This window comes from Sceloporus occidentalis, unplaced genomic scaffold (genome assembly GCF_023333645.1).
Source record: "Sceloporus occidentalis isolate IW3139 unplaced genomic scaffold, rSceOcc1.0.p SCAF_45, whole genome shotgun sequence".
Classification (NCBI taxonomy): domain Eukaryota; kingdom Metazoa; phylum Chordata; class Lepidosauria; order Squamata; family Phrynosomatidae; genus Sceloporus; species Sceloporus occidentalis.
The window spans coordinates 2432753-2576931 of NW_028317025.1; the positions used below are offsets into that span (position 1 = coordinate 2432753).

General features: G+C 40.2%; 1 protein-coding gene across 1 annotated transcript; it reads right to left on the bottom strand.

The window, feature by feature from the left end:
• Positions 1-42869: 42869 nt before the first annotated feature.
• Positions 42870-116139, bottom strand: LOC149289455 (ephrin-A2-like). Its single transcript, XM_089490608.1, has 4 exons — positions 116021-116139; positions 55858-56150; positions 44453-44518; positions 42870-42988 (listed from the first exon to the last, which is right to left on the bottom strand). Exons 1-4 carry the CDS (start codon positions 116137-116139, stop codon positions 42870-42872), a joined length of 597 nt encoding a protein of 198 aa, XP_089346734.1.
• Positions 116140-144179: the final 28040 nt, after the last annotated feature.

Sequence of the window (144179 nt, forward strand, 5' to 3'; positions counted from 1 at the left end):
ATTTAAACATTCTGCACATTTTTATTTTTTCAAGGTACATAAGGTCTCTGAACCCATCAGACGTCACACTATAAGCATCTTCATTCTCTGCACAGATATCTATCTGTTTATATTCATCAGGCTGTCCCAATAACTGTGCTGAGGATGTAGCCTGAATATGTGATACCAAGATCACCCACAGGGCTGCGTTTATTTCTCAGCTCATTGAGAATAAAATATCTACCTGCTAAATATACATCAATTCCTGCACATAGCTTAAATCATACAGATATCATTTTAGAGCTGTTATTTCTACCTTATCAAAAAGCTTTACGGCCACTAGATCATTTCATCCTTTCTGGAGTTTTATCTGAAGACGTTCACTTAATATATCTCAATCTCATTGTCACTAAAGGTGCAAGCTGACTTCAGATCCACTCAGAGGATGTTTACAGAGAGCGGTTTTCTTGTTCAGACAGCAATATTGTTTCCAAATAATGCTGCCAATAAATATTGTGTCGACAGCCTGCATTATTTAACATTGTAAAAGTAAAGCTATGCTAGTTCAGTGAAATGCCAAATGCTGGAAAAAGGAAGGAACAGGCTGGTCTGTTGGACGATAAAAATATTGCCTAGTACATGTTTTTCTTCCCATTCGGATAAATGTAAATATTATGTCCATTTGGATGTACATATATTTTGTGTGCATACATTTAAAAATACAGACATATACATTGTATTAATTTCTATACCTGTGTAGTGGAGAGATAATCGGATATTTGGTGTCCTGCACACATATGGAAAGCCAGTGCCTCCCATCCTTTACCATTAAATACCTCCGGTTTAAGGGTCCCAGAGGGGCCTAATTTGATTATGGGGATGCACAGGTAAAGTTGAATTAATGGGACAATATATGCACAATACTTGGGGTTGTCAGGGCTGCATGATAGTGTCTAGTGGCATACCATATATAATTTCAAACAGTCAGTGGGAAGCTTTTGATTTAAGGGATTGAGGGCTTACTTATTATTACATCTAATAAATGCCCTGTCATGTAACATTGTGACCTATTAATTCCTATTTTTTTATTTGAGAGTTTTAGAAGAAGTATAGGCTAATAGTGCAGCTGTATATTAGCCGTTTGTATGTGTATCATCTGCTAGACAAACATCCAGAAAAGCCCTGGAGTTAAGTGTTGATGAAAGGGCAACATGACTGCGCATGGGAAAAACATTAATCTATACATAGTGGAGTGGTAGCTACATATTCTAGTAATGTCCTGGTATTAAGCAGTCATAAAATGTCTGCTTTATGAAGTATGAAACAGTAATGACATACAGAACTCAGGCTTTAGGTTATTTAAGACTGGATAAGAATCCTCATTCTCATAGGGATAGTTGTATATTCAATAAGGGACCTGGCAGTAGCATTGATAAAAAGATATAGGAAAGGCATTTAAGCATTTAGAAAAAGTATAGAAAAAGCATTAACCCTTTGACAACAATGAAAGATCGCTTTCTTCTCCTAAACGGTGTTGCGGTAATGAGTGAATATCGAGGCATTCAGCAACACCGAAAATAGCTGCAGGAGCCCCCTCCAATTTCTTCCCGGAGAGGCAATGTGCGCCATATTAAATATGGTGGCGGACACCTGCTTTAAAAGAGTTTAGGAGGCAATCAATGATGCCTGGATATTGAGGCATTCAGCGACACCGAAAACCCACCCCAGGATGCACTGTAAGAGCCAGAAGCACCATAGCAAGAGGTGTTACCTCTCAAAAGGCACTAAAAAATAAATAAGTCTCCAAGAGGGTGCTTCCAGATCGTCATGAGAACTCTAAGCTCCCCATGCAAGTACTGTATTCAACCATGCAAGTTAAAGGAGCCCAGCTTACTTATCACAATGTGATTAGTAAAATAAAAAAATAATTCTCCTGTGATGTCACCATCAGGGGAACCATCCAGTTCCAAAAAAAATGTTAATAAATAAATAATGTATAAAAGTTTATTTTATGAGCAAGTCCTGTATCATCTGTATCTTCAAAAAAATCCTGCCATGAAAAGCGTTAAAATACTGGCATTTGAAATACCCATGGGTTGTCTAGTTTTCAAAAATTTCATGGGGTTTACTTGAATTAGCCAGATAGGACATGTTGGCAAAATAATGATATCTTAAAAAAAAAAGCATTTCTTGTCCTGAAAAAAAACCAAACAATATATAATTTGTATGGGCACGATACAGAAGAAAATTACAAATAAACAGCAACACAGCACAAAGGGTCCTTATGAGGTTAAAATTTTGAGTCTTGAGTAGTACATGAGAGGGAGGAGCTTGTGAGGTCATGCTAGACTATAAAAGGAAGGACTAGAAAGGTGCCAGCAATGAATTGTTTTCCTATCTCTCCTCTTTTTTCTCTTTCAGGTTAATCTAAGACGTCTGACATTAGTGTAGGAATTTGCTGTTCAACTTGTGTGGCACTAACAAATTAGCTAAGTGCAAGACTCTCTCTAGTGTGGGACCATAGGGGGTAACATTGTGGTTACCGTGCAGGGGAGGTTACGGCGGTAGCCACCCAGCAAGATTAATATACAGCCTCAGTACTCTCGAGGACCACATATCATATTTTTAGGGAATAAACTCAGTTAGCCAGCTCATGCTACCAATTTGGTGATAAATTAATATGGTTAAATGTTTTTGTTTGTTAAATATACAATAACACTGCTGTCATTGAAATCTAGGATAGCTTTATGTCTTTATTATAAATAGATTAATGGCATTTTAACATTGCACAATCATGATTCCTTGTCATGCTCTGAATAATGAACGTCTATGGAGGAAGGACTACTTAGCACTACCATAAAGAATCAGCCAACAATGGCAGCCTCAAATCAGGATTTTCTTGTCAATGCTAACCTACATTGGGGTAAGCAGCACTTTATTCTATGATCAAAGAGAATTTAACTATTTAATTATTTTATGATATCCTGTCTGGATTATTGTAACTTTCTACTTGCCCCCCTCTGTCCCAACTTTCACCACAATCCATTCTGAAAGCCTTGGCCAGACTAAATTTCTTATTCCATCACTCCTTATATGCTGCCCCACTGTGCCAGTCCCTTCCTGGCTCCCCATACTCCCCATGGAACAGCATAGGTGGAGAGATACCATGACTTTGCCAGAAGGAGCTGAAAGCTATGTATAATTAAACTGTGGCAATTACATCATGTGGGCTAGGTCAGTTCTTAGGGGGTTGGTCTCCCAGGTGCTGTATGTTAAGGTTTGCAGTGTTGGGCTATTCTTTGTAGACAAAACTACATATTGATATTCATCTTTAGATTGTTTATTCGCCATGTCTGATCCACATGTGGAGGCCTTGCTAGCTTAGCTGCAAGTCTGAATGGCTTCTTGGAGGGATGTCGACTTATTTTCCCAGTCCCCAGTGGTATCCGCCAGTGCTTCCAGGACAAGGCCTGCTTAATCTCCAGCTCACCTGAGTACCTTTTTCACCAGTGGCCAAAGATGATGCGGAGTGAAGGTCGTTGTAGGCTCTTCAGCCCTTAAGAAGTCGGGATCTGGAGGAGCGGCACAGTGGAGGGCAGCATCGATGCACCGCACGGCACAAACTACTACGAGTGTAGCTCACAAATGACGTTAGCTTGTGCAGTGCCCATTACCCTGATCAGGCCTGGACTGGGACAAAAAATAGGCCCAGGCATTTAAGCCTGAGCAGCCCATTTTTATTTATTTATTTATTGTTAAAGCCGACCCTTCATGTACCATCTTTGCATTTACTCACTCATTCACACAAATCATTAACACATTCATTAATGCAGTCTCACAAATCATTCAAGCAATTCATCCACACATGAATTCATTAATTGTCATACACATTCACACAATTCATCCACACATTTATTTATTCATTCTCATACGCATTCACACTACCCCCTCTCCCCATCTTATCTGCTCCTTCTCACTATGTTCCCCCTTTTCACTATCTACCCCCTCTCACTATCTATCCCCTCTCCCCTTTTCTCACTATCTAACCCCCTCTGCCCCTTCTCACTGCACCCCCCTCACCCTACTTACCTTGTTGCGGAGCAAGCAGCAACTGCGACCGGGCCCGCAGCAGGGCCGGATTGACTTAGGGGCTGATGGAGCTGCAGTTCCAGGCCCCTATCTTAAAATAGGCCCAGTCAGGACCGGACTGACTGGGCCTATGCGGCCTCTACGGCCGCATTAACGCAGGGCCCCTTAAGCCCGCCGCAACTGCGACCTGTGTCCGCAAACAGGGCCGGCCTTAGGGGTCTGCGGCCGCACAGGGCTTAAATTAAAACATCGGGGTTTTTTTTTACTTTATTTAACATCCTCCATGTTAAATAAAGTTAACAAAAACTTTATTTAACATGGAGGATGTTAAATAAAGTGAAAAAAAAACCCAACAAAAAAACCTCCCAATGTTTTTATTTAAACCCTGTGCGGCCGCACACCCGTAAGGCCGGCCCTGGTGGGGGCTTCCTGGCCCCTTAGAGTGGCGGACCCGGTCGCAGTTGCGGCGGGCTTAAAGGGCAGGTGCCCCTTATGCCCTGTGTTAATGCGGCCGTAGAGGCCGCATAGGCCCAGTCAGTCCGGTCCTGATTGGGCCTATTTTAAGGTAGGGGCCTGGAGCTGCAGCTCCATCAGCCCCTAAGTCAATCCGGCCCTGACGCGGCCCGGCCCTATGGCCAGTCCGGGCCTGACCCTGATAAACCAGAACTGAGGTTCATGGGAGGCGTTTAGTGATTTCTTTCAAAGAATTAGCTTTCAAAGAGTAAGCTTTGTTTCACCTGGGGGTATTCATGGAAATGTTACAGAAAATGGTATGGCTGGGCCAGTGTAGTGCATTTGAAAAATATGACTCCTGGACCCAGTCACGATAGGGTTACTTAGTTTAGTATAGTCATTTGTCTTATGAATTATGGCGTCAGGTTTCAGCATGTGTAAACCACTGTGCTAGATACGTAAGGAAACTCACAATCACATAAGACCAACATGGCAAAGGACCTCTATTTAAAGTGCCCTGTCAGCAGCGTAGAATAGAGGGCCAGCCTGCATCACAGAACAGAAGCCACATAGAGATAACACCACGACGTAAAGACACTGGTCACTGGAGGATTCTGGAAAGTCCCCATGACGGCTATAAAAAAAACCACAGCCACGACCACAAACTTTGAAACCTCACCTGTGGTATTTTTACGAAAAGGTACACGGGCAGCCCAGGACGGATCCAGAATTCCTTGCCTCCAAGACAAGTAGCTCTTTGAAAAGACTGTTGTGAGGGATTTCCCAGTCCCTGCTGAGTTGCGAGTAATCAGCTAGAGGAGTGATAACCACTTGGTTTGTTGATGTATTACTGTATTGACATTTGACACTATAGCATTGATTGTTGTGATATTGATTGATTCATTGCTTAGCTAGTTTTACACACACACATATATACATATATTTAAGTTTACATACACAACTATTTTCTGTATTAGGAATCTCATATAAAGTTTTGCTTGATCAAATTGCTGTTTGTTGTGCTGTCATTCCATATCCTCATTGATTGGGCAAAACAGCCAGATAGTGGGGCCTTATTTGGAGCCTCCCTTGGATACATTGTGGGTGATTCCTTTGTTGTTCCTAAGAAGTGAATTTAGGCTCCTTCACCACCTTCATTTTCTCAAATGTGAGTCGGTAAATCATGGAATAGTCCATGCATTATACAAAGTGTCATATGCGTCATTTGACAAGGCAGTTCATTAGGTCAAATAGTGCGGAAGGGGAGCCCTGATGGCATTTAGGCTTCTTCCCTTTCACCCGGACTGCTTTAGTTTGTTAGGTTGCCAATGGGAAGGGAAGTCTTATGTTGACCAGTGCCTTCCTATGGGCTGCTAAATATGTTCACGTTTAGAAATTTTTGGTCTTTTATTTGGTGTTTCTGGATGTATTTGGTGTTTCCGTCAGTAGTTCATTATTTTGACAATAGCTTTTTGTAGTTCTTGCACATTCCAACTCTTGTTTGTTACTATTACGGTTCATGTGTTATACCTCTAGGTGGAGGGACGTGCTGGATCTGAGTCCTTGGGCACGCATTCCCATATATTGGGCAGTGCACTGGGTGGTTGTTTATTCTCATGGACGCCTTCGAGACTGGATCCAACATTAGCCCATGGCAGATGGTTTTGTTTCTGGGGACTGCAGTGACAAGGTGATCAAAGACAAAACATGTAATATGTTGAGGTTTTAGGATATTTTCCCAGAGGGTTTATTGGACTGGTCCAAAAGGACACCACACAGGCATTGGATGGGGGCCTGTTCAAGGTATGAATAGAGCAATTGTAAAATTAAACATAGTTTGTAAAGTGTATTGTGGCTTTCAATAGAGTGCCATTCTGCATACAAATACATTTTGGACAATGCTATGCATCCATCTTTGTGGGAACATTTTGTGTTCCAGCATGACTGCCCCATTGCACAAAGAATGGTCCATAAAGAGTTCTGACCTCAACCCCATTAATATTTTTAAAGTGAACTAGAACAGAGATTGCGATCCAGGCCTTCTCGTCCAACATCAGTGCCTGACCTCACAAATGCTGTACTGGATGAATGGGCAAAACAGAAACACTCCAAAATCTTGTGGAAAGCCTTCCCAGAAGAGTGGAAAATGTAATGGCTGCCAAGGGGGGACCAACTACATATTAATGTCTATGTATTTAGAATGCAATGTCATAATAGCCCCTGTTGGTATAATGGTCAAGGGTCCCAATACTTTTGTCCATATAATGTATATCTTGTCATGACTTTGCTGGTTACCTGTGCAGAGGTCAAGATTCAGACCCTTACTCCTCCTGTATCTTTGCCCTTTCCTCCAGCCAAAAAATGCTTCACTACTTTAACACTAAATGTTATATTTGTGTGTTAATTTTTATGTTGTTAAGCTTAAAGTGATACATTTTATAAGCATCCTGTCATTGTAACAGCACTATGAAATTGGCTGCCACTCTATAAATAAAATGTAATGATGTTGTTCTGTTATCCTTTGTGATCCCATGCATGGTTTTTATTCCTTGAGAGAATCACTGCTATCCTGATCCTTCATTAAGTCAATATGGTTCTGACAGTTGTTTGGGAAGCTTTAGAGATAGATTTGTAACCCAGACTGTATTATTTGACTGGGGGCATTTAGGAATGTCCTTTAAACGTGACATGATGTTGCTTTGGAAACTTGTGTGCTCACAATTTCAGACTGATTGCAATAGCCATCATGTATATTGGACATGTCTCGCCCAAATCAAGCCTGATTGTTTAACCAAGGTCTTCAAACATGTGACCCTAATGAAACACTTTTATTAGGTTGCATTTACAAGGAGGTTACAATAACTTTTTCACACCTGAAGTTTGCATGCTTGATTACCTAGCACGTTAATAAAATTAAATAAACATGATCATATATTTTATTTATAAAGGATCAACAAAATCTAAAGCATTATCACAATAAAGGTAGAAAACAAGATTAACAATAACATTAAAATTGACAACATAAACACCCATATGGCATACTGGAACAGAAGTAGAAGGGCCCTGCTTTTCTGGGTTTATAGTCTCTTAGAATGATGAGGGTAAATGAGAAAGAAGGTAAGGGTTATATCATTGTAGCAAAGGTCATGTGGAAAATAAGCCTTAAGATCTTAAAGGTGACAAAACAAATAGTTTTGAATTGCAGTGGGGTAATGAGATGAAGGGAGAGGGAGAAGGAAATTAGACAAACACAATAGAAAGTTGCAGCTAGTGAGAATAACCTGGTAATGCAAAAAGGAGATGGTGCTGTTGGCTATATATGGTAGCAGTTTTCATCCAGTTAAGCTTCAGTATAGCTCTTTCTGTTCACATGTGATGCGTTCAGGCCCTGCACCTTAAAGGGCTTCATCAATTAAATATATTAATTAGTAGAGAAAGAAGTTGCTTCACACCACGTCTTCAACAACCACAAACAAGTTAAGACAGGAGATACCCAACCAAGCAAAAACCTGGGGGCCAAAGCATGAAACAAAGGGTGCTCAGTATTGGGTCAATGGTGCAGCATAGATGCACCATGGTGGCCTGGGATGGATGTCTATGCAATTCAGTATAATGCAATCTATCCAATTGAGTCCACTTTAGATGAGTCAATGGTATTTTTGTATAAAAAAAAAATATGTTGTGGTTTGTTCTTTTGGATTCCCTCTATATATACTGTATGTCTACAACTCAACAAATATTCTGATCAAAATCAATTTGAAAAATACAGACCAATGAAGAAAATGGGATACTTGGCAAATAGTTTTCATACACAAGTTTATGTAAAACAAACTCTTACCATCTTTTCTTGAATTGCCTTTATTTCATCACTTTTTAGTATGGTCATTGATACACAAGCATGGATTGATTTACACTAGGGTTGTATGTAATTGGATATTGGGCAGTGCTTGCTCAAGTCTGTTTATTTTAGATGTATTTATATTTAAAAGTAATCACGGTTCAGCTCTTCTCAAAACACAGACTGATGAAAACTGGAAGGTACAATTATGTGCGTATATGCTATAATGTAAACACAAAACTTGTGTGTTTTTTGGGTGAGTGCTTCAGGCTGCATAAAATCAACATGGGTAAATTTAACTTGACATTTTAAATTGTAAGTAATCTATCATCACAATGTTGTATAAGCATATTTACAAGGCAGCAACTTCATGTATAATATATATATATATATATGATTTTGTGTTCAAAGGCCAGTTATAATTAATATGTTGTCTGTTGATAACTCTCTTCAGTACTCACCAGTATTTACCTGACTTTGATAAACAATTATATGGATATTGTTAACTGGATAGGCAGTGATGCTGCTCTAGAAAAACCTCCACTGCCCCAAGTTCTGTTACTTTTCACTACTATTGCTTTTTGTTCACTGCTTATTGTCTGCTGAGTGCAGCCGACTGACAAACTATTGATAAAGATGTGTGCCTCTCTGTAGACTACCACCTTAGCCAAAACACGCTGCAGCCCTAGCACCCAGATTGGATGCTTAGGACTTGCTATCTCTGACATATTTATCGCCACACAACATATCTGTGCAATCTTTGTCCCCAAACAGCATGACTGTGCCATCCTAACACTCACTGGCCACTTTATTAGGTACACCTAAACAATTGCTTGTTAACACAAATAGATAATCAGTCAATCATATGGCAGCAACTCAATGCATTTAGGCATGTAGACATGGTCAAGACAACTTGCTGAAATTCAAATCGAGCATCAGAATGGGGCAGAAAGGGGATGTAAGTGACTTTGAACGTGGCATGGTTGTTGGTGCCAAACGGGTTGGTCTGAGTACTTCAGAAACTGGGATTTTCACACACAACCATCTATAGGGTTTACAGAGAATGGTCCGAAAAAGAAAAAAATATCCAGTGAGCGTCAGTTGTGTGGCCAAAAATGACTTGCTGATGTCAGAGGAGAATGGGCAGACTGGTTCGAGATGACAGAAAGGCAGTAACTCAAATAATCACTCGTTACAACCAAGGTATGCGGAATATCATCTCTGAACACACACAACACGTTGAACCTTAAAGCAGATGGGCTACAGCAGCAGACCAGGTCTATCCCTTTATGACCACAGTGTACCCATCTTTTGATGACTACTTCCAGCAGGATAATGCTTGAACATGACAATGAATTCACTGTACCCCAATGGCCTCCACAATCACCAGATCTCAATCCGATAGAGCACCTTTAGCATGTGGTGAAACGGTAGATTTTCATGTGATGCTATCATGTCCATATGCACCAAAATCTCTGAGGAATGTTTCCAGCACCTAGAAAGTATGCCACGAAGAATGAAGGCAGTTCTGAAGGCAAAAAGGGGTCCAACCCGGTACTAGCAAGCAGGGCAGGACTGGCCCACTCTGTCCCATGATATGCATTTTAACCCCTATGTGCCAGAGTGGCATATAGGGATATAAGGTATTTCTAGAGGCAAAATGGCATATAGGGGGTATAAGGCATTTCTGGAGGCAGAGTGGGATATAGGGGGTTAAAAGGCATATCATGGGGCAGAGTGGCATAAAGGAGGGTATAAGGCATATCAGGGAGGCAGAGCAGCATATATAGGGGGTATAAGGCATTTCTGGGGGCAGAGTTGCAAGCCTGGGGGCAGATGTGCATAACTCGGGGGGGCAGGTTGGCAAATAAAAGGAAATAAAAAGAAAAAAAAATATTTTTCTCAATCATAGCTTTTATTAAATATGAAAAAATAATTTACATGAATTAATAAAGAAATAAATGTTTCTTACAAGAATATTGTGAAGAATAATGTGATCACTGTTTTGTGCCATTGAATAAAATTGAACTTTTTCATCTAAAAATGTTTGCAGTAGCAAATGTTTTGATTCCATTATGTCTAATGTATTTAATTTATTAGGGCCTTTTAACACTTTTGCTTTCTGGCATTTTAATACAAATAATGTGATAAAAAGTAGACTTGGGCACCAGGGGGCTCTTCGTGTTCGTCTTCATGCTCGTCTTCGGGGGGGGGGGAATCTTCATATTCCGCGAATATTCGCCTCTTCCTATCTTCTCTTCGGGCGAATATTCGTGGACATTCTTCGTGTTCGGTTTTTCTTCTTTTTTTCCGGTTAAGGGGTTAATACGGGGTTAACGCGTACCGCAGCAGCTCTGGCACCAGGAGTTTAAATGTCCATATGAGCAACTCTATTGGTCGTCAGCAGGGGGCTCGTCTGCCAATGGTTGATGGCAGACGAGGCTCCTGCTGGCGACCAATAGGGTCGCTCGTACAGACTGTTAAACTGGTGCCGTAACTTGTCCGTCAGATACCATTGGTCTCCCTGTTCTATCATTTATTAACTGATAGAACAGGGAGACCAGTGGGATCTGCTGGGTAAGTTGCTGCATTAGGGTTTTAAAAGTCTGTACGAGCGACTCTGTTGGTCGTTCGTACAGACTTTTAAAACCCCAATGCTGCAACTTACCCGGCAGATCCCACTGGTCTCCCTGTTCTATCAGTTAAATGTTCGTACGAACGACCAATAAAGTCGCTTGTACGGACATTTAACTGATAGAACAGGGAGACCAGTGGGATCTGCAGGGTAAGTTGCAGCATTGGGGTTTTTAAAGTCTGTTTAAAAACAGACTTTTAGGCTCCTGGTGCACTTGTTGCACCTTAAGGGGTTAAGGGGCCGTGCAAGTGAGCCTATTGGTCGCTTGCACGGCCCTTTAACCTACGGATTTCCGCTCCCGTTATCTAACGCAGCATCGAAGGGGTTAACGGGAGCGGAAATCCGCAGGTTCGCTGTCAGGGGTTACAAAGGCCGTGTGAGTAAGCCTATTGGTCACCTGCAGGGTCTTCCTCTGGCATCAACCAATTGTTTAATGCCAGAGGAGGTCCCTGTAGGCGACCAATAGGCTCATTCGCACTGCTCTGTAACCCGTGACGGCGAACCTGCAGATTTCCACTTCCGTGAACTGCTGCGATGCCGCGATGCCAAGGTAAGTTAGAAAGGGGGGAGACTGGTAGACGAAGACGATCACGAAGATCTTCGTGGTGTGTGTCTTCGTCTTCGCCTACGTTTTACCGCCGCTGTCTTCTCTTCGGTGTGTCTTCGGAATGAACATGAAAACGCACTCTTCGTGTTCGTTTTCATGTTCGCCCGAAGACGAATGCACTAATAAAAAGAATGTTTTATAGTTATTTGTACGTCAAATAGTGTGACTCGGGTATGTATAAGGGGTGCGTGTGGGTATAAGAGCTCAACTGCGATATAAACTATATGGGGCTGGTCTTCAAATGTTTCCAGGGCAGCTTTCCATTCCCAGTCCGGCACTGCTAGCAAGGTATACCTAATAAAGTGGCCAGTGAGTGTAGATAAAATTGTAAAATCCCTCTAACCCTCCCCCACCAACCTTATGTTTAAAACAATAAAAAATAAACCTTTAGAATAAAGAAAACACATTTTTATATATAAAACTGATTCTAATATTTACTACAGCTGTCTTCTTTAGCTCTCTGTGCCTCATGATGAATATGAAACAGTGATCCCTGCCAACAGCAATGTTGATAGACATTGCCATTGGCAATGTGCATGTGATTGGGTCCTTGAGTCACTTGCCACAAGTCAGTTAGTGAAATTTCTGCCTTACTTGATCTGGCCTGGTCCACTGTAAGTGCTATTATTGTAAAGTGGATGCATCTAGAAGTAACAGCAGCTCAGCCACAAAGTGGTAGATCATGAACACTCACAGAGCAAGGCTGGTGAGTGCTAGAGCGTGTAGTGTGAAAAAATCGCCTGTAGCATCACGCACTATAGAGTTCTAAACTGCCTCTGTAAGCAACATCTGTAGCTTCATGAAATGGGATTCCATAGCAGTGGTCTGCAAAGAGCCCTGACCTTAACTCCATGAAACAACTTTAGGATGAATTGGAATGCCAATTGCGGGCCAGGCCTTCATGCCCAACATCAGTGCTTGACCTCAAAAAATGCTAAATGAATGGGCAAAAATTCCCACAGAAATACTCCAAAATCTTGTTAAATCCTTCCCAGTGGAGGCTGTTATTGTCACAAAGAGGAAAAGGCATCTTCATATTAATGCCCATGGGTTTAGAATGGGGTGTCCAGCAAGCTTGTGTAGGTATGGTGGCCAGTTGTCCACATACTTTTGGCCATATAGTGTAGCTTTCTCTTTAAAATGAGCTAGAGTCAATCAAAATACATGAATTGTATTATTATTTTATGCCTTAAAAAAGAACACAAACAGAAGAAAGACAAATTATCTTTTCATTCATACAACAAAGCTGTTCCTATTTTCATTGTGATATTTTTCAAAGCGCTTTGCTATTTAAATGAGGATGGAGGTCATGTGTAAATGTTCATGATATCACAGAGTTTACATCTTTACGAAACGTAATTGAATTTAACAGTTCTCTACAAATTCCCTGCTAAAGGCTGGCATTCTCAAGACGTCACCGGTCCCGTTTGTTTTACCAGAGTAAAAGTAAGACCCCTATCCAGATGCAATTCTAATCTACAAAAAAAGGGGGAGAAAACCATTTTTTATTTCCCATAAGTAGAAAGAAAAATAAATAGAGAGAAAGTTCTTATGCTTCATTTTCCCTGCAGCATTTAATCGCAACTTCAAAGTTTAATTGCTCTTTTCATCCGTCCCAGCAGAAAATAACGGTAATGGAAAGAGACAGGTCCAAAGATTAATTGTTTTTTTTTTTCTTGGCATGTCCTTGCAAGGAGATAACCCTGTCTTCTGGAAGTCATTACAAAGAGAGATGCAAAGTTGGCTCCCATCAAGTCCTCCCCTGGCCTGGACGTAATTCATCCTGCAGCAGCCAGCAAATATTAATACTGTCAGATGTTCTAGGGGAGTTTTGTAACACCTCCATGTCAGAACATTTCTGGTTCATTCCATCTATTATCTTTTGCATCATGGAGCTGGCTTCATGAATTTTAGGATCCGATTCTTGATACCCGTGTACTGAGGATGCTTCTGGAATGTTGGACCAGAGGAATGGCAGTGATCTTTATGAGATAACATTTTCATGAGAAATGTATACATGGGAAAAAAGTTGTTGATCCAGACATTGTTCTGACTGCCCAATAAGTCAAAAAGTATTTTTAGCCCCTTTTTGTCAAAAGTCTCAATTTTTTTTTTTTGCCTTCAAGTAAATTGGATTTTTGAATTCTTTTCTTTTTGGTCCTGTTGATTATGAAGGGTCAAATTACATTGTAAATGTGCTCTTCTATGAGCAATAATTTTAGCAGAAGTAACATAAAAACATAGAAACCTTTAAGAATATTTTCTACTTCTGTATGAATGACCTATGACCTATGACTATACATGACAATTAAGTGTTCTGTGCAAAATTGTGAACACAATTATTTCTGGGGCTAGAGTAGATATTCAACAGTACTGGTTTCTGATGCTTAATTTAGTTTTGAAGGTGTTAAATTCAGCAGAATAGGTAGAATAGCATCTTTGAGTGTCATAGGTCGAAAATAAATTCCCTTAAAAGATACCTAGGTTGTAAGCTTGGTTTGACTGTGCTCTAAAACAGCTTTGCTTGAATGATGCAACATCTAGAGATTTGAATTCTCTTTTTGGAAGCCCCAGCAGATACAAACTCAATAAGTTTTACCTAGGTGAACAATTTGTTTTAATTAATGTTACATGTGTGTAGCTTTATACCCCCCCTTCCTTATTAATGCATGCATGGCTCTTAGTTGTAAACTTGTTTTGGCAAGTCCGTTAAGTGAGGCACTACTTGTTATGTCATGTTTACTCGTTGTACATTGCTACAGACTATGATAGGACTATATATGAGTTGAAGTGGCTTTCGTTGTACCCTAGAGTATATCGAAGATGTCTCACACTGTAAAAAATTCTTAATCCACTTTTTCTAAAACAGTGATTAACAGCAATTAATTACAGTTAATTAAAGTTTTTGCATGGAATAATTGACCCGAGGACCATATGAATAACTCAATACCACAGCTTACACAATTGATTGATTACCATGTAGTCTATTAGGAAATGCTAACAGTGTTGTACACTAATCTATTCAGTGCATGCACATGGATTCAGCATGCGGGACTAATAATAGGTCATATTTACAGACAGCTAAATGAGAACTTTCCCATCAGCCAGCAGACACCAGTTATTCTCCTCCACTCAAGAGGTATCCATGGTAGTCCAGGTTCTTTTTGTTCAGCTCAGTATTGTGTGTAGGAGAAGTGTCATGTTCACATTAGAAGCAAGATTAAGCATATGAACTTCAACATAAAATGTTTGTGGGAATAAAATTGCACCTCCCTTGCAAACAACGTATTTTTTTATGTGGCCAGAGCACATCCTGGTGATAAGTGAAGGGCTAGTCTCCAATTATTATGTCCCAGTGGTTATACCAGAAGAATATTCCAAGAACCCTGGTAGGGTACAGAGACACTTGCTGGTAGAGGCTATTATCTTCTGTATTAAATGAGAAGCCCTGACTCACAGTCAACATTCCAATTCATTAAAAGGTATTCACTGGGGTTAAGCATGCAATTGCATTAACATTACCCTTCACTGGAAGTACAGGGCCCAGCACAAACCCGGAAAAACGCCCCCACAAGATTATGCCTCCACCACAAAACTTTACAGTAGGCGTTCTCCTGGCATCCACTAAACTGAGATTAGTCCATCAGACTTTCAGATGGTGGAACTACAGAGAACGTGTTTCCACTACACCAGGGTCCAGTGGTGGTGTGCTTTACACCGTCATTTAAATTCATTTTATAAAGCTCCTGACGTACAGAGCTAGTGCTGATGTTGCTTCCAGAGGCAATTTGAAAAGTGAGTGATACTACAGAGGACAGGCGATAACTCTTATAGTTATACAAGCACTTGAATTTCTTGCCGGACCAAAAAAAATGACTGGAAACCCTGCAAACCTGAACCAAGCTGCCAGAGCATCCATTTTCCCATTCAAACCTGAAACATTGACCTTCTCCACCACAACACTACATACCAGAGCAACACTGCCAGGATGCCATCGCTGGACAACAGATTGACAGCCGCTAGCAAAAATTCTCTCTGTGTCTTCCAAATTTTGCCACATGCCACCCAAGTTGCTCGCCCACCGATCTTTGCAACATACTCAGGGCTCCTCATGTCCAGTCTGGGCAGTGGAGACGCATCTGGAGCCAGTTGAAAGAATCCCGCTGCTGGCCAACCATCAGCAATATTCTGATAATATGAGTAGCCCTAACCCAAAGATTAAAATGTAAATACCATAAAACAAACTGCAGCAAAAGCATAATGACAAGGACAGAAGAAGCAGAAAACTTATTAATGCCTGTACCACTCTGGGGTTACCATACTAAAATAACAAAGGATCTCACGTCATTACTACCGTGAGAAAAATGGAAAACAGCTTCATCAAAATTGAATTCCTAGAGAAACCAGCCTTTCTCCAGGAAGCAGGCCAAACTCCCGAACACCACTCACCCTTAAAGTACAAACAAAAACCAGCCAAAAGCATCCCAACGCATCCCAACGCATCCCAACGTTAGGGGCAAACAGCCCAGCTGTTTCCTTGGCCAGCCTACTGCAAAACTTATGCCCCATATTTAACTTCCGTGTAAACCCAGCTTGACCTCGCGAGCTGATCAGACACACAAAACCGAAGTTAGGAGATCCTAAATCTCATGCCTTGGACACCAGTACTCAAAAAGCAATGAGTCAATTTCAATCCCAAGAAACTTGACGGTCATGGAAGGCCCTTCTGATTTGCCTTTAGCCAGAGGAACATTGAAGGAACCATAAACAGATTCAATTGTCCTCAAAAGAATCTGTGGGCACAATGCAACAGAAGTGTGAGGGTTAAGGATGAGGAACCCGGTATGCAGGATACTCCACAGTCAATAGAGCAGGCATGGGCAGGTCCAGATATGAAGCCAAATCGGGGTTACACAAATACAGTCCAGTAAACAAAGCCAAGGGTCAGGGTTAGTGAGATCAGAGTAGTCCAAATTACAATAGCCAGGGGTCAGCACCAGGAATCAATCAGCAATCAATAAGGATAAGCACAGGGAAGCTCACAATAGCACAATAACTGAGCTGGTTTTTAAATTCACCGCCAGAAGTCGCCCCGTCCCCGTGTTCCGCGTCATTAGTGCACGTTGCTCGCCATTCCTGTTTAGGATTGGTTAAATTGAGGTGGGGGCATGCGTGCCTAGAGCTGACGGCTGATGAAGCAGGAGCCGCGGCGTCGCACCCGTTACTTCCCGGTGGTCTCGGCTGCGGACCCCGACACCGGGGTCTCGGCTGCGGACCACGACAGGCATTGATCCAAGTAGTGGATGACCTTCTTAAAGCCTGCTTGCTCTATGACCACTCAGTTTAAAAACATGCTATATTTTAAAAAGATAACAGGAGATGGAATAGCTGATGGGGAGTCACAAGTCAACATACAACTTACTCTGTACTCACAGCCCAAAAGGGTGTATGGGAAGTTCCAGAAAGCTGATTCAATATTAGTCTTAGCAAATAAAGCCTGTTGTCTCATAACCTGAACCCAATGTACAAAGGATGTATAGGAAACCCTGAAAAGCTCTGGCTCAATGCTGTCATTCACCGAACTTTCTTTTGGGTAGGAAAGATGATGAAGCGGAAAGTGTCAGGATCTTACATTACATTTATTTATAAAGCGCCGGCAGATTCTGTAGCGATGTTACAGTCAGAAGAACAAATTAGAAACACATACAATAACAAACTGGTACAAAGGAGAAGAGGGCCCTGCTCTTGTGAGCTTACAATCTAGTCGGTGGATGAGGGGGAAGTGAGACAATAGGAGAGGACTGCTTGGATGGGGATGAGTTGATCTGGTTCCGATGATGTGTTGAAGCTGTTGATTTTTCAGATGGCTTGATTATGATGATGGTTGGGAGTACTAGGAATGAATGTTGTACGCTTCCCTGAACAGGTGGGTTTTCAGAGAGGTTTTGAAAGTTGCATACAAGGCAGAAAGTCTGAGGGAACGGGAAAAGGAATTCCACAGGAGGGGCGCGGCGCGGGTGAAATCCTGAATACGGCAGTGGGAAGAGGTAACAACAGTAGAAGATTGCCGTAGGTCGTGAGAGGACCGAAGGGGGCGGGTAGGGGTGTATTTGGATAGGAGGATAGAGATGTAAGGTGGTGCAGAGTTGTTGAGGGCTCTATAAGATAGGGTCGGAAGTTTAAATTTGATTCTGGAGGGTATGCAGAGCCAGGGGCGTACCTAGAGTATTTGGCACCTGGGGCGGATCCTATATGTGCCCCCCCCCACAGACACACTTTAAAACTGCATAGCTTCTACCGTTATATACCGGCGCAGACACTGAAGGTGGTACAGCATTACTGTTATCATTATATACTGAGGCAGAAATTGACGGTGGTACAGCATAACACCTATCACTATATACTGAGGCAGACATTGACGGTTGTACAGCATAACACCTATCACTATATACTGAAGCACACATTGACGGTGGTACAGCGTAATCCCTATCACTATACATTGAGCCAGACATTGACAATAGTGCAGCATAACTCCTATCACTATATACTAAGCCAAACATTGATGTGGTGTAGGCCTACCACTTCATTTTCTGTCTTAGGGATGCACCGAAACGAATTCTGGACTGAAACCGAAAATGCCGCATTTTCTGGCCGAAACCGAATATGACCCCCCCACACCATAAAAAAATCTAACACTTTTATTTAAAGTAAGTAACACACCAAAATAGGACAAAACAATTAAATAAAAAAATAAATATATATATATATATATATATATATGATTGTTAACAGCAATCACATTCCTATCATGCCCAGGCATATCCAGATTCCAGGATGTACACGCAGACTTGGCATGATAGAAGTATGATTGCCCTATCTACCCCTTCTCACTCCCTTCTCCCTATCTACCCCCTCCTAACTATCTACCCTCTTTGAAGTTCACTTACCTTTCAAGAGGCCTCTGTCTCCCAGCTCTGCCACTGTATGGAACAGTATAGAGTGATGGGCGTTATGATGTACTTTAGAGCATAATTATATAATGAAAAATACATTGGAAATGGTACAGCATAACACCCATCACTCTCACACACTTACCAATCCACACATATACCAATCCACACATACACCAATCCACACATACACCAATCCACACATACACCAATCCACACACACTAATCCACACACATACCAATCCACACACATACCAATCCACACACATACCAATCCACACATATACCAATCCACACATACACCAATCCACACATACACCAATCCACACACATACCAATCCACACACATACCAATACACACATACACCAATCCACACACATACCAATCCACACACATACCAATCCACACATATACCAATCCACACATACACCAATCCACACATACACCAATCCACACACATACCAATCCACACACAAACCAATCCACACACATACCAATCCACACATATACCAATCCACACATATACTAATCCACACATATACTAATCCACACATATACTAATCCACACATACACTAATCCACTCTCACTGTCACTCTCATGCTTTCCTACCTTTCCTCTTTTCTCCTTACAGCTCCTTTTCCTCCTCTTCGCTCCTCTTCTTCAGTTCTTCTGTCTTCTTCCGGTTCAGAGGGCACGGACAGCGGTGGGCGCGGCTTCAGTGTTGTGCGCCGGGATCTGACAACAAACCCCGGCGCACAGCAGCTGTTGCCGCGCGGATCGCAAGGGAGCGGTATCGGAGGTCCCTTGAGATCCTTGAACCGGCTTAAAATCACTCAAGGGAGCCAGGGGTCTGTTAAAAACCTCAGATACCGCTCCCTTGCGAGCCTGCTCCTCCAGCGGCGGACCGCCCCCCCCCCGCCCTCCGATAGGTACGCTACTGTGCAGAGCCAATAAAGTGATTGGCATTGTGGGGCAGCGGATGAGGAACGGCGGCAGAGAAAAATTTACCTGGCTGCAATGTTGAGGATGGATTGAAGCGGTGAAAGGCGGGAGAGGGGGTTAGTAGGGAGTTGCAATAATCCAGGCGGGATATCACAAAGGAGTGGGTTAGTAACTTGGTGGTTTCTTGTGTGAGGAAAGGAAGGATTCGGGAGATGTTTCTCAGGTGGAGGCAGCAGGATTTGGTGAGGGACTGGATGTGAGGGATGAAGGAGCGAGGAGAGTCAAGGGTGACACAAGGCAGCGAACCTGGTTGGATAGTGGAGTTGTCAACAGTAATAGAGATATCAGGAAAAGCAGAGAGAGCAGATGGCGGGATTACCATGAGTTCCGTCTTAGAAATGTTGAGCTTTAGGTAATGGGACGCCATCAATGATGCAATTCCTGATAGACAGTCAGTGAGGCGAATAGGAAGAGAGGGGGAAAGGTCAGGAGCAGAAATATAGGTGGTACTGGAAACCAAAGGAAGTTGTCCGAGGGAAGAAGTGTAGATGGAGAGCAGAGGCCCAAGAACTGAGCCTTGAGGAACACCAATAGATAGCGGTAAGGGAGAGGAGCATGTTCCAGTAAATGAGACACTAAAAGTATGGTTAGAAAGGTAGGATTTAAGCCATGAAAGAGCTGTGTCACGGATGCCATGAGCATGGAGGATTTGTAGGAGGAGGGGTTGGTCGACTGTGTCAAAGGCTGCTGAGAGGTCCAAGAGAATAACCAATGAGAATTGGCCTTTTGTTTTAGTTGCGAGGAGGTCATTAGTATTTTTAGTGAGTGCAGTCTCTGTTGAATGCTGTGGACGGAAACCGGATTGTAGAGGGTCAAGTAGAGAGTTTGAAGAGAGAAAGTTTGTTAGTTGATTGTAGGTCAATCGTTCCAGCAGTTTAGAAGCTAGCGGGAAAAGTGAAACTGAACGGTAGTTTCATGGGGATGTGGGATCAAGGGAAGGTTTGTTTAGGATGGGGGAGATGATGGCATGTTTGAATGAGGATGGAAATACACCAGAGGAAAAGGAGAGGTTTTGGTAAGGACACTAGAGAGGGGTGGTAGGAGATGTGAAGGTGCCGGGACGAGGGGACAGGTGGTGAGGTGGGAGGACACCAGAACCTTGGAAACCTCAGATGGTGTAACTGGGCTGAAGCAGGTGAGAATGGATTGAGGTGAGGAGGGAGGTTAAGGTACCATATGATTGACACTATGGGGGAGGGTGTTATCCCTGATGGTGTCAATTTTGTTTTTGAAGTAGGTGGCAAGCTCATGGGCAGAGAAGTTGTAGGGCAAGGAAGGTGGTGTGGGCCTGAGAAGGGTGTTAAAAGTGTTGAATAGACGTTTAAGGTTATGTCAAAGAGAGGTGATTAATTAAATGAAATATGTTTGTTTAGAAAGATGGAGGGCCGATGTGTAGGAACAGAGCATGAGTTTGTAGTTAATTAAGTCTTCAGGTGAATGAGACTTTCTCCACAGGCGCTCAGCAGTACGTGAACACCTTTGATGGAGGCGTGTCTGAGTGGAACGCCATGGCTGAGGTAGACAGCGTGGGGGATTGTGTACAGTTACAGGGGCAACCATATCTAGGGCTGAAGCTAGTGTATGGTTATACTGAGCTGTAGCTGTGTCAGGACAGGAGAAGGAGGAAGATATACTTGAGAGGAGTGGCCGTAGTGTATCTGTAAGTTGGGGAGTGTTGAGGTTGCGGATGTTACGGTAGGCTTGGGGTTGTTTCTTGGGTAGAGAAGGCATGTGTAGCATGTTGAGATTAAATGTAAGCAGGCTGTGATCAGATGGGAGAGTTGGAGAAATTAGATGTGGAACAAAGGTGGGAGAACACTAGATCAATTTAATGACTGCCACGGTGCGTCGGGGAGCTAGTCCATTGTGAGAGTCCGAGGGAGGAGGAGAGTGAAAGTAGTTTGGAAGCAGCAGGTGAGGATGGGTCATCAATAGGTATATTGAAGTCCCCTAGGATTAGTGTAGGGATGGTGAAGGAAAGTGGGAAAGCCAAGTAGCAAAGTGATCAAAGAAGTGTGAGGTGGGGCCAGGAGGCCAGTAGATCACTGCAACGCGAAGAGCAATTGGGGAGAAAAGGCGGACAGAGTGTACTTCGAAAGACAAGAAAGAGAGAGAGGGAATTGGTGGTAGACATTGAAAGGTGCTGAGGGGAGTGAGGAGAATACCAATACCACCTCCCTGTTTGTCTCCAGGTCTGGAAGTGTGCCTGAAGTGAAGGCCACCGTAAGAGAGAGAGCAGCAGGAGGGGTAGTGTCTGAGGATGTCAGCCATGTTTCGGTGAGTGCTAGAAGACTTAGGTGGTTAGAGAGAAAAGGTCATGGACAGCAGTTAGTTTGTTGCACACAGAGCATGCATTCCAGAGGGCAAAGGAGAAAGGGGTGCCGGGGTTAAAGTGGACTGATTTAAGATTGGAGGGATTGAGGTAGTTTGTGTTAGTTCGGAAGGTGCGGGGACGGAGGAAGGTGGGGATAGTGGGGCCAGGGTTACGTTCAATGTCACCTGAGTACATAAGGGATTGTGATTTGTGGGCATTGGATGCCTTCACTTGATCATGGTTAGTGGTGTTGGGGTATGAAGAAAACAGAAGTGAAAACAGGGGTTACAGCAGGAGATGAGGGGTTCAGACGAAATATGGGATAGTCATACAAAGTGGAAACAGGGGTTACAGCAGGAGATGAGGTGTTCAGACGAAATATGGGATTGTCATACCAAGTTGAAACAGGGCTTACAGCAGGAGATGAGGGGTTCAGACGAAATATGGGATTGTCATACCTGTAAGTGAAGGAGATATAACAGACATTAGTGATCCTTTTTAAATTTCTTGGTCACCACTGAGAAATTGCACGATTGATTTTACGTTAGATGAAGGGTAAACATGCGCCTAGACATTAAAAGGAATCATAAAACCCTCCCTAAAACCTTCTTCCAACAACTTGGCTGCCTGCCTATCCTTATAACGTCACAGCCAAGCACGCATCCTGGTTATGTCCATTGATGCCCTCCCTTTCGGGTTTAGACTTGCCTGCCTTCTTGTACTTGAAACACTTGGTAAAGGGGTGGGAGCCGCCACAGCAAGAGCAGGCGTGTGCGTAAACACACACTCCCCCACTTACAGCTTCCTTCATTAAAAAGGAAGCAAACTGCTTTTCAAGTAATGGCTGAAACTTGAGCTGAGGAGTAGAACAACCTGGTAAGCCTTTACATAAAAGCTGTGCCCAAGGAGGTTAAGGAAGAAGAAAACAGCAGGCTCCCCATCAGTCTGAGAAAAATGGGTCCAATAAGCCTGTGAAGAGAAGGAGCGTGCCTCGGAGCCTACCCGTGACTTACCACAAGCATGAACCCATGTTCGCAAGCATAAACATCTACTCCAGGCCTGCAAGGTCGACCTATGCATCCCTGGGTAAGGCCTCAGACTGCAATTCCCCTGATGAATGAAAGGGGACACTCCAACTAACAGCCGAGAGGCCTCAGGCCTGGTACCCCTAGAATGTTGGACCACTAAACGGGGTGGTCTAAACCTTCCATGACACTGCCAGAAACATGATTCAAAAAGATGACCTAGCCATGTAGCACGCTGCTTATAAAGGTTCTTCCAACACCTACCCTGACTCCACCTTCCTTTGATTTAACGGATCAAGGGGGGATGCCTTGGCCCTCCCTGTCATGTTGGTCTGGGCTACAAGGTTGGATTACAGAGACGGTGCTTTGTCGAGAGGCTTCTTGAACCATTGTGGTTCATGCTCTCAAAGCACTTCCTGCATGTTGCTGGGTTAAGGAGTGTACAATTACATGAGCCTGCTTAGCAACATGATACAACTTTGAAGTAAGAGAGACAGGTTTTAGATGTCCTGTTAAGTCATTTATATACAAACACTCTGCATTACACAGGGAGAGGGAAGGACTTAATTTTAAAATAAAAACAATACATATGTAAAAAATATATGTCTATTTTAAATTTGCTTGCTGCTCTAATTAAATGAGTGTTGTTTAGCTTCATTTTTAATTTGTGGAAGTAAATGTTGACAAGCCAAGTGGTGCAGATTTTCTGAAATACTAAATTTCAGTAGTTACAGTATATCAAAAGCTCAGTTACAACTTATTCTGAAGGAGCAGCTGTAAAATGGAAGTATACAGCATCTTGCCTTTGTCAGGTGTCATGCCTATACAGGTTCTGCATAATTGCTCTCTGTAAATGTTTCTATGAACACAAAATACATGAAACCAAACTGATGAACATTATTCAAGTTGATGGTATGCAAGTTCTACACAGGCTAAAGCTGATGTAGACTAGTTTATCATAAAGACAGCCTGGGCATTATAGACTCAATACATTTATATGGTAAAAAGTTTTAAAGGTGCTGTTTATCTCCTATGTGGAATTAAATACTTTTACAGTTAAGTGCAGAATTAGAGACATCATTCCTAGTACTGCTGAATGCCAAAATCTTTCCAGGGGAGGGGACAGACATGGTCCCTGATGCCGATCTCGGTGTTGCTGAATGCCTCAACGTCTGCGCCCGTTTGAAGTCATGACAGTCCGGCACGTCAATTGTCGTTAACCCTTTGTTTTCAGGTGAAGTGCCCGGACCGTCAATTTTCATTAAGGGGTTAAACATTGCAGTCAGTTTTACAAAATGTCCTTGTAAACAATCCCCAATAGTATTATTATTGCAGAAACACAATTAAGATAACACCAGAAAAGTTTAACTTTTTCCTGTAGGTCCTTGTACAAGGCAACTCCTGAAATATGACAATCATCTCTCTCCATCTTCATACCCACCAAAATAATGTATCATCATTTTCATACCCACCCTGCATTAGTATAACATTAAGACAAAATGTCACATCATTACAATTTGCTTTATTATGGGAAGAGGAAATGTCCTCTTAATTTTCAATTTGCTATTTAACCAGATATATCCACCTACTGTTACCAGGTTATTGCTTCTTCCAGCATAGCAGCTTGCTTTAGATCAGCTGGGGAAAGAACCAATCTTGGCCATCTTTCCAGTCAATGCATTCTGGTGTGAGTCGTGCTCTGCTTCCATGCCAGCTTCTCCCATGGTGATGTTCAGGAGCACTGCCTCCGAACACACTTCCTTGGCTTTCATTTTAGGTCACGCAGATAACTCTACAGCTGAGGCATATGTTTTTGTATTTTTTTTTCCCTTTCTCCTGAACCCGAATTTAGCCCAGAAGCTAATCTGGACTTCTGCAATAACATCATTACATAAAGCCAAATATGCATTTACAAACATGTCACTAAGCAACAAGACAGCAGTGACTAATGAAAATTAAGTGGCAAGAGAGAGAGCTGAAAAGTGTGGAATAAACTACGCACGCACAACAGAAAAGCAATACAAGTGGAATTTTAAGACCCTGATATGGCCCACACTGTGCTATTTTGGGACAGTATTGAATGTTGTTTTGAATCTGAAAATACCATACCACAACAGTGCCCTTTTCATTATTTAATTATCATATATTGCTTTCCCAACACAGATGGTCCTCATTAAAAAACAAAATTGGTCGTTTACCCTCTTGCGGAAAACTTCAGAGACTGGAAGAGCTGTGTACGGGTGAATTAATTAGCAGAAGACACTTCCTATTCAGCTAATTATACTGAAACACACACAAATTAACATGGGTCACACACATACCCAAAAAAAAACCTAAAGAAAGATTTAGCACATTAGAAGCAATTATGAGAGGACGCAGTGAGGGCTCTTAAGCTGTCTTTCCATAAAGCCGGCTTGGTGTCAGCAGGTTACACCCAGGTGGCCTGCTCTAGTTCTGACATTTATAACTTTCCAATGTGTGCATGTGGATGCCGCAAAAAAAGAGATCAGGTTAATAATGTGTTACTTTATATTTTGACAATATTGGATACAATATTTTTCCAAACTATAATTTAATGGAATCATGGACACTACTCGGGTAGTTAAGAGAAGATTTCACCACTTAATCGGGCCAATTTAGTTCTACACATGAATGGTTGATCAATACAAATAACATAACTTTCAAATGTGACCGTCAATAATGTTAATAGCCTTATAGTTAGGCTAGTAATAATCATTTTCAATGACAGCAAGTAAAGCACAGCAGTTATTTTTAATCATAAATATTTGTATAAATTAGCAATACACTCCATTAGTAACCAAAGGTAATACTGTTATTTGCATATATTTGAAGGCATAAGCATGCTAAAAAAATCCCAACGTTCATTTGAAAATGGGACAAAATGAAAATGTAACCACTAGTGGCCAGCTACGTATTTCCTACATAGCAACATTGTGAGCCCTGTACTGAGCAATCACTTGATCATTTTTCTTCAGTGTAATGGGGCAGCCTTCTCCTACCACTCCAGGTCAAGGTCCTTCGAACCCACTTCACTCCATATAGATCAAATAAACAACACATAAAACAGCACTTGCATGTATGGAACAACTGAACAAGACAGATAGATCAATTAAAATTCACATGTGAACTCAGCACTGAAGGCATAGAATCAGACATACAAATCCTGTATTTGCAGGTATACAATAATAATGTATAGAAACATAGCATTGCAGGTATAGATCCACAGAACACACAAGCCCAGCATTGCAGGTATAGATCAACTGGAAATCACATGTAAACTCAGCACTGAGATTATAGATCAAATAAGCACATGGAAACAGCACTGCAGATATTGATCAACTGAATAAGGGTGATGTTCCACCCTTCACAGCCTGGAATACTCAAGGCTCTGTGCTGCTGTTTTCCTTCAGAAACCACTAGTGGCTGCCTTTTTCACTCAGCACCCAGACCTGATTATCATGTTCAGCTGCACCCTGTTACCTGATCAGCCTGTCTATATAAACCTGCCCAGCCCCTCAGTCAGGTCCTTTGCATTGAAGTTGGTGGACTGTTTTGCTTTGGCCCTGTGTACCTGATTCCTGAGTTGCTATTTGGCTTCCTGAATACCTGATCCTGACTTGTTCCTGCTTTGAACCCTGCCTTGAGCCACATCCGGAGGGCTACCTGCCGTGCGCCCCATCCAGAGGGCTACCTGCCGTGCGCCCCATCCAGAGGTCTACCTGCAGTGCGCCCCATCCACAGGGCTTCCTACCGTGCCCAGAGACTAGAGACATACCACCTGTATTTGTTGTTTATACCGTCATCTGCGATACAGATCATATCACCGTATTCTGCCTGTGGTTTGTTTCTTGCGCCTGTCTGTCCATAAGTCCTGCGGTACGCACTGCTTCACTGCTGCTGAGAGTGTTCCTCTAAGCTTTTGTAATGGAGTGTATGCTGTTATGAGGCGATGTATTGTGAATTAGATATTACATTGCTAGCCAAAGGGACAGTTGTAAGGGAGGAGTGATTCCTTCTGTCCCAGGGTAGCAAGATAGCTGAGTGGCCCCCAGCCCCCCATAACTATCATATACACAAGCACACCAACATTTATACACCTACTTTCACACTAACACTGGTGTAACGGAGGCCCCCGAAACCCAAGCATTGTGGGGGGCTTGCTTTCCAGGGGGACCTGCAATGCCAGCACAATCAAGCCAAACCCCTCACCACCCCAGGTCATATATACTGCTAGGCCAGAGAGCCATGCTCCCTCTGTCTCAGAATGCTAATGAGACCCAGGATATGATGTCATTTCTCAGCACTCAGACATTCAGTAGGCAGTGTGCGAGGAATGCAAGGGAGCAGAAAATCTCTCACTGGCTGGTGGACAACAAAAGTAGGAGGGCAGGGGGATGGGTTGGGTGTGGGTTTAAGTATGTTAGTGTGTGTCTTTAAGTCAGTATATTAGTGTGTACATGTGTATAAGTATGTCAGTGTGTGTTTAAGTAAGTATGTTAGTATGTTTGTGGTAACGTATGTTAGAATGTGTGCATGTTACTGTGTGGGTGTTAGTATGTTAGTGTGCATGTTTATTTATGTTAGTGTGTGTTAAAATAAGTATGTTAGTGTGTGTGTGAATGTGTGTGCCTTTGTAAGTAGGTTACTGTGTGCGTAAGAATGTGTGTGTGTAAGTGCGCGGGTGTGAATATAAAAGTGTGTTATTGTGTGTGTGTGTTCACACATCTTTCTTTAAAACAAAGTAAACAGTATCAAAAATCCTTGGACTGGCTTTAGTATTTTCTTGTTGCAGCTATTGAGTGGCAGTGCAGGTACTGTATGCAGCAGAAACAGATGGGAATATGTGGGTTAGCATAAATTAGACTGACAGCTGCATTCAATGTAAATTAGACTGGCAGCAATGTTCTTGATAATATTTCCTAATGTATTTATTGTACAAAAACAGCATCTACTTATTTTGTTGGTATGAGAAAAAACAAAAATAACACAGAAACAAAAAGTAAATCCAGTACTGAATAAATAGAAAAAAGTCCAACTAGAAATATACATAAAACATACTCAAGAAACACTATGCGATGAAGTAATAAGTAGCACTGGACTTGATTCAATGATCCATCTAAAATCTAGACTTTTGAAGAAAATGAATATTGTACATTAGAACCATACTCACAAGGCATGAATCCAAAAAAATTATGACTAATTGCTCAAACACACATACGCATTTAGGAATGTAGCTCACAATCACAGCACAATGTGTGCTTATTCCATGTCTAAATCATTGCAAATCTAATAAGGGCACATGAAAACATGTTTTGCATTAGCATGTCGCTATCACAGCAAAAGCTCATTACTGCCAATAGTAGTGCCATACAGCCAGTAACATGAGTATGTCTATATGTTTTTGATGTTTGTTTTGATGTCTGTATCCACTGATATGGTTATGTTTTTGTTTTCCATAATAGAATTACATTTATATTATATTTATATTAGATTTCATCACTTGAAGTGACTGAGAATGTGGCGTGGTGATAAATAAGTCTATGTAACTCCACTGTGATTTTGTCTGGCCGCACATGTGCAATGTGTATTTCAGCTTTCTTTTGGATGTTTAATTTCCTCTTTAGATGTCTCTTTTGGATTGTAGGCAAAATATTTGTTATGGTCTTTAAAGGACATGGTTACAGTATAGAAATTATACTGAAAAGCATGTATTGTCAACACAAGTTTAGGTCATTGAATCATCCCACTGTGTCTCAATAAAGAAGTAGGGTTCTCTGAACCCAGAACAAGGATTAAAACTTGTCAAATAATTTGCTTCAACCTGAAATAATAAACCCAGTAGGTGTAAGGGTGTACTGCGTGCGCAATAATGGCTATTCCTGTGCATGGGTGAGCTTTAGGGGGTAAGAGCAAGAGAAATGCTGGAGCTTGGCAGATACAAGCATGTGAGAGCCATATTGCAAAAACACTGGGAAAAGTAAGTGTAGAACATTATGAACTTCATTTTTATTTTGTTTTACTATTGAAGGAAGGTCAGGAATATTCATTATGTAAAGACAGATACACCTAAAACTACAGAAGATTGTTTTAGGTTATTTAGATAGGAGGAATCCCTCCCTTAGATGCTCTCTCATCCTTGTGACTTGTTGATTCTCTTGTTCATAGATGCGTCTTAGACATGTACATATTGGCATACTTGTAGTTTACTTTGCTTATTCCTACATAAATAATTAAAATTGGTTAAGCATGTCCTGGGATCAACAAAAATAAGCCTTAGAAGTATTTCCTGGCTTATACATGTTTCACCTAATATGTCTTTTTACGGAGCTAACCCAAAGTTTTTGAAGGCTGCAAAGTTAATAAATGAAATTTCAGCTCCAGAGTGTACATGCATTAGTAAAACATGTTGTTTGTGCTTCAAGTGCATTAACTCTGTTTTGCCTTTGCCTTAAACATTAGTTCAAGTTTAAAAATAGTTCTTTAGTAAGTTAAATTATGGCTTTAACTAATACATGTAAACTTCAGTTTGGGTGAAAATAAGACCAAAGTTACATGGTCATTGTATTCGCAAGTGTGTATTAGCCTTGAGGTTGTACAATATATTGTTAATGTATTATTACCAGTTTATATTTACTACTTTATTGTTAATTATTGCTTAAACATCAGTTGTGTTTTTGAGTTCATATGTTATAGATGTTATGGATTACGAATTAAAGCTAACAATATGTGGACATATAATGTATGGACTAAGTGGTGACAAGCTAACCATGAATATATTTCTGGTTATTTTCTGCTCAATGTTACCTCGTCATCTAGCTCTCCAGGCTCTTTTGTTGGCCAGAGTAATTTCTCTTAAAGTCTGGCTGTGTGATTTGATTTTAATGATTACCGCAGAACATACACACATTAAAAATAACTTTACAAACAAAAATTTGTTTTGTCAGGAAAAAGCATTCAGTGTGCCAGCATGTGGCTTGTTCTTGCCAGACCTGGCAGTGTGTTTGAGGCATTAAATGAAAATAAAATATTTGTTTTCTTATTTTTGTTTAATTTTTTAACCAATGCATTGGTTTTGCTTATTTATTTTTTTCATTTTTTTCTCTTTTTAAATAGCCAGTTTATTTTGTTATTGAAAACACAATAATTCTGTTATGTGAAAATATATGCAGATCAGACAGCAAAATAATTTTTTTGCCCTAGAACACATATGAGGGAAAGCCGATAAAACTTTTAGCATTTTTTGAGCATTCAATACAGTGTTGTCAAAAATACAGTGTTATGTTTAGTAATACAATGCTGAATAAATTTTTTGTTTTTGAGGAAACCAACACACAAATAAATGTCTAGGAAAAAAATCTTCCCCAACTCGCTGTTTGAAGAAGCCAATCACTTTTGGGAAAATGCTGCCATTAAAGTCAGTGGAGGTGCTTTCTGCACATGTGCAAGGTGGGTCCCATTAGACCCCCTGGAACTTTTACTCAAGCCAGCGCAGGAACTAGCAGTAAGCATAGCATGCATTCGGACGGGAAGCAGGAGGCTTGTTTAGAATGCATATCCTGCAAGCCAAGTCACAACCGCTACTGTGAGATTTTGCCTCTCGCAAGATGGCGATGCATCCTTTAAAGAAGCTGGAAACATGATTATTAAAATCAATAATATAAAAAAAAGGCCAAATAACTGAAGAAATGACACTCTGCTACAATGTAAAGTAGTGAGTGTACAGCCTGTATAACAGTGTAAATTTGCTGCCCCCTCAAAATAACTCAATACACAGCCATTAATGTCTAAACCTTGGCAACAAAAGTGAGTACACCCCTAAGTGGAAATGCCCAAATTGGGCCAAGTGTTAATATTTTGTGTGGCCACAATTATTTTCCAGCACTGCCTTAACCCTCTTGGGCATGGAGTACACCAGAGCTTTACAGGTTGCCACTGGAGTCCTCTTCCACTCCTCCATGACGACATCACAGAGCTGGTGGATGTTAGAGACCTTGTGCTCCCCCACATTTCGTTTCAGTATGCCCCACAGATGCTCAATAGGGTTTAGATCTGGAGACATGCTTGGCCAGTCCATCCCCTTTACACTCAGCTTATTTAGCAAGACAAAAGTGGTCATCTTGGTTGTGTTATCATGTTGGAATACTGCCCTGCGGCCCAGTTTCCGAAGGGAGGGGATCATGCTCTGCTTCAGTATGTTACAGTACATGTTGCCATTCATAGTTCCCTCAATGAACTGTAGCTCCCCAGTGCGGCAGCACTCATGGAGGCCCAGATCATGACACTCTTACCATCATGCTTGACTGTAGGCAAGACACACTTGTCTTTGTACTCCTCACCTGGTTGCCGCCACACACGCTTGACACCATCTGAACCAAAAAAGTTTATCTTGTCCACAGGACATGGTTCTAGTAATCCATTTCTTTAGTCTGCTTGTCTTCAGCAAACTGTTTGCGGGCTTTCTTGTGCATCATTGTTAGAAGAGGCTTCCTTCTGGGACGACAGCCATGTAGACCAATTTGATGCAGTGTGCAGCGTATGGTCTGAGCACTTCCACTTAGGGATGTACTCACTTTTGTTGCCAAGGTTTAGACATTAATGGCTGTGTGTTAAGTTATTTTGAGAGAACAGCAAATTTACACTGTTATACAGGCTGTACACTGACTACTTTATATTGTAGCAGAGTGTCATTTCTTCAGTGTTGTCACATGAAAAGATATAATAAGATATAATAAAATATTTACAAAAATGTGAGGGTTGTACTCTTAGTCTTCAAAAATATATGGTTTGATGGGGTAAGTTGTATTGGCCAGCTTCAAAGATACCCGAAATAGCACATGGGGGAAGAATTACCAGACATGAAATGCTACATGTACTTATTGCCTCATAATGTGCAAAAAAAACCATAAACCTTGGGTATTTCTAAACTCAGGGCAAATAGTAGAATCTCTTTAGCAGTTTTTTCATTAGCTTTTATAGATGAGTAAAAGATTTTTCAAGAAAGTCATTTTCTTTCAATTTTTCACCATATTTTATACTTTTTTTATAGTAAATTATATGATACAATCATAATAACGACATCTATACAAAGAAAGCCATTCATGTCCTGAAAAAAAAAATATATAACTTGTGTGGGTTCAGTAAATGGGATAGAAGAAAATTCACTAGGACTTGCCGATGAAGTCACTGATGTCACTGATGATGACATAAGCTCATTTAAGCCAGGCCCTCCTCACCTGTTGTCTCTGTAAGTGAATTTGTTATGTTACATACTACTTGTTATGTCCTGTCTACCTATTGTACAGTGATATGGAATTTGATGGCGCTATATAAAACAATAAATAAAAATAATAAAATAACTTACACCATTCCTAATTTTTTTTTAGCTTGGGCTTTAACGGCCAGGCCCAGATTTTGGATATCAAAGCTTGAGCACAGGCAGGACAATCAGATAGGATGGAATTAATTTCATTATCTGTGTTCAGTCAAGGATATAAGAAAATCCCAGCCATTTTGCGGTCTAACTGGGATTACAAAAAGGGCATCTGAAATGAACTGAAAATGAATTCAAAAACTATATCATCATAACATCTGAATACATATGTGGCTAGTATATTGTCAGATAGATAAAGGAATGTTTTGAATTCAATATCTCATGTTGAAATCTGACAACCTCATAGCAGTTTCCAATGTTGAAGACTGAACAGAATCATTAGCACACATTTGATTCGTAATAATATGACAGTTGTGCACGGATGTGTTTGCCCTAAAGGCAGGTTTCACCCCAATTAGAATAAGCTATAATTTTTCTTGAGGGGTAATAACTATGTATTTAAAGTATGAAGGAATGCCTAAATATCAATAAAATGAATAAAGTTTGTAGTAATGATGATGGACTGAAGTTTTCCACCGAGACACAGTCTCAGTAACGGTGATGCATCTGTACTATGTGCTTCAGGATAACAGAGTATTCTTCAGCTATCGACAGAAAGATGAAGCATCTGCTAAATTACATATCTTATCTGTCATACCCTCAATTGTACATGGCAGCACGGCAGCTCAGTAGACTTCTTTGAAAACCAGTAATTATTTTAAAAATGGTTGATGACAGAAGAACTGTGTATATTGCATTGGATAGTTTAAACCTAAACATGTTTCTGTACACATTGGAGAATTGACATGGGGCAAATATTTATAAAGAATTTTTAATGTAACTTCTTTACTTGTTGATAGCTGTTTATGCAGTTGGTTAAGAACTGAAGCATTCTGAAGAATGGAGGTATTTTATAAGATACTACAAGCACATTATAAACACAATAATGAAAACATGCTTATAGTTTTAATATTTCTATTGCACATATTTCTATTGCACATATGAAAGTTATGATGTTGTGGTTAATTTTGTCAGGTTTTGTCAGGTATATACATGAGATGTTTTTATGCCAAAATTGTGTGCCTTTATTTCTTACATCTCTTCTTTTGTGAAGTAACCTTGTTCCAAAATGTATCCATTGGTTTCTATACATATTGCTGTAAGTTTTAGAACGGCAGAACACACTAATACACTACTATCCAGCACACATTCTGAGCTCTTAGAAAAGAGCAACAAAATGTAGATGTGTATATATATATTGTTATGTTTATATAACTAATGGCCACTAAAGGTATATAGTAATTCACATATATATATCCCTCAAAATTTCAGCTGTCCACACACCTGTGTTATGTCATGTGGCTAGTGGTCGAGTGGACAGGACCACCTGATGCCACTCACCTGCAGAGCGTTGCAAGGTGGCCATATGGGTGCTGTTATGTAATTATATGTGGCAAAAGTGCATATACCTTTCCCAATCTTGAGGTGGAGCATTTGGAAAGCAGGATGGACTGCAATGGACTGGATGTCTAAACCCATATTGCACATTAAAGTCCAGGATTGTCATGAAGACTGCAACAGGTGCAGTACACGCAGGGCTGTGCGGCCATCCCATCACCAAGGCCAGGGCTGCGCCTAGGCAGCTGCACAGGGTGCACAGCACCCAGACAACAGGGAGAGGAGGAGAGAGAGGGTCGCCGATTTTATATCCCGATGCTCAGCGGTGAAGTTGCGCGTGCCGTGGCAGGGCAGTGAGACTGAGGCCTCGTGCTCACACCACAGGAGTTCACCAGGGTAAGAGAACTACAAAGGGGGGGTAGATAGTAAGAAGTGGGAAGAGGGGGGAGATAGTGAGAAGGGGGAGAGCGGGTAGATAGTGAGTAGGGGGAGGAGAGAGGGTAGATAGTGAGTAGGGGGAGGAGAGAGGGTAGATAGTGAGTAGGGGAGGGAGAGGGGGTAGATAGTGAGTAGGGGAGAGAAAGTAAATGAGTGAGAAGGGGAAAGAGATTGTGAGAAAAGAAGGAGAGGGGGTAGATAGAAGGAGTAAATAGTGAGAAGGGTGGTAGAGGGGGTAGACATTGAGTAGTGGATGAGAGGGGGTAGATAGCGAGAAGGGGAAGAGATTGTGAGAAAGGGAGGAGAGGGGGTAGATAGAGGGAATATATAGTAAGAAGGGGGAAGAGATTGCGAGAAAGGGGGGTAGTAAGAATATTTTAGTAAATAAAGAGGGAGAATGAGTAAGATAATGAATGAAGTAATGTATGGATGAATGAATTAATGTGTGGATGAATGGTGTGAATGAGTGAGATAATGAATGAACTGGTATGTGGATGAATTGTGTGAATGAGTGAGATAATAAATGAATTAATGTCTGTATGAATTGTGTGAATGAGTGAGATAATAAATGAATTAATGTGTGGATGAATTGCGTCAATGAGTGAGAGTATAAATTAATGTGTGAATAAATTGTGTGAATAAGTGAGACAACTAATGAATTCATGTGTGGATGAATTCTGTGAATGAATTCGTGAATTAATGAATTAATGTGTGGATGAATTGTGAGAATGCATTAATGAATATGTGTAAATGATTTGTGTGAATGAGTGAGAGAATGAATAATTGTGTGAAGGAATTGTGTAAGTGAAAGAGTGAATGAGTGAGTGTTTTGTGTGTATCATGGATGTATAAGTGATTTGGGGAAAGGCAAAGATGGCACATGCAGGGTGTTTGAGCTTTGAGAACCAAGATGGCATGGGTATGGTGTTTATGGGACAAAGATGGCACAGGCAAGGTGTTTATGAGACAAAGATGACACAGGGTGTGCTGTTTGGGGACAAAGATGGCACAGGGCTGGGCTGTTTGGGGACAAAGATGGCTCAGGCTGGGCTGTAATTTGTGTGTGTTCCTGGTCAAGTTCTATGTGTACACCAGGGCTGACCTTTGGGGTGTGCAAATGTGATCTATGCCTGTATTTTTTTTTATATTTATTTATGCTGCGTTTATATGTCATTTCCAGTTGATCTATACCTGCAAAGCCGGATTTGTGTGTTATTCTGTTGATCTATATCTGTTATGCTATGTTTCCACCCATTATTTATGTATACCTGCAAATACAATGTTCGTATATCTTATTTTGTTGATCTATATCCGCAGTGCTGTTTCCATGTGTTGTTTATTTGATCTATACCTTCAGTGCTATATTTCCATACATTATTATTGTATACGTGCAAATATAGGATTTCGAGAAAGGTGTGTGTATATGTGTATATATATATATATATATATGTATATATATATATATATATATAAATATAATTACAAAAAGATTTTTGTAAATGTTTTCTCGGTTGCTGTGTTCTGTGAATTCTGAATAACAACTGATAAATTACAGAGGCAGAAACAAGTAAATTTGCTCCTGTGGATTTCACTTACTGCTGTTAGTGTCTGGCGCTGCTTTTGTGTTTGCTTAAAGTGAACTATCACATCCTATTGCTATGATTTTATGATATCAAGTGCCGATTTAGCTAATACTGTAAACCCCCTCACTCTTTCACAGAATAAAATATCCCCAGGTAAATATACGGTACATAATAGGGCACAATTACGAAACATAGTATTATGAACGGCCGAAATGTACACATTAATGTACTCTCCATTTATGTATTTAGTACAAAAAAACATTGTATCCCCATTTGCGACTGCAAAATCCTTTATGTACATTCATTTCTGTGTATATTTTATTCCCAAAAGTGCTGATTCATAATTTTATAATAATGGTCTCTGAATATGCCCTTATGAATGCATATAGCATTTAATTACTGGGTCTCCAGAACACAAACTTAAATGATGGGATCTGGATGAACTGACAATCACTTACATATACAAAGCTTCCTTCATTGAAACCAGGGCCGGCCTTAGGGATGTGCGACCTATGCGGCCGCACAGGGCGCCATGGCAACAGGGGCACCTGCCCGGCACTTAAATTAAAACATCGGGGGTTTTTTTTATTTTTTTTTACTTTATTTAACATCCTGTTAAATAAAGGATGTTAAATAAAGTTAAAAAAACACGGTGTTTTAATTTAAGTCCCGGGCAGGGGCGCCGAGCGGTCGCTCGTGAAGTTTTCAGCAACCGCTTGGCGCCCCTCACTCTCCGTGATTCCGTCGCGGCAGAACGGGAAGATGGACGCTCCTACCGCAGGACTCCGGCAACAAGGTAAGTAAGAATAGGGAGAGGGGGTAGATAGTGAGAAGGGGCAGGGGGGGTAGATAGTGAGAAGGGGCAGAGGGGGGAAGGCAGTGAGAAGGGGCAGAGGTGGTAGATAGTGAGAAGGGGCAGAGGGGGGAGATTTTTTTCCTTTTTTGGGGGGATGGGGGGCGCCAGAGGAGTAGTCCGCACAGGGCGCCAGAACACTTAAGGCCGGCTCTGATTGAAACCCCTTATATTAATTTGGTACTACTTAATCCTTTACACCTCAACGATTCCTGTGGCGTCAGTGGCGGATCTACCGGGGTCGCAGGGGTCGCGACTGCGACCGGGCCCCGGCGGCAGGGGGGCCCAAGCCAAGGGGCCGCCCGAAATCTTTTTTACGTTTTTTGTTTTTTTTTAAATAAGGCAGGGGCGTCCAACATGCGGCAGCCAGGGCAACCGATCTTACACGGGCCGCACCTCAAGCCCTGCTACTTACTTGTGGGAGGGTCTTCTGGACAGCACAGAGGAAGCGGAGTTCACGTGACATCCTACTTCCTCTGTGCTTTAGCAGAGAAGGCAGAGGGAGGCCGCGCCCCCTGCTGAAGTCTGTGAGCGGCATCGAGGAGCTGCAGTGCAGGTAAGGGGGTGGGGAGGGTGTTTGAATGAGTGTGTGTGATTGAGGGAATGAATCTGTGAATTAATGATTATATGAATAAATGTGTGTGTGTGTGATAGCATGGATGTGTAAGTGCTGGAACCTAGGCATGATGGGACTGTGATTGCTGTTAGCAATCACACTCCTATCATGCCAAGTCAGCCAGTACATGCTGAAACCTGGCCAGCTGCCCCCCTTGTGTAGTGATGCTGCCAGCAGTATGGGGTCTGCACTTACAGCCACCCTGTACCAGCATGTACTGGCTGACTTGGCATGATAGGAGTGTGATTGCTAACAGCAATCACAGTCCCATAATGCCTAGGTTCCAGCATTTACTGGATGGATGTGTAAGTGCTGGAACCTAGGCATGATGGGACTGTGATTGCTGTTAGCAATCACACTCCTATCATGCCAAGTCAGCCAGTACATGCTGAAACCTGGCTAGCTGCCCCCCTTGTGTATTGATGCTGCCAGCAGTATGGGGTCTGCACATCACTTACAGCCATCCTGTACCAGCGTGTATTGGCTGACTTGGCATGATAGGAGTGTGATTGCTAACAGCAATCAGAGTCCCATCATGCCTAGGTTCCAGCATTTACTGGATGGATGTGTAAGTGCTGGAACCTAGGCATGATGGGACTGTGACTACTGTTAGCAATCACACTTCTATCATGCCAAGTCAGCCAGTACATGCTGAAACCTAGCTAGCTGCCCCCCTTGTGTAGTGATGCTGCCAGCAGTATGGGGTCTGCACATCACTTACAGCCACCCTGTACCAGCATGTACTGGCTGACTTGGCATGATAGGAGTGTGATTGCTAACAGCAATCACAGCGAGCACAGTCCCATCATGCCTAGGTACCAGCATTTACTGGTTGCCTGGGTATGATAGGAGTGTGATTGCTGTTAGCAATCACACTCCTATCATGCCAAGTCATATTGCTAATTTTGTCCAATTGTGTGTTACCTACTTTTATTAAACATGTGAGTTTTTATTATTATTTTTAAAGGTGGGGGTCATTTTCGGTTTTGGCTAAGTGAACCCTGAATGTTTTGGTCCAGAATTTTCATTTTAGTTCATCCCTAGAATAAATCTAGGGAATCCTGAATTTGTAGTCGCAAAACTTTCAAGGCCCAGAAATAAGTGAGAGGAAGAGTAAAGGTTTTGTGTCATTTTACTTTATTTTAATCTGCATATTTTATTAAAGGCCATATTTTTTGTCACAGTGAAAAATGAGTGCGGCCTGCGCACGTATACAATTCTGATGAAGTGGCCCACTGCAGAAAAAACTTGGACACCCCTGGATTATGCCCTTTGTACATGCGCCCCTTTTTCTTTGATTTTTTTACAGATATGATTCAATATGTAAATTGAATTTGTTGAATTAGTTGAAAAAAAATTTTTGGGTAAAAATCATGTTTTTTGGGAGGGGGTGGGGGGGCCCTTAACAGATTCTCGCACCCGGGCCCTGAGGCGTCTAGTTACGCCCCTGTGTGGCGTGTCTGTTTTTAGCAGCATATTATTGGTGTATATAATTACATTTATATGGAGTTAAAATTACTTTGGTTTGAATCATAACAATCTCTGATTATACCGGTAATTATTACAATCCCACATCATCCCAGGATTAAACTTTATCAGTCCTTTTACTTAAATTATCTCCTTTGCTGAAAGAATATCTAGCCCTCAGTGAAAAGCACCCACATTATCAGCAGTCATAACCTCCCTAGGTGGCACATTTTCTAACGGAGGAATTTAAATTGATTAATAAGATTGCCTCTAAAAGCCTTTGTTTCCATAATATATATATGTTTAGATGTACCCTCTGTGTCATGCTGAATACATCATTAAATTATATACAGTCCCATATTATATTTCTTGTATGTATTGCCTTGTATTTTATATACAAACTGGTTAAAGTTTGACTAAATATAAAGAATGAAACAGTGCACAAAACGTGTACAAGGTTTAACACGAACAAATGCAATGGTATGCATTAAAGGTAAGATCTGGATGGTATACATGGAATACATGTCCATGCATTTACAGAATTTTGAAACTGAATCTTGTATCTGTGTCACATAATGAAGTAAATTTTACCATGTGCAAATATTTTTGTCACAAATTATGCTGTGAGATGCTACCATATTAAGTACTATTGTATATCCAACAGATTCAGCTAATGATATAATAATATGGCTTATCTCACTTTGTCTATCTATAAATGGTGATGCAGACCAACAGTTCTGTGAAGTTCATGTTTGTATTTGTTTAACTTTTTAGTTAAGATTTTATTAAATTGTATGTATTCCAATGAATACAGTACTGTTTTCACGAATGAAAAAAACAAACAAACAAGCAATGTGTGTCTACATTGACCAGTGTTGGTCAAATAGGATCAGCATGTGGAGCTAGCTGGATGTGTTTCAATCTATTCCCATTCCACAGGTTGGTATTGTCACTAAGATTTCATGGCCTCGAAGACCAGTACACAGAGAGCTCCAAACCTTGTCAGAAGATTATGATGAAGACAAACTTTTTTTTTTTTTAAATCATGTGGAATCGGGGTGGTTGGCTTTGGCTCTTCTGGCTAGTGGCCAGGTAGATTAACGTGATATCGAGAATATGGGAGAATACTGCCAGGTAGAGAAGAAAGCTTATGGCTAGTAATAGTGTATTCATTAATACGGTATATTGTATGTCTGTGTATCATTGGAGTTATTAGCATTCTGTTGAATGGGCTCTATTCCCAGTCTTGTTTGAACCTAGAGATGGCTCTGCAGCTATGGTACAACTGCTTCCCAAATAGCCTTTCCCATAAAATCATATGTGTCACTGCATAGAAAAAATGAAAATACCACTAAAGAACTCGGCTTTTTCATATTTGTGCAATGCAGGGGTAAACCGACAAATGCTGTAACTTCTAGCTGACCTCCCGTGCTAAAGTAGCGGAAGGGCTGGCCATTGGCTAGGTCTAAAATGTCTCAAGGTCATCAAGGTAAATATTACAGCCTGTAAATGGAACTTTCAGACTTTCAGCTTAACTATACCCAATATACTAATAACTAATATCCTATATGCCACAAAGGACTAACTGGTGTGAGATACCAGAAACCAGATAACATAGACAGCAATTCTATTTATAGTGCTGTAAACATTGTATAGTGTAAAAACACTACACCAGGCCTTTTCTGTGTCAAAATTGCGGGCTAAAAAGTGTATTTTTGGTTTTTCAGCATGTGTAAGCTATTGTAAAGACAAATGTTTTCACTAGCAGCTATTTTCATAAGAGTCCAGCAAATAACCTATGTAATTTGTTATTCTGTGAAACAAATTTAATAAAGTATCTCTCATTCTCTTTCAATAAACATACACGAATAAAGCAACTAGCAAGGATAAAATGACTGGTGCGAAGTCCAATCAGCAGCCACTGTCCTTTGGTTGCTATAGTGATAAAAGCTCTTAAAAATAAACGCCAGTATCACTTTTTATACACGCTTCCCATGTGTTTCAAGAAAAACAAAAATTAAAAATAGTACCTTACTTACAATATACGGTAGTACCTCTAAACAATATATCGTGGAATACAACTTTAAGCTTTTTTAAATTAGAACACACCATAAGACTGCCTTATTAATTAATTAATTAATACAGAGTGGATGTAATTAACATGATGAGCAAAGTACTATGTTTATTTCTGTTTTAGGAATATATATATATATATATATATATATATATATATATATATATACTATTTTTATATAACAAAACAAAGGTGAATACAACAATGGATAAAATGTATTTTATTGCAATTTTTTGCTTCCTAGTCTATAAATCATACAAGTTCCATAAAATTCATTGTCAGCAATACATAGAAAATCACAGTTTACCTGCTGGCTTTATTTACACACATGGATGAAATATCTGGGACTCGCCCCTATTGCAGGCAGACAGATATTCAGCAATGGGTTAGGATAACCACAAAAGGAGAATAAAACTGACATCATTGAAATCATTATTTGCCACTGGATTGCAGGAACTTGAGAAACAACACTAGTTTTTTTTCTTTATATATTGAAAATGTGACAGAGCGTATTGACCAGGTAAGACAAACCAGCACAAAGAGCAAAAGTCTGGACCACCTTGGACAGGAGGTGGACAATTTACAGTTAAAACTTACTGACTACACAACTGTTGCAGATTGAGAAAATGTATCCAGTTCCTACTTTCTAAATACCTTTTAAGTTTTTTCATGGTCATTATTTTATCAGCACCATTTGAGATTTCTCTTCTTTTGGATCATGCCTTAAGAAACTGGAGTTAAAGCCTATAACATATTCTGTATGAACCTTCACGATGTTCAGCATTTCGCCCTATTTTTCAAAGTTAGGATCTATGGGCAAATTGGCTCACACACAGTATTCTCCACACTCACCACTACTGTACAACGATTCAGACTCACATCTAACGGAAAATGAATTAATCAAGTACGGAACACATCTGGCACAATGGGCCAGTACTGTGAAATGAAAGTCTCTAATACCCATTTTATATTATAGAATAATATTGCTATAATAACAAACCGTGTGTTACAATGGACCAGTTCCCTAAAAAATGTTGGGCTAGGTTTGTACAGCATAAAGTATATGTACTTTGCCCTGGGGTGGGGTTAAAAATAGTTTCAGTTATATCTTCTAAAATTGGAAATTTGCATTGGATAATGGGTTAATGTCTTCATAATATGATGGGGCTACAAAATGTACATTTCCTTCAATCTATAAGTTGGTAGGAGTTTTCCACCGATATATATATATATATCATTTTTTTTCAGTATGCATTGGTCCCAAATATTACTTTGGTAACTCTTCATATATCAACAATACTCATATCAACTTGCCTGCATTTTAATGGCCACTCTAAGAGCAAATATTCACTGGCAAGGGTCTTGAAGCATTATGTCAAACTGTGGATTAATAACATGGTATATTTATCGATTAATAACTTGATACACTCAACCAGTAAAGGAAAGGCAATTAATACTAGCTGTTTAGGTTGTTCTGCCATAAAAAAACACAAAGATATAACACAGATTGGCTACAAAAGGTAAAGACAGTGAGGATTCTAGGTGTGTTAAGATGTGTGATTTTCTTGTGTGAACAGCTGAAGCTCTAGAAATCCATTAAAAAAGACAAACAATCAGTATCTGGGCTGTCTGCTGTAACTATGGAAGTAAGGGGCACAAACACTGATCTTGGTCCCTCCATCTTTGCAGGTCACACACCATCAAAATATTTCACATGACAAATCTGAAATGGTTGGAAAGGACGTGGGCTGGAAAATTACAAGAGAATGGGAGAAACTGTCAGATGTAAACAGCCCGAATGATCCGGAAACCCATTTTAGATGTTGGAAAAACCTTTACAATTATATCATATCTACTGGTGCCAATGCAGAAAACATACTAAGAATACAAAATAAAAAGACTATACATTTGGTCTGTAAATGTAAAAAGCTTGGAAGCTCCAAACCTCAGCACACTCTTCCAGATTTAATAAGCATATGTTTAATCCCCTCACTTAAGTATCTTGGTAAATGCAGATTGTTCATAGTATCCCAGGTTATGCGATGAGATCACTGGATGAATCCTGTGTGCTGAAATCAAGCCTTCCATTTCCTGGTGTCCGGGAGTCCCTTCCTCGCTCCTGTTTTCACCCTCCTGTCTTCTAGCTATCAAACAGCTACAAGATGATAATAGTCCAAAACAGAAGGAAACCAAGGCTGGAGTGAGGAACCCTGAGGCTTAGGCCCGAATTATTGCTGGTGAAGATAGGCTCCGGAGACTCATAAAGAGAATCATCTATGGCAAAAAAACAAAAAGGTCAACCAAGAGTGTTAAACATGAATAAATCACTCATTTTACCTACATACATTACTAATAATTGTTATTTTTTTCACTCTTCAATGTATTTGTTGATTTGTCCACTAAACTCTGTTGCACAGATCCTAATGCGTGGCTGCTGTCTTGGCCACTTGGACACCTGACTTTGGGGTGAAAATGCTTAAAATGCATAGGTATGTAAGCACCTTTATGGGTCACATCTCTGACTATGGAGGTAAAGCTACACATAGTCTAAGTGGGCTTGCATTAAGTAACAAGAAAATGCATCACATGACCAGTGGGCTAATATTATTAATCCCCAACTCCCCTTTTAATTGTCAATCCTAAATCTCATGACAACATCCACAGAGAATGGAGAGCACTACATGTTGGCAAATTAATTCACAAATTAATTTACATTATTGCTCTTGGCAACTACCACCAGCTATACAAATTTTAAGTGCTCTGACTATTTTCTGATCAACAAATACCTAAAATGTCCACATTTTATCCACTTTCGTTTTTGCTTTGTGATAGCTTGCTATTTGCACATAAGGTTATTACCATTATTGCTTGTATATCATTATTAAAAACAGAGTAATAATTATCCATTCAAAATAATAAACTTCCAACCAGGGTTATTCCATACAGGAAAAAAAAAACAATTAAAAAAGGGAAAATTACAATTGTTCCAAGCTCAAGAACAAGATTTTTAACAGATAACACACTTGTGCAAATGTACCAAAAACAATTCGGACACATTTTTTGTTTAATTTTTGGTCTATTTTTGGTCTATTCATTCAATTTTGTTCCCTGTCCTTTCAGTTTAGAAAGAAAAATTTTTGTCACACATGCTCTCTAACATTCTCTCATCCTTTCTCATACTCTCACTATCTCCTTCAGACTCTCTCTCCCAGTGGAGCCTCAGTGCACACTCTGTGCCCGATTGGAGAATGAGGAGAGAGGCTGTGCCTGTCATGTGTGCCACAGCTCCTCTCTCTAGGATAATGCAGATGGGTCAGCGGAGAAAGAGAAAAAATGTTCCCTCCTCATTCCTCCAATGGGGAGAGGGTGTGTGCGGAGGCTACACCCTTTGCAGAAGTGCTCCCCTGTTTGATATAGTATACTGTAGGAATTTTTGTTGAACATTTTTGTAACATTAATAACGTGGCACAGTTTACACATAGTACCAAATTAATATTGTCAATAAGTGTACAGCTTGAAACAATGGTACTTACAATTAATGTCCCCCTTTTTAGTTGATTTGGTTCCTGTATGGGACAACCCTAATTGGAAGTGTATTCATTTGAATTGATCAATTAAAAGTTAAGATTTAATTTTGCTAAATTATAACTTAACTTCTTTGGGTTTTTTGGGGGTAGTAAAAGAATTTGTTAAAAACAGTAGTAATGGTGTATGCAAATAATGAGAAATAGCACTTACTTGTTGGACGAACGTAAACTTTCAGCCTGAGGCAGGGCTTATCCACCATATTTGGAGGGGTGGATGCTGGAAAAAAAAAAAAAAATTAATTGGACACTATATGAAAAATACACCTGTCACTTAAATAACATTAAAATTGTTACCATGTTTTAACCTCTGTTTGGAAAAAGATAAATCTGCGACACAATCAGAAAAATACAAACATAGTCAATCAAGACAAAGAGGCGAAAGCCATAAAATACATATGAAAAACCAGACTTATCCTATTTGGCATGGACTCCAATCCATTCTTTAGTTATTGGTGTTAAAATATTTGACTTGATGCACCTTCTCAGTTACTCTCCCGTAATCACTGTGAGGAGAAGCAGCCATTGTTTATCTACCCAGAGAAAGTACCGTATTTGCTCGATTATAAGACGACCCTGATTATAAGACGACCCCCCAAAATCAAAATATTAATTTAGGAAAAAAACAAAAAGCCTGAATATAAGACTACCCTATAGGAAAAAAGTTTTACTAGTAAATATTAATTCATGTAAACTCTTTTTTCTTATTTAATAAAAGCTATGATTGAGAAAAATATATATATTTTATTTCCTTTTATTTGCCAACCTGCCCCCCCAGTTATGCACATCTGCCCCCAGGCTTGCCACTCTGCCCCCAGAAATCCCTTATACCCCCCTATTTGCCACTCTGCCCCATGATGTGCCTTTTAACCCTCTATATGCCACTCTGCCTCCAGAAATGTCTTATACCCTCCTATATGCCACTGTGCCCCATGATATGCCTTTTAACCCCCTATATGCCCCTCTGCCCCATGATATGCCTTATACCCCTATATGCCACTCTGGCATATAGGGGGTTAAAAGGCATATCATGGGGGTGAGTGGCATATAGGGGGTTAAAATGCTTTTCTGGGGGTATATATATATGCTAACAGCAATCACACTCCTATCAAGGCAGCCAGTACATGCTGGAACCTGGGGATGATAGTAGTGTGATTACAGCCTCCCTATGCCATGCTACCACCACCACCCCCCTTACACATCCATGCTATCACACACACACTCATTCACAAACATTTAAATACTCATTCATTCCATTAATCACACATACTCAAAAACCCTCCACGACCACCTTACCTGAACTGCAGATCTCCCACTCGCAGACTTCTGCAGGGGCCCAGCTGTGCCAGCAACTTCTCTGGCCCCGCCCCCAGAGGAAGGAGTGGGGAGGTAGAGTTATGTGAGGACTGTGCTAGCTTCCTGTTCTCCTGCTGCTGGTAGCAGCGAGGCTGCTCGCGACCAAAGCCCGGTAAGCAGGACGGCCCCAGCAGAATGAGGTCTGATTAGAAGACGACCTCGATTATAAGACGAGGGGTATTTTTCAGAGCATTTGCTCTGGAAAAAACCTCGTCTTATAATCGAGCAAATACGGTAGTTTACTTTCACTGCCTTAGGTTTGTAAGGCATTTCTTTATGTAGATCTAGCTGCAATAATAATTGGGGATTATTGTATTACAGCTAGGAGACATGTTCCTTACTGATCACTTTGTTAGTGCACAAAGCAGCTTGCTTGAGGAGGGTCTGCGGCTCCTTAAAAATCAATTACTTATATTCATGTGAGTGGTTTAGATGTACACTTATTAATACAAATTAGGTTCTAACAATCTGTGTGTAGGAATTTATTTTTTGGTGCAGTGTTTACTTACAGAGAGGTTTCCTTATCCTAGGGTCTTATCTTTGCTTTTTTTGCCATTAATTAGCCAGGGCTTCATCTAGTAGTTTTACTATGGGAAGCAGCAGCAAGTCGCATGAATGCTAGCGAAACACATCAGTGTCCAGACAGCATACATACAGTACGATTGGTTGCTCTACTTCTGTTGAGTTCAGAGGACCACAGCTACCATGGAGTCGAATGGAAGTGCTACTGTTAATGTGATAAAAGTGTACGCACAAATGCACCTTGCTTTCCTTACAGGCAACAGGGGAGGTGTTCAATGAGACTCCAATAACCATAATAAGAATCACTGCACCATCTGATTAGCATGCAGTAAGATTCCATCCAAAATGTACTCCAACATGTATTAAATATGAAACAGGGATGGGGTGCTTCTTTAACAACTTTATCAGTTGGTGTTTTTTTATTAATTAAAACAAACCTTAAAATTAGTTGAGCCATTAAAAACACCATGTTATTTCACACGACAGGTCAATTATAGCTGTTTTGTAAATCAACAGTTTATGTAAGAAAAAAGCTAAGCCTATAGAGAATTGCAGTTTTTAACTGTCACCATTCTTTCTGAAAAAGATACTTTTAACTTAGTGCTAAAAAGCACAAAACACTAGCAATTTAATTAATTATTTCAAATGTAGATTACACTAAAATCTATATAGAGCAGGCTTTTGCCAAAATCTGCCGCACTTTGTCATGTAATGTAAATTAACATCCTTCTAAGTCAAGCCTTCAGAACTGAAGTAGGAATCCAGGATGCCTTATACAATCAATACCTTTTGTATGCATACGGTTATATGTTTTGCACATTATGTACACGCCTCTATGTAGAACTTTTAAATATGATATATCCTTACAGCCCTACTACATTTAAAATTTCTGTTTAGTACAAGAAAGAGTTGTAATGGCGCCATATCTTTGTGTAATGATCTACAATATATTGTATGCAATTTTACTTTGTGGGCAGACTGGTATTAGTGCTGAAAAGACCCAGTCTAACTACCATCCACCATCCCCAAAAACCTAGTGCGGTGAGGTTAATCAGAGCAGATGCATTGTAGGACAGATTTGGCACGTTAATATCTTATAAAAATTATATTTGCTAAAGTAGTATTGCAGAAATTGGCATTTGTTTTAAAACTTTCTTCCTTACAATTAATTTAATGTCACATCAATTCCAATAAGTCTCTAAGGGCTGCTGAAACTCCTCACTTAGTAATAGATTATCTTCTCTGTTAGCTGTCAGGCCAACATGGACAATTCCAAGCACTGCTCACTGCTGCCAGATAGAGAGACACTCGCTTGGATCATATCCAAGGGAATTTATTCTCCTCTCCATCAACTTTCAAGTAGTACAATCTATTCCCAAAACAAAAGCAGATTTCAGTTATATCGAAGCATCCCTAGAGATGCAGAATATTTGTAAAATGAGCCTTTTTTTGCAGGTATTTTTCTCATTACTTAACCTTAGTTTGTTCCGCTGCCACTTTGTTAATATTTTTTCTTGTTCTGAGTTGTGCTCAACAACTATAGGCAAACAAAGAAAGTTCAAACCAAGATAGGTGCCAGCTATTAAGAATCATAGTATGAGTTTCAGTGTTCCGAAGCACCCAAAAGTTGATCCACAGCTCAGACTAACATTTCGTGGGTGTGTAATTTGTATGTGCTGTTCTTGTACCTTCCATGTGACACAGAAGAAATTGCTACAATTTGGCTAGTTTGTCTCTTGTGATTGTGCAGCAATCAAATTACTTAAGTAGCTGCTGTGCTAATAACAAATTAGTATTCAATGGTCTAATTTACACAAATTTCACCTTGTCATTGCTGTGTAATTAGTGACAATTATTGAAATGCGTAAGCAGGAGGGGTTTGTACTTTATAAAAGCCTCCCCTGTGGACTTGTAGCAGCAGTGGTTCTGACTAATAATAAACTTTCCTGGTGGCACATGCAAACTGAAATCTCGGGAAGACCTGCACATATTACTATCATTACCATCTTTTATTTATCAAATATTACATATTACATGACTGTATATGCCAGACCATGATTACAAGGGGATGCAATGTCTAAGAATAGAAACTGTTACCAAGTGTTAGAGAGTGACTCCACATTTAACAAGTGGCCTAATTCTTTAAAATGATTATAGTTTACCATAAAGGCAAATGAGATTGCCAAGAAGGGTGAACTGGTAGGGGGCGCCACCATGAGTTGAACATTGCTCACCTAGCATGCTAAAAACCCTTAAAAATGGCCCCAGTTTTTTAGATGTTTGAATAGACAGATACATTAAGGTTAAAAAATGAACCTTCAAATCTCATAACTGTATCAATAAAGATCACCTCTTCCTGTTCTGTTCTGTTTTTTTATACTTTTTATATCTTTATAATGTGAATTATAGCTGGTATGCTTTTAAAGCAATTATGCCATTTTTGTCATACTGATTACATCTAGCTTCCATCAGTTAACTGCTATTGTATCAACCATTCCTATGCACCATAACATTGGCACTATTTTACTCTACAGTTCCTAAACATGTCAACAAAGCATATTTCCTGAATGGCAGGTGCTACTTCTAACCCTGGTGATATTAATGTATTCAGGCCTAGGCTGTCAGGTCTAGGGAAGTGGCAGCCCTCTACAGCTAAAGCAATGGGGTATTGGGCAATAATGCCTTCCAGTGTCCGCTGATCAATGGATCTTGCCGACACAGTTTCCTCAGCATGCTGTACCCAGCATTTTGCGTCCTTCTGAACGGAGTACCAACATAAGATGCAAGAACAGTGACCGCAGAGCTGAGTACAATGACTATGTTCCTGGCACATTATCATGATCCTGCCTGGCTGCACACTTCTACATTTTTGGAGCCATAAACTACCACTGGAGAAATAACAGTTTTAACCATTTTGCAACGAAGAACATAGTTTTAAGCCATTAAAAACAATGCATTGTCATGAAAGGGTTAAGTCACAGAATTTTGACAGTAGAGGTAGGAAGATGTAGTACTATGTTCTGTTTTTTCAGCAAAAAATATTTGGAAAGCAGGAAATAAAGTAAAAAGTGTAACAGAAGAATCAAAACACAAAAATAATGTTCCATACCACCTAGGGTGACTACATGTCCCATGCCTGGGCAGCCTCAATCCAGGACAATGTATTGTCCCTGAATTAAAACGCCGTCTTTTTTTTATGCGGAGGAAAGAGAGGGGCACCGAGCGGGCGCTTATGAAGTTTTCAGCAACCGCTCAGCGCCCCTCAGTCTCCTCCGTGAGGCCTCTAGCTTGGTTGCGGTGCCGGCATTTCATGCTGAGTGCCGGAATATAATGTCATATTCTGGTGCTCAGCAGTGAAGCTGCGTGCACCGCAGCAGAGCAGGGAAACAGAGGCCTTGCACTCCCACCGCAGGACTTCTGGAAGGTAAGTGAACTACAAAGGGAGAGAGGGTAGATAATAAGAAGGGGAGGAGAGGGGGTAGACAGGGAGAAGGGGAGGAGAGGGGTAGATAGTGAGAAGTGAGAGGGGGTAGATAGTGAGAAGGGAGGGAGAGGGGGTAGAAAGTGAGAAGGGGGCAGATTCATAATTGAATGAGTGAGAGAAAGAATGAATTAATGTGTGAATGAATTGTCTGAATGAGTGAGAGAAAGAATGAATTAATGTGTGGATGAATTGTCTGCAAACAAGGAGAGTATGAATTAATGTGTGGATGAATTGTCTGAATGAGGGAGATAATTAATAAATTTGTGAGAATGCATTAATGAATATGTGTAAATGATTTGTGTGAGTGAGAGAATAAATGATTGTGTGAATGAATTGTGTGAATGAAAGCGTGAATTAGTGAGTAACTGTAAAAGTGCTTGTGTGTATCATAGATGTATAATTGATTTGTGGAAAGGTAAAGATGGTAGAAGCAGAGTGTTTGAGCCATGGGGATCAAGATGGCATAGGCAGGGTGTTAATGGGACAAAATTGACTCAAAGATGGCAAGTCCTATGTGTGTTATCTGGGTGCTGATCGTGTTCTATGTGGGTAGTGTGGACACCAGGGCTGGCTTTGGGGTGTGCAACCTATGATTTATGCCTGTAATTTAGTGTTTTGTCTATACATTTAATGCTGAGTTTGTATGTGATTTCCAATTGATCTATACCTGCAAAGCTGGGTTTGTGTGTTATTCTGTTGATCCATATCTGCTATGCTATGTTTCCATACATTATTTATGTATACCTACAAATATAAGGTTTGTGTGTCTTATTTAGTTGATCTATACATGCAAGTGCTGTTTTATGTGTTGTTTATTTGATCTATACCTATTTTTTGGTTTGGGAGTGGAGGGGGTGATTGCATGCTAAGGAGCATGGAGTGGGGCCCAAGGAAATGTTTACATAGGGTCCAATATTTTCAGTATAAAATGTATTGGCAGCAGCGTCTAATATTTATATATATTGGCAGCAGGGGCTAATATTTATATATATTGACAGCAGGGGCTAATATTATTATATATTATCAGCAGGGTCTAATATTTATATATATATTGGCAGCAGGGACCTTTATTAATATATATCGGCAGCAGGGTCTAATATTAATATATATCGGCAGCAGGGACCAGGCCCGGACTGGGACAAAAAATAGGCCCGGGCATTTAAGCCAGAGCAGCCCATTTTTATTTATTTATTTATTGTTAAAGCCCACCCTTCATGTACCATCTTTGCATTTACTCACTCATTCACACAAATCATTAACACATTCATTAATGCAGTCTCACAAATCATTCAAGCAATTCATCCACACATGAATTCATTAATTGTCATACGCATTCACACAATTCATCCACACATTTATTCATTCATTCTCATACGCATTCACACTACCCCCTCTCCCCATCTTATCTGCTCCTTCTCACTATGTACCCCCTTTTCACTATCTAACCCCCCTCTGCCCCTTCTCACTGCACCCCCTCCCTCACCCTACTTACCTTGTTGCCGGAGCAAGCAGCAACTGCGACCGGGCCGCGGCAGGGCCGGATTGATTTAGGGGCTGATGAAGCTGCAGCTCCAGGCCCCTACCTTAAAATAGGCCCAGACTGACTGGGCCTATGCAGCCTCTACGGCCGCATTAACGCAGGACCCCTTAAGCCCGCCGGAACTGCGACCGGGTCCGCCACTCTAAGGAGCCGGGAAGCCCCCACCAGTGCCGGCCTTAGGGGTCTGCGGCCGCACAGGGCTTAAATTAAAACATCGTGGTTTTTTTGTAACTTTATTTAACATCCTCCATGTTAAATAAAGTTAACAAAAACTTTATTTAACATGGAGGATGTTAAATAAAGTAAAAAAAAAAACAACAAAAACCCCCCCGATGTTTTAATTTAAACCCTGAGCCCTGGTGGGGGCTTCCCTGCCCCTTACGGTGGCGGACCCGGTCGCAGTTGCGGCGGGCTTATGGGGCAGATGCCCCTTATGCCCTGCGTTAATGCGGCCGTAGAGGCCGCATAGGCCCAGTCAGTCCGGTCCTGACTGGGCCTATTTTAACGTAGGGGCCTGGAGCTGCAGCTCCATCAGCCCCTAAATCAATCCGGCCCTGCCGCGGCCCGGCCAGTCCGGGCCTGGCAGGGACTAATCTTAAAGAAACTGCCAGTTCAGCTGTTATTTTGAAATTATATTCATAGTCTTTACTTCAAAATAAGTACATATTATGTACTTAAAAATGCATGTCTAATGCACACCTGTGTGTGTGATCTCATGTGCTTCATAGTGTGTCCCTGAATGGCAGAAATAAAATGTTGTCACCCTAATACCACCCCTTCCCTTCAGCTAAAAAAATAAAAACTCTCTTTAAAACAAACCATAATGTTGATGGCTAAAATTTTAAAATTTGTTTGGAAAGAACACGTTCCAGTATTGGCCCATAGCTTTCTTAATACATGTCAAACCTATGAATGTGTGTGTGTGTGTGGGGGGGGGTTGTTGCAGAACCCTCATTGCTGTTTCTTTCTTCATGTGGATGTACCCTGGCCAAGAAATCCAAAGCAGCATTACTAAGCTTGTTTGAAAAGTTGATTTTTTGTTCATAAAATGGATGCACAAAATATGTCAAAATGACCAATGAGTTGTCTGCCATTCAGAAATATATTGATGTTTTCTGAGTGCTATCAAAGTTACAGACTAAGGAAAGCAAATTTGAAAACTACCATATTTTGTTGCATGTAAGTCTGGCTTTTACTAAGAGAAAAAAATTCTAAACCCCCCCAAATAATAATAAATAAAAATAATAATAAAAAATAAAAACATGGATGTGATAGTCTTTACACCATGAAAAAACGGGCAGGCTACATGGGCTGTCAAATTCTATGTTTCTACATTTCTAAAGCAATAGGGTCTCATTTAATTGTTTTCCTTTCCTTTCATTAAGGTTCAACGTATGGTGAGTTGCCTTATATTCAAACAAATATGGTAAATGCTGTGACCCAAAGATGTTGTTTCTGACACAACACATTTCATACTGATATGATGGTCACAGATTCATGCATTCTGCTGTGGACTCCAAACTAATCCTTTTTCTGAAGAAGAGGTCAACAAAACCTTGCTAATGTATTATTCTGACAAGCCATGCCTAATATTATTCACAGCTATGGGGATTTTACTTGTATTTATCACTGTGATCTACTGTATACTGTGGACTAATGTGCTGCATTTTTTTCTAATTTCTGTATATTTTATGAACAAATGGATATATCTGTAAGTCAGAAGGCAGACTTTGATGCTGCTCTACAGGTTTCTGAAAAGGTAGACATACCTGCCAACTCTCCCTACTACAATCAAATTTCCTACCACTAATTGGTTGCCTCAAGCAGCTAGTCAGGTAATGCAAAAATTTGACTCGGAGGGGGCATTGGGCTTCAGCTTCTCTTAAATGTAAGTGCTTTAATTTCATTTTTTATAAGCTTAGTGCATACATATGAAAGTACTTTTAATATGCATTATTAGAGTGTCCCTTTAACACTAAATATTTTTGGTTTACAATTCCTGTTGAAATGGTCTTGCCAATACCAAATACTTGTTCACAGATATATGTATTGGTTCCCATTGCTGAACTACAGAATTTAGTATTCCCTCTCCAGTACAATACAGATGACGTTCTACTGTTGTCTAAGTGTGGTGCAGTCACCATGACAACTAGGGAACGTTTCTGCTAATTTCTCCACATTATAAATGGAATCCAAAAATCTGTTTCAATGAATAGAAACACTCCTCTCACTTCAAACCTTTTTCAAATTTCACTGGTCACTCAAAAAGATGCATACAGAAAGGCATTGTTCCTATCGAGCCTGCAATATGCATCATTCATAAGTGTCCGGCTTCAAGCAAAGAACACAAGAGAGCGTTCTCTGGCTGGCATTAGCAAGAACATTTAACTCAGCAAAGGCTGCAGCAGTGAATCCAGAACTGCTGTGATTGGGACTCTTTGAACATCTGACTACTCATCACTTTGATTTAATGGGCTCTTAGGGACTTCAAGACTTTCTGGCTAGGTCTAGATGAGAGAAATTATACCAAAAACAGCAGGTCCATAATATTTCAGCTCCTGCTCATGATAACTCAGAAAGTTCAACCCTGACTTACAATTTTGGCCCTTTACCTCATACCTCTGTGAGTATATTAGGTTTTATGCTATTCCATTTCATGTGTGCTAAAAATTTTTAGACCACCAAAGCCTAAATGTCTTCTAAAGATCTGAATTCTAAAATGTTTAGGTGGTATCTTCTTCTCCGTTGACTCCTGTGTAATCTTTAATGTTTTGATTTTGCAAGTGGCATGCCATAAAAATAATCATACCAAAATATAATTTAAATAAAGACAAAAAAGTCAATGGTTGGGGGAGTTGCAAGGATTTTGCAACTGTCCCTCTCTTTCCACCTCCCTCCCAATGAAGGGAAAAACATTTCTACAAGACATCAAGAAATCTGTTCATCAGAGGTGTCTGCAACACCATTGTTTGAATGGAATAGTTCCTCAAGTGTCCGGGTTAAAATCATTTGCCAATATAAGTGAACATCCTTATGTGGAGATCTACTCTGCATAAATGACTCTCCATTTGTAAAAGTCAGCCTCTGCAACCACAGATAATTTCTTTTCTTCAAGGCGGCCACTGGTTATTTTTAAAGCCTGTTTACTTGAAGAGAAAAGGTGGTATCAGCAGTTTCTGTGTGTCTAAGGTTTTATCTCCCTTTTAATGGATTCATTTTAATTTTTTATATGTATTATAGTGCAATGCTTCTGGTATAACTATGCTTTTTGTTCCTGGCGTAAATGTCTTCCTTGTTCTCATATGCTCAAATCAATATCTCATATATCAGATATAGCCACCAAAATGTTTAAGGCGCACAGCCTCAGAGTTGTCTGGCACCTGGGCAGTGACTTAACCACAATATAACTGGTCCTGTACTGGGGCATTGTATTTTTTTTTTAACTGTATCACTCTGAATAACGTCACATCTTGTTTTAAGTAAGCAAAATAAGTTAATTTAGGAACATCTGGATATCCTGTGCTGGCAGGAAGCAGGCGGTACATTGAGATGTGTGCTGACCATGTAGGGAGGATTGCATTGCTGGGTAATTCCAAAGCCGCATGCCATGAAAACCTTAGTGGATGCACCAACATTTTGGAGATAGACACTGGGTCATACTTCCTACCTCCTCCATTAAATAACAAGCAGCAAGGGCTTGTTCAAGGGTCCAAACTACTCCAACCCAACCCTGTTTCTTGAACTACCATTTATAAATATGGCGGATAACGTCAGAGGCCTACATCTAAAAGGGATGGTCATTTTGCTTAGTTGATTCCTTATTGCTTTATTTAGAAACCCCATTTATATACTTCTCTGGCAACTGGTCCCTAATTATGTATTCTCCCCCCAGTTTTAGGATTGAACCCTCCAGCTACAAATCCACGCAATTGGCACTAAGTTAATTTAGCTTAACTGGCTAACTTAAAATTTGACATAACCGTCCCTTTAACAAGATGTTCTCACTACGTTTGGTGCTAATTTGTTCCAGAACAGCAGGGAGCTACTTGAATAAAGCATGCTGTAAAGAAACATTTTGTTTCTATGATTATGCGCTAAGGAACACGGTGACATCACTATGAAATATTTGGGAGGCTAATCAATTCCTGGGAGACCTTTCTGCAGTTATAGAATTACAGCTAGTAATTGTGTTAGGGACCCTTAGAAGGGGATAATTACAAGTTTAAATCCATTACATTAATGACTTATCTTTGTAGGAGAGTTAATTAGTAGAGGTTCCAGTGGCGTTATGCCCATATTCTTTGCGAGAAATCAGATTCTTACAGAGGAAGTCTAATGACCTAAGGGTCAAACAAGTCGCTTCCTGGATCTTTTCCTTATATTCTAATTTTTGCTATGTTCATTGGATTTTTTTTAGATCCAGCTCAATATGAACTATTATTTTCAAGAGACGGGATAGTAGTCTCCTGGAACAGCTGATACTGTATGCTGTATTGATTTACACACTACTCAAGTCAGTCTTTTAAAATACGTTTTAAACAGGGAATAGATAGACAGGAAGTTCCATGTGACATGGTGCCAGAAAAATATTAAAATGTCCCCTACAGATGGCACTGGCTAGATTATATTTTTTAGCTACTCGGGTGTACATACTTACAAATATAATAATACTCATGTCCAGGACGAAACTCAAACCCCAGAGAGAAAGGAGTAAATAGCTGGAATTTTTCAGAAAACTTCAATGGCCCATTTGGGGAGTCTGGTCGGTTGCACTCCCAGCGTTTGAACCCTTTCTGCCGGTGGTCACAGGAGGCATGGCCATCAAAATTGACCATGTAGAGTATGTAACGCTCCATTCTGTCTGAAGGCAGAGGAATTTCGTAATGGGGGCAGTAAATGTCCAGATAATCGTTAATGCTCACGTCTACGGTATAATCACCATGGTGAAACCTGCGAAAAGAAAAATAATAAAGAACAGTTAGATCTTTGTCTATAAAACTTCTCACCAACCTGTCTCTGTTTCAACCGTATTAACATGACTACATCAAATGTGATTGCATGCAAAGTAAAAGGTTGCTAATCACAGAATATATATATATATATATATATATATATATATATAACCTAGGTATATCACTGGAAGTGTGCCAGCTTGGTACACCACAGACTTTGGGTCCCAGCTGTTAATATAATTTACTTATTTCTATAAGAAAATGTTATGTGTACAGAGAATATTCAGCTGCTGGCTTAGTATGTCTACAGTCAGGTGCTGAACAGGTGCTATACAAGAGGATACACATCGTAATAGATTAAAAAAAAAAGTCTGTATTGTTTTATTTTTCTTTGTGCACGAAGTAAAAATGGCAACACACACTGGATCATATTTATAAAGAGGACTAAGAGTTAAAAATGGAGAAATCACTATGGAAACCAGTAAAAATTGCCATGCTCATTACTGCACATTTGGACACACTAGAGACAAACAGGTTGAAAACATTAAAAATTGTAAATATAATTACATTTTTTTTTAAATAAAATGTTGCATGTTTAAGAGAGTGTTTGAGCCTTTATTCCAGCACTCTGTAGTTTAGTATATATTTATATTTGCAACAAGTGCTGCCCAGAACCAATAACACATGAAGGCGTCAAAACATCTGGTGTAATTCCAAGTTATATGTTATGTTGTGTATTTGCAATACTTTATTCCAAACTGTTTTAATGCCATCCCAAAACCAAGTAATTTTGTATTATGAACTGCTCATAAAACATGTACTCATCAAAGAAACCTATCTTAAATCTAGAGAAGAAAATGAGTGCTTAGTGCTTTTAAAAGTTTTTTTTAGTGTTGCCATATCAGCTTTTTTTTTTACCATAGTACATAGTTACTGTATATATACAGTATATAACTCACATATTGCTGACAGGTCATGTAAAGTGCTGCAGCAATATGTGAAATGTATACCCTACAGTTCGATTTTTCTATTCAATTTATGCTTTGGGTACGCACATATACACCCCCTCCCCCCCAAATGTGCACCACTTTTTATATCCCTGGTGTACAGTGAACAAAAAAGTTCTACCATTAGGGCAAAAAATTGCAATTATGTCTTATTTGATTCTTGTGTAAAAAAATAATTTTGACAACTGCATACATAGCATTAAGGCACAAAATAAAAATGAACCTTCTCTATACCATATGCTGAGCTTTGTGTCTAAATTAGTTTACGTTAGCCACTCGGCGTGACTTCACATAACGGCTTTTTATTCGGCTTTCATGTACTTTGATTTTAAAGTATCTTAAAGCTTTAAATATATAGATGTATAAACACATCAAAATGTACCTATGACATTTCTACATATCGATGGCATGGAACATGCGCCCTTACTTTGCCATGATTTTTTTTTCCTATTTGTTATGTGGAAAATCAAAAGGGTTAGCGGTTCGTTCTACCTTCATGGTGAGTAAGAATACTATGGATTGCATCACAAACACATCTCTCCCAAGTGTATACTTCCCCATTATTCCAAAGATTAATTGAAATATCCCGTATGATTTTTTTTTGTGTGCATGAATTTGACAAAAAATGTCTGTGTCCTCCTTGTTAAATCCCAGAGAGGAATTGCTGACGTTATTCACAGCAGGGCTTCCTCACCAATTAATTTACGGTTTCCACCCGTACTCAAGAGTTGGAGAAATCTGCGTGCTTGGCAGAGATGTCTTGGGCCTGTCGTAACAATTGTATGTCGAGCGTCTGACAGGCAGAGTAGAAATCTGCCTTAATTACCTACAGAAATACAATCGACAACTACACTCGGCACCGGCTGGTACACTTAGAATAAAATGTTTTGCTCAGGGCTCTTCTGAATGGATGCCAGCCTGAGACAATAAAAGAAAAGAAAACTTAATCCGGCAGTCCCTGGTGCTCAGAGCACACACATACTGAGAAAGCTCTGAACGTGTGTGCTGCCTCTGGTACAGGTAGTATGTATGCATTTCTGTGCAGCTGCAAGAAAGGTTTGGATTAATTTGTCATGCCCTAGAGGATCCTCTGAGGGATCCCAACCTTACAAATATATACGAGCGGACTCATTTATTTTACATAAGATATCTCCCTACTCTGGGGAACTGTAAGATTCTGGTCTCTAGTGACATGGACCTTTTTAAATGTGACAAATTTATCAATGGGTTTCAACTCAAACTGCAAGAGCAATATCCTGAGACCCCAAAATAAGGATAACACTCTCCCCCCGGGTACTTTTTTATCAATCCCTATACTAAGCACTTGTGCTAAAATGATTAAAAAAGAGGACCGAGCGACTGTTCAGGCAAGCTTTATGCAATTAAAGTTAAAATGCCCAGCATCTTAGACCTCATACCGGGCAGAAGTGAAATCTTGTACTTGGAGATACGGCGAATAAAACATATTTAACACTTTAAGCAGTGGGCAATCTTTTCCTCTCCGTTGAGCTGGTCTAATTGATACGCAAATATACCGTATTTGCTCGATTATAAGACGAGGTTTTTTTCAGAGCAAATGCTCTGAAAAATACCCCTCGTCTTCTAATCGGGGTCGTCTTCTAATCAGACCTCAAATAGAGGTCTGATTATGAGACTAAGATCCAGATCCCCCGCACCGCTGCAGGGGACCTGGATCCTCCTGTCTCCCCCCCCCCACACTTACTTACCGGTGCTTCCTGCTGTATTGCCGGGGCAGCGGGTTGACGTCTACGCGATCCGCGTAGACAACGTCCGCTGCAGCCGGAAGGAGGTGTGGCTAGCAGCGGGGGTTGTCTGCGTCCGTCGCGGATACCTTCCCCGACTGTCAGAAATCAGAGTTCCCCGCACAGGTGCCGGAACTCTGATCTCTGACAGCCGGGAAAGGTATCCGCGACGGACGCAGACAACCCCCCGCTGCCAACTCCACCTCCTTCCGGCTGCAGCGGAAGGAGACGTCAACCCGCTGCCCCGGCAATACAGCAGGAATTTGGAAGCACCGGTAAGTGTGTGTGCGTGTGTGTGTTAAATGGGGGACATAGGGCATTTCTGGAATGCCTTATACCCCTATATGCCACTCTGGCACTTAGGGGGTTAAAAGGCATATTATGGGGCAGAGTGGCATATAGGGAGTTATAAGGCATTTCAGGAAGCAGAGTGGCGTTAAGGGGGCATTTAATAGAGCACTCTGCCTCCTGAAATGCCTTATAGAGTGCTCTATACAATGCCTTTTAACTCCCTTAATGCCACTGCCTCCTGGAATGCCTTATACCTCCCTATATGCCACTCTGCCCCATAATATGCATTTTAACCCCCTAAATGCCAGAATGGGATATAGGGGTATAAGGCATTTCTGGAGGCAGAGTGGCACATAGGGGGTCAAAAGGCATACCATGGGGCACAGTGGCATATAGAGGGTTAAAAGGCATATCATGGGCCACAGTGCCATATTGGTGTGGCAAGCCTGGGGGCAGATGTGCGTAACTGGGGGACAGGTTGGAAAATACAAGGAAATAAAAACAAAAAAAATATTTTTCTCAATCATAGCTTTTATTTAAAAAAATAGTTTACATGAATTAACATTTACTGGTAAAACTTTTTTCCTTTAGGGTCGTCTTATATTCAGGCTTTTTCTTTTTTTCCTAAGTTAATATTCAGATTTTGGGGGGTCGTCTTATAATCAGGGTCGTCTTATAATCGTGCAAATACGGTAAACAGAGAGAAGAATTAACTACATTCAGTCTTCCTAATCTGTGTATTCCACCCCCCCATATATCCTGACTAGATTGGCAGGCGTAAATGGGATGCCTGTTGTAATATGTTTGCAAGGAAAGACAAGTGCGAGAAGCTCTACGGGAACGCTTGTCAGCTGTCAGTCTCCTTTTAAACAACTGAAGACAAAACACTGGCAGAACCCCTTGTGTGAAGTCAGCGTCCGGGTCACCAACACTTCAACTGCAAAGCATGGGGAATAATTCATGAACCTTCCAATTCCACAAGGCCCTTCGGAGCTCTCCAAGAACTCAAAAGTGAACACTATCCAGGAAACCCTAATGGCTGAGACAAATTCTCACTGCATCATATTCAAGAATGCATTCCAAAATACAAAGGCAATCATTCATTGACACACTCACCCCATGTAAATAGTAATGGTGCACTATGGAGAGGCTGGAGTGCAAGAGTGGGAATAGCACAGCTCGGCATAGCCATGGTGTACTTCGTGTCCTCCCAGTTCCATCTGTAATGCTTAGCAGTTCTGGCAGTTGGCCCAGACCAAAGTCAAAACTACTACTACTACCGCTTCTAGACTACTTTGGGGGGTAATAAAAGACAACATAGTCAGAACTTTGTATTGCTATATGGTGGGATCTGGTGATAACAGTCACACTGGTACCCCTGACAGTCCGCATCCTTATCATCTGTAGTCTGGCACTGCTCTATCCTGGTAATATGCCTCTGTCTGCACCTTGAGGCATTCCTGGCTCACACAGATGAGGATTAGCACCACTCCGCTCTCTAAAGAAACATTTATGCCAAAAAGTTACTTGTCTCTCTTCTCCGTGTGAAGAATTCATCCGTCTGATCTCTATTTAAATGGAGATTGCTCCAGCTAACAAAGAGAGTCCCACTGGGCTTGTAAGTGGCAATTCAGCTCGATGGGTAGGATCACATTGATGGCCCCTGGAAATGCAGCCTGATAGTGTGAGCAGATACCGCAGCATTTAATAGAGATGGGGAGACAGTAGGGGATGAGAACACATGCAATATTTAAAGAAGGAAGACACCAAGGACCAGAGACTTGCCTACAAATCACATTGGAAGACTGCTATGCACAGAAAGCTATAAAGGCACATATAAATAGACAAATAAACACAAACATATATGTTAACCTGTGATCTTTTTATAATCAATATATTTTAATATTTCAGATGTTTAAGAATAAGCTTTAAAAAAAAGCTGATTTTTTTATAACAATTGTTTAATAATAAGTGAATAAACATATCTATCTACGCACATAATACTTGTGGGGGCCTTGCTACATTTTATTTGGAATGAATTTTGGACTGTTTATTATGAAAGCCAATAGCACACATGTTGTATACAGCCATGAGGTTTAAGACAGCCTTCAAAATATTTTCCAAATTCAAAATCTATATACCGACTATCAGGGCGTGCTGGGAGCGTAGAGCAAGGTGGAGAAGTAGGAGGCCAAGGTATTTGTGGTCCGAAGGGTAAGGGCAACAACGGGTACGAGCTAGGCCAGGATAGGAGAAATACACAAAGTCCAGTAAACAATGCCAAAGTCAGGTGCCGGGAAGTCTATCAAACAGCGTAGGATAATCACAGAAGGAATAGGGTCTGAGCAGAGCAAAGCTAGCTAGTAAGCTCAATAACTAAGCACCTAATGAAGGGTGTGCAGGGTTTTTATATGGGCTGTCAGGTAAAGCTCCTCCCTCTAACTCCAGAGTGCTCCCGCCTTCTCCCACTATACTATGCAATCCCCCGAAGGGATTGCCAGCCTCTTTCTTCGCCTTCCCCGCCTTTGCCAATAAGGTAGGGTCCACGGATGTCGGGACACGGCCCCTTGCCTTCGCCAACCTGGAGGTGCACGTGGATCGTGGCACGCGTTCAGCTGGAGGCCGGGGACGCGGCCTACCTCGCAATGGAGCGGCAGCATGTGGTGGAGGTGGTAGGGGGAATTGGAGGAAGGGAAACTCGAGGAGCAGGCCTTGGAGCCTGACACCGACTCATTCTGCTGGAAATTTTCAAACATGTATTTCTGCCTAAAAAATAATAATTTGATAAGCATCAGAAATTCCTAGAGATACATTTTAATCAATCCAATAGAGAGCTCAGTAAATATACTATCTTCTGATTTAGCTCAGGGCTAACAATGGTATATTCTTATGTGTATAATTTAATTCTTATACCTGTTTGTAGCCTCGAAGCGTAGATTTCTACACTAGAGGCCTTACACTTGCAAACTATATAAAAAATGAAAAGAAAAAAAAACAGATCAACACATCAAAGACCTGTGATTAAAAAAGAAATCTGTATTCTACCTCCCATCACCCGTATTAAATGTTTTAAGTGAAAACAAGTTACCCTGATTAACCTTCATGCAAAATACAAATTGTTTTTATATATTCTGCCCAAAAATTATCAAATTCTCTTACCTCTACTTCACAGTATAATCATTATTAGTTAAAAAATTGTAGCTATTTTTTTTAACACACAGACACACATTACCCCTGTTTGTAAATAATTAAATGCATTTTATTGATTTATAGTTATTAATTGATGTCTGATTCCGTCTTTGTTTTAAATGTGAAAAATCTAATTTTATTGCTGCGCACTGTATTTCTCTGATTCTGTGTTTAGCATGTGGGGAAGATTTTGTGTAAAATTAGAAAAAGCCTCGGCACATACTGAGATAAAGCGTACACGTAGCAGGGATAGAGATACAGCCTGCCTGGTTACATCTGAGATGAGCCGCCCAACTCATTATTACCCTCATCAGCACTCCGGTCACATCGGGAAAAAAACACTAATTAAGGGCAGTCCTCTTTTTTTCCATCCTGACAATCCGGTAGTGCCAACCATGCCCCTGGCAAGGTAACTTTTAAAATGTGAAATTAATACAAGAGAACAATTTACCAGGGCACTTTTCAAAACTCCACTTCATATTAAAGTCTAGGGAAGGAGCAAGGATTAGAAATAATTTGCATTTAAATCAAAAAACCCAGAGATCCTTGCAGACTGACAAATTTGTTAAATTACTCTTTATTAGATATTATAAATTGTACACATTGGGAAACAGATAAAAGCAGATAAGATGTGTGGGTGAGAAGAACAACGAGTATATTTACACCATTACACTATCGCGTATTTCAGAGGAACTCATCTACAAATAGATGTGCAGCTAAAAGGCAAGATCATTTTCCCGAAAGAAAGCTGCCGCAGGGCTGTGCTATGCTAGGGAGTCAATTTATTATTATTTATTGATTTATATTGCACAAACATATTCAGCACTGCCGTATAATAAGTAAACAGGACTTTACAGGTAGTACAATACATATTAAATTGAACTTCCAAAACAAAAAGTTGACAAGGGCCCTGGCAAAATGAGCATACAATCTAGTCAATTTATCCTGTTGATGTCATGTGCAATGCAAACTGTTGCTAGACTAACCTCCCATTACCTTCAGCCAGACTACCGACAGCTAAGGATGCTAGAAGTTATGGTAAAATAACAAGCCAACAACTGTAACACCGAGTATGGGGCATATTCCTTTTTGTTAGTAAAAATAAAACAAAAACTGTTTTATTTTTAGTTTTGGATACTTAGCATTTTGCTATTGGAGACAGGATTTACCGTATTTGCTCGATTATAAGACGAGGTTTTTTTCAGAGCAAATGCTCTGAAAAATACCCCTCGTCTTCTAATCGGGGTCGTCTTCTAATCAGACCTCAAATAGAGGTCTGATTATGAGACTAAGATCCAGATCCCCCGCACCGCTGCAGGGGACCTGGATCCTCCTGTCTCCCCCCCCCCCACACTTACTTACCGGTGCTTCCTGCTGTATTGCCGGGGCAGCGGGTTGACGTCTACGCGATCCGCGTAGACAACGTCCGCTGCAGCCGGAAGGGGGTGTGGCTAGCAGCGGGGGTTGTCTGCGTCCGTCGCGGATACCTTCCCCGACTGTCAGAAATCAGAGTTCCCCGCACAGGTGCCGGAACTCTGATCTCTGACAGCCGGGAAAGGTATCCGCGACGGACGCAGACAACCCCCCGCTGCCAACTCCACCTCCTTCCGGCTGCAGCGGAAGGAGACGTCAACCCGCTGCCCCGGCAATACAGCAGGAATTTGGAAGCACCGGTAAGTGTGTGTGCGTGTGTGTGTTAAATGGGGGACATAGGGCATTTCTGGAATGCCTTATACCCCTATATGCCACTCTGGCACTTAGGGGGTTAAAAGGCATATTATGGGGCAGAGTGGCATATAGGGAGTTATAAGGCATTTCAGGAAGCAGAGTGGCGTTAAGGGGGCATTTAATAGAGCACTCTGCCTCCTGAAATGCCTTATAGAGTGCTCTATACAATGCCTTTTAACTCCCTTAATGCCACTGCCTCCTGGAATGCCTTATACCTCCCTATATGCCACTCTGCCCCATAATATGCATTTTAACCCCCTAAATGCCAGAATGGGATATAGGGGTATAAGGCATTTCTGGAGGTAGAGTGGCACATAGGGGGTCAAAAGGCATACCATGGGGCACAGTGGCATATAGAGGGTTAAAAGGCATATCATGGGCCACAGTGCCATATTGGTGTGGCAAGCCTGGGGGCAGATGTGCGTAACTGGGGGACAGGTTGGAAAATACAAGGAAATAAAAACAAAAAAAATATTTTTCTCAATCATAGCTTTTATTTAAAAAAATAGTTTACATGAATTAACATTTACTGGTAAAACTTTTTTCCTTTAGGGTCGTCTTATATTCAGGCTTTTTCTTTTTTTCCTAAGTTAATATTCAGATTTTGGGGGGTCGTCTTATAATCAGGGTCGTCTTATAATCGAGCAAATACGGTACATTTTTTTCTGACAATGCTTACAGCAGAAATTGTGAATACTTACAAGTAAAGGACTCAAAATGATCCTAAAATATGTTGATTTTACAAAGAGTTTTGATGGTTTCAGGAGTTGTCAGTGCATTACTATAAATCTCCAGATACTCATTCTACCGAGCGCTGGTCGTGATGTGACCAAGGGGACTACGGACTTCTTTTTTAATGATGTCCACACTTAATCTTAACAGCAAAGGGGAGAATTCTATTTTCAAATACTGTTCCTTTCATAAATATACATTTAACAAATACACATTTTAGTTGTGCAACCAGATATATTTAAATCATAACCTCTGCTGTTCTTTACATCATTTTTGTTTTTCAACGTGCAAAAAGTAAGAGAAAATCATTCCATATAAAAAAAATGCATAAGATAAAAGTTTATATAACGAAGTCTGGATATCCATTGCGATCTGTTCCACTTGGTATTTGGTGTCTGAAGGCCTTTTACAGGACAAGCCATAGCACAGATATAGGGCTTTTCAAGGTCTACGTTGCTCACGTTGTGCATTTGCATGGGGAGTAGAGCATCAGGCTTCGTGTTAGAGTAGCAGATAAGAAGGTAACCTGCTACTGTCTCATTCAATGACAGGTTGATATCCAAAAAAATACACTTATGGACAGGAATTTCACTTCCGTAAAGACCTTTATTATTTTTTTATGGGTCAAGACTTCCCCAATAAGGTCAGTATGCGGGAAGTTGAAAAGCCCTTTAAAGTTTAAAGGTGTATTTACTATAAGGATTTACTATAAACATTTCCTCTTTACTAGGATGTTCAGAAATGTCTTCATCTAGATAATTTATAAAAAACATATTGTCTATGTCCTGTGAGTGTTGATATCTATGACTGTATAAAGCACTTGGCCTATATCCATTTTCCAGATATAGTTTGTCTGTGTATAAAGCCTGGCTGAATTAGACACGCAATACTTCAAACCAAAAGAAAAGTGTTTTTTTTCTAGTATGATGTCTACAACATGATTTAAATAACTTCTCTTATATACAATTTTTTCCATGGAACAATTTTCACACCTCCATCCAAAGCTTTTACCAAAGCTTTGGTAGAAAACCAATAATAAAATGAGGAACGATAGGGATGATTTACTCTGAATATATATGGTTACATGATTTTAATGAATTCAAGGCAAGTTATATATACAGCTATCCAAAATAATCAAGATTCAGAGAAAAAAAGATTCAAAAAGGGCAAACTTGATGGACCAATTTCTTCTTTTCTGTTGTCACTCTCTATGTATTATAATACATTCAACATTAACTTCATAACATGATGGGAAGCAACACATTTGGTGTCGTACTTTGCCAGACCTCACAACTATTATAATGTACCCTTACCAGGCAGAATATTTAGTGTTTAAGTGTGTGTCCTGCATTTCGAAATAAGAAATGCCAGCAACTAGTTTAGAGTAGATCTCTATACGCGTCCTGCAAGAAAACAGCTGGCTATTCGATATACCTTAACGTTCTGGGAAAGAAAATGTAAATCTATTGCAAAATAGCTAGATCCAAATACTTACACAAATCCATGGCTTTAGCATAAGGCAAGTAAAGCACAGAAAATGCAGACAATAAACTCTTAACAACAGAGGTGACCTCAATGGACATTTCTTTCGACACATTACTCAAAGACAAATCTTCCAGATGACCGTAATAAAGCCAAACTCATGCTGTGCTGTTTATTCACAGTAGGCACAAAAATGGGCTGGACAGGTATGCCCCCAAGACTCTTTATCTTCTATTACAATGTTACATTGCAGAAGTTTCTGTCTACTGACATGAAGAACATGTATTTTCCAGCATACATGGGGAGAGTGTCATCTTTTCATCGCCAGACAACCCTTGGTCCTTCTCCCCTTTCTCTTTCATTCTGTCTTCATATTGCACAGGACGAACAAGAAAAAAAGATGTAATTTTCCAAGGGCTTTTGTTCTATGCCATTTACCTGCCAGCTTCTGGAGCTGGCTGAATGGTTAATACACATTGAGTGCACCCCCGGCTCAGATACGAGTCTATCTGTGAGATCTCTTGTTGCTTCTCCTATTCTATTCATCTCAGGAGTAATGTGATACGGCTTTCCTTTTTGGATGGATCTCTGATAGGATTCTCCCTCTGCATGCATTGTTTTCATCAAATAAATGCCATACACAGACAGGCTCTTGTTAAGAGGAAGGGATAGGGCAATCTAACAAAAGACTGTTACCTTTGCAACAGGAAATACTGGTGTACATGTACAAAATATCGTCCAAGAAATCTTAAGCTTTGCATAATGTGAAACACACACAAAAAAACCCAGAGTTACATCTTTTTACAGGTGGTACAATGCAACCTTTCTGTGTCTGTTGTCATTGACCCCTTTCACCAACGTGCTACAGGCCTGCCTGACAACAAAGAGGTTAAAGTATCAACGTATTTTAGTTCTCAGGTTTTTGTGCCAATTCCTTACATCACTCAGACCCACAGCACATGAAAAAAAAAATGTCAGGCTGTGAGGCATCACCACCAGTTTAATTGAGCAATATTAGTTTTGGATGACTCACAAAATAAATCGTACCCCCAGGACTGTGCAATATAGTACAGTACAAACTATTGATTAAACGTCACCACAAATTATGTCGCCGGAGCCCCTCAGCTTCTCAACAGATGACCTTCGTGATAGGGCTGGCTTCGGCCTCTTTTTTACATACTATATGCATATGTTGTGTGGGATTTAATGGGTACCCATCGCTTCATTGAAGCTGCCACCACCTATCCATCTGAAGATATATAACTTTTATAGAACACACCTTGCAGTTGGAAGTTCTCTATACAGAGTGGGGCGCCTAAGAGAGCAGTATTATACTGTCCTGTGTACAGACCAAAGAATAAGAGCTGTACCTAGTTCTAGATACACTACTCTTGAGATGATGGATCAATTGAAGAAAATCCGTTTCTAACTGACAGCTCCTGTTTGATAGATCAAATACCAGCTTCGTATCTGGTGAAGTGAAATAAATTGCCTAAATTTCCTGTTAAAAGCCTTATTGTGGTAAAAGCCATGAATTTCGTTATTCTTGAGCTAACAGATTCCAGACCCTCTCTGACAATTACAAGAGATTGCCCCACAACACATATCCCCCCAGTCACACTCTTGTGCTGATACTTTTTTTTTAAAGTTAAACTGCAGTATCCGCTTAATGGGGTTTCTAAATGGGAAAGAAAAGGCACGTGTGATTGTGCAGACTTTGAGTCCCGGAGGAAAGAAGAAATAATAGATGTTCTAGGTCCATGGGAAAAGAAAATATGTCTTTAAAGTGGGAAATCTGGCATGTATCCCAGCTCCAACACATTATCTCAACAAGACAGTTTTAGACGCTGAAGGATGGATCTTGATATACATATCGGAGCATGTTCCATGCTACTGGCTTGACTTCTGTAAGTGTGTAAATCTAAACATCCCCTCCTGACTTTTCGTTCAGTGTCAAGTATGCAAACCACAAACAATATGTATAATTGCATAGTTTACAACTTTCTTTGTGTGTTCCTTTGTGTTCTTTTCTGTGTCATTTATGCAGATGTTCTGCAAAAGTCGTAGTGGCGTCCTTCACACTTAAACACAAATATTCATCAAGTGCATGCTTAGTTGCTCCTGGTAAAATGCTATTTATCTCAGCCAGGCCCTGCTGAAGGTAGCACACTTAGAGCTGTCTCTAATCAGCCAGTACCATTGTCCAGGAGACAAGGTGTAATTACAGAGCACTTTGGGAACATCTCTGTCACAGGTTCCGAAATACTACGCCATTTAGCAATTCTAACCTCGGCTTTCGCCCACCTTTAAAAAATGTAATAATTTCACTTGTGTAGCAATTTAAATATGATTTGCGTTGTCTCTTCCTTTTTCTGAGCAGTTTGTCATCTTTGTTTTTCATCCTTGCTTTGTAAAATATTCTTTCTGCTCAACTTGTCTTCCATTATAATAGACGTATTTTTGACCGACCCCCCACTTAAAAAAAAAAACTTCAAGTAATGCTAAAAAGAATGTAGATTGTGAATTCCAGCTCCCCAATTAACCTTCTCATGTCCGGAGGGATGTGCTACATTTCCATCTGACACAGATAGAGTAAATAATATAAAGAAAATTAACTTTAGACTTTTGAATTTCCTGTACATGTACATTATATTTACACAGCTTACAGTTCTCTCTGAAGAAATAGATGGTACCATAAAAATGTATTTTGAACATTCTTTAAGAATACATATGTCAAAAATGTACATCCCTAAGAAGATATTGAGTTTCTAGCTACTTGTAAAAAGTAACTTAATTTCTGGAAGATATACAGCCACAGTGTAATTTAACATTGGTATGAGTACGATGACTATTGTTGATACTTTTTTATTTTATTAATTCTACCAAAGACTAATGAGATTTTACATGTTAGTGACTCATTTTCACTACAACAGATGTCGACTATTGGCATATAAATGGTTTTGTATAATATAAACTCATAACGTTTGCCTGCTAAAAGGAAACGTGTCTGTGTTATAGACTAAATTGTCGATCTGATTCACTGAACAACATCAAAAAATTATCTAAAGGTATATAAATTGGCATATCTGTTATCGATACACCATGTTAATGACGAATTCTCCACCAGTTCTCTGTTGCTGAGCTGCCAAAGGCTATGGCGCACTCACTGTTCTACATTCTGTAAGGGCCGTAATGCATTAGAGCAAAAATACTGTAATTTACAGTTGCTTTAAGTCAAACATCCCAAATGCTGTATCCGTGCAAACAGAAAGCGCCTCATTTTGCAGCAAGAGATTAAACAGGTGGATTTTGAAAGAAAACACAGTTTGTCAGCTGTGCACCCAGCAGGTACTGGAAGAATCCACAATAAGCTCTGCCACAGAAAGACCGGACACCGAGCTACAAGAGAGCTAGAAGGACATGAAGAACAATAATCAGCGGAAAGAACACACTTCCAAATAAATTCAGACCTTGCTGCATGCACAGATAAATTGTATAGCTCCTTAAGGGCAGCATATCACAATACAGACAAGCAAACAACAAAATCACTGGGTTGAGGTTAAGTGATGGCAATGCTCAACGGCTCCTTACAAATCTCCCGTCCCGAAAAGTAATCATTATACTGGTAAATCCCCATCACCCATTGCTATATATTTTTAAAATTAAAAAATAAAATGACCTGTTAAAAATGACCAGCTTCGAAATGCTACAGCCTGACATTGTGTGCCTCTTTTTATTTTGGTTACATTTCACAACGATGGTTAAACTCATTTATGCGGTTCTCTAGAATTGTAAATGATTCCACTAATAGCTAAAGCTCTAAGTCAAGGCTGTAGGGTAGGGGCTCCCCATCCTGTTTGAATATAACTATGGTTGCATTTTGCAGTAGATGAAGACGATGGGGCATGAAATTCAACTAAAACTGAAAAGTCACCTGCTGGCTGCCTTAGCTGCAATTTCAAGTGAGCATGGCAATCAATACATTTAGTTATTTTAAGTTAACTTTCCCTCATAACCTGCCTAAACATTCATTTTTTATATAAACAATAACTATTATTATTATTAACAACAGTAAAAATGATTATGCTAGGGAAAACGCTATGTGAACAAGTCCTAATATTTTGTCTTAATTTTTTTCACGATATCTCGATATACAATATCTGGTACCTGATGCATAACTTAGTAAATTGACCTCATGTCTGTTAACGTTCATGTTGTGTCTGTCACATGTTGCACAGATCTAAAGTAAAATCATTTAAATGGTTGCTCTTTATATATAAATATATATCTTTGTACTTTTTCCTTTCACATGACTTGGTATCAATTTTGGTGTTGGTATCAATTTTACGTCATTATTCATTATTACCACGTCATATATGTCAAAAGCCTCCACCTCATTTTTCATTAGCTCACCTGCAGATGGACAGTGTGATGGTTAATATTTTGGCCTGTGCTTTCCCTGACAGAGATGAATGGAGCTTCTCCACATTTCACTCCAAAGGGATGTTGAGCTTGACAATTGACTACTCAGAGCTTTCAGCTCCGTCAGCTACTATTAAGGCTCCGATCACAATTAATTGGGTGCTTCATTAGGGGCATTCGTTACTGCAAGCTCCGTCTGACAACCTGAGCTTCTCTCTCAGCTCTCATATAGAGAGGACTCAGACAAGCACCTGATTCTTCCAATTTCTTCCTCACCTTCTCCCCCTTAACTCCCCTCCAAACCCTGTTCCTCTTAGAGTCGCTGATTCTGTTTCCTACGCTTGAGTCTGACAAATGAATATCCCCTGTGGTGGAGGAAGAGGGATCCTAGTACCGATCATTTACCAGAAATTAACCCCTCCTGTGTGCACTTCCTGATACTGCCACGCTATATTCTGTCACCTGCTGGACTTGGCCCTGCAAGGCATCCTGCTGGGTGCTTCTGCCTTGCGAGTTCACTTAGTTTTGGATCTCATCCAGGGCTGAAGCCTTTAACCATCAGGGGGGCTCCTCTCTCCTTTGTTTCTTTCATTTGCCTTTTTTGTGTTTTAGAAAAGAAACAGCAAAGAGAAAACCAGTGCTGTAATCTTCTCTACCTCCACCGTACTTGCGATCTGCAGATGTCCCCATCCCCCATTAAATGACATTCTATTACCATAAACAAGAGGTTTTACCTATATTTAAAGACTTGGCTTATTTATGCACAATTGACAGGCTCGACTCATATGTTGTTGAATTTTAAAAAGCCTATTTTAACACACAAATATTCCAGTCCTTTCGCTCAATAACTCTCTAGGCACCCAGGTGCTAAATTTGGCAAAATACATCTTTTTTTTTCCTCAGAGGACACCTTGGGCCAGGAATTAATCTCTACATAATGATGAGCTAAGATGATTAACCTATAAGTAAAAATCTTAGGCCCAAAATGCAAAACCAGAGAAAGAAGAAAAGTGATACTGTGGGGATACATTTACCCGGAGGAGAGGCAATCTGAATGTAAACAGCAGGGTGCTGGATTTCTAACTAGTGGATAAATATTCAGAGAGGGGTAAGCCTGCCCGTAGATGTGGAACTAGCGGGGGAGGGGTGGGTCGGAGTCTTGAAGAAAGACGGCAATAAACCCTTTGGGGACTCTCCATACACAGCCATGTAAATTATTTAATTTTGCCAAACTGCTGCACCTTTCTGCATCATTAATGTCTCCTTTTGATCTGTGGTAATGATGTTCCCCGAGTGCTGAAATTTGAATTTAGCTTGATGTTCGTGAATCAGCTAATTAAGAAACCGAGTTTTAAAAAAAAGATATAGCAAGTATTTTTATTTTAGGGGCAAATATACCTATATATATATATATATATATATATATATATATATACATATACATATATGTATATATATATATATATATATATATATATATATATATAACACAAATAAATAACAGAGCAGGAAAAAAGAAACACTCCCAAAATTGTCATTGTTGATAAGTTAGGCAAGCTGACTGAATTTGACAGCAAGGTCTTATTGGAGGGACCCATTAAATGCATTTGTGTCAGATCAAAACAACAACTTTAATATCTATTTATTTCACCTGTGAACTCAATTTCTATCTTTCGGACAACAGTGTCCAGCCATCTGGAAAGATTGTGACTGATCCAAGCGCTGTGATGTAAGTTTGCAACAGAAGAAGCTGCATCTCTGTTAAATATCAATGTGTACACACCTGCTATCCAGCGCACACAGAATGCCACCAATTCTCCCGGGCTTTGCACCTAATCTATACCGAGAAAAAAAAATTGGACATCCCAGTCACAACTTTCATTAATCACTCTGGAGAACTATTGGTCTTCTGCTCTTCACACCTCTTGGTTCCTGATCACTTCTTATCCATATAGTCTATTGATTTGTATCACAGAATACATAAAGGTGATTTATATATAAAGAAAAAAGGCACAGGTTTTTGGCAACTACCAGTAAACTACAAGTAAAATAATTTGTATCATATTTAAAAAATCTTAATGCATCCTTAGCTAAGTTTGCGGAAAATAATGTTTTCATGGTATAATTATTTTGCTGGGCTCCTTAAAATAAGATTTTATGAAGTAGCTGTCCATTTTGTAATCTGTGCCTAAATTATAGGAATGGCAAAGTTTAAAACTCCATGAGGTTACGCCACCACATGATGTGGCAAGGTGGTATTTAACGCACAGGAGCCACAATTGTATGGCTACTCTCTGACCTGTGCATCAGGCTCCTTAATCTAGTAATGGTGAAAAATCATCTCCCTCCTAAACTGAAACTGAAAATGCCATCTAAAAATATTTCCTCCCTTAACATGGATTATAGGACTTTCTAAATGCTCCAAGAGTTATTGCAAACTTCTTTTTATGTAATTTAGTTTGTAAGCTCCTTACACAGAATGAGATGCAGGATCCTATATTATTCGAAAGGTCTCAGAGGACCCTTCCTAACATCTGAAGAAAGGACTTTTGAGGTTGTCACACCTGTGACGTTTTCCAGACTAGGCTGACTAGCCCCGGGGGGGCCTCTTGGGCGATCAAGCCTCACAGAGTGCCGCCAAACAAAGGCCCGGATACAAGGCTTCATTAAAAGGGGCGTCATATCCTGCTGCTCCATTTCCTAATGGCACCCAGCGTAGCACCAGGGTAGGTTACCTGGTGCGCTCCCCCTTTTGGGTGAGTGGCTTCACCAAGTGGCTGGGCTAGTTACACTTGTGGACTAGGATCATTGTTCATAGGGTAGGTCTAGCCCCCAAAAAAACCTTTAATCAATGGGGAGTAGGTTGGAGCAGACAGGAAGTGGCAGGGGGATTGGTGTTTCCAAATGTTACTCCTCTGACCAAAGGAAAAATGAGCCGACACAGAGAACAAGGGGAGCAGAGCTTCGCCTGATGCTTCCGGGTCAAACCTAGAAGGTTCCCAGATATGATTATAAGACATTCTTGCAATAAGATACTAAGAGAATCAGAGACCTCTAGCCTGTCAACCATATCCACATATCACTAGAGCTATGGTCTCCAACGGTTTGTTAGTGCGTATATCAGGAGCATTCAGCGCAGTGCATGTCTTGAGGAGAGGATTGTGTATGTATCTGTTCTAGCACAACCAACCATCACAAAGAAATATTTGTTAAAAAAATACTCAAAACATAAAACAAATAGAATTTCAAAATGTTAAGGACATAAACCAACACACAACAAATGTTGTGATTTTTCAGATTAGATTTTATGCTTTGTTCTGCCAAACATCTATATAATTATAGCAAAATTATTTGCTATAAAAAATATTCAGCAAAATAAACTTGGATTTAAAAATCCTCAGTTTTACTCTGGCCTAAAATAGGTTAATGGTCCATAAGTACCGTAGTAAATATGTTTTTTTCTTCCACTGAATTATCATTCTAACCTTTGTTTTACTAGTTAAATCATGTTGTTTTGGAACATGAATTTATTAGAATTAGATTAGATGTTCTAATATTTCCTTCTCTCTCTCTCTCTCTCTCTCTCTCTATATATATATATACGGTATATATATATATATATATATATATAGTTTTATTATTTATTTTTACATTTCAAAATAATGTCTGTTATCAGATTGCAGGGTAAGACAAGGTAGACTAAAGAGCATCAGCACATAGCTTTATCGTTATAAATAGTAAAATACATGACTGGAGAATTTGGAAGATTTGGGAGAATTTGAAGAAACTGAAACAAAACAATCCATAATAAAATTACAAGGGTACCATGAAATTATGTATATTTCACATATTTTAAAACAGCAAGATTTTTATGGTTAACAGTGCCTGCAATTCCTAAAAAACAGAAGTACAGAAACCGACCTTGTTTCATGTTAATATTTCTTATACCAGACAGAAACCTTTAACCCCCATATAACATGATATATATATAGTGGTGAAAAAAAAACAAATAATAAAATATTTTCTTAGTAAATATATGCAATGTCAGTGGTTGTACGTAGTTACAATACAGAGCAGGATACCCATATTTAAAGGAGAGTCAAATCCAATATTCTTGCTGTTTTTTATTTGTATTATTAACTCTTGCATTCCATTATGATTAAGATTAAATATTTCAGGGTACAGGGTACTAACCTGTAAATGCTGTGAACCAAATTGCCCAATTGCATAATTTCTACTGTGCCACAATGCTTGAAACGCAAAAGGTATGTTGCTATACTCGGATTATCCAATTGTTACCCATTGTATTTTCATGTATCAATAGATTCTCCGTTTTTGAAATTTGTTTCTGCTGCTTATTTTCTTTCAGGAGGCTGCAAAGTTGAATACCCTGAATTTTGCAGTGGTTGGGCATGGCAACAGAAAATGCAAAGGGAGTTCCAGCCTAAAACATCCAATACAGAAAACAAAGTACATAGTACATGGTACATTGTACAGTTTTGGGGAATATGGCCTCGTTATATAAATCAATAATAATAATTAGTCATTTGAATGATATGGTAGTTTGTTAATTATGCAAATCCTGATGAGTTTCTGCATTAGTGAATAACAAAGCTAACCCAACACACAATAATACTACTGCCCCTATATTATATGTATGGAACGTTAAAGCTGCAGTGTCCTGCTTTGCCCCAACAGCTACAAATGAGTAACAGTGAAACATATTAAACTAGGATCTAAAACTTTTCAACTTGCTTTATTGACAATAATTGCTCAGATTTCCTTCTCAGACTTCTTGGGCTTCCAGGGTAATTATTGGGTTAAAAAGAAAAAGTCTGCGCACTTCACCACAGCTCCACATTTCACCCACCATCGTTAGTTTGATGAGCCGTTCAGCAGCGTGTTACAGAATCTAGAGGGACTGCTTCCCGATACAAATGAGCTATATCAGATAGACGTTAATATGGCACTCTAAAGTAAAGTACATATAATAAAAATGAAATCTTTCTTCTCCTGTCAGAGGCGCATATCACTGTGGTGTAACTTGTGACTTCAAATTATCTCCACTGCTGTACTGTAAATTTTAGTTTTCATACTCTTTTCAACAAGGCCTTTGTTATCCTTTTGTGTGTTTCCCAAACCCAGTTAGCACAGCCTCTCCCCATTTTCTTTCTGTTTGTTAGAATGCGGCACTGCAGAATCCATTGTGCTTTATAAATAAATCATTATATTAATACACTAGACACACCTGCATTTCAAGAAAGCAGAATAAGATGTGTCAGATTCAGCGTGGTGCACCCCTACTTAAAAGGACAGTCATTACCCATAACACAGATTAGACTGAACTTGGTCTAGCAGCAGCTGCCGCAGCTCACATGTTTACCCCTTATTAGCATGGATATTCGTTAGCTAAGTGCTGAGACTAATCAGTATTGCCATTCATGAACTATGTTGAATTAATGCATTTTAACCTGCCAAGCCCTGCAATCGTCAACATTTTATTGCATCGCCCAGGGATTTGAGAAGTTCTAATGGATAAAAATTAGGTTGATGCGAGACTGGAAAAAAATCCTTTGTTTTGATTGTTTTGTTTTTTTAAACAGCATAATCTTTAATTGCCAAAGGCAATATATTTTTCTTGGACAGAGGACAACAGGGATAACGTTATCAGTGCTCTCTAAAGTCTTGTTTGATAAGTGGCTTCTTTACATCCTTTGATACGTCTATAACACAGGTTTTTCTTACTCGTAGTAATATCCGACTTTATCTGAAAACGTTTAAGACAGTTTTCTGTGAGCTTTCCTACCACCCCAAGATCATAATGAGAAGAAATCACATTTTCTAACTTCCCTTACCCTAAAGTCTAGGATTCCAGAGGGGGGAAGGCCAAATGAAGTGTCCACAGGTTTTCTTTGTAGCCAATGTTCTGAAGTATATGAACGTGAATACTAGATCACAGAGAGCACATGAGACCTTCAGACACACTGAATCCGGAGCCATCAAGACTCTCCAATCAGCACCACGAGTAGGACAGCAATGCTTCCAGTCCTTCTGTCTGTCTGTTCCTTCGACAGACAAATGTGCTGTTCCTTACTTCCCTCCCCTGATTTCCCATTCCCCTGCTACCTCTCACTGCCTCTCAATGCCTCTGGCTAAACAAAGATCAGAAATGTTAGATCTTTCTTAGCATCTCCTGCCAGCACTGTCAGCGCCTGCCTCCAGAGGACCCATACTCTCTGTTATGTAAACACAGCACATACCCTGTCAAAGATTAAAAAAGAAACTCATTTCCACATAAAAGCTTTGAATGTGCCCGTCGCGGGCTTAGTGGCATGTTAGAAAGTCTAGAGGTTAAACTTGGTAAGGAAAAAGCATAAGAGAAGGTGTTTTATCAGCTCAATGTTAGCATTTCCAGCAATTAACTTCCTGAGCACTGGAGCAGCCTCATTACCACTCATTACATCCACTTGCTATAACAACTACCGTCATTAGGCCAAGAAAGAGATTGTGCCAAGGTGCACAAACCTGAAGTCTCTATGTTGTATTGTTTAGCCATTGGTACTCTAGCTAAAAATTGGAAAATCTATTTTTTCCGTTCTGCCATGGCTTCAAGGACAAGCAAAGACTCAATGCAATAATTACCAACACATTACGGAATGGCCAGGTAGGTGACTACTATGATGTCACCAGCAGTCCATATGTAAATCTAACTTTTGAGGAAGTAATTTTTCCTTGTGTTGGTCATCTACAGACCTGATGCCCAGTTGGGCAAGTAGTGTAAACATTTTATTTCCTAAAAACTAAAAGTATTTTCCCTCAAGGCTTCAAATATCTGGCAATTTTTGAGTGCCCCAATCATACCCAGTTTCTGCAGCCAATTTCACCAATTTCACTAATTTCTTGCCATCCCTTCATATTTTGTTATGATTGTTCTTTAAGTCTTATGTTGATGGCTTTCACCAGACTAGGACTGGCCATCTGGTGCACTAGGCAAATGCCCAGTCAATGGCAGGCAGAACCCCATACTTACCTTACCCATGTTTACCCTTTCTGCTGCTGGATATGCCTGGATATCCCCGGATGCACTAGCAGCCATTTGGGGAGGCTTGCCTGAAGGCCCTGGCTTTCAATTTCTATTGATGAAACAGCCACTACATAGGAGATTTTCTGAGCACCCAGTTCTTTATTAAGTGATATTGTAATGAGTTTATAAGGGAAGCATAAACCAAATATAACCTGTATTAAAACTTAGTAGAATTGAACCATAATATGAAACAGGTTAATTTTAAATGGCTATAAATTATGGGATTGTCTACTTGTTTTTCTTGCATGTACCCAAGACTGCACAAAAGCTACCTCCAAGCCATTTAAAAAGAAACAAATCTTGACAGTTTTTAGGCATGGGCAATCGGAGTGTATGGGAAAATACAATTAAGCTCTATCCCTTTGTATCCTGTGGCATCCTGGGAAAATGTCACTCTAATAAGTACCTTTTATGGAATCCAGGGTGACCAACTGACTACTGGCCATCTAATGGAGTACACCAGGGAATAGGAAGCGCACACCCGAACCTTCACAACCCAAATATAATTACCCTCTCATAAGGCCATTGAACTTGAGAATAGAAGGCTCTGGCTAAAAAAAGAGAGAAAACTATTGGCGCAACCAAGTAAAGGAAGAATTCCCCACTGGCACAAACTCTAGGAAGAGCCTTGGGCTGCAGATAACTAGCAAGGTTAAAAGCCTGCTATATCGACACTGGTAATGACACCAGTGTAAATGGCACCACAGGAAAGCCTCAGGTCTTCTTTTTTGTGGCAGTAAAAAAAAAAAGCAGACAGCATTAAATTAGTGCAATTTGCTGCTTTCAAGTCGCCAATTATTACTGTACACATGGAAAATTTTGCATTTAAATTACCGTATTGGCTCGGATATAGGCCGCACCCGCATATAGGCCGCACCCTAAAAGTTAGGTGCTTTTTTAATGAAAAAGGTTTCTGCCCCCCCCATGATATACTGGCACTCTGTCCCGAAGATGTACCCCCCCGAGATATGCTGCCACTCTGTCCCCAAGATGTCCCCCCCCCACACCAGACTTACCGGTGCAGACTCCACGGGGTCTTGCGGGGGACATCTATACATAACACTTCAACTTCCGGTGCCGGCACTTCCGCCGTGGGAAGTGCTGGCAGGGGAGGCTGTCTGAGCACATCCGAGAGTAGGATACAGGTCCCCTGCACCGCTGCGGGGGATCTGTATCCTAACCCCGCTGCCTGCCCGGCGCCTGGGACTGCATGTGAAAAAAGTGCGGCCTATATTCGAGCCAATATGGTAGATTTGTCCAAACACTTTATTGTGATTCTGTACACTGAAATGAAAATTAAGGTGGTTTTAGCATTCTTAAGTTACTGTTATAACTAGAAGTTTGGTCATCTATGACTGCAATGACATCCACTTGTCCGGACTTCTTGCTACCACATTTGGCAGAAGACTAAAATACTTCTCTGAAAATCTCAGTCCGAGTCACACTGTGTTAACACAGTCATAAGTTGTGGGCTCTCTTTTACCCACCTCTGTCAAGTGATGAGTTTAAATTGACCTCCTGTTGTTTTTGTGATTCCTATTTTGTATTTTGTGCACCTTTCCTTGAAAAATCCAAGGTCAATCAGTGTGCAGAATATGTTTTGTACAGAAAATCACAAGATGGAGCATCAAAAGAAACTAAAAATGTATTCTGAGGAAATTGGAGAATTATTATTTTTTCATCAGACAGATTATCATGACTTCTATAACATGCTTTTCTGTTATCCACATTACTATATGACCGATTTCTTTCACCCTAGTCTACAATGCAGTTATTTATCAATCCTTGTACGCAAAGAAGATGGCAACATCTATAATAACTAGTTATATACGGTAGTATACAGTAGAAATTTACAAAGTCTGCTGTGTCTAGTATAAGTTTATATTTAGTGCAATCAAGTCTTAGAATCCATCCATTGATAGGCTTGCAAAGACAAAGCAATGATGTGCATGTTTGACTTGTCCTTTTATGTTCCCCAGTGTAGTTTTAGCAGCACTTAGGTTTTTATTCCCCCCACAACTATTTTTGTGAATATAAGTGAAAATGAAACCTTTTGTGAGGTGCGACTCCATCCTTCTGATTTTTCATCATGTTCATACTTGATAGTTCTCCAATCAGAGTTCTAATATCAGAGCTATTACTTTGTGTATTGATATATTCCCTATCTGTTATCTGGCTCATCCTCGTCCATGTTCCAAACACACTATTAAGCTCCTTTAGTCAATAGCATTCTAGTTTTCATTACTCCCTGGAAATGTGGCTGCTGGAAGCTCATCCGTCATTCAATTACGTCCCATTTCAGTCCTATCATACACGTGTCATAAAGTTCCTTAGATCAAGAATGTTGTTAAATCTATGTGTTTCCCCAGAGCCTCCAGACGTGACACTAACAACACTAGCATGAACAGGGCAAGGTTGTTTTGCAGTTATGAAATGTGCTATCATGATGGCCAGCACAGTGACTGCTTCTGCCAATACAAAACCAACCATTATTTTGTGTATGCAAGGGAACTAACACATGATTCTGTGCAGAGTAGCTGGCAATGGCTAATAACCCAATATATAGAATTTGGCTCTGTATCAGTACCCCCAACTTCCCATTTTATTGCTTTTATACCTCAGAGATCACTAAAAGCCACATAGACCATGCATCATGTTTGGAATTGCAGAATCCAAATAGGTCAACACAAGCTAATCGTGCCAGCAAGTAGATTTGTAGCCATCGCCTACAGAACATGAACAGACCACGTCATATTGATTTCCAGTTTTTTGATACCAAATCCAATCCAGATAGATGCCAATCACAATGGCACACAAGATATCATAAAAATGTAGAGGTAAACAATCACAACCAAAAATTATATGGGTATTTAAAGGTAACTAGCTACAAAATGGACTGTATTATTAACTTTTATTTATTAAGCGCCAACAAATTACTCTGCTTTGTACAATTTAAATGGGGTGGTTAACACACAGAACAAATATATATACATTTATACATGCAGACACATCAGGAAATGAGACCCCTGCCCCTCAGTTTGCCATCTAGCCTTGTGGTACTTTTATAAAAAACTTCCAGGCAGGAATAGTGGTCTTTTGAGGGACCAGGACTGATACCACGGCTAACTTGACATGGTTTAGAAAGGTAGGTGAGAGTGCGGAAAGTGTTAAGGAGACTCACAGTGGGTCCCTTGCTGGCCATTAGCAAATTCACTTGAACAAAGTCAACAATTGAAATCTTGTTACATAAAATTACATTGTTTACACTCTTGTCACACTTAAGGTGGTTAGGGAACTGAGGGGTGACCTTCATTTGTTTTCTTGGTGTGGGTATACTGTATGTGGACTCTCTGTACCTCATCTACATTGGACACCTCAGATAGTTGTGATGAATCAGTTTCTCGCTCAGTACAGTGATTAATATTGCATCGGTGAATTTGTCTGCCTCATCTAGAATCCACCTCTTGGAAGAATTGGTTATATACTTACCATTAAACTCTATGTTATCTAGTAATCCAATGACAATCTGGCATATTCCTTATTGTCTAAAGCCTGCTAGGACCATTCACACTTTTAAGACTTTTCTCAGAAACATATCTCTTTCTTTTCCACTTTTAAAATCAAGATCTGCTATCTCAATGAAGAACAGATAATTAAACACTAAATAAAATGAAGCAGCTGCTTCCCACTCACCGCCCTGGATTAAAATGTCTTCATAGATTACAATCCAATCTACTAATTAGCCATGAGGCACATCATAGGCTGGACTCTATTAGAAATATATTTTTTAAATGATTTCATCTATGCGAACACCTGGTCTTTTAAGTTGGTTTAATTTGCAGTCACACAGTATGTCTTGTCATGATGAGGAAAGCTTCATTTTAACTCAAGTTCTTCTAGGAACATACAAGGGGCAAAAACAGGAAGGTAAGGAACTGGAAAATTCTTATTTCAGCCAAAACACCAACTTTAAAAAGCAAAATCAAGTTCAGACTTCATTAATTCTTTCAGTGGGGAAATTCAAAACTTAGTCACTTTCCTTCTCTCTTTACTTGATATCTGTGCCAGGGATTCACTGATACATGAACCCACTTATTGGTGGTCAGTGTTTACATTGCCTTGTGTAGCTCTTAAGAGCCCTTCTAGAGTAGCAGGTCAGTGGGGCCAACAAAAACACACTTATTTCCTTAGCTGGGTTTTAATGTTCTGCGGATTAATGTGACCTAATTTGGCGTGAGATATCAAGGTCTCCACTTCACAAGGCACAATAGCAGCCTGGACTCCCCCTCCTGGCCTTTTCATCGCCATTTAATTCCTTTTGCTTTCTCTATTCACTTAGAGGCTAATCAGATTAAATCTTTTTTCCAAAAGGTGCTCTCTCTTTCTCTGTCTCATCCCGCTCTTCCTCTGCCCTCCCCTCAAACTGGCTCCTCAAGAAAACTGGCTTTGGCAGCCAGATCGTTACACTGTTTTCTGCCTTTGAGTCCTATTACCTCATCGCCTGCAGTTATTCACTTCCTCCAGACCAGCACACTGGACAGTGTAGCAGGACCTTCAAGTGCATCTTCCTCTGACAGACATTCATGCACTAATCCCTCTTCAAAGAGTTTAGTGAATCTGGTCATTTTTGGTGAGCGTCCACTTTCACATTCACTGTGCACACCTTCAGTTAGGAAAGCAGGAATCTTGCATCAAAGTGAGCATATTAAATGTTTCCCAGTTAACCCTGTCCATATTCTCTACATTTCTCTTTGTTGATCTATGTGAAATTATAATTCATTGAATAACATACCACCGTCATATTCAGCAGTGTTGTACAATAGGTAAACAAGCAGTGCATCACATAACAATTTACAGAAACAAAACAAAGCATTGCTCAAACAAGCTCATAATCTAGAATGTTTATGAAGCCAATCATACATGACCATCTTTGTAAAAGCAAAAATGGAGTACATTTAGAGTAATTGCTTCATATGTATTGATGGACAGTGCCAAAGAAATCTAAGGAATTTTTCAATTTATAGTTCCACATTTGCTGAAATTACCAGTTTTACAATGATAAATCGGCCCAATATGCTGTTGATGCAAGCTACCGGTATATCGATAGGATGTGTTTTTCACTACATAAGGCAGGGTCGCCGTCGACCAACGAGCATTCTGTATTTTTGACCAAAAAGTAACTGCAGCTGTATAAATGAGAAAAATTAGGCTGACGCTTTGTAACTATCTTACCTGTCATTTATTTATCCAGACTTTACATTTGCATTAGACAGTACCTCCAGAACTCCATAAACTCTGTAAATAAACTGGTTATTAACTTTTATGTTAAACTGCGAAACGCAGTTAGGCCTTTGCTACATAGAATTACGTCTGTATGTCAATAAACAGCACTGAATGGTGTCGCTGTATCATGATAATGCCATTTATAATACTAAACAGAAAACATTCACCAAACGCCAGCCATAAGAAATTGGCTGCATAATAAGCCCCTACCCCCCACAAAACGCTCTCCTTGCTTCCAAGCCCGCCCTTCTTAAACTAAACTTTAAAAAATGATTGAAATTCAATTGGGGCGAGATCTACTCACAAATGCATTGGACACGGCACTCACTATAAACCAGGATTGTATGCAGAAGCAGTAAGGGGGGATGAATTATTCATAAGCCCCTGTCTTTTAGAATTATACTGTGAAGAAAATAAATGGGAAATTATACATGTATATACATACATGTACATTATATGGGTATGTATATTTATGAATGGAGAGAAAAATGACTAGAATAATGTAGAGACAGCACAGGGTGTGAAGCTTTGACTTGCAGGACATAAAGAAGACTTCTCTTCATGAATAAGGAATCACTTTCTTTTGCCTCCCCACAACCATTATAGATAATGATTGAAGGTATTAGCATTGGCAAAGTATGTTCTGTTCTTATTTTTTCATATTGGCAATTTTTAGTTTAGTATTCGTTTATTATATAAGGTACATCATGATATCTGATGTCTTTTAACACATGACCTATAAGCTATAATATAGTTACCGTATTGTTTGGGACTGTCGTATACCCTACCAATGCCATCTTACACATACATTAACTCAGGACTTGGCAAATCCCTGGAGCCAAGTAGCCATGGCTCCTAGATTTTTCTATCTAGACATTAATTTGTTTTTTTTTGTATATTGATCTATGGGGATATACCTCTTTCTGGCGCCTAAGAAATATCAAACTGACTTCCAGCTTCAATTTTCTTGCTCCAATCTTCTTCATAAATTTACCATGCCCTGCATTAACTCATGATACATGGGTATGCACATGCTTTCAACACTACTGTCATCGACAGCTCTTCATAAATCATACAGATAACACGTTCTTATTGCTATAAAGCAATGTAAAAAGCTTAAACTGACTCCACCAAAAAGGCACACTGAACAACCCCCTTCAAATAAAAGGGTTAACTGGCAAGACAGGAATCACAATACAGCAGGGCTCGTGTGCACCTTCCATGACTGTGAGTAATATAATGCCCTGATAACATTCCACAGAGTATAATGAAGGGTTAATCTTAGTACAAATCACTGAAAGCAGTAAATTTCTAATCCAGTGTAAGCACCAGGCTGTGTACGCTATTATATGCTATGCCCTCCAGTGTGTACGTAATACTTCGTATATATTTTTTGGTGAGTGTGTGCATATTAATGTGCATATTGTACTACACCTAATAACTGGGTATATTTTTAAGTATGTGTGTGTCTACTGCAGTGTGTGTTTTTCATTGTGTGCGCCTCTATCTCAAATGCTGTTTAATAATAAAAGTAAAAGAGGCTTTGAAAAGACGATGGAAATCCCATCGGACGACTTTCTAACTTCAAAGGAAGCTCAGTCTTCCCCCTCTGTTGGCATTGAGAGAGCTCAGCTCTGCGCCAGGACCTTTCTAATTGGCTGATGACTGCAGGTTGAAAGGGCTGTGTACTTAACAGAGAGCCCTAAAATGGAATTACACAAAGCGTGTACACTTTATAGCAAAAGGAGACCGATAAAGACTACCAGGAGACCGGCATGGGTTATGCCCTTACAAAAAATATATAGAAATTGCAGAACAAATAGGTTTTTCTACTTTCTAGCATTACATGATTATCACGTGTTAATGTTGTGCCTTTATTCCTTCATATAATATAATGGCATCAAAATAACATGTTTAGTTTTTTTCCCTCCTATTTAACAAATTCTGCTTTCCAAGCACACAAAGAGTACATTTGTTACACATAGGTCTGTCCACTTTTGAGCGTCCGTGTTGTTTTAGGTCTCTAAATTGAGACACTTGTGTTGGTGGGTGTGGCAGAAGATGGGGAGAAGCTGGTGCCAGAAATGGCCACTCACCCACCTTACTCAAAGAACCAACTTGCAGCGCTCAGTTTCAGCATTGTTAGAACGGAGGAGATCAGATCCTGATCCCTACCACCACAAAATCTGGACAGTGGGACAGCTACCCTGGACAAAAACATATGCCCTATAGAGAAAAAGGGGGGTCTAAACTGTTGTATAATTGGCCAATATGTTGGCTCCGCTCATGCTCAGTGAGATGCTGACATGCCACAGCATAATCTGGACAGTTCCAAATTTCAAGCACACACCTCCATTGAAGCTCTCACATGGCCATCTTTAATGCTCTGCAGCAACCTTTTTGGGTAAGTTGGGCAGGTGGCCACTTCTGACCTCACCAACCCCCACCTCTGGCCACACCCCACACACGTGTCCCAATTTCGACACCTGAAATGATTTACCTACATTGGTAATAGGGGTCTTAACTAGACCTATTCTACCATTTGTGAACCAGAAGCTGGTTTCTGCCGATCAGTAAGTGTATCTCTAGATAAATGTAATTCTCTGATATGCTAGTTGATTGCTCACATAGACTCCGAGAAGGCCGTTTCACCAAGAGCTCCATAGGGAGGGCTCTCTCCACCATATAGGTAACCTAAAATAAAGCCGTAGTGCCAGCTTTCCCTATATAAACAAATGGCTTCCACAATTCATGGACACATTTTGATTACCTCAAGTCCAGTTTCAGTGCCTTCACAATAAAGGGAATCTAGCAGCTTGCTATTATCATCTCCATGTATTAAACATTTAATTCCAAAATATACCTATCATCTTAGTTGCAGTCACTGATGTTTGGGTGTATGCAGTCACATGGAGGACTATTTAAGGATAGAATCCCAGTCACCTGGCCTGGCTGTCTGAAGACTCCAGTGCACCGTGATAGATGCCACCTTTCATCCTAGAAAAATCCAGATAATAAATTGCTGCTCTACTACATAGAACACAATCTCCAGTCATGTTATGAGGAATAGCATTGCTAGTAGACTGTTTCATGTCTGAATGTAGTTGTAGCCTATGTCACATGTCACAAAATCTGCACCATCCGTTACAAGCTAAGAGATGGATCCATGAAATGTGTTCAAACTTTTATCCAGCTCATTTGAATATAGCAATACAACCCAAAAACCACCTTTCATTGGGTCTATACTTGAATATATATACAGATAGATGTATACAGTTTCACTAAAAATGTGTCGTCGTGAATAATAAGCCATAGTACTTGGCAGGTTAAAAAAAACAGATGGTTATGAGGAAATGTCAAGTGAACGCCGAGGGGCAAGCCTCAAATATTGATGTAATAATGAAACAAACAAAACCAGACTAAGGTCGGAAACACTAAGCCTTTCGAGTGTTACAGGCAGGACAGAAACACAGATGAACATACACATTCCTTACAATGTACCCTGAAATGTATTTCAAATTATATGACCTCATCCCACTTCACTTTAACAAAGCAAGAAATTGACAAATATGGCGCGTTATCAATTTATACTCGTACGATTTTATGCATCGTACTCACCTCAATACCAAAATGCACATCTTAATCCACTACTAAAAGTAAAGCAATTACTGGTACTTGTTTTATTTTACCGTATTTGCTCGATTATAAGACGACCCTGATTATAAGACGACCCCCCAAAATCTGAATATTAACTTAGGAAAAAAAGAAAAAGCCTGAATATAAGACGACCCTAAAGGAAAAAAGTTTTACCAGTAAATGTTAATTCATGTAAACTATTTTTTTTAATAAAAGCTATGATTGAGAAAAATATTTTTTTTGTTTTTATTTCTTGTATTTTCCAACCTGTCCCCCAGTTACGCACATCTGCCCCCAGGCTTGCCACTCCAATATGGCACTGTGGCCCATGATATGCCTTTTAACCCTCTATATGCCACTGTGCCCCATGGTATGCCTTTTGACCCCCTATGTGCCACTCTGCCTCCAGAAATGCCTTATACCCCTATATGCCACTCTGCCTCCAGAAATGCCTTATACCCCTATATCCCATTCTGGCATTTAGGGGGTTAAAATGCATATTATGGGGCAGAGTGGCATATAGGGAGGTATAAGGCATTTCAGGAGGCAGAGTGGCATTAAGGGAGTTAAAAGGCATTGTATAGAGCACTCTGCCTCCAGAAATGCCTTATACCCCTATATGCCACTCTGGTGTATAAGGCATTTCAGGAGGCAGAGTGCTCTATTAAATGCCCCCTTAACGCCACTCCAGAAATGCCCTATGCCCCCATTTAACACACACACACACACACACACACACCCTATACCCCCATTTAACTAACACACACACACACTCTCCTCTCCCCTCCCCTCCCCTCTCAGCCCTCTCAGCCCTCTCTTACCGGTGCTTCCAGCCGGGGCAGCGGGTTGACGTCGCCTTCTGCTGCAGCCGGAAGGAGGTGGAGTTGGCAGCGGGGGTTTGTCTGCGTCCGTCGCGTATACTTTCCCCGGCTGTCAGAGATCAGAGTTCCCCGCACCGGTGCGGGGAACTCTGATCTCTGACAGTCGGGGAAGGTTTGCGCGACGGACGCAGACAACCCCCGCTGCTAGCCACACCTCCTTCCGGCTGCAGCGGACGTTGTCTACGCGAATCGCGTAGACGTCAACCCGCTGCCCCGGCAATACAGCAGGAAGCACCGGTAAGTGTGTGTATGATGGGGGGGGGTTGAGACAGGAGGATCCAGGTCCCCTGCAGCGGTGCGGGGGATCTGGATCTTAGTCTCCTAATCAGACTCTATTTGAGGTCTGATTAGAAGACGACCCCGATTAGAAGACGAGGGGTATTTTTCAGAGCATTTGCTCTGAAAAAAACCTCGTCTTATAATCGAGCAAATACGGTATATAGCGAATATCTCTTGTGGTGTCCCACACATTGAATTCTCTTTTTGGGGGGGAAATCACAGAAGCAGTCGCAATAAAACACACCTGTGTTAGTGTGGAAAAAAATTTCCTGTTTCTGCTGAGCTGTGAGAACAGAAAGATGCTTAGTGCAGGTTTACAAATAATGCTCCGGAGTCCAGAGTCACTTCCCACATGGCAACAAAGTACATGTAATCAACCCACATTGTTAACCCCTTAAGGACAATGGGGGGTCCCTAAACCCATTGAAAACAATGAATTTTGAGCCTGTACATGTACAGGCTTTGTCACTAAGGGGTTAATAAGGCATACATACAGTACAGTGGGCTTTCTTAGCCTACCAAGGAGATTCCAAAATACTTTTTGTCTGCAACAATATTTTCAGAACGTTTTTCTCCGGTAAGGAGTTGTTTGTTGGTTTATCTATCCATTAACCCTTTTTCAGTGGACCTGCACATGGAATTACAATTGCCATTGTGACCCATGCTTAGCAAAATCAGAACTTTAGATACGAGAAAAAAAAAGGTATAGCATAAAACACAGCCGTACAGTCTACCCCTATCCTAAGAAGTCTCTTTAAGGTGTCTGGTGTCAATGTTGAAGAGATGCATTCAAGTATGCTTGATTCTAGGAAACCCGGTGCCTCTGGCTGTCTCACACCAAACGATCGTGCTTCAGTCTTTAGGATGTCAATAATGCTGCTTCAGATTGGTAAAATAATCGATATACCTGATAATGCAGAAAGGCATTTACAGGTCTGCTGAGACTAGAGTCATTAATTACAAATTCAAGTGGTTTTCACAAACTGACACTTCAATAATACTTTAAAGGGAAATAAACACCTAAAATGAAAAGGGGTCAAACAAATTTAAGGACAGATATCCGTGCTTCTCTAAGACATTTGTCTTTGATACAGGTAACCTATATTTTAGCTATGGTTAGCTTTTCTCTGTGCCTATGAAAGGTTGGCATAAATGTATCAGGTAATTCAGCCCTTCCTGTGCTATAAAGGAAGCTCTTAGCAGCATTACCAGAAGCAGTTTATGAGAAAAGTTATTCGCTATCCCAACTCCCTTAGCCATATCATTCACGACAGAATGCAAACATGGAAGAAATACATTGGAGTTTTATAAAATTAATTGAAAATGTGTCACTTAGACCACGTTATTATGCAGTGAAACAAACTGTTTCTCTCTCTCTTTGATGTTTTTGATCACACAATAAGTTAACCACGGCTATAAAGCAGTTTATTGGTCAAGCTATTGGAACAAGAAAAGCACAGTTCTGTAAGAAGGATTATAAAATAAGGAAGGTGCATAGAAGTTTCAAGCACCCAAACAGTACATGGTACATTAACATCTATTCTTCTTTGGCGTGGATGTCAGGGACAGTAAACCGTCCCTTTAAACAATGTTTAAGCCTCCCAGTTTCAGTAAAGGAGACATAGTGATGTATATCTGTTGTCACCCACCAGGACCTTCCAGAGCTTAGCAGTGGGCAAGTGGGCATCATATCCCAGCACTCTCCTTCAAAGGGGTAGGACCAACCCCAGACAATCTATAGTTAGCGGGGCCAAGTGCTGCTCCATTGCCCTGAGAAAAAAAATGAATTGACCAGGAGTCCCTGGGATACAGGGCTTCACCCAAAATGAAACTCGGAGAGCTCCTTGGTACGTTGTCAGCCTAGGTGAAAACATGACACGGGAAAGGCATCAAAGTTAAATTGTGGTCCTATAACCTCCATGACCATATATGAAGTACAAACTGAGCCACGCAACTAGATCAGGCTGCAAACATCAGACTGGAAGTACATAAAACACAAAATTGCAATCAGACCACTCAATACAAATGTTCCTCCTTCCACTTCACATCCTACCCCTGCTTTCCCTGATGCCGAATGGGGGGTAACTAATACAAAAACACATAAGTGAAAGTTTTGACCGTACTCAATCTAGAATAATAGGAAAGTTAAGCAATTAAAATGTATTTTTCTCAAAATTGTAATGAGGGATTGCCATGTGAGCGCTCTAAAAGGAATTAGGGCCCATCTAAGAAATAAGAAGGATCAAGGAATATGTTTCAGAGGAGAGGTTGCCTTTAGGACAGTGTCAGTAGGAGAGTTGCCGAGGGCCCAAACATTCCACAAATGCCCACAGCTGCTATTCTCTTAGCTCAGAAAAAGTGGAGTAAAGCAAAGTGGATAAAGATGGAGAGAGGGGAAAAAAAGGAATGTGGTGGGAAACATTTCAACGTGGCTCATGGGGGCAAAATGGGGAACCTTGATTTTTTTATTGCCTGAGGAACTTGTGAGGGACCCTCAAACAGAGTTTTGTCAAGGGTCCCATTAAAAGATGACCTTGTTTAGGGGCTCTTACAATGGAGCAATGCCAACATGAAAAGCATGATCAACAGTGTTTTATGTTCCATTATTACATGTAATATTCTTTTTATTTTCCACTTGAGTATTTTAGCTAATACTAATGTCATGCTGAAATCACATTGCTCACGGTTTACAGTGTTACATGGAGAACGTAACACAACCAAAATGCTCCACGTTGCATTACAACAATGGTATCAAGATTAATGGTATATGGAACATCTTTCCTCAGAATTAATATGTGCATTCAGCTTCCACTTAAAGGACCGCTGATTGTTACATCATTACTATGTATACTCATTGTATTCCATGATTGCTGGAGAGATCTAAGGGAGCTGCGGATCATTCTGCTGCACGCTCGTATTTCTTGGTAAAAGAATAAAAACTAAATAAAGACCATAAATGCTCATATATATTTTTAAAGTTTTATATAGGAAAAAAATCACATCACATTGGATTTTGAGGACGAACCAGGAATGACAGGATAATTAGACTGAAATAACAGTGAATCCCCTCACACATAAAAATAAAGTAGATAAAACAAGTACAAAAGCTCATCTTGTGGTTGTATGGATGCATTTACAGTGGGGTTTGCCCAGTTGCATATACTGAAAATGGGAACTGACATCACACTAATGCCAAAACTGTCTTATGCTTCAAGCAATTCCACATATATATCTGTCTCTCCCTGCATTTATAGAAATAGTTGCAAAACATAACCTGTCCTGTACACGGACTGATGGCGGGTTTGAATGTGACAGACTGTAATGGGATGTTATAAAAGCTATGAGCGATGTAAGCCTGACTGGCAGAACCGTGTGCAACAAATTGTGGCTGTGGTCTAGGCTTGTCATAGTACATAGTATGGCTTGATAGATAAAACTGAAATGCAGACACAGTCAGACAATTTGTTTAACTTTGTATACATCCAAATGCTACTATATGTACTTGTACAAAACCAAGAATGACATTGGGTTAGACAGATAGCTGTCTAGCTGACACACTTCTTCCATCATCTCCTGCAGTAAGCTATTAGCCACCATTGCCATCTGCTCTGTCCCATGTTCTTCCATGTCCCCCACTCCTTCTAGAACGATCCTCTTGAACTATATTTACTAAACAGAGAATTTGCAGTAGGGGTGTTGTTTCAGCCCCCCTTTCAATATTCATTATGAAGGGCCAACACAGCAAGGAGGAGAGCGAGCTAGTCCTGCATAATTCAATGTATGAGAGTCTTTGAAGAAACCTTGCTCATTGAACAATACATTTTACATGCTCAACTAAGCTCTTCCTGCAGCAGAAGCTCAATGGTGTCGGCCCTTCATAATGTAAAGTGAGGATAAGGATCAGAAACTCAAGTCTCCTTAGTGAATAAACCCCTTTGTCTGCATCATGTGTATGTCCTGATTGTGTTGTTGGCATCAGATACAGATAGACAGACAGACAGATCAATCTGGCCACAGAGCATCAATTTAGTTGAATGCAACTTTTTGAAGGACATATTTCCCAGTCCTTTGAATCCTGCAAGATTTCAGTTGCTTGGGTGCATAAAATATATGGAAAACAATATTTTTGTGTTGCAAAAAAAATTCCGCGAGCGCAATCTTTTTAGCAGAATAAGTCTACGTTTTACCAATAATCTACTACTTCCAGCTCTGAAGAAATTTCCATCTCAAGGAAGTGATATTAATTAAGGAGGAGGAGGGAGTTTTTGTGCATACATTGTCTATGGGCAAAAACCTCAGTGATCCATAATACACTGCAAATGCGGTGGCTATTATAAAACTGTAAAAAGTATAACATTCACATAATAGGGTTGATTACAATTTGAATAGTAACATTTCAATATGTGAATAACAGTGCGGTTTACCACAAAAGCACTAGAAATATCCAATTAACGCAGCGGTGGAATCCACTTAATTTACTCAAATGTTCTTATATTTAATAGAAAGTAATGATACATGTTTAATACTGTTTTTTTTAAACAAATCGGATGGCAATAAATACAATTCTGACAACAAACTCACAAAAAACCCGTTTAATATATTCTCTTACTGCTTTAAATAATCAGTAGAAGTGTCCATTACACACATAGTAGCCGATGTGCCCATCATTAAAATGATGGCGGTAAGAGGCCGTCTGGACCTAAGCCGAGGAAGCACATAGTGGCATCCAGGTCTGTAATCCATCGCTGCGTCAATTGCCGATGTGTGTCTGTGAGATTGTGATGTCAGATTTTCAGATAGATAGATAGATAGTGGCAAAAGGCCACTTTTGTGCCAAAATGCCTTGGAGGGCCCTACCCTGGACTGCAGAAGCTGCAGGGACAGCGTTACACCCTTGGTTACTCTGCCCTAAATATATTTAATGCCAGGGTGTGATTTCACTTGCTGGAGCACATCATCAGAAGACAGGGTGAGGGAACTGCAAGAAAAGTTGCTCTATTACAAGCAGTTATGACAATAGAATTAACGGTATTTACAGATTTTCTAGTCTTTGAATTTTAAATGGGTTTTTTTATAGGAAGGTATAAGGCTCCGTCAACTATGCTGTCCTGATGCATAGCTGGCAGGTCACAGTTTCACCTGTAATATTATTGTCATGATGATACGGCATTGTAACATGTAATATTACCATCACAATGACAGTGTGCAATGTTACAGGTAAGTACAGAGCGACAGGCCAGTTATATAACCAGCGACAGTACAGTCCTCAAATGACTGGAAGCTGACAGTGTTTAAATCGTACTACTATCACAATGACAGTCTCTCCCGTGATATAGCGTAACCTGGAAAGTTAACCAGCGTTACATGTAAGTAATTATTATTAGAACACCAACAGTGTCCCATGTAATATTGATAGCACTTTCCATGTAATATTAATGACACGCTTACAGTATTACATGTAAAATTAATAACAAATTTACGGTACTCAGTCTTCCATGTAATTTTAATGTCACTCTGCCAGTAAACAATCTTGTATGAACTGCTGGGCTTATATTCTGGATGCTCTATCTGGTGACTGCCTCGGGTACTTACCATTACCATTGGTAAGAAAAAAAATGTTTTCACAAACAAATACAGCACGATGAGTATACAGTAGGATAGATTGGTTGTTGGCTTTATCTGTATATCTATTCCTATAGAATAGATTTCTAACAGATCTTTTATTAAATATATGTATTTATAATTAAAATATATATATATAGACACACACATTTAAACAAAAATAAATAGAAAAAAGCACTTAACACTGTCTATACTATATATTTACACACTCAGTATACATTCTATATTTATATTACGTATCAATGCCATCGGGTACAAATGCAAATATATCTGGCATCTCCCATGTAACCTTTATTGTCAGTCCAGTGTTTTAGTTTTAGCCACCACCAGCTGGATACATGCAGCCGCACAATGCAAAAGCGTAAGAGAGAACGGCCACTATGTGTAAAAGAGTAGTATATGTGGCCAAGTGTAAGCAGCTATAGGCAGCTACATACAGGCCATTAATCAGCCTTAAAGCGCCAGGACCAATTTTCATCTCCATACCTATAAGTAAAAGAGGCAAAGTGCTAAGTGTGGAGCTTATCACTGCCTGCAAGTTTCTCCTGGTTCTGTAATGTTTGTTGCAAAAAGTTGCATAAATAATAACTTTAATGTTTACTTCTATTTTTCTTGGCAGGTTGACCACAAGTCCCGAGTTGCCTGTTAATTCTTCTTGATAGTCTTGGCAGTCTTCTTGATATGGCAACACTTAAATGTTTCTTGTTTCATTCATTGGAAAAAATGAGAGCTACAATATAAAATAATAACTTTTTATTGGACTAACATTCCATTTTATAGACAACCTTTCAAGAGTATCAACCTCCCTTTAAAGGAGGTTAAAACTCTTGAAAGTTTATCCTTAAAATGAAATTTTAGTCCAATAAAAAGGTATTATTATATATTGTAGTATTCATTTTTTTATTTATTTACACTACTAGACTAACATATCTTTTCTAAGCTACATTGCTCCAGTCACATACATTGAAATTACATGCACTACCCCAAAGCCGATCATGTATTGTTTCTTAAATAATTAACCATGATATCATATGAAGCAGTTAACTGAGATGACTCAAAAGGAGGAAACCTGGGGATTTCGTAAAGCCATGCTATTTTTGCAGAATCCCCCATATGCGTTTGCTCTTTTCCCCATCCCCAGATAGTTGTGATATACTCACATACCCAGAATGTTGCAAACTGCTTAGACTTCTGTGTGCATGTGCGAAAAGTGCTCCCACTGATTTCAGTGGGAGCCCTTCCATGTCACTGGTTGGCAGCTTGAAGCAGCCTATCAGTGAGAAGAATTGGCAGACCATGGAGGAAGAGGGCAGTTCAAAGAGCTGTAGCAACTACAATAGGTAAGTCTTTCATTTTTAAAATAACGAATATTAAAGTATTCAAAAAGCACTTTAATATTCATTCTTTTTGCATGCAATATAGTGAAATACAAAAGTTTATATCACAGATCAACTTTCACTAGATACCCAACCCATGTGACCTGCATAATTATCCCAATATCTGGTTCCAAACAGGTGATTTTTGTGTTTCAATTTCCCCTTCATATTAGTAATCATGTAATGACAAGTGGTTATACAGGAATGTACATAACTGATGCATAAATGCTCGTTATTATTTGTACAGATCCTGAAAGTGGTAGAGATTCAGAAACAAAATATAGAATATGTATTGGTGCAGAATAGATATTTAAATAAGCGTTAGAAGTATATTTCTAAAGCCTTTATTAGGATATAAAAAGTCAAAAAACAGTGACAAATCTTACTTTTCCAATAAAACATGACGGGGTGAAAATTGTTAAGTGATTTCCAGTTAGAAAATGTTAGAAAACTGGTAACTCATGCTAATTGGCCGATTCCATTTTTGTTATTCCATATTTAAAAGTTTGTACTTGGATAATTTTTCATACATGCCATGTTGCCAAAAGTGCCGCTATTGGTGTTTTTTGCACAGAGTTCTGAAAAATTGTTTCTATTCATAAATGTCTCAACTGCAAAATCAGTAACATTGGTATGTTAGGATACCACTTCAGTCCATTAACATCAAATTGTAGCCTTGAAATTAAATGACAGCACCAAGTTACTTTCGTTCTTTTAGTTTTTATTACTTTTTAAAATCATTTTATTATTTCGAGGCTCCAGATTGTTTACAACATACAGAAAACATATAAGACGACCATGTGGGGCAATCCTTATTGTTCTCGATCTGGCATTATCCAGTAGCCAGTCCACCGCAATGAAGTAATTTCAGTTGGAGCATTATGTTCAGCAGTATTACCTTAGCAGCATTTTTTACGCATATTTTTTCACTCACATTGGATTTATATAAAAGTGGATCGGTCACCTTCCCAAACCAAACATTTTAAAATGTTTTAGAGATAACCCAACTAATAAATATATGAATTTATATCAAAAGAAACACTCTTTATCTGTAAGCCAGTGCCATGAACCGATTGATTATTCCTTTTACTTTTTACTAGGTAAAAACTGGTCAGTTCAGGCAGCATTAGGAGAAGGGGATTGCATTCCAGAAAGAAAAGTGATAACCGCGCAGATTTGTATTCACATGCTACTGACACTTGTATTCAATAATTCTTAAAACGGATTATGCTTTATGCTAACAAATGCAACAGCGTAAAAAAAAAAGCTGTGTACGGTGTCGGTCCATTAATTAGAATTTTCACATTCTAATTTGCATTAATTGAATATAATCTGGCATCAAGCTATTCATGATATGTCATTGAGATGAAGGTTGCATCTACATTACCAGCAATTATATATCACTTTATTATTGCCATGCTTTTGCCATGGAGAATGTATACCGCAACCTCACACAATAAGGGAGAACTATAGCCTGATAGCCGTCCATAGAGGAAAACAAGTTGGGGATGAAGAGGGGGGAGATTGATTAAAAGAAGAAATGATAAAAAGGATAAGCGGAGAGAGCGTAGAATAAAGCCTAATAAAAAGAGATGAGTCACTTACAGTGATAATGTTATAGTTTGGTTTTCAAAATAACAGAACCACTTGTGCTGCAAATTTAAAAGGTGGTGCTCTCCTAAAAAGAATAATTTCACTGTCTAAAATTAAGATTCATTATTGTCTTAGCATTTCTGCCATTTTATCCTTTCCTCTTTCCTTAATGGCATTAGGACATATTATGTTCTATACAAAATGGTATAGATGACCCTTAGGGCAAAGTAATACTTCCTGTTGTTTTTGCGTCAGTGAGGACATTTCCCTGCTGGTACACAGGAGTTCGGACTGTCATTAGACAGCCTGGGGTCACCCCTATCAGCAGGAGCCAGTTATCCACTGATCCAGTTTAATGGCACTCAGTGTGAGTGGCGGTTACACCAAAATAACAGAGAATGCCCAAAGTTCCATTCAGGCATTCTCTGTCCGCAGTGTAAGAACTTGGTCAAGCCCCATCCCCACCCCCACCAGACCCATAATGTTATCATGACATTATAAGGAGTACCCTCTGATTCAAAGTAAAAAATAAAAAAAAAGGGGTCCAATGTACATTTGGTTATTTATAATTATTCTGTAGAATCCTAAAAAATGCAACCACATAAATTGTAGAAGAAAGGTAAAATTGCAAAGATGTGTTTTTTCTCTCTCATTTTTTCAACCTATTGATCAAATGAAATGATGGATTATGCAAACAAAAAATGGTATAGAGAAAAGAAAGGTCTATCTGAAAAAAAAATTGCGTGGGTACACTAAATATTAAAAAGGGGAATCGTGATTAAACATATAGTAAAAATGTCCAAAAAAAAGCTTCAGTCACTAGGGTTGGAGAACACCTGGTCATGAAGGGGTTAAAAATGTAATCAAACTTTAATCTCACAAAAACTTCTAAAGAGCATTTTCCGTTTCTATGGCAAAAATCTATCAGTGTCACATGACAAAAAAAATGTATGAATGCAGTAAAATGTTACTTGATTAACACATTTTCTTGAAAGGGTTTTGGTATTAACCAGTTCTAGGAATAATGTTTCTAATCCCAGATTTAGTTAGAGAAGTGCTACATTCAGTCAGTGGAACTGCTGCTCAAAATATTGTTCAAAATAATAAATATGACAGTGGATATGAACAGTTTGAAAAAATTATTAGGCATTTATTACATCTCAGTGTTGGTAAAGAGGGTTATATGGGAAAAAGATTATTATATATTATATAAAAAATGTATCTGTATCTTCAAAATATTACAGACCACTAAGGACTATTAAACTACTAGGGTTAGGACCATTTCAGCTCGGCACTGTTCTCTATAAGGTGACACCGAAGCCATCCTTAATAGAATAAAAAGTATCTAACTGGTTATATAAATCGCCCGCCATACACATATTTGCCTCAAAAGCACTGAGCTAATGTTATCCTGTGCTATCGTTCCACTCAAACGTTATCTATTTGATAACTTATATTTTTCCGTATATATTTTTTTTATCTTTAACAATCTAGCAAAAACAGATAGCTATATGAACAGACAGGGTTAACAGGTTTACGATCATGATGTCTTATCTTAAACCTGTTAACCCTGTCTTCACATACCTAAAGACCCAGGAAGGCTTTTACAGAAACCAGCATAAAACGTATTTTTATAAATATATATCAGCAGTTAAGTTAGGTACGTATGCAACGAAAAACAAACTTTTCAGGAAAACGTTTGGGAGACGCTCTAAATTTAATTCTTAAATGCTACCCCATTTGGAACCTTCCCGCAAGACAGAGGTCGCTTCCATTCAAAGTTATCTTGAAAGTATCGACCATTATTTGAGGTTTACTGGAAAAAAAAGCATCATCTGAGCATAGGAATACACAACATACATAGATCCCATAAGGAGGGAAACAAAGATGGGAATTAACCTGCTGTGACTGTCAAAATATCATAGCAGTAAATATTTCCACGCTAGATTTGTAAACAAAAGCAGTGACTTTCATTTTACAGTTTAAACAATATTCAAAATGGTCAAAATGGTCAAACTCAATCATAATTTCCCTGTATTATTATGCAGCATCTTTTGTAAACGTACATTAAACTAAGAGAATTTTGTTGCAAAAAATATTTAGATTTGTACCACGTATGTGATCCACAAGATATTTTATTAAGTATGCCCGCAGCTACCTTGTGCTTTGGGCAGAATATGTAATTATGTTAATTATGCCCTTAAAGTAAAAATAAAGCTGTTTGATATAAGTAGAGTTGAGATATTGTGTTTTTTGAGCATCTTGTTTAGGTGACTGATGGGAGATATACACAAGAAGTCTCTGATTCTGTTGCCCTTGAGATTTGGATATTTACTAACATGCCTGGACTTACTGGTGGATCAGTGGCCCCGGATTATAATTTCCTGAAACGTTTTATATGTGGCTATATCTGCTAAACCAAAAAAATAATTTAATCCCCATCCAAAGTGTGCCCTTTTTCAAATTAGGCCGAGCTTCTTTCGTTAATTTTTGATGGAGAAAACTTTTTTTCTGTGCAGTTCACTTAGGGCAGTTCATTGTTTATTGTTTTGTTATGTACAACTTTATTTAAAAAGCAAAAAGAGACATTCCATACATTCTTTTGGAGCCAGCAGGATGCCGCTTGGCGCTCTTCCCAGACCCATGCTGAAAGAAATGTATCAAATTCATAGAGGGGGAACATTGCTTTGTTAAGAAATTTCTTAAAGTGTGTACTGAAATATCTAACTATGGAGAAATCCGGGCCTGTTGCTATAGTAACAATACCACAGTTTGCCAAGAAAAGACTAACGTGTGCTATACAGCGCTATGGAATGTTCTCTCGTTTTAGAAATGTTAGCATGTGATCGTTCCTCTCTTACACACACACACACACAAAAACAACTTTTAAATGACCTTGTAACCAACAAAGTGGTCAAAACTACGATTGACAACAACTATAACTAACTGCAGCATGATCATAAATGGGAGAATAGGGTAACACATGTAGCATGATGAAAGAATCACTATACACTTTATACTGTATATTCATATAGTATACAAAGAATGCTACGTACACAAAGTACTGTCTTTGTAAGAAATATTTATTAAGTAGCGTTTTTTCTTCCCTGGGGTGGTTTTGTACATAGTTTTTAGTGAAATCTAAAACAGGCTTCATTTAGTCTGTTCTGTGGGATATGCAGTCTTTTCTGTGGCACACCATTACACTTTTTTTTTCCAAGTGGTGCTTAAATGTACCTTATTGCCTTTATTTCCACGGTTTCAGCTGAAAATACGAAGTCTAATTTCCTGCTATATCCTAAAGCTACTGGGTTGATTGAATTAGAAAACAGCGGAATAGGTGGTTAGTAAACCGATAATGAGTTTTGAATATAATGTTAACTCCAGGTGTTTTGAAATGCAAAAAGGTCTCTGTGACGTAGTTCCAGATCCTCTAAAACTATCATAATTTTGTGTGCGATCATATGAATTTAATGAAAATGATACCAGTGTCTTATACACTTGCATTGTGAGTTTGGTTGTGTTAATGCAGTCACACCTCCCACCAGAATTAGTGATCAGGGACACAAAGTGGATAGACTTATTTGTTCCAAGTGATTAACTATGTATGTGTGCCCAGAAACACTTACTTGAGACAAAATGTAAATAGCTAAAAGGAAGAGAAGCCCACAGAGATGCCACTCATAATCAATGGGGAAAAAGGTGCTGTTCCATGTAGACAAAACAGTTTCCAGTTAATGTGGAGCTATACAACTTCCATTATGCTCACCTAGCCTTACACAGACCTTTAAATACTAGTTGATCCTCATGGGGGTTGCAGTTCTGAAACAGCAGGCACTGTTGGCTGCCCTTGCTTTTTTTGGATTATACTTTATTTATTGATTGATTGATCTAGGGGAAACTAGAGTAAAATTTAGAGTATATTGGCTACTAATCAGTGTAAAAAAAAGGAAGTGAGATTTTTTCCCCCAGACCTATCCCCTGCATCTTTCAGATCCCTTATTATTACTGTTATTTTGTCTCTTCAGGTTCTTCAGAAAATAAACATGTTTAATTGGTAGTGTGGTCTAGTTTTATATTTCATTTTTAGAAGGTAGTCACCTAATTAATTCATATAAGTTTTACCCCCTAGACAGGGGCGTAACTAGACGCCTCAGGGCCCGGGTGCGAGAATCTGTTAAGGGCCCCCCCACCCCCCCCAAAAAACATGATTTTTACCCAACAATTTTTTTTCAACTAATTCAACAAATTCAATTTACATATTGAATCATATCTGTAAAAAAATCAAAGAAAAAGGGGCGCATGTACAAAGGGCATAATCCAGGGGTGTCCAAGTTTTTTCTGCAGTGGGCCACTTCATCAGAATTGTATACGTGCGCGGGCCGCACTCATTTTTCACTGTGACAAAAAATATGGCCTTTAATAAAATATGCAGATTAAAATAAAGTAAAATGACACAAAACCTTTACTCTTCCTCTCACTGATTTCTGGGCCTTGAAAGTTTTGCGACTACAAATTCAGGATTCCCTAGATTTATTCTAGGGATGAACTAAAATGAAAATTCTGGACCAAAACATTCAGGGTTCACTTAGCCAAAACCGAAAATGACCCCCACCTTTAAAAATAATAATAAAAACTCACATGTTTAATAAAAGTAGGTAACACACAATTGGACAAAATTAGCAATATGACTTGGCATGATAGGAGTGTGATTGCTAACAACAATCACACTCCTATCATACCCAGGCAACCAGTAAATGCTGGTACCTAGGCATGATGGGACTGTGCTCGCTGTGATTGCTGTTAGCAATCACACTCCTATCATGCCAAGTCAGCCAGTACATGCTGGTACAGGGTGGCTGTAAGTGATGTGCAGACCCCATACTGCTGGCAGCATCACTACACAAGGGGGACAGCTAGCTAGGTTTCAGCATGTACTGGCTGACTTGGCATGATAGGAGTGTGATTGCTAACAGTAGTCACAGTCCCATCATGCCTAGGTTCCAGCACTTACACATCCATCCAGTAAATGCTGGAACCTAGGCATGATGGGACTCTGATTGCTGTTAGCAATCACACTCCTATCATGCCAAGTCAGCCAATACACGCTGGTACAGGATGGCTGTAAGTGATGTGCAGACCCCATACTGCTGGCAGCATCAATACACAAGGGGGGCAGCTAGCCAGGTTTCAGCATGTACTGGCTGACTTGGCATGATAGGAGTGTGATTGCTAACAGCAATCACAGTCCCATCATGCCTAGGTTCCAGCACTTACACATCCATGCTATCACACACACACACACATCTATTCATATAATCATTAATTCACAGATTCATTCCCTCAATCACACACACTCATTCAAACACCCTCCCCACCCCCTTACCTGCACTGCAGCTCCCTCGATGCCGCTCACAGACTTCAGCAGGGGGCGCGGCCTCCCTCTGCCTTCTCTGCTAAAGCACAGAGGAAGTAGGATGTCACGTGAACTCCGCTTCCTCTGTGCTGTCCAGAAGATCCTCCCACAAGTAAGTAGCAGGGCTTGAGGTGCGGCTCGTGTAAGATCGGTTGCCCTGGCTGCCGATCTTACGCGGGCCGCACCTCGAGGTCTCGCGGGCCGCATTTGGCCCGCGGGCCGCATGTTGGACGCCCCTGCCTTATTGGAAAAAAAAAAAAAAACGTAAAAAAGATTTCGGGCGGCCCCTTGGCTTGGGCCCCCCTGCCGCCGGGGCCCGGTCGCAGTTGCGACCCCTGCGACCCCGGTAGATCCGCCACTGCCTCTAGATGCAAACAACCAAAATAATTATACTAAGTAATACAATATCATATGTTATGTTTAGAAATAGGTAGCATGTTTACCGTTATTATGGTTACTTAATTTGTTAATTTGCCTGTTGTTCCTGAATCCTAAAATATATATATATAAACATCCAGGTGCTTCATTAATAAAGTCCAGAAAGTCCCTGTGGATTAACCCCTTCATGACCAAGCATATATCGCAAAAAAAACTGGTCCTAGAGGACCAAGGACATATCCCTTACGTCATGGACATTTTGCACGTGCAAAGCTAAATCCCAGCTAAATCCCTAAATGCCGTGAACGAGACATCAGGCTGTCAAATGAAAACACGGTCTCCCCAAAATGTGTTGCCCCGAGTTGTCATATTGAATGTAACAGCGCTGATGTTGCCGGGATAGCCTCATGATGTGGCAGGGATTTGTGGGGTCTCTAAAAGACCCCGATCGGGTCTCCTGCCACAGTAACTCACAGACTGATCACAAAATGCGCGATCAGTCAGTGTACCTGCTTTAACCAGGCTGCACACAGCAATCAGAGGGGGGGGGGATTCTCTCAAATGTAGCAAAAAAATCACGAGGTGCTCAGCAATGTAAATAAATTAGTGTAATTTTATTTCCACACGAGTGGCAACATTTCAACCCAAATAGGGTTTTTCCTCAAACCTGGAGTTTGAAAGGTTTGTAATATTTGTAATCCTGGGCATATAGGGTGGTTTCTAGTTCAGAGCAAGTTAATGAATATATTTTGGGTATTTCTGCCCCATCGGCTCTAGCTCTGTGTAACTTATATATATGTAAAACACATACCGGTATACAATTTTTTTATTTAATTTTAATTATACAAAATAATGTCTTACATTTCGGAATATTATTTAAAAAGAAAACCCTACTTGTACTGAAAAAAACGATATCTAATTTGTGTGGGTACCAACTGAGAAAGAGGGACATTACAGTTGAACAGTGACATAGTACAAATACGAAATTGCTGCTGTCCTGTAGTGTAAAGAAAACATTGATCCTTAAGGGGTTAAAAGGCAGTGCAGTCCCACTGATAGGACTTGGACATAGTGAGGGGCTAAACAATATATGGCCATACAGTGTAACGAAATCCCTAATGTTTATGTTTCAGATTGGTGCTTTTAAATAGTACTTGTTGGGTGTGATTTCTTGCTTAACAAATATTTTCCAATTTTAATGACTTGGTTGTGTAGAACTGTGGCCACAATAAATTCTTTTTCGCTCTGTGAGTCATGTTAGACAGATAAATAATCCTTCATGGAGCATTGTTTCTTAGTGGGATACACTAGTAAAAATCAATATCACACTAGCGATACAAAGGATTACATGTAATATTATATTACTGACAGCAGGCCCTGTAACATGTAATAATAATGTCAAAGTGACATGTAATTATAGCATGCCTACATTCCACATTGTAACACAATATCGCTTGCACATAGGCAATGCACACTATAAATACTACGATGAATTTTAACTCACATGCTAACATACATTTTTACTATAATATATCAAGACCATGCTGGAAGGAAACATAATGCTTGAGCACTTCAAAATCTAAAAAAAAAAATGAAAAGGGAACATAAACTTTTAAATATTCAATACTTCTTGTAATATTGTATATCTTTCCAATTATTGTGCGTAAAAACTACAACCAGCCTTAACCAGCCCCCTGGAACTCAGACAACTGTTGGATATATAATAGCAATATTCAGTTATACAGGAAGGTATATTTATATTACAAGCGGATTCAACGGCAGCCGTTTCCCCTATTACTACCTTTCTGGCTTAACGTAGCTCAAGGACTGTGAAGTATCCGCAGATCCAGATACCTTAATCTTACCCATCGTCATGATTGTTTGTCTAATTCTCACATATTTTAAGGATATATATGCTATCCATAATTAAATTGGCATTTTTATATTCACCATGATGGTGATCGCAAAGCTCGTATTATCTTGTATCACAGTTCTCACTGTTTTTTTTTATTTCGGTGATGCTATTTCCACTAAAAGTTTTATTCTACTTAACTCGCATAATAAAATCTGGTGTCAGCTTGTGCATTTCAGCTTACACTGAGTATGTCAACATACATTGCAATACTCATATCAATGTTGAGCTGGCTTGACAACAATCCACAATGCTTTTAATTAAGATCCACCTCTGAGACTAATCTCTGGGGATAGTGGTCATAATTAAATTCATCGATATCTTAACTGCATTTGGGACCAATTTTCACGATTTGTTTAAAGTAAGCCGGCGATCCAGATGTTTGGTGTATATCACACATACAGCAGTAAAACTCACAGTAATGTATGCACTGGAATGCACATACATATAAAGTAGTTTGGATAAATACAATATTCTGGTCTTCTACAGAACTGAGTAATAGAAATATCAATAGCAGATGAAGTGACCCCCACCTCCACCACAAAAGAAAATAAATCTACGCAAACCACAAACAAATGTTCCTGTTTAGCCATTTAGGATATTGGGAGGTATTATCAAGAGATCATTCTTGAAGTGTTACCCAAGGGGTTTTAGGTGGGCGTCTTGACAAACACATCATGCACATGAATGACTCATTGAGTCGGATCACGCTTATGACATTATATGGGGTAGGGCCCCAATTTAGACCCAGTTTAATTTTAATTCACACATTTGCATATCTGCAAACGCAATGTATATGTTTTGTTTTTTTTGTTCTTTACACAATGCTTGGGTGACAATTTTACTTAAATGCCACTGTGAAAAGATCTATGGAAAACAGAATTATTAACATAATAATTGTATGACACAAAGAAAACCGCACTGATAATTAGTTTTTTCTTATAGGGGTACTACAGAAACAAATAAAATTTAGAGGGGTAAAACTTGTCAACAGTTTGGAAGATTGTAGGATGTTCTAAATGTTTCCTCTGTTTCATTGGCATTTTGACTCACAAAACTAATCATGCCATCCAGGCTAACAGGATTGACAAGCAAACTGCAGAACATGTCTTCATGGCTACTAAATTCTAAACAGCATTCTATTAGAAATCATAGGTTATATGTATGTCATGAAAGATACATGTTTGTATTGTCGGAGAACTTCCGAGTACCTTGGGGTTCCAAATTGTATAAGTATCCTGATCGACCAGTGAGAAATCACACACACACACAGACAAGAGTGTTTGTATAATAAGATTCCTGTTTATTAGGACGCATTATGGATATATTTATATAATTATACCGGAAATAACGCCCTATCCTAAACCAATCATAATACATAAAATAGTTCTATGCCCTTATTAGTAAACATATTTATACAACTAATAGCGAAGAAGGTCAGGATGATGTATCCAGACAAACCTTGTGCTTAGTATCCAAACAAACTGGTGTTATCAGTAGTTAGTGGAAATATTCTGTTCAGGAGAACAGAATATGGGACATAGGTCATCCTGTATTCTTCCACAATAAAATGATTGTTACAGGCATCTCAGTAAATATGCACTTATAATGAACATAGCAAGACCCCTTTTTTTTAATCTTTTTTTCATGAACAAGAAGAGAAGCTGCAATTAACATGTTCATAGAGCTGTTCTGTTTATACCATTCTCCCCAGATGCACACTTATGAACTGTATTTATACCAAAAATTACAAATTGCATGTAACACCATTACCCCTTAAATCACAGCTACAACAGACAGAGATTTCTGATGAGGTTCTATGTGGTGATAATAAACATAAACATATTGGCAGATCTCCCCAGGATTCTGATCTACAATACATAATAGATGAGTTTACTGCTTCGACACTAAGCTGTTAATAGCAGGGGCCAAAAACAATGTTACATGGCCAGATCTCTTACACGTATAAAGAAAAAAATGCCAATTGCTTTCGATACTGGTGTAAATTTATAAGTCAACTACACCTTGCATCTCAACTGAAGGGTTAGATCTACAGAAGATCTGAATGCACGCAAATGAGTAAAACAGAAGACACAAGGGAGATTTCCACAGGCTACGTTGTTATAAGTTTATTTTACATTTTCTTACTTTTCTTCTCTTACAAGTTTTCAAATCCATAAATGGGTGCTGCTTATGCTTTATAATAGAGTCCACATCAAACAGGCAGGACCTCAATGCTGGGTCACAGAGTGATGTACAGTGAACAGATGGCAAAAGCAAAGACATATAAAAAACACATCAATGACCAGGTAGCCCTTTTAGGCTGCCATTTTATCCCTTCTGATGGATTATCCCTCGAGAGACCAGTCCACGCACACAAACCCATTTAATGTGATAAATTCTATATTGCGGAGCAATGAAACACATAGTCTGTTAATTATTTTATGGTAAATTGGTCATTCATATATTAAAATAAAAGTACCTCATTGTCACCAGAGAATGTAAAGTTTCTCACATGATGAATAGTGCTGCGCTGAAATAGGCTTGGTTATTTCCCACACACACAGATTGCCACATAATAAGAAGAGCTCTTTTGGCTGAAGACTACAATGGTGTTGAAGGTTCTGAGTGCTCTCAGTTTTCCTATTTGCAGACCAGTTACGAAAAAAAAATAGTCAATATAATAAGATAATTCTACAAAAAATTCTAGTAGAAAAATTCTACTGTTGTCACCAAAGCCCCTCAAACTTTTAACATTTAACTATAATATAGTTTGTGTAAATTTGTTGCTTTCGGTTGTACTAAACACTGTTTAATTACTACCTTCTCACAAAAAGGTTACGTCCATTCTCCCTGTACAGAGGGCTCAGCCACCACAGCAAACTCTTTCATCCGTCCTGTCGAACCCCAGTCATCTTCCAATCATTACTTCTTATATATCACTTGAGATCCAGCTGAGCTGGAGGCCTCATTAACAGATAATTAGCAATCACGAAACAAGTCTCTTAAACAGTGCAGTGTTAAAGGACATTCTAAACACTTAACAACAAGTAATAATCAACTAAAAACTAAATTGGTTACAGGCTTTTTGTAAGAGAAGACATAGGTCAAAGCATGCAACAAGTAAAAGAAGATTTATTCTTAACCCACCATCATTGGTCTCCTCTGACACCATCATGTAAGTGGGAACTTCACTGTCTCTCAAATATTAGCAAATAAAATACTTCACAGGCAGGGAATGTGGAATTGTATAGGGGTCAAGCACATTTTATTCATCAACAAGCTGAAGAGGCCTGAGAAAGGTTTGCTTCGTAACAGGACAATAACGTGCTGCGGTAATTAAGATATGTCATTTTGTATCCAAAACTTCAGACACAAGTTTTTTAAATTAAATTGGGATAAATATTTTGTACTTACTTTTTTGCCAGATGGAACTAAAAAATATAAAATAATGTTTGGAAGGTCTAAAGAATGCCTCTTCTCTTTACAGCAACAAAATATATTTCAAATATTTATTAAGATTCGTGAAACAGAGTGCAGACAGGCACAGGGAGGTGAGATAATGACAATGATTGGTTTTCTAGCAATTACTAAATGTAACATTGGTTTTAATTCAAATGTCCTGAAAGCCTATAGTAGACATGTGTAAGTAGAGCAGAAACTGGCATCTTAACAAAATAATAATACACACTACTTTGGATTTTTTGTTTGATATTACCCCTACATTGATGCCTATAAGAGGTGCTAGTGATACAAACCAGTACGAAGAAGCACCCCTGGCTTGTAATTTACTTTGATCAGCTGTGAAGATATAACTAAAATGGTAAATAAACTCATTCTCAAAATAGGAACTTTATTATTTTTTTTAAACTATTTTTACAATCTCTTGCCAAGGCTTTAGGGTTCAATTGAAGACGAGTTCCATTTCAAAAACATTTGAAGGGCCATCCTACTGCATTGTGGGAAATATCACATTTTTAGATGATCACAGATTTCACCATCGAGTATGATACATTTTTTTTCTTTTATAACTAATGTTTTCTAACTAATTTCATCACGTAAACTTTTTCTGTATTTTGTACCAATTTTTATATTCCAAATAATCTTTCCATTAAAGGGAAATAAATAGTTCCAGCCACCACCTTTCCTAACCAATTCCTCAAAACATGTTTGTGAGTTGCCCATAAAATATTCAAAAAAAAAAACAAAACGTTTTTTTAACAGCACAAATAAGTTTTCCCTTAATTTGTGGATAAGCCAAAACATTTGCTATATAACAATTTATAACCAGAGTAATCACATGTTTATGGCCCAAATGAATGACTTTCCAGACCAGAATTGCATTATCTTAGTAGAATCGTTAATTTGTAAAATGGTCTTTATTCCCCTATTATTTTTTTTAAATCAGTTTTTTTAACGTGATTTCTGGAAGTCTATTCCATCTTTAAAAAAGTGACATCATTTTTCAAAACTGTGCAGACCGCTGCAGACCAAAGCAAACATTAGCATAAGACATCTTAGCCATGCCAAAGTGTGTATGTCTAGATACTGTGAAGAAGACCTTTTATTTGGCTTGACCTTCTCAGGGTATTGTGTCAAAGTACATTTTTACATTTGGTTGTTTTTTTTTTAATGGGAAAAATGAAACTAATAAAAGCAGTTCTTCTATCAAATGTATTTGCATTCAAGACAAAGGTCTGTTTAGAATACTGAAAATCTATATAATAATTATTTTTGCTTTTTATATTACTTTCTCTCTTAGAGCACGTTTCACTTTTCTCATTTTTATATTTCGAGAGAGCCATTTACCTCCATTTATAGGACTCATAGGACATGCAGTGATCTATTTTATTAATGATGTTTTGGTCCCTTGGGTCTACCGTGATAAAGGATCGCAGAGGAACAACATGTCTGTAAATGAAAGACATCACTCAGATACCTTTACGTTCCATAACTGTTGTATATTGTAAAATCTCTAGTATTATACAACCTGTCTAATACAAGGTTTTGTTAATTAAATGTGGTGTTTAAATTTCCTGTTTGTCTGTATTATTTTAGCTAGTTAAAGGAGAAGGAATTATAAAATATAAGATGTTTCATCGAAAACATGTTTTGTCTGACATGTAAACATTCTTAATATAAGTAATATTTACTACATTCACTGGTGTTTTTTTAAGGCTACTATTTAAAAAATGGTTGGTGGGTTGGTTGGTATTTAAAAAAGCCATTGAGCTAACTTTAATGCTTTTGTATAATTTATCTTTAGACTTAAGAGGGTTCCAGGGAACAACTCTGGGGACAAACAGAACCCAGGGACAGAAGTCTGTTCCATGAAAATGCGAACACCTATCTAGTATTATATGCATTTGCTCCGATGAATAATAATAATAAAACAATTTTTGCAACAGATTTTCCCTAAATATTTACCGGATTCTTATAAGGCAAAATTAAGGTTTCCAATAACAAATTCTGCACCTGACATATGACGAAGATCTCAAAATTAAAATGTAGGTGAATGCTTTGTGATCCGGGCTAATGCAGGGAAATTAAAGAATTTCTAAACTTAAAGGCCTTTCATTCTGCATTTCTTAGTTTGTAATTAAGTAAGAATCAGCCAATGGGTGTAATGATGGTATGTATGGAAAAGTAGATTCTTGCACATTTTACTCTTTTGTAAGAAAATGTCCCTCAGGTGTGATGTGAATGATTTTTCCACCGAGAATAACATGACAGACAACTTCCTATACCGAAGCTGAGAGCAAACAACATTGGCTGCAGATCAAAGGAATGTGTGTACATTGCTACAAAGAGGCTATCATGTCTACCAAGGAAAATACAGAACAAATTAAAAGGAATAGCAAGGCTGGGGGTACAAGCTCCTGTTGTAAATGGTTGTCAGGTACAGCATGGGTTCCCAAGTCATGCTACACTTACAGCAGGGGACTATGTTAAAGTTGGTGGTGGGCACAGGGAACGTGCTGGTGTTTTCTAAGTAAATGGCAATAAAAATCTACTAACATGTTTCCAGGTTTGGTCCATACCATACACCCCTATGGCTAGCAACATTTATTTAGCAATGTGCTTGCGAGACGTTTGGTGGTATATGGATTGCTATTGGGTAACTTAGGAAAGAAAGGGAGTCAGATACACCAAGATACACTCTGGTCTGCAGAGCCCCCACATATTACATATGAACTGCTGCTACTACAGAAGAAGATTATCACTTCTAAGAAGATCCAGATTATCGACACGCACACAAACACTTATACATATACCTAAGGTTGCTACTATCCAAAATGAAAGGATCTCTGAGAATTCCAAGATTATCTGTTTTATGTTTTCATAAGACTATTAATTACGAATAAATAACAGAGGAACACAGAACTTAATGGTACTATTCAACCCATCTAGGGTGAATATCTTTTAATGGTTTGACGATGAGTATTTTATTCTAAGAATTGTTTGTGCCCTTACTCTCTTTGCTACGTCCTGTGTTCTTGCCCTAACTAGTAGGTCCTTGCAAGACAAAAAAAGGAAGCGAAGGTTCTTAAGACAACCTGGTCCTCAAAACACAGAGATTAAGTATCTATCCAATACCTCCACTTTTCCCAGACTAAAATTTCAAATTAATAAACCCACAACAACAGTTGAAGATATGGGGTATATTAGAAAATTGTGTTTCAGAACAAAAAGCCTCATGAGTTACAGATTCACTGTAAAAGCAATTTTCCCTGGCAATAATCAGCACTGCATATGAAGACACACCAGTTTTTAAAGATGTCAGATCTTTAAAGCAGCTTTATTATTGTTATTATCTTTTATTTATATAGCACCGATAAGTTATGTTGCTCTTCTTACAATACATACTGTACATTCAAAGAGTATGACAAATCTAAAATTAACAGATAAATTAACGATAAATTAGGCAAAGAGACCTCTGCTTGCAAGCTTTCAATGTAGAGGGAATAGGGGGTAGGAAAACATGAGTATAAGGTATAGTAAAAAAGGGAAAGATACTGCCATAGACTGATATGGCTGTATTAGTGGCAGATAAGATGATAATAGGAGAGACTATTAATTATGATTATAAAAATATTGAAGCGCACACTATACCCCTTATAATTTTGAGGATGGCTCATGATCAGAAAGCGGTCTCTAATAAGTGTACTTATCAATACTGTATAAATGTTCCACTCTTGATAAAAGGCTGCTTTTATTAATTCAGGGTACTATGCATGACACAGAACACAATGAAAGGTACAATGGTGACCAGCCTTACACCCAATCAATGCACATCCAGAACAATACATACATAGCATGAAATGGGGAAATACAAGTAGAAACACCCATCCCCTTGTTCATCTATTGTTTTTTGGGGAGCACCATACAAAAATGGTAAATTAACATCACCATATACACACATGGAGAAGAAAAATACCTACCTACCAGTGAGGAATTCCACAAAACTCATCCCTTCCCAGCGTCTACATTTTCTAGGTAGTAAGACAAATCTGTACCAAAAAATGTAATCCTAGTTTACTCTATTAACCTTAATTACAAAGTAAAACTTGTATATGTAGACTTTATAAGACACTTCTTGACCTTAGTATGTATTCTCGGCGAGTAGTCATGGCAGTATTGGGCATTCAAGTTTAAGCAATAAACCATATATCTTTAGATGTCAGAAGCTAAAACAGAAAATAAATTAACACATGTAAGTTAAGGTATTTTTCAGTAAATACCATAATATATTTGGTTCAATGGAGAACTAAAATGAATACACCGCGTAGAAGAAAAAATATACTGCAATGTTTTTATAAAATATATAACCAGTTAAATATGTTATTAGCAGCGGCTTGCCCTAATAATCTAATTTATTTAATGCATTAAGTTTCAAAACATGTATTAATAACATATATATATATATATATATATATATATATATATATATATATACACACACACAAACTGTCAGGCAGTCACATTTAATTATAACAAATAATTTAAATAATATCAAATTATTATGAATATATTAACATGCACAAAATATTATTAAAGAATTGTGATTTTTTGGTTACTTTGACAATATGCTCTTTGGAGGAAGGAACTTTGTGGACTTTGTTGCCAGTGCGTTCTCAGTCCGGTGGGTGAATCATGTCCTTAATTGCATACACTGCATGCACTTGTGAACTGTGATCTGTGATCCGGAAACTGTACAGAAGCCAAGGGTTCTTCTTGCAGAAGACACTAACTTGTGTGTATTTATAATGCATTTCTTTCCAACCTACAGTCCTATGTGCTAACTTCCCCAATACCAAGCAAAGAAATAAATAAAAAATAGGATTCACTGCATTATAGTTAACAGGAGGAGTTATAAAATTCATTTTGGTGAAAATACTAAAAAAATATATATTTTCCCAAAGATTTTCAGAAAAGCATTTGATGCTCTGGGTCCACTCAAAATAGATTTACTTGTGCCAGAATGGCCTAATTTTAGTGCAAAATTGAATTATAATACACAATAAAACAATGCTAAAAAACAATTGAATGCCTACTATGAATAATTATAGTGCAGTTCTCCCTAACTGTATTTTGGGTGAATATAAGGCTTTTTTAATGTCTGTGTTCCTTGCGCCTTATATTCAAAATGCAATTGACGGCGATTTACTTCTACATTGTTTTCTGCTAAAAGTTTATTGCAGCATATTCTGAAAAATATTATGAACTCCAATGGGGCCAATGTTATTTCTGGCACAAAACAGATACAAAATCAAAGTATACAAATTAGACAAAATTACTAAAAACAATAATCCCTATTTGTTTTGTATTTCCTCTGCTTGCACCATGGTGCAAATGTTTGAAAAGTTATATTTTCAAAAAGAGTAATTTAGTCGGCAAAGCTAAATGGGTAATCTACTGAAACGCAAATAACAAAACTGCAAAATTCACCTGGCTATTTTTAAGTTACTATTAGAAAATGAAAACTGGAGACTTTTTATTTGACGGCAGCCATTATTTTTTATTTTCTTCGTGCTAAATGCTCCATGGGGCTTATTTTCATTAATTGCCACAGTTACCAATTAATACATGTTACAAAGGATTTACAAGTTTACCTGTGAAGATTGCTATCATGAAATATGGTAGAAAAATAATAATTAAAAAAAAAAGGAGTAGGATGAAAGGTTTCTTTTTTTTATTTATTGGATTTTTTTCCCCCTGAAAACCTGTCCTGAACACAAGTAAGTAAGCAGCGCTGTTTTTACTGATCGCTATCAGTGTGTTAAATTATGTGAGGTGCTTAATCCTCTCAGACTGTTCTCTTTTCATTTAATAACTCAAGCACTTGGAAAGCAGCCGGCAGGATCTAGAAGTGCGGAGCAAAAAAAAGACTTCGATCCATGCCAGAGCCGGACCTGGGATTCTTTAAGAATTCTAACATATGTTGAGCATTTAACTGAACAAAAGAAATATCCCAGGCCTGCAACACAGACAGGAGGCAGAAACCCAAAACTGGGACAAGGAATAAGAAAAAAAAAAGTGAAGTAATGTATCTAATAAAATCCATATGTGAAGTAATCAGCACAGAAAAGGAACTGCTTGTAGACAAAGAACCATGTACCACAGTCTGAGCTATACTGAGACAAAAATAGTCTCAGTCATTAAACTAGAGAAGTAGTGTGGTGATCATAGTTAAATATAACTTTTTAGTTGCAGTAACTCCTATATTTTATTACAAACTTTAGAGAGTTGAATCTTTTACTGTTTAGCATTACCAAAAGGAAAGTACGTTAGATTCTTATTGAAGACTTCTTCTCTATATATTTTTTCTCTCTTTGTTGATAAGTTGGGGAAATTATATTGTAATTCAAATACAACATGAATATGCATGTTTGGGGGATCCACGGTATTTTTTTGGAATGTGCGTGAGTATTGATGTACATTATGGACGCAATTAGTGGAGTATTGAGTATTATGTGATTCATTTATCTATTATTCGCAAAAACATATGCTTTGGCTCCAACTTTATGGTCTGAGTTTATGGTTGGGGAAAACTATGGCTACACTCACTATAGATAGTGATACTCACCTCTGGACAAAGTGTCAAGCATCATAAATGTGAATGTTGTATTTTAAATAACATTATCTGTTAAATACATAATAGAAACTCTATTTAAAGTTAACAGACAGCTGTGATTCGTATTTTGTCAAGATCCGTATATATTGAAGTAACCCATCAAATTGTGATTTTTGTTATAAATTTACACACGAATAAATTTATAACTGTCACATTACTTTGAATCATAGTCATGTGTCTCTAGAAATGCATACAATGCATACAAATTGTCTGTACATTTATTCGTGGCAATGAGTACACATAGTATAAAAATACTGATGGGAAATATGCATGAAGGGCATGCATGAAGTTGGGTATACATTTCAGCGCAAGAATATGGATCAATAGTAATGTTATGATGCACATATTATAATCATCTTGACTAGCCTCAGTTTTGATCGCACTTTTAAGAATGTATGAGAATAATGAAATGTATGTCCAGTAAGCAACACCGTCACTAAAGGATCCATTCATCTACTCAAACATATGAGAGCACATATCAAATGAAGACACAAAATGGTTCACTTACCTGGATCTATGCTAGAGGAGGAACTAGTGTGATACAATCCATATGGAATCCCTACACATACCACATATTAGGCAACACGCACATATGATTCATGCCAATATGTTCCACACGATCCGAACACCAGTTCTAACAATTCCTAGCACACAACAAGCACACTAATTATGTCAATGCATAAGAAGTGAATGGATTGTGTGTGCTAGTACTTGCGCAGCACACATATGCATTGTGCCAACATGCGCTATACAATGCCAACCTATGCCATACAGTGCACATTAAGTCAGCATTCAAAATAGGCAACATTAAGCAATTTGATTAAAAGCAGACCATGAAGCCACATGAAAGAGTTTACAAACATCATATATTATATAAAGAGTGCTGAGGAACAGAAAAATTTGGGAAAATATGTTTGTTGTATTCCTCTGGGAGCACACTGTAAAAAAAGGTGCTTTGTGCATTGTTTTATATGCGCATACAACTTTCCATCGCATGCTTTAGTACCACAAACGAGTTAAGACATTAGGGAAAGTTATATGTCTCTAGAGCTTCTGGCTGAAGCATGTGAAAGCAGATCTTAAAAAATACAGAATGCCTTACACCCAGGGCAGGGAAAAAAACCGCTAGCCCTGCTGCCCAGCATAGACAACTTAAAAAGTTATCACTATGATACTTGGCACTCAAGTATGAAAAAAGTAAAGGATTCCCAAACAGTACTTATGTTTTGTCTGCTGTATGTATGCCAGCAGTCTACAGAAAAGGTAGGATAGTGCTCCAGCTATCCAGAAACCACTTTTTATTTCTAGTACACTCGGAATTGTCTTTTTGCTTCAAGCAAGTCCTACAAAAACGGATTCGAATATTCTGACCCACAGAACGTCCACATACAAATACTTACCTTACAGTTACTATATACAGTTGCATATTAATACATATCGTTCATAGTTACTAAGTTTGCGGGTTCTTGTCATTTACCACTTAGTACTGAGAACTGCGTGAAGTGAAGTTTTCAGCTAGTTTTCACACAGCTATAGCTGTACAAAGCAACATACAATTTGATGGCAGATAAGAACCATTCGGCCCATCTAGTCCGCTTGTTAATGGTGCTCACCCTCTACGCCCCCTTCACCATTTCACACACTCACACTCACACTTACCTTGGGTTGCTCTTGTTCCAGTAGACTGCATATCGATCAGATATCACTTTGCTGGGGTCATCTGTCCAGACACAGACCCAAATCAGGGCCCCTAGAAGCAGTGGGACCAAGGGCCCCATACTCAGGGACCAAGTATTGTGCTCCACTCACAATGGACTCCCTGGCCCCATGTCTTATGGTTATCCTGTATAAGAGTGTATCAAGAAACAGGTGGATAAGCAACACTTTTACAAGTAGTTGTCCTTCTTTGACTGTCACTTTCTCTTTCTGCCCGGTCCCGGGGCAGCTTTCAGCTCCACTCCATGGTGTATCTACCTTGTGCACCAATAATTTGTCTGGCTGTCTTCCTTGCAGGACACTGTTGGGTTTTACTCAGACCAGGTACGTGCAGCAGACTCCGGCTCAGCACAGTCTCTCTCTTCGCTTTCATGGTCCGGAGCTCAGGAGGAATCAACTCCTGAGTCCGGGATATGGGACCAGTCAGGACATCCTAAAGGCCAGGAAACAAACCAATCCCTGAGGGAGACAGAAGAGGGACCAAACAACAGGTATCAAAAACAATGCTGGACCCAAACTAATGTTCACAGTGATAAGGACAATTCTGTCACGGACATCAGCACCACTACTGCTACTGCCAAACCCCCTCTGTCCTCACTCCATCCACACACCAAAGTGCTCCCCTCCCCTCTCATTGCATCCCCCTCTAGCCAGCCCTCCTCTCTCCTCCCTTAGACTACATCACTCCTGTCCTATTCTCATACTGCATCTAAATGGTGCTTCAGCTTCTCATCAGCTTTGCTGCGCCATCTAGTGGATGCCAGCAGAAATTCTTATACCCTAATGCACACACTGCACACCTCCTTTTTTTTTCTTCTTTGGATTACTTTTTGTTTCCCCAGCAAATTTACTGCTTATCTAATTTCAATTAGCTCAGTAACCGAAGGCTGGAAATGTATTGGTTTCTACAAGGAAATACATGAAGTTATATTGCTTTCACCCTACAGTAAAGAATAAAAGTACTCTTCCTGTATGCCTTAATTTTCTACAAAAAAGACGTAGATCTGTTCCCTTCTAAGCCACCAATAGCATTAGACATTAGTCTAACAGCAACTCCATCAGATATGTTGGGGTCCCAGTCAATGTTCCATCTAATTTTTCTTAGCTGGCGTGCGCAGAAAATTTCTCTTGTGCAAAAAGTTTCACAGAGCAAAAATTTTGTGCGCACAATATCCGCGCAGCATAAAATTTCAAAAAAATTATAACTTTTTTCTTTTTTTGGAAAAAACAGTTGTGCATACAATTTTTGGACATGTGCGCTCTCTAAAAAAGCTATGTGCGCGCGCACAAGCGCACAGCTTAGAGGGAACACTGGTCCCAGGGGACCCCATAAACAAACGATGCATATACTTTGTAAGTAACTTCCATTTGCATTGTTCAAACTGGAAAAAGGGTACTTATCAAAGGGAGAGACCGCCAGTGCAAAACTGCAGATGCCCTCGTACTCTGTGGCCCTTCACAAATGCAGCCTACTGCCATGCCCATGTAACCCATTACGGTAGACAGGCCTAGATTAGCCATTTGGCAAACATACCTTTCCATCCTATACTGCAAAGCCTGGAGTTGCATGTACATCATTTATCAGCTGCTGGCCTTAAATTACCAGGGCTGATTTTAAAGCCCAGTCTAGCCCTGACAGTTTTATATCATTATCTGTTTGCATAGGGTGTAAAAAAATAAATACATTTTCCAGATGTCCTGCAGAGTGTTTTTGGGTGGAAAATGTCTCCTCTACTTTCTGGCCATGTCTCCTTTCATTACCTAGCATACTAGCCTGGGTCACAGCAGGATGCTGTACAGAAGTCACTTAGATGGCTAGCATAATGGGGGCCACAGCCCCCACATTACGATGGGGCCCCAGGGGCAATAGAGAAATTGGCCCCAGGCTGGTCCAAAATTTTTCAAAAGGGTCAGTATGATTTGGAAAAGCAAAGGGTTAGAATGAGTGTGTATGTGTGTGTAAGAGGAAATGATTGTTAGCATGAATGCCTATGTGTACAAGTATGTTTCCACGAGTCTGTGTTAGCATGAATGTGTAAGTGTGTGCTAGAGAGAGTGTGTAAGTGTGTTGTTAGTTACTGGGTGGGGATGGAGGGGCCAACAGAGTTGGCCCACAATGCCAGCATAGTCAAACTGCCCCCTCAGTGTTTCATTGCTTGTTTTTTTAACCAGTTGTTTTTTTTTTGTTTGCTGAAGGGTGATGCTTAACAGGCCAGATGATGTTGATGCAGGCTCCGGCACAAGGATCATCTATAGTTATGTGACCCTGTGCATTAGTGTAAGTGCATGGGGTCATGAGACCTCAGGTTATCCGTTTCCCCTGCGCATGCCCTAAGGTGAACTTACGCACCTCCAGAGAGAAGATAAAAGAGAGACGATAGAAGATGCAGAAGCGGAAGTGGTCAGTAGAGAAAATAGAGTAGGAATAGAGTAGGAAAATAGAGAGCATGAGGGATAGAGTATGAGAGAATAAGAAAGGGTGTAAATGATGGACCCCGAATTTCAGACCAAAATTAGGCGCCTGGCCTCATTTTCATGGCTTTATACAAATTTGCAATTTGTATGAATCCAAATGCACAAGTCTAATGGGGACTAATGTATTAATAAGGGTGGGGAGGTACTGAAACATGTAGAAAGACAACAACCCTCTTACACTAGCAGGAAGACAATGGGTACATTGTACATGTAACTGTGTGCCGGCAAATCAGGGTTATTTATAAAAGGTAATTTTATAAAGGTGATTTTCAAATGTGGTCTTATCACCATAGAAACCAGTGGAATGTTCCTGCTGACGGAACAATTCCAGTGGCTGTAATGGGGATATTTCAAACTTTTTTCTTGAATCAGTTTGCGTATATAACCTCAACATTCACGCAACAAACAGTTGATATCCCTATAGTTTCTGCATTTTTCCACTTATGTATATTGTGGCGACATCAGTGTGTACTGCCCCTTAACAGTTTTAACAGTAACAGTAAGTGCATTGTACATTTTTAGTACATTGTATATTTTGTGGGAACTTGTTAAATCCCGAAAAGATAGGAGTTAATTAAAATGCTACAAGTTGGCTCAATACCCCATTACTACTGGACAGAACCTATAACCTAAGGTGATGTTATGGGTAGAGATGGGTAAAAAAAATACCGTTCTCTGAAAAAAGAGAAAAGGCTTGTTTCGTGCGTTGTGTTTCCAGACATCGCAAGCATGATGATATCACAACATTTTCAGTAAATCTTACAGTTGCAAGAAGTCAGCGGCCATCAATTTTGCCCATCAGGTGAGAATGAACTTATAATTAAGCAGGTACTATCACAGAAGTGATTTAGATTTTTCTTCTCAGCTTTAGCAGCGGTTGAACCGTTTTCCAATGCACCTTAATTCCAGGTAATTTATCTTCAGAACTAGTAACATACATCTTAAAACGCTACTCGCCAATGCAGTTCTGTGATTACCAATTACTAAACAAATTTTCTGTTAAACAATATGTTAAGTGCGGTCCCCTCTGCACTTTTTGCTTCCTATTAATTCTTCAAGATAGCTGTATGCACACCACAAGGCTTCTTGCATTCATTTACAGTGTTTACTTTCACTGGAAGTCTATTCTATATATCTACTACCCTTTCTGTAAAGTGAAGTGTTTTGATTTCCCCCTCAGTTTTCCACCCTCCAACTTTAGAGTATGCCCTCTAGTTCTAGTACTCTTTAATTTAAATTGCTTCCTTAATTGAATCCCTTTTGAATATTTGAATATAATATATCTCCCTTCTAGAGTATACATTTTAAAGTGTCTATGTCTTTCCTTGTATGACATTTTATGGCATTCTTTGAATTCTCTTTAGACTGACGCCATGGTCTCCAGAACTCAACAGTGTATTCCAAATGAGGTCTTACCAGTAATCAACATATTTTTCCCCTGGTACTCATACCTCTTCCTTAGTAATAAAGCATCCTACAGGCTTTTCCTTCTGCTTTAATATACTGCCTGCTTAAGTTATTTGAAATGATAACTGCTAAGATTGTGTCCTAGATCCATTATTTTACACTTGGTTAAACTTTAAACGGCTGGCCATTTTGGCCCACGGGCCATGCAGAGCTAAATGGCTCCCTGATTAGTTTACCCAATCACCATACATAGCAGTTAACAGAGGTGCTTCTATGGTAGGGTTGGGTAACATTACATGAGCAGGCCAGCTTAGGGAGAAATGTCACACTTTAAGAAATCCAACCTGCCATCTATGAAAGTTTTTAGACCTGTCATGGCCTGTGAAATCACAATCTCCTGCCACAAATGCACTTAAATGTCTCTTAAAGGAGGACTCCAACCCTAATTAGTCATAGTGGATTCCATTTTGCATGGACTCCAGCACCCTTTACTGTATGCAAATCAGTATAGATATTTACTGAAGTTAGACAATGAGAGTTATGTCCCATTTAATTTGTTCAGCTACCTCTAATGAAAGCAGGGAGCATTTGTCAGTATACTTAATAGAACAGATTTATCTCTAGTTTCAATGCCTTCTATAGTACTTTTTGGTACTGTGTCATCCTTCACATAAAGACTAATGTCACCTTTTTTCCTCCCATTCTTTCTTTTCTCTTCTGTCTTTCCATATGATATTTTGGCAGGTATGACTACACCTCATAACGAGGGTCAGTAAACCATGAATCCTTACTCGCAACCAAATCCAAATTATCCCTAGTTATTACTGAAACTAGTTGAAACTAGTCCAGGAAGCTTTTTAGTCTTTTTTCAATGCCCTCCTTATTTGACCCTTCTAGGTCAGGGCTTGACAAACCAGTAGTCAAGTTGGAATCAACACATGTGCTCTGTATGCAGTCATGAAATATCATGTGACCTTGTGCAAGGAAGATCAAATGCCAATTGTATTGTGGCCTAGTGGTAAGTCCCTTATTTCATTATTAGTTCACATATTTCATGCATTAGTTCATAATGCATGTTTTACTTTATAAGGTTTATTTTATTATTTTTTTTACATATTACTTGAGCCAGGTTGTTTTGCCCAAGAATAACAACTAAATCTAGCCCTACTTTCTTCTGTCTTAAAGTGACAGTTCACTGTACATGACAGCCATGCTAAAGTGAAATGCTTATTAAAGTACTCTGTGAGTACTTTAATATATATTCTAAAAAATGGTAAATAAATCTAAGGCCCTTTTGGTTTGAAGATCCTTGCCACCGATTGGTTGCTTGAAAAGCCAATCACTGGCAGGAACCTGCTCCCCTTGAAGTCAATAGGCGATCTTTCTGCACGTATGCATGGTGGTCTAAGCAAAGCAGTGGTTCCAGGAACTTCTCTTGTGGGTGCCTCTCCGGTGGGTGGTCCCTCGTGCACAAGGTTTCAAAGCCCGTTAGGGTGATATGTAAAGCACTCCAGCCAAGTAGGCGCGTGTCCCAGCACCAAGGAATCCAAGGACAACAGCCCTCCCTCCCCCAGGAGCGCCCGAGCCCGGACAGGGACAAGAACCCCCGAGGAAGTCCAGTCACCCCCCCCCCACGCCCCGGCGCAAAGTCCGGATTCCCCCAAAGGGGCAGCAAGGGCAAGGGTGCGGTACAAAGGCGGGCGCGCCGGCACACATCCCTCCAAACCGCCAAAGTCGCCAGAATGAAGGGGTGCGACACTCCACTGTGGCTGCCACCAGGGCCCCACAGGGCATGGAACACAGATCCACTCAAATCGCCAAGCTCTAGAGCGACCCACGGCTTAGCGAGGGGGCCCATGGCACCCCACTCCAAGACGCAAAGTAGGTGGGCAGCCCGGTAGTACCCAAGAAAATCCGGCAAGGCAAGACCGCCCGCAGCCTTGGGTCTCGTGAGCTGAGAGAGACGCTGCCGAGGACTCTTATTGCCCCAGACAAACTTCGTCACCAGAGACCGCAGCGTCTGAAAAAACTCCCGCGGTACCCGAATCGGCAGTGCCTGGAACAAATACAACACCCGCGGTAAAAGGTTCATCTTGACAACATTCACCCGGCTTATCCAGGAGAGGTATAGCGGCGTCCACCGCCGCAGGTCCCCGGACAGGGTGGCGAGCAATGGCGTAAAATTCACATGGTAAAGGCGGGCAGGGTCGGCGGTTAGCCAGATCCCCAAATACTTCAGCCTCTCCGGGCACCACTTGAAGGGGAAGCTAGGCATGAGCGCGGTCGCCACCCGAGGGGACAGGGAGACATTCAAAATTTTGGATTTTGAGTAGTTTATTTTAAGGTTGGATAGCTCGCCGTAAAAACGAAATGCCTTGAGAATATTGGGGAGCGTAATACCGGGGCGATCAACGATAAAGAGGAGGTCGTCGGCATAAGCCGCTACCTTATGATGTCTACCGCCTTCCTGAAACCCCAATATGTCCGGGTCCGAGCGGATAGCCTCCAGAAAGGGCTCCAAAGACAGTGCAAAAAGCATAGGTGACAGGGGGCACCCCTGTCTAGTACCGTTCTTTATCGCTATGGGGGGGATAGAGCTCCGTTAACCCGAATGCGCGCAGTTGGCGAGGAGTAAAGGGCCCCTATCCAAGCCAGCATAGAGGGACCCAGGCCCAGGTGCACCAGGGTAGACTCCAAGAATACTCAGTCCACCCTATCGAAGGCCTTCTCCGCGTCGGTCGATAAGAATAAAATGTGACGCGCGTCCACCCGTGCCCTGTGGATTATAGAGAGAAGCCTAATAGTATTGTCTCGCGCCTCACGCCGAGGGATAAACCCTGCTTGGTCAGGGTGGACCAGTAGCGGTAGGAAGCGAGCCAAGGAGCAAAATGGGCCGGTAACTTTGACACAGACCAAGGTCCTTACCCTCCTTTGGAATAACTGTGATCGTGGCAGCCAACGACTGGGGAGGGAACCGTTGGCCCTCTTGGATGGCATTGAGCACGGCAAGCAGATGAGGGAATAGGTGCGATAGTACCCCAAGCTGTTGATACGGGCCCGGTGAGCGTGACGGGCATCACCGCCAGAAACCTGTGTGGAGCCATAAAGGGAAGAATAGTATGCGTGGAACGCATCAACTATCTTAGAGGGGTACGGGGACAAATCCCCGGTGGGCGTCCGGATTTTATGAATATGCGTATTGCGCTTAAGGGGGTTAATCATCTTGGCTAACTGTTTGCCGCATTTGTTACCGTGCTCCCTGAAAAAACGCTGACTGTACAAGGAGGCTCGTCGAAACCGAGAGTTGAGAATGTCAGACAATTGACCCCGCAGGGAAGTCAATTCAGCATAGGTCTCGTCATCTAGGGTATCTTTGTGCGTGGATTCTAAGTGCTGAATCTGCGTGGTCAGCCTCTCAATCTCCTGCGCGCGCGCCCTCTTCTTCCGCGCACCCTGTTGTATGAAAAAACCTCGCAGCACACACTTGTGAGCCTCCCACACCGCCAGAGGGGACATCCCCTGCGTAGCATTGTCCTGGAAATAACGCAGCAATTCCGTCTCCGTCTGCGAAACAAGGGTGTAACGGGTTCACCAAGAGAGCTGTAGTAACTCCCAGAGATCACGCACATGTATCCTCCTGTTGTCCCCGGAATCACTTCCCGCACCAGTCAGCATGCGCACCTTGGAACCCTGCTATGTGTACCCAATAAGTAGACACACAACTACCTTGAATTGAGTACAGCAGGAATGAACAGTCTGATATAGCCACAGAACTTCATTAACATAAATTAACATTGATAAACAGGTAGACAACCCAACCTTTAATCCCCTTTAGCTACTGAATATCCCCCTGGTAGCCATCCTGTTAATGGGATTAGTTTAACAATGGAGTTCCTGCCTGTTTGGCAGCCAGGCTGGAGCCATCTCTGAGTACCTTGGGCCCCTGTATGACAGGTGATTCTGTCACATATCTCCCCTTTTAAAAAGACTGAACTGGGGCCAGACCCAAACCGGGTCTGCATCCAGTTCAGTCGGGGAGCACAGCTCTGTTGCTCCTAGAGTTGTGGATGCAGGGTGCTGGCAAATGGCACCTGTCCCACTAACCAGTCCTGGGGTGCACTTAGAGACTGGGGAGTTCGGGTCCCAGACGAGGACAACAGTCCCACTCGCCAGGGCAGGGAGACAGGGTCCATAATCTGAGGGTAGCAGGCTTGCTTTCAGTCCTCTCCAGGGGCCCCAGTGATGGACAGTTCCGTCACACACTCCATCTCCTTTTTCTGGGGGAGACTGACGTCTGATAAGACCCCACACGGCTTGACTCCAAAGTCAGTCTGTATATCCGGACCACCACTGCCAGCCACATATTGGTACTCCCCAAAACAATTTAACAAAGGACCAGTACTCACCCAGCCGCACTCTGCTTCTCCCAAATAGTGTAACTGCCACTGGGGAGAAGGGCCAAATGCGCCTTCTCCCTGGAGTCCTCTCAGCCGCTGGGGAGAAAACAGAGCGGCTGGGGTCCCTTCCATATGGGGTTCTGGGCTGACTGCTTGGCACCTCTGGGGACTGCAGGTGGTGACCGTAGTCCAATCCACCTGCATGGTACAAATGTTTGTATGATCCTCGGCGAGGGGAGGAAAGCCACATGCATCCCCTCCTGTATACTCCATCTGCTGGGGAGAGATGTCGATCTACCTCTCTCCCATTGCCAACACTTCTGCTGGGGATACAGGATCCATAGAAATCACTGCCTCTGGGCAACATTGGGGGGGTAAAGCCAATGGAGCTGGGGTCACAGAGGGGAGCGGGGAGAGGCCAGCGGCATTTGTAAAATCCAGGGGCACCAACAACTCTGTGGCTGCCTGACCGCTCCTTGGTTACTGCGGTCAGGCTTGGGTACAAGTGGAAGGGGTGGGCAGAGGCCAGCAGCGCTCTGCCTCGAAGCCAGCAGTTCAGCTGGGGGATCTGGCTGGGACATGCAGGGGGGTTCTTGGTCAGTTTCTGTGCCATATTGCGGGGAATAGGGCAAAGTGTCTGGGGTGAGGGAAGGGAGTGGGCAGAGGCCAGTAGCGCTCTGCTCGGATGTTTGTGCTTCTGGTGGGGGCACAATACTCACAGGATCCACTGGAGCACACTGCTGAGCACAGTCAAAGAGTTCTCGGTAGGCCTGCTCCAGGAACCATTCTTGGTAAACCAAATAATCGAAATCAGCCCACAAGTCGGGCAGGTAACAGGGAACATCTGCGAGAATCCCTTCCCTGAACTCCCGGATCTCCTCGCACCGATATTTCGATGGGCTCCCAAATTCTCGGTCCTCTTGTAGGCTTTCCATTATCAATCCCGGGCCGCCAAAGTCATCTCCCTCTGGCATGTAGTCATCCTTCAGCTCTGGACACCACTGCACGGCCTGCCAATACAGGGCCCTGTATCCACAATCCACAGTCATTTCAAGTGGAAGCAACTTCTCCAACTCAGCCACCAAGTTCTCTTGAGGCTGCTCTCCCAGGTACTGCATTCGCCAATCTAGTTGTAGCACGTACCATTCCTTGGAGGATGGGAGGACTATTCCCCGGACACCCTGGTCCACTCTGAGAGCCTCCATCCAGGCATTTATGTAATTTGCGACTCTGCTGTGCACCAACACGTCCTGTAGTCCTGGAACCATCTTTGGCTTGCTGCTGGTATACCCGCTGGTACTCCGCTGGGACGTTTGCAAGGAGGATCCCTCCGCTGCCGCCAATGTAACGGGTTCACCAAGAGAGCTGTAGTAACTCCCAGAGATCACCCACATGTATCCTCCTGTTGTCCCCGGAATCACTTCCCGCACCAGTCAGCATGCGCACCTTGGAACCCTGCTATATGTACCCAATAAGTAGACACACAACTACCTTGAATTGAGTACAGCAGGAATGAACAGTTTATTGTTGTAAAACATAGACTGATATAGCCACAGAACTTCATTAACATAAATTAACATTGATAAACAGGTAGACAACCAACCTTTAATCCCCTTTAGCTACTGAATATCCCCCTGGTAGCCATCCTGTTAATGGAATTAGTTTAACAATGGAGTTCCTGCCTGTTTGGCAGCCAGGCTGGAGCCATCTCTGAGTACCTTGGGCTCCTGTATGACAGGTCATTCTGTCACAAAGGGCCTGGTCCAGTAAGAAAGAGTCGTTAAGTCGCCATGTCCACTCCCTGGCCCTACACAGCGGTGAGTCTAGCGTGATGGAAACCGGGGAATGATCAGTCCAGGTCATCGGCAGGATCGCAGCCGTCTGCAACAGGTCAAGGTAAGTCTGGGAAAGAAATGTGTAATCCAGTAGCAAGCATGAGGCGAGGAATAGAAAGTGAAGTCCCGGGTAGTCGGGTACATAGAACGCCAGCAGTCAATCAGGCGCTGCTCAGCAAGAATTTTGCGAACTGAGCGCAGCTGATTCACCGGAACACAACTAGAACCAGAGGACGTATCAGCCTCTGGGTGAAGGGGGACATTCAAATCCCCCCCCAGAACCACGAGGCCCTCTCCAAAAGTAGAGAGTGATGCCACAATAGAACGGAGAGCCAAGTGTTGAGCTCTGTTAGGGAGATATATGTTAGCGAAGGTGTAGAGAGCCTCTGCTATGTAGCCTTTAACGAAGGTGAAACAACCTGCGGGGTCAAGGAGAGTGTCCTTTACAACGAACGGGACCCTACCGGAAATTAGTATAGCCGTACCCTTGGTCTTAGACTCCGGATTGTTACTAAAATATCCCAGAGGGTAATGGGAATTCCTAAGGCTAGGGGCCTGCCCTTCTTTAAAGTGGGTCTCCTGAAGCAGCACCACAGAGGCATCATGTGCCTTAAATTCTCTCAGAGCCCTGGACCGTTTTTCGGGTATATTGAGACTCTGTGCGTTAACAGAATAAATGATCAGCGGAGCGGGACGGAACGCCATGAAAGCCGTTATGTGAAACGGTGTCTCAGAACCGTGGAGGGGGAAGGAGGGAGGTATGTGAATTGTGTAGTGTGTGGGGGAAAATGTGTCAAGTGCCGGGTAGACTCCCACCCCCAAGGGAGGCGAGCGGGGTCCCCAGCAGACGGGTTGTGACACCAAGCCCCGTGGGGCAGAGAACTAAACAGGCGAAGAGATCAAAGAGCGGAAAAGGCTCTATAGGTGAACCAGGTACAACAAAACCAGAGACGCCCTACCACCCGCCCGAAACAGAGAGAAACATAAATTGAAGAAAACAGGCACTAGTCGATGTGATATGTTGTATCGTTCAAAACAAGTGCGGAGCCCGGGGAGAAACTGCCAAGCGTAGAAGAACTGTACGATGCATGTGGCCCATGAGAGATATATATATAAAAAAAAAAAAGGGGGGGGTTTGTGTGTGGTAGTGTGGTATGCGTGCATGTGCTTTCAACCCAGCATGCCGTATGGGTCTGCACCCAGGCATGTCGCGAGCGGAGACGAGGCAGGACAGTAATATGGGCCCCGGCCATAGCAGGGAGCCCACAGCTCTAGACAGAGAAGCCAACATCAGGGAGGCCAGGCAAACATTGACAGGGGTACAGCATAACACCTATCACTATATACTGAGGCACGCACTGACGGTGGTACAGCATAACACCTATCACTATATACAAAGCCAAACATTGATGTGGTGTAGGCCTACCACTTCAGTGTCTGGCCTAGTATATAGTAGGGATGCACCGAAAATTCTGGACCGAAAATCCAGCATTCACTTGACCGAAACCGAAAATTACCCCCCACCTTTAAAACAAAAACAAAAAACAACACTGTTATTGATTTTTTGTCCAATTTTGGTGTGTTACTTACTTTTAATAAAAATATTAATATATATATATATATATATATATAAATGATTGTTAACAGCAATCACACTCCTATCATGCCCAGGTTCTAGCATGTACTGGTTGCCTGTGCATCATAGGAGTCTGATTGCTGTTAGCAATCATATATATATATTTTAATATTGTTATCAAATGTTCTGTCCAATTGTGGTGTGTTATATATATATATAATTGCTAACAGCATGATAGGAATGTGATTACAGCCTCCCAATGCCATGCTACTTACACATCCATGCTATCACACACACACACTAATTCACAAACATTCAGCATTAACTACAGCATTATACCCATCACTCTCACACACTTACTAATCCACTCTCACTCAATGTTTTTCTACCTTTTCTCTGTCACTTTTCCTCCTCCTCTTCGTTCCTGCTACTGGTTGTGCGCACAATGTTCCAACGTGTGCGCTTCCTCCGAAAGCTATGTGCACGCGCACAAGCACACAGCTTAGAGGGAACACTGGTTGTAAGAGCTTCATTGTTGCTCTATTACTTTCTGAAAGAGTTTATTTTTTGCAGTGGCTATTGGACCAAAATTCTGCCTCTCCAGAATTTACATTTCTGTACAATTTGCAAATACATGGGAGACTGCATCTATATGGAGTTGCCCACCTCTCAGCTATTTTACATGTACATATACACTTACTGCCACTCCTGCTCCAGTGCTGGCTCTATGAATGATTTAAAACAATTTAAAACAAGTATGAGATAGGCATAAAGGCATCCTGACAAGACCAAGCACTGAATAGGGTCTGAGTCTTTACATCAGGAAAAATGGGCCGAATGGTTCTTATCTGCCATCAAATTCTATAGTTCTAAAGTAAGTTTCTAATGCCTATATAGTATTAATCTATGCAATGTACTAAACTGAAGATGAAGTTTAAATGAAAGAATCTAGTTTACCACGATTAACTTCTTAGGATAAACACTTTATGGAAGGCTGAGAAACATTTTTTTTCTCAATTGAACAAATTATTATACATCAATCCTACCGATTATCAATAAAGTGGATCAGTTGGCACCTTTTACCAATACAAGCAAGGTGATTTATGAGTGGCTAAAAACTAGATTCATCCACATTATACAAGGCAAAATGTTAGGTATTCTTTGACACGAATGTCCCGAGACCCTAATGGCAGATGTATGAATAAAAGAAGCATGCCATATAATAATGCCATAGGACATGCTCACTTTCTAGAGTTGCTATTCACCAGTCCTACTTATTCTTTTCGAGTATACTGTTGTACCTGCTATAAATGAGGACTCTCTTTAAAACACGCACTATACACAGCATACTTCTGTACAATGGGCCAAAGTGACTATAAAGGAAGGTTCTCATGGAAACAGGAGAACGAAATTAAGGGAATTAAGGGGAGGTGAGTGAAGGGGTCTTATCAAACAAAGTGCCTATTTTTAAAAATAGCATTCCAGGATTACAATAGAAAAGGGAAGGTAAAATTCATGATTATTTCAATGTACTTTCCATTTCAAACATCAAATATTCAGAGACAGAAAAAATATATAAATTTGCTATTTCAAGAGTTTGTAAGCCTTAAAATGTTTAGTATACTAGGACCAAACCCCAGCCACTGACGCCAGTGTCTTGAAACACAATTTGCTATAATACATTAATACATATGCCACCTTGCATGTACCAAGGATGCATTGAAGCTATATTCCGTTCCATACCACAACAGCAGCCGCAGCTCAGCTATTTATGCTTACCATATCCAGGTGTAAAAAAAAACCTCATAGACTTGTGGCACTACACGTTTGGAAGCAATTATGCTACCACAGTGTGGACATCAAAAATCAAGGTTTGTAATTTATGTTGAAAAGTGCATGTGTCCGCAATACTCCATGCTTGCCAACAAAATGCACCAATGACACTAGAAGTTGAAACTGTCAAACGCACACTATACCACATTATGTAGCAGCAAATATTGTAGAGGGGATGAGAAAAAAACCCATTAAAAATTAATATGAGAATTAAAAGCTTGATAGTCTCTAAAACTGTTTTCCCAACAAAACATAAATGAATATGAATGAAAACTGACAGTCCATACCATAAATCAATAGTGCACTATTGCCAATGACGTTTATTCACTGTTGAGATCGAATCACACAAAAGTTTGAGGTGTGGGAGACAGCACATTGACAAAGAGGTACCGCACCCCAAAACTTTTGTTTTGGTCTCAACAGTAAGTAAATGTTATAAGTGCACCAGCAATGGGACTTGTCCTGGGTGCTGGCAGCCTCAAATAAGACCTCTCAACAGAGTGGATGTGCTCAATTCTTTTTCAGAAAAGTTTCCATCTAAAATCCGACAGAATGAAAAACATCTCCCAAATCTGCCCATTGCTCACACAAGAAACGACCAAAATACTAATCTATAACTTTGTGATATCCCGCCAGGATTATTGCAACTCTCTACTAACTGGTCTCTCCCTCTACCGCCTTTCACTGCTCCAATCTCTCCTCAAAACTGAAGTTAGATTAATCTCTCTGTCACCGTTCCTCATCTGCCATTCCTCTTTGCCAATCACTCCACTGGCTCCCCATAGCCTTCTAAGTCAAATTAAAACTACTGACCTACAGAGCCCTTAACAATTCCTTATAACTCTACCCTCCTATCCAAATACACCCCTAACAGTCCTCTTCATTCCTCTCACGACCTTCGTCTAGAATGGACAGCAGAAAATATTTTTTTTATTCTTCTTAACATTAGATATTGTATGAATCAATTTGTTATTAGAATGACAAATTTTGAGTGAAAAAAGATTAGTAACAATCTTACACAACACACTAGCATCAATAATGTACATGTATCCATGTGCACTATATAATTTATTTATAAACAGATAACTATTTGCGCATCCCTTTACACAGGGTATGAGCAACTCAAATCAGATACATAGAATCTAGAAAAAATATTGAGTTACTTGTTTAAAAAAAACTATTGAAATCATCTTTTTTTTGTAAAACACCAGGATATACACTGTAAGTGGTAACTCACTTCCAGCATGTGCTTTGATTACCAAAATACTGCTTTCTGTGTACAGTTTTATTTTGTACTGTGCTTACACCGACACAGTTCAGTACTTTAAAACCTACCATCACTCATACAGTTAGCTGTGAAATAGCTGTGAAATTCAGGGACTCTCTGATGGGAGGAGATGCATAGCTTAATAACATCATTGCTATGTAGTTACCTGGACTATGTCCTGAAACATTTTAACCTCTTGGAGTTGGCAGATTTTCAAATCGCAGAGCGGTTGCTAAAACGTATTCCTGAGTGACTGCTTGGCACCCTTCTCTCTCTCTTCCATCGGAGCCACTTGGCCTGGGAGGAACGGGAATTTGAGTTGCCCTGGCAAAGGTCAGGGCAAGGTACACCTCGGAGTAACGTGGCCTGGGAAAACAATTGGCTTTGTCGCCAGAAGTTAAAGGTCTGTAAGAGGGACTCTATTGTTCGCAGACAGGGGCCTCCTCTGGCATCAACCAATGAAGGGGACCAATAGAGTCGCTTTTACGGAGCGATCCTATGGATTCCCTTTACCGTTAACCCCTGCAATGCTACAAAGACTTAAGGTAGGCTAATGGCAGTGACCTGTATGAGGCAAAGGGATTGGGTAGATTAGCTAGGAGATATTTATGAAGAAGAACATGAAAAAACGAAGATTCTTCGTGTTGTGCTTCTCCGTCTTCGTGTGCGTTTACCCGCTGCCATATTAGTTTATTCGATATTCGGTTTGAACAAGATCCCTACTCGTTTTCATGTTTTCCCAAATACGAATGCGCAAGTCTACTGGCAAGCAGGATATGAGCTTGGACAAATGCAATTCCTGCAAGCCCTAAGGGGAAATGTTCAATTAATGACATATTTCAAATACATGGCTAGAGTTGCTCTTTGGTGTATTAAAATAAAAAAAAAATGAGACTTTATCCACCAGCTGTCTCTACTAAAAGCAGAAAAGTATTGTTCGAGGGACGTTCGAAAAATTTTGAAAATTTTGTGAAAATTGCATCGCAAAGAAAAGTGACTATGTAGAAAAGTGATGTAATTCATTTTGCAATAAATAGAGTTAAAAAAAAGTGTGAACGTCCCTCGTATATGCATGGTAGCTCTCCCATCTAAGGAAGTAGCAGGAGCTACATAAATGTGTGCTGGCTGAGTGCTGTGGTTGCCTGTCAACAGGAAAGGACATGGGATTAAAACGCATTGATTTGCAAGCTGTAAAATGCAATGGAGTCGATTCCCAAGGAACCGGAAAGTGTTTTATACGTCATAGAACCTTTTGTGCTACTAAGATTTCCAGGCAAAAGAGAAAATTAAGATTATCTGGTATATGATCTTACCTAAAACATACATACATTTGTACAAGGTATGGGGACAGGTCATTTTTACTTAACATTATGAAATTTACATGAATAAAAAGTAGTTAATAAAAATGCATTCATGCTCCTTGTAGCAAGGACCGAATGAGGTTCATTAGAGATGCTGTGCATGTCACCCTCCTGGCAAGAAATGGTGCAACAAATGGAGTAACAAGTACATGAATATTAGGTTATCACACTAACTCCACACTGATTCTGCTCCTGCCTCCAACTACCTTATTTCCTGAGGAAGCAAAGACCAGCTTGTCCTGATTGGCTGTCACGCTATATGTCGTGATGTCACAATTCCCCCCAGATTACCCATTGGGGTAGTTAAAAGCAACCATTCGGGGTAGTTATTATTATTAGCTTACGTACACTTTGTAATGATATAAAATGAGGTGATTTCAAATGTGTTGGATGGTTATTAAAGGGGCACTCCAGCCATCACAAGGACTTTCATACATACTATTACTGAATGTGCCCTTTATATTAACTTTCTTTTTACTTGCAAATACATGAGTATAGTTTTTTCCTTTTTTGTGGGGTAGTTTATAGTTCAGATTTTGGAAGTTTCTGATACATTTGAGAGTATTTCCTGTACTGTTCGGTTCACTTTTCACTATGTCCAATATTAATAATAAATAGATAAGAAAACAAGAAAAAAATGATTTAACTGAAAAAAATATTAAGTTATAAATATAAATTTCAAAAGTAATTTTTTGGACAAAATGCCGGACAGTCCATTTTTAAATTGGGCAAGTGGCAATCCTCTGTCTAAAATGTCTTTGCTGTAAAATTACTCTTCACTGAAACTAAGGGGTCTAGCCAAACCCTCAAAACCAGCCCCAGGCCATTATCCCTCCTTTACTAAACTTTACAGTAGGCACCATGCATTCCAGTAGGTAGAGTTCTTCTGACATCTGCCAAACTCAGATTGGTCCACCAGACTTCCAGATAGTGAAGCATTATTCACCTCTCTAGAGAACATTTCCACTTCTCCAGAATCCACTGGCGGTGTGCTTTACACCAGCTGACGCTTGGCATTGCGCATATTGACCTTTGGCTTGTGTGCAGCTGCTCAGCTATGAAAGCCCATTTCATGAGGATCTCCACCGGCAGTGTTTGTGCTGATGTTGCTAGCTGAAGAAGTCTGGAACTCTGTAGTGAGTGATGCTACAGAGGACAGACATATTTTACACACTTCAGAAGTCAGGAGTTCCACTCTGTGAGTGTGGGTGGTATACCAATTCATGGTATTATTATCTCCTAGATGACTTCACAAATATAGCACTTACAGAGGACCTGATAGATCTAGCAGAGCAGACATTTTATTAAATTGACTTGGCAAAAGAGGCATCCTATCACAGTGCCACATTTAAACTTACTGAGCGCTTTAGTAGACCCATTCTACTGCCAATGTTTGCCTATGGAGATTAGATGCCTCTGTGCTTGATTTTATGGACATATTAGCAATGAGTGTTGCTGAAATTGATTAATTAAGAGGGATGACCACATACTTTTGGTCATATAGTGTACCAAGATGACTGGCTTTACCTATGTAGATTTACCCAGCAATCTCTAATTATACACTTGCCAATATATATATATATATATATATATATATATATATGTGTGTGTGTGTACAATGTAAAGGAACAAGCACAGTGTTGCCTCAGTCTTTGACACAGACATCACAGAACAAAGCTGTCTACACACATTGACTGGACCTGTGAAACAAAGAACTGCCACCCCTTAAAAAGAAATGCATTAGATGCAATAATAGGTTATATATTCAAGCACTTGTTTATCTTTCACTTTTTATTTTTTCCATTGCCTGAAAGATTACCAGAGACATCCTTTCCCTAAATAAAATACTTCAAGGGAATCAGGGACTCCATTCTCCTCCAATAATCTTTCCTCAACAATGCCAAATCTAAATGTCAGTAGGTTGGATAGCACCATAATGACCTGTCAGAAGGCAGTCTCAGAGGTAACTTTTTTTGGCATAAATTACAGTACAAATACTAAGGCTCCACAGACCACAATATAATGGTTCTTTCTATCCTATGACATTCACAGGCATGGACCAGTGGCATATCTATAGTGGAGGCGAGGGGTGAGAGCAGCAGCCGCCAAATGTTTCAGTCACTCAGCTTAATAAATAGGTTTGTTGCCAGATACCCCACCGGCAACTAAGCTATTTACCTGATGCTAAGGGACTGAAGTTGGAGACAGAGCAGCAGCTGAACAGAATCAGTTTCTTCAGTTTCAGGCAGCGTCCTTACGCAAGGCTCCTCTCATTCAAGTGACGACGCAACAGATGCTTGAATGGGAGGAGATTAGCGTGATGACGCCGGAACATAAAATCAACTACACAACTGCAGAGATGCCATTGCTGATCCGATTGTGAATATGTTCAGTTGCAGCTGTGTGTCTTACACTGCCTATTTGGCAAAAAAAATATTATTAAATTGAGATCCAGACCAGTGACACCAAAAAACCTAAATCTAGATAAAATTTATATATAAGAAGGCAAATATTTAGGAACAATTAGAAATTAGGCAGCTACAGCCTAGTAGCCCGACTGTTTGATTAGGGACTGTACAAGTAAACTGTCCATCTTACCAAAATTGAAATGTAATAACCTTCGCTCATTTTCCTGAAGATTCCTTTCAGTCAGCTAATGCTGATCCCTTTTTTGTTAGGTAGAAAAAAACAGATTTACCATATTGGCTCGATTATAGGCCGCACCCGAATATAGACCACAACCTAAAAGTTAGGTGCTTTTTTAAAGAATTTTTTTTCTTAGTAAAAAAAACACTTAGTGGAATAGATATGCTTCCACTCTGTTCCCCCAGATATGCTGCCACTCTGCCCCCAAGATGTGCCCCCCCCTCCTAGACTTACCAATGCAGACTCCCGGGTGTCTTGCAGGGTTGGCGGGGGACATCTACGCAATAAGCGTAGACAACTTCCAGTGCCGGCACTTCCGCCGTGGGAAGTGCTGGCAAGGGAGATTGTTGACGTTCACCGGCTGCGGCGATGCGAGCGTAAACGACCTCCGCTGCCGGCATGTCTGCACAGTGTGCTTTAACAATCTCTTTCCCCCCCCCCGTGGAGGGATCTGTATCCTAACCCTGCTGCCTGCCCGGGCGATACGAATTGCGCATTCCTGCGTTAGAATATAGGCCCCAGAATATAGGCCGCACCCCCACTTTAAAGTGGGGGGGAAATGCGGCCTATATTGGGGCAAATACGGTAGGCAACATTAAATGTTTGATAAGGTATTGTGTTCACAATCAAACAGTGCATTTTACCAAAATTTTAACACTTGATATCTGACACACAGGGAAGAAAGAGGCAGTCAAAAGAGATGGAGATGGGCGCTGGTATGTGGCTGCACAATCCTAGATGCCCACTGGGAGAGTGCAGTCGCCCTGCACCGGGCCCTGTCCAACTCCTGAACACCATCTTTGGGCGCAGTTCCTGACATATGGCCGCAGGCTAAAGGCCGGGAGTTTGCGGAGTCTGCGGCACTTGCAGCCAGTCCACTGTGTTCCTGTTCTCCTGCCCCTGTTATGTAGAGGACCTGCACCTTGACCAGGGAATCCGTACGTGGTGACTCCAGCCAGCAAAGCGGTAGTGCTGGTCCCCAGCGGTCGCTCTTTAAGGTGTCTATGAGAAGTTCCCCCAGGCAATGACATAGTTCCATCACTATAGATTACCGCAACCAGCCAAGTGGTGGAGAATACCTTCACTCGTCCCAGAAAATCTGCAAGAGACAGCTTCCTCATTCCCGTTCAGATATGCTGAATGCTGACTTCTGTTTCGGTGAGGCATCACCCAGAGTCCCACAGACCGCAAGGCGTGGCCGCCCCTTTAAGAGGCCTGGCTGGACTTAAACTCACTGTATCATCACCTAGTTCTGGTATGGACTGAACCCCCCCTCTCTCACCTGGCCTCGTAATCAGGCTTTAAAAGATCAGCCTCACCTCCAGCCCAGTATCTGGTTGTTGTTTTTGCTTCTGGATGTGCTGTGATTATATGCCTGATTTCCTGGACTGCCTTGATACACCGTTTGTGAACCCTGTCTGCCGGCCCTGACCTCTGCTTACGTTTGACTCTGCTTCTGGATAGCCCCTGTCTGTACCGCGTACCTGTTTTGCCCCCGTGCACACTCTCACTGCTCTAGTGATTTCTCCATACTGTCACTCTGAGCAGTGTTATTTTGCAAGGGTGTGCGCCATCTCCTGCAAATGGGCTCCAGCTCCTGGTAAGTCCTGACAGTTTGGGAGGAGAGTTCGCAAGAGGCGGCTTCCTCATTCCTGGTCAGATATACTGATTCCTGTTCTGGAGGAAGTTGGTCGGCTAAGCGGTAGTGCTGGTCATCGAAGGACTCCTAAGAGATTGCAGACTCCTGAGTAAGCTGGTTCCTGGGTTGCCTTGTTTACACAGTTCTTCCGTCAGAGAGTCCGCTCATTCGGAGGGGGGATACTGTCACGTTCTACCCAGGCTGCGGAGTGGCATATCTCTTGCTACAGTTTCTCTGTTTTGCTACAATCCATTCCTGGATTTCCTTATGCTCTGTTCTGATCTTCCATTCCTTGCTTCTTGTTCTGCTCTTTGCTTCAGCTATGTTTCCTTTATTAGGTGTGCCCCACCCGTGTGTCCTGTTTGTCTCAGTCAGCAGTGTAAAGGTATGTCCTTCTTGGTTTTGTGTATAGATTCAATGTTCAGTTTATTAGTACTTCCGTAGGCAGGGTTTAGCGTTAGGACCCACCGAATATTGGAGTACTTTGGCGTAGTGGTGGGCTAAGCATACTATGGCCATAAGATGTGACAGAATCTCCAATTGTTATCTTATAGTCCTAGGCTAGCCCTGTTTGGTCCTGTGGTTGCTGTGTACTCTTGTCATGTGTAGCCTGGTCAGTCTTGTCAGCCCTATGCTTTGTTGTCCTGTCTTGTGTCTTGCCTTGAACCTCGGTAGAGGGGTGTCCTGTCTTGTATCCCCGGTAGAGGGGTGTCCTGTCCTGAATCCCCGGTAGAGGGGTGTCCTGTCTTGTATCCCCTGAAGAGGGGTGTCCTCTCTTGTATCCCCGGTAGAGGGGTGTCCTGTCTTGTATCCCCGGTAGAGGGGTGTCCTGTCTTGTATCCCCGGTAGAGGGGTATCCTGTCTTGTATCCCCGGTAGAGGGGTGTCCTGTCTTGAATCCCCGGTAGAGGGGTGTCCTGTCTTGAATCCCAGGTAGAGGGGTGTCCTGTCTTGAATCCCAGGTAGAGGGGTGTCCTGTCTTGAATCCCAGGTAGAGGGGTATCCTGTCCTGAATCCCTGGTAGAGGGGTGTCCTGTCCTGAATCCCCGGTAGAGGGGTGTCCTGTCCTGTTTATGTCGGATCTTGAGTATTCCTTGTCCTGTTCCCTGTTGTGCCCTGTATCATGTATATCTTGTCTGGTTATGTTTCTAGCTTGGTCTCCCTGTCCCTTGCTTGCTATGTTTCCGCTATATACTGTGCTTAGCTTCCCTACTCCCAGCCTGCAGCATCCTGTACATGATTCCAGTGCTATGTCTCATGCCTGCTCCAGGGTGCCTGCAGGATATCTTAAAGTTCTGCTCTGTACTGTCATCATCCGTTGCTATTTCAGGGCGCTGGTATGTGGCTGCACAACCCTAGATGCCCACTGGGAGAGTGCAATCGCCCTGCACCGGGCCCTGTCCAACTCCGCTACTGCACAGCAACTCCTGAACACCATCTTTGGGCGCTCTGAGTCGTAACAGTCGTCTGTATGGACCCAGTTCCTGACATAACCTTTGGCATCCTCTGATAATGTTCCTTTCTGTCCTAGCTGATGTGGGCTATTGGCCAGAGTTGATTGAAGACAGCTTAAAAGTTTAGTTAATCGAAAGAGGGTTTTCATCTGTTCATAATCGCAATGGGCTATTCCCAAAAGACAGCCATAACAGATAATTTTCAAGTGATTGGTTTTACAAAATACTCAAAAACCGTAAAAAGGTTGAACGATTATGGCTAGTGTTTTCTCCAGTCAAAAATGCGGCATTTCATGGAATGAAAGGAGTTAGATATGAGACTGCAAAACCAATTGACTATTGATTCAGTCTTTCAAAACGAACGTCAAAAAGAATACCAAAAGTAGAGGAAAATTTTGAAGAGAATTCTTGACTGTGTGCTTTTTTTGGCTCAACAAAATTTGGCACTTTTGGGGGTCATAGAGAAAGCATTGACTCTACCAATTCTGGAAATTTACAGTTAATGACATTGCTTGCAAAGTATGCTCCTGTGACATCTTTTCATATCAATAGGATTACAGAAATGCACCCAGATAACCAAAAAATCTCTTATCTGTAGCCCTTAATTCAAAATGAGTTTATTGCTTTACTAGGGAATCAGGTGCATTCTGCTAAAATGGAAAAAATAAAGAAAGCAAAATACTATTCTATCATATTTGACAGCACGCCTGATACATCTCATGTCGACCAGATGTTGCAAGTTATACGCTATGTAGATATCGATGGTGACAAAGTTGCTGTTGCAGAGCGATTCATTCATTTTTTTCAAATTGGATGGGAAAATGCTGAAGAAATGACAACCGAGATTTGTAACAAATTGCTTGTAGACGGTCTCCATATCCAAAAATGGATTAAGGGTATGACAATGCAGAAACAATGGCTGGGCATATCAGCGGTGTGCAAAAGCGCATAACATAAACCCTAGAATGTTTTTCATCCCTTGCAACAATCATTCGCTAAATTTAGATGGCATACATGCAGCTGGTACATGCACAAATTCTACAACATTTTTGGTACTCTTGAAAGGTTGTACACATTTTTTTCAAAGTCTACACACAGATGGGATGTACTGACCTCCCGTGTTGCAATCCGAGTTAAAAGAGTGGCAAACACAAGGTGTTGTTCCAGGCATGACGCAGTGCGTGCGCTTGCTGACCATGTAGATGCTATAATCACATTAGAAGACCTGAGAGATGGTTCCAATAACACGGCAGACACCAAAAATGACGTCAGATGCATTAATCCAAACTTTATGAATTACCCTTTGCATATTTGTATTTATGGAGTCCTATTTTGAATGAAATTAATTATGCTCATCTGTACGTTCAAAAACCAGGCCTGGCCTTAGATATGTGTCATCAAAAGATGGACGCTTTGGCTACATTGTTAGCCGAAAATCATGAGACGTTGGTGAAAGAGGCCAAGGAAAAGGCCCAAACAATTTGTCAGGCCAACAACATTTCATGGGAGACCCGGAGAAAGCAAATGTCTGGGGGAAATAGTGCATGAGTGCTGGTCTTACGTTACTTGAAGAAATTGAGCGAAAGCAGTTGGAAGCAATTGATAGGTTTTATGTAGATATTATAAGACGGACACAACAGCTAAACGAATATGCTGCTTAGTACAGACGAAGATCAGTATATTTGGGATCAAATAGAGCATGTTTGCTCTGTTTACCTAGAGCTGAATGCTGCAGAGATGCTGGAAGAAATAAAAAGATTAAGAAGACAGCTTACAGCTTTTAAGTCTTCTACACCACAACTGGAAAATAAAATTAGAGGATGGGGCGTTTTGGAGCTTTTAAAATTCATTGTAAAGTGGCATTTGGTTGAAAGTTTTACCAACATAGCTGTCGCACTGTCGCAATATTTTTAACAGTTGGAGCGTCTGTAGCCAGTTGTGAGTGGAGTTTTTCAAATCTCAAACTTATTAAGTCATAATTACGTTCTTCAATGGGTCAGATGAGGCTATCAAACGTGGCCATACTGTCAATAGAAAAAGAGCTGTCGTCAGGAATTGATTTTGACAAAGTTATTGACCGCTTTGCTGCTGAAAAATCTCGCAAAGTTAAAGGATTATTGAAATACATTTTCATTTTCTAACTATGACTAGAATAGACCCAGCCTTCTGGCAGCCTCATGACTCACGGAAGGGCACCACCCTGAATCTATGGTTAAAATGTTTATATATACATATTCAACTATAAAAAAAGCTCTTCAAACAAAGGCCATATTAATATTTGTTTTCTAGCCAAAAATTACCATTTATATCACATGAGTGGTGTTGCAACTAATGAAATGAGCAATATTAAAGATTCCTCAATGGTAGTGGAGCTTTAGTACAAGCCTTAAACTCCTGCGTTTATAAAAACCTTTGGGATTTTATTTTTCCCATGTTTGACTTTCCTGGGTTGTTTTCCTAGGTAGACTCGGTGCTTGGGCTTTTTTTAAACAATAATATTAGATCAGATTGGTAAATGTAGGCATGGTCAGTTTTCAAAATGTTTTAATATTATATGAGTAAAAAAGGCAAATTGAGAATCAAAAGGGATGGTCTAATCTCCCTACCCCTTTTTCTATTTCAATCAAAATCTTCTCATTGTAATGGTTTTCTAAAAATCTATCTCTAATAATTAAACCTTGTTGTAAATACACATTAATATCATCACAATTTCTCCCGATTATCCAGTATGGTCCCTTCAGAATATTGTCTAGCCACGCAGGTAGGTGACAACTTCTCCTGTGTCCTGTCTATATTGCTATCCCTGTATATATATATATATACTGTATTGGCTCGAATATAGGCCGCACCCTAAAAGTTTGGTGCTTTTTTAAAGAAAAAGTTTTTTTAATAGATATTCTGCCACTCTGTCCCCCCCTAGATATGCTGCCACTGTCCCCCCCCCCCCCCCCGATTTACCAGAGCAGACTCCCGGGTGTCTCGCGGGGCCGGCGGTGGACATCTACGCAATACAACTTCCGGTGCCGGCACTCAGCGGATGTGCCAGCACCGGAAGTTGTATACGCGTATTGCGTAGATGTCCCCCGCCGGCCCCGCAAGACACCCGGGAGTCTGCTCTGGTAAGTCTTGGAGGCAACGGTAAAACGCATCGTGCGGACGTTCACCGGCTGCGGCGATGCGCGTAAACGACCTCCCCTGCACCGATGCGGGGGATCTGTATCCTAACCCTGCTGCCTGCCCCGCACCCGGAACTGCATGTCCCGGGCGTCGGGCGCTAGACCCCGAATATAGGCCGCACCCCCACTTTAAAGACTTAAAGTTCAGGGGGGAGTGCGGCCTATATTCGGGCCAATACGGTATATATATATATCCTTAAAAATGACCTAGTTTTAACTACTGAATTTTCAATATAGAAAGTAACATACAAAATGAATACAGGTATCATTAGATTCAAACATAAATGTATAGATCTTAAAATTAAAGTGAAGACACATTTTAAAATTATGCATCTACATCTATGGATGTATCATGGGGTAAGAAAAATGGATTCACATGCTCCCATTAAAAGGTTTGCATAACATAGTGTAAATTTGGTCCCCATACCAAAATAAAAATATATATGTTAAAATAAACTGCCTCACAAATAAAATAAATTTATTTTGGATTCATTTTAGATATAAATTAATATATCTCTTAGACTGAAGACCCTCTTCATATATATATATAAAAGTATGGGGACACCTGACCATTGCACATATATGAGCTTGTTGAACGTCACATTCTAAAAACCATGCACATATGGAGTTGGCCCCTCCTTTGTGGCTATAACAGCCTCCTGTCTTTTGGGAAGGCTTTCCGGAAGGTTTTGTAGTGTTTTTGAGTGTATCTGTGGACAAGAAGACCTGGCACTCTAGAGTTAACATGAGTCTTCTGTCTATAATGGAAATCTTGCATGTACATTTAAATACATGGAACTTGTGGGTCCACTCGGCAAACCACGTATACTTTATATACTTGACGCATGAATGTAGAGTGTGAAAATAAATTCACCATTTGTCAATCATTTTCCAATGTCTGGGATTTACTGTAAGTTAAAAAAATTGTAATAAAACCTGGGGTGTTATCAGGTGAGTTGGCCCCTTGATATCACTTTGCATTACATATAAACATAAAATGTGATGGCAGATCTAGTCTGCCCATTTTTGTGGGCCTGAAAATGCCACCATGAAACATGGGCCTGGAATTCAACTATTTCCAGGACTGGATTTTATTCCCAGTCTGGCCCTGCCAGCCACTTTACATGTATTGAAGCAGAATGCTGTTTCAGATATGCTTCAGATATGAAACGCTGCCAAGTAAAGTATGGTTAAAACAGTTTGAAATACCATATGTTGGAGTCAACTCCAGGCTGTGCGACCCTGAGAATTTACCCACATTCCCTGGGATTGAAGTAAAATTCTGAGAATTCCTACATATATACTAGTGTCTAAGTAAAGTAAGAATGCTTACTAAAATAGACATGTAAATAGTTTAACATGTAATATCATTTCATTATCATTTTCATAAATAATGATTTGATTTCGACTTTTCTTCACTCACTTTGCATTTTGTTAAATGATAAAAGTAAACTATTAAGATGTCTATTTTTGAAAGCATTCTTACACCTGCCTAAAACCTTTGCACGGTACTATATATATATATTTTTTTTTCCATTGGATTAAAATCCGGTCACGCTTCATTCACCTATATTTTCATGTCTAAAGCAGCAGCAACTGTGCTGCAACTAGGTGGGAGTAGAGGTGCATTGCAGTCAACGTACTATACACATGCAACAGCAGAACATATTGCACAATACTGGCTTCTCTCTGTCTTTTTGATCCCATTAGCGCTATAATGTTTCCCCCAAACTCCCCCTCACATCACCTCCTCTCAGGTTTTCTCTTCACTGGTAATTTGTTTCACCCAAACAATGGATTCCTGTAAGAGTTAGAGCAGAGAGGAGGAGGCCACTGATAAGGACAGTTTTTTATCATTTGTGACCATCTCAAGACTTGCTCCACTAACCTGGCCTGGTTTCAGGATTCTTTTCCTGTGAGAAAATGCCAGGGCGTGCTAAGAAAAAGAATGAGGGAGGTCATATCAGATGCTTTGTGTCTGACGTGTTTTTGACAACTTTTAAATTATACCTGTTATAGTGGGACATAGAAGACACCCGAGCAAACTACCAACAAAAGTTTAGTTATTGTAAGTAAACATTCTCCGAATGTATAAATGATGGCGGGGCAGAACTCTTGAGACGGACAAAAAAACAGAAGCCTCCTTCATTAAAATGATTGCTTCATATTTTTGGCGGGGAGGTGGTCCACATTGAGATTTTTTTTGTCATTCCTTAGTTTAGAATACCAACTTGGGAGAATTAATATGAACTGCATCAACGCTGCTTCTGAATCAGCTTTCATTTCACTGCAGTCCCAAAGCACTATATAACAACTCCAAAGGAGTGATAAACGTCTTCACGTTTCTGGCCAGGTACTAATTAAGCAATACTCCCATCTAGTGGTCATTAGATGTATCGCTTTAAATACCCCGGCACTGACAACACAAAACTGTAACTACTTTCTAATGATGACTGTTAAGTACTTTACTTCTAGCAGTGCATCAGACCATTTTATCAATGTTACAGAGGCTACCCACAAAACCAAATTTACCAAAATATATATTTAAGTTGGCGCCGGCATAAAAAGCTTATAGGGTAAATCAATGTTTATTAGGCATTTTATCGGAGAAATCCAACAACGGAAGGGGGAGGGGGCATACAAAAATAAGAAGAAGGGGGGGGGAGACACGGAGAAGGGTACAATCCAAATCCATCACAACATATGCAGTAAGAAGAACTATGCAGCATGGTGGGTATACATTCGGGAAAGACCACCTCTGGATCAGCAGAATGACAATAAAAGCAAGACTGATCAATCAAGATAGTGTACCAGAGAAGAGACTCCGCCGCGGCCCGTGACACAACAGGATGTAGCATGTGTGGAGGGCTCCGTGTGGAGCGGGGCCAGCGAATCCGGGAAACTATAGAGGCGAGGACAGCTAAGTGCCAACTCACATGAGAGGCGAAAAGCGGCCGACGTCGGGGGGACATTAATGTACACAGTCCAGTACTCCACCTACTGTAAAGTTTGGTGGAGGAGGAATAATGGTCTGGAG

Excerpts from the sequence above, each read along its gene's own strand:
- LOC149289455 (XM_089490608.1), bottom strand. The coding sequence starts at position 116,139 with ATGGGGCCCTTGGTCCCACTGCTTCTAGGGGCCCTGATTTGGGTCTGT. Across the intron at positions 44,519-55,857 it reads ACATGAGTATTATTATATTT|CATCCACCCCTCCAAATATG; the intron begins GTAAGTATGTAC and ends TTTTTTTTCCAG. Across the intron at positions 42,989-44,452 it reads AGTTTACGTTCGTCCAACAA|ATGATTCTCTTTATGAGTCT; the intron begins GTAAGTGCTATT and ends TTTTTGCCATAG.